This window comes from Mobula birostris, chromosome 2, assembly GCF_030028105.1.
Source record: "Mobula birostris isolate sMobBir1 chromosome 2, sMobBir1.hap1, whole genome shotgun sequence".
Lineage (NCBI taxonomy): Eukaryota > Metazoa > Chordata > Chondrichthyes > Myliobatiformes > Myliobatidae > Mobula > Mobula birostris.
In genome coordinates this window covers 233,654,696-233,798,874 of record NC_092371.1, presented here as the reverse complement: position 1 = coordinate 233,798,874, position 144,179 = coordinate 233,654,696, and the positions used below count along the sequence as shown (strand labels likewise).

The 144,179-nt window shown below is 41.8% G+C and overlaps 1 protein-coding gene across 1 annotated transcript; it reads left to right on the top strand.

Annotated features, from left to right (window-relative positions):
* The first annotated feature begins 30,677 nt into the window (after positions 1–30,677).
* Positions 30,678–106,245, top strand: rfx6 (regulatory factor X, 6). Its single transcript, XM_072280787.1, has 19 exons — positions 30,678–30,900; positions 31,512–31,668; positions 32,215–32,338; positions 32,618–32,679; positions 33,008–33,085; positions 37,188–37,215; positions 42,149–42,256; positions 52,615–52,692; positions 52,811–52,924; positions 58,861–58,910; positions 63,472–63,631; positions 63,729–63,873; positions 69,856–69,965; positions 70,065–70,182; positions 74,957–75,079; positions 80,158–80,364; positions 83,703–84,206; positions 92,899–93,111; positions 106,064–106,245. The coding sequence occupies exons 1-19, from the start codon at positions 30,678–30,680 to the stop codon at positions 106,243–106,245; spliced, it is 2,784 nt and encodes a 927-aa protein (XP_072136888.1).
* Positions 106,246–144,179: the final 37,934 nt, after the last annotated feature.

The following is a 144,179-nucleotide window of genomic DNA, read 5'->3' as shown; positions in this document are numbered from 1 at the left end:
AAATTTCAAGATATGATAGTGTAAACACACTCAGCTAATAAGTATATTTTTGTACTCTGAGAAGTACCTCACACAGAGGGTTGTGGTTATTTGAAATTAGCTGCCAAAGGAAATGGTAGAGACAGATACAACTGCAATGTTTAAAAGGAATTTGGACAGGCATTTAGGGAGGAAAGGCTTAAAGGAATACAGGTCTAACACAGACAAATGGGAATGACATTCAAAGGCAAACCAGTCAGTATGGACAAGATTTGGTAGAAATGGCTGTACTTTTCCCTGATTCTATCAAATCAATAATGATCATTGAACCAATTTCAAGAATGAGGGGAGAGAAGTGTCTTTAGCACCTTCTTTTCAATATACTCCAAAGTTCAAAATTTCCTGGCTCAGTGATTTACAATTGAAAGGAAAACACACTCCCATTCTTTTCACTGCCTCCTCAGTTCTACAAAATACTTGTATGTTTGAGCTGTTTAGGCCATAAAAATCATCTAACACATGACTTGGAGTATCACCAAACAAATATCTTAAGCGGAATTTTTTTTTATTTTATTGAGACACAGCACGAAATAGGCGCTTTTGGACCTTCAAACCTATTACGGCATATTCTGGAATTGGGGTGTCTGGCAAATACTAATTACACCGGCAACCAATCTTCAGGTTTGAATGAGGATTGTAGATTGAATTTAAAATGCAGTTTAGAACAATTAGACTTCAGATACTTGCATATGTATGCATCCCTGATGACTTGTTCACTTTGCAACATCGCCCCGCAATCCCCTGATTTAATCCTAGCCTAATCATGGGATAATTTACAATGACCAATTAACCTACAAACCAGTAGGTCTTTGGACTGTGGGAGGAAAGCAGAACACCCGCAGAAACCCATGTAGTCACGGGAAGAATGTAGAAATTCCTTACAGGCAAGGGAAGGAATTGAACCCAGGTTACTTGTACTGTAAAGCATTGTGCTGGTCACCACCCTACCATGAATGACTCCATGTAAAGAAAGTCTTCTACAGTTCATATAATGAATAACTAATTGCTTATCAGAAATATTTTCTGAAACACAATGCATATAAACGCCTCAATGTATTACAGGTGTCACACCTTTGAATATAGATGATACAAGTGTATACCATTCTTTATTCCTAAATGCTTAACTCTGTCTAATAAAGGTGATAAAAGTAATATTAACATAACCATCAAATTAAAAATGTAATGATAGATTGCATTAAAGAATATTAAGACATTATTCACAGTCGACTTGAAGAGATAATATTGTTATAATATAACTTACAAGCACATACTCCAAATTCGTACTTGGGTCTATCAGCAGAGTAGTCACAGTACAAATCCTTGTGTGGGTCACAGGTGTCAGCTTCAGTGCACAGCTCCCCATACTGCTTTGCACAGCTTTTGCAGCATCCGCAGCCATCAGTTACCAAACTTACTCCAGGAGTACAAAAAGGTTTGCGTGGGCATTTGCAAGGCCATTTGCAAAACTGCCTACGTTCAGGAGCTTCTTCAAATTCTGCTGCCTTCTTTCCATGTCCTGCAGCTGCTTGTTGTGCTTGACTCTGTTGCACCCTGCATAAGAACTTAGATACAGTTTAATTCCTTGAGGAATACAATCTAGTCTTCACCGTTGTTGAGAACAGAGATGAGGAGAAGTTCCTTTAGCCAGATTATGGTGAGTTTGTGGAATTTATTGCCACAGGTGGCTGTGGAGGCCAAGTCATTGGGCATACTTAAAGTGGAGGTTGATAGGTTCCTGATTAGTATGGGAGTCAGAAGTTATGGGGAGAAGGCAGCAGGATGGGGTTGTGGAGATTAATAAATCAGCCATGATGGAATGGTGAAGCAGACTCCATGAACAAAATGCTGTAATTCTGCTCCGATATCTTATGGTCTTAAAAAAAATGAAATGGTAATTGGCAATTCCAATTAACAATGACTAGAGGAGTAGACTTTCCACTTGTGTAGACCTGTAATTTCAGTGCAGTTCACGCTAGAATTGACTAAAGCAGTTGAAGGAAGTTTAGACATGAGCTATCCTAATGTCATTTACAGTTGTGGTTTCTTCAGTCTGTTTTATGATGGTTTAAGGTACAATTTGTCCAGAGCAACGTATGAGATGGATGGTAATTGGGGGTAGGGAGGGGTTGGTTTTTAACTTATCAAGATAAATTAAACAGGCTTGGTCTATAAATTAACTTAAGTTTAGTAGAAAGAAAGGTAGTTACGTTGACACATTTAAGATTCCATGGTACTTGACACAGTTGATGCAGATGGGAGTAGAGCCAGGAATCGAAGTCTCAAAATTAGCTGTCAGCCATTCAGGACAGAGATTGGAACATAGAACATAGAACAGTAAGGGACAATGTCCATGTCAACCATAATGCCATATTAAACTCGTCCATCTGCCTGTACAGTACATAGTCTATATCCCTCCATTCCCTGTCTGTTCACGTATGAGTCCAAATGCTTTTTGACACTGCCATCATAACTGCTTCCATCACCAGGCGCCAGGTGCCCAGCATTCTGTGAGAAATGTATCTCATGTATTTCCAATAAAAGGTCCACATCTCAGGTTAGTATTTTACATTTACTCTGGAGGAGAAACTCTATCTATGCCTCTTATATTTTGTATACTTCTTTCAGATTCTGATGGTCCAGAGAGATCAACTTCTCCTCATAGCTAATGATCCAGGCAACATTGGGGGGTGGGGAGTGGAATACAGTGGTATTTTTGGGACACGCTGATATTAAGAGAGAAGAGATATTAAGGATATCCACTGCCCTACCTTCATTAGTCATCTTCATCTCCTCCTCAAAAATTTTCAGTCGGGGTTGCAAGACATGACAAGACCTCCATCACACAGAGCCACACTGACCATTCCAATAAGACTGCTTTTTTCAATTGTGAGTAAATCCCATCCCTAAGGATCTTCACCAACAATTTTCTGACCGATGATGTTCTATAATATTCTAGATTTATGCCCTTTCTAAACTAGAATACATCATTGGACATTGTCCAGCCTATTGGAACCTTGTCTTTGGCTAAAAGATCTCCAACAAGGCCCAGAGATCTCTGCCCTTGCTTCCACCAATAACCTGGGATAGAACACATCAAACACTGGGGTTCTGGATCTGTCCACCTGGATGTTCCTTTCTATCTTGATATCAACAATAACACAGTACCGATGCTGAGGATGTTCTACGAGTCTGTGGTGGCCAGTGCTATCATGTTTGCTGTTGTGTGCTGGGGCAGCAGGCTGCGGGTAGTAGGCACCAACAGAATCAACAAACTCATTCGTAAGGCCAGTGATGTTGTGGGGATGGAACTGGACTCTCTGACGGTGGTGTCTGAAAAGAGGATGCTGTCCAAGTTGCATGCCATCTTGGACAATGTCTCCCATCCACTACATAATGTACTGGTTGGGCACAGGAGTACATTCAGCCAGAGAATCATTCCACCGAGATGCAACACAGAGTGTCATAGGAAGTCATTCCTGCCTGTGGCCATCAAACTTTACAACTCCTCCCTTGGAGGGTCAGACACCCTGAGCCAATAGGCTGGTCCTGGACTTATTTCATAATTTACTGGCATAATTTACATATTACTATTTAACTATTTATGGTTTTATTACTATTTATTATTTATGATGCAACTGTAATGAAAACCAATTTCCCCCGGGATCAATAAAGTATGACTATGACTATGACTACCCCTCCCTGATCAGCCTATCCTTCATGTCATCGTTGGGAATACCACTATGAAGTACTCAACCACTTCCTCTTTCTCGAGACATAAATTCACATTGAGTGGACCTCCCCTTTCCCTAGCTAAGAATTTGTTTTTAATGTATGCGTAATACCTTGGGATTCTCCTTAATCCTTCTCACCGAGGACAGTTCATGGACCCTTTTAGCTCTCCTGATTCCCAGTTTAAGTTCTTTCCTACTTCCTTTGTATTCCTCAAGGATCATACAAAAGGTGTAAAGATCAGATGAATGGTAGGGAAACAATAACCTGGCTGGTCATGTAAGGATTAGTTAGAACTAAATAACAATTTACCACTATATAGAACATACAACAGCACAAAAACAGACCCTTCAGCACACAATGTCTCAAAGTTCAAATATAAAAAAATTTATAATCGACCTATGCATATGTCATTATATACCACCTAGAGAATAATTTTCTTGCGGGCATTTACATTATAAAAAGAGATGCAATTGAAGTAATGAAAAACTATACATAAATAGACTAACAAACAACCAATGTGCATAAGGCAAATTTTGCAGATAATATAAATAAATAATACTGGAAAAACAAGTTGTGGAGCCCTTGAAAAGGAATCTATAGGTTGTGAAATCAGTTCATTGTTGAGGTGAATGAAGTTATTCACACAGGTTCAGGAGCCTGATGGTTGTAGGATAATAACTGCTCCTGAACCAGGTGAAGTGGGACCTAAGGCATCTATACCTCTTGCCCAATGGTAGTTTTGAGAAGAGAGCATGCCCTGAATGGTGGGGATCCATGATGAGGTGTCAAAGTTCGAGGTATGTTCACTATCAATGTATGTATGCTATATTCAACCTTGAGAGTTGTCTTCTTACAGGCTTCTTTGTTTCTTATAAAACAAAGAAACCCAGTAGAACTCATTACAGAAGACCATCAAACACACAAATGTTCAAAAAAATTGAAATGGTGCAAAACCTTACAAAGTAAACAAATAACACTCAGAAGTAAAGTTCACCAAGTGAGTATCAGTCTCAAAGTCAGTTCATTGCTGTGGCCAGTCCAGGAACCTGTTAGTTGCAGGCCACAGCCTCAGTTCAGCACAGAGATGAGTATACCTCGTGGAGCAGTGAGTTGAATACTAGCCCGTCCCTTGCCTCTGGCCCCAACTACCCCACCAACCTTTTCAGTCTGGCCTGGCGATTAAATCAACCAAAGATTGGCTTGTTCCTCGTTGTTGGACCAAAGTCCACTCCAGCAATGGCCAAATTTCAGCTCATTCCTTGCTCTCAGGCCCAATGCTGCTCTCTTGCAGTTGTGCTCAACAATAGGGAGGACTTGGCCTGTATCTACTACTTTTTGCAGACTCTTTCATTCTTGGGCTTTGGTGTTTCATCAGTCTGTGATGTAACTAGTCAAGATACTTTGGTTTGGTCTACCCACCTAACATGCTGCCAAATTAAACTAAGTATTTCAGTACATGACATCTCTCTATCTCTCTGCACATTCATGTGTCTATCTATCAGTCTCTTATCTGCTTCCATCACTACCTCGGCAGCCATTCCAGGCATCGACCACGCTATCAAAAACATACCTCACATACCTCCTCTAAACTTTTCCCCATCTCACCTTAAATGCATGTCTACCAGTACTTGATTTTTCTACGCTGGGAAAAAATATTCTAACTGTCTACCCCACCTATTCTTTCGTATGACGTGGGCAATTGTGGTCTTTCCATAACCATGACTGTTCTTGGCAATTTTTTCTACAGAAGTGGTTTGCCATTGCCTTCTTCTGGGCAGTGTCTTTACAAGATGGGTGACCCTAGCCATTATTAATCGTTTTCAGGGATTGTCTGCCTGGCATCAGTGGTTCCATACTAGGACTTGTGATATGCACCAGCTGCTCATATGACCATCCACCATCTGCTCCCATGGCTTCACATGATCCTGATCAGTGGGGAGAGGGTGCTAAGCAGGTGCTACATCTTGCCAAGGGTGACCTGCAGGCTAGCGGAGGAAAGGAACGTATTACACTTCCTTTGGTAGAGACACATCTCCACCCCATCACCAAACTCTATCTCTGCCTCCCATAAGTTTATAAACTTCTATCAATTCTCCCATTAGCCTCTAATGCTCCAGAGAAAACAATCTAAGATTCTGCTTATAGCTTGATACAAGTTCTCTTGCAGCTTATTTATCAAACCACTTACAGGATGTTTGAATTATTGAGTAACTCACACAAAGTGCTGGAGAAACTCAATGGGTCAGGCAGAATCTTTGGAAATGAATAAACAGTCGATATTTCAGGCTCAAACACAAGGAAATCTGCAGATGCTGGAAATTCAAGCAACACACACAAAATGCTGACGAAGGGTCTCGGCCAGAAACGTCAACTGTACCGCTTCCTATGGATGTTGCCTGGCCTGCTGTGTTCCACCAGCATTTTGTGTGTGTTGCTTGATATTTCAGGCTGGTGTTTTAATTGTTAATTTGTCTTTTCTGATCTGCACATATATATTTGCAAGCATTTTGATAAAAATTGGGAACTTATAAGTAATTGTTCATATTATTTACTTGGTGTGTTATTTGCCTAATGTTTTTTGAGTCTGATTTATCCTATTCTTGTCAAGGGAGAGTCATAATTTAACTGTTTATTGCTCCATTTTTAGAAGTTTGAAGTAAAATATAATGAAACCATTGAAATGCTTTCCATTGGTCAGCGCTTTAATAAATGTGAATGTTTTTTCAAGAGGACACGAGGGAATTCATTCCACAAATATCCATAAGTAAAATGAGGTTGATTTTATATAATATATCCCTTTATTTTGGAAGGCAGGATGTCATGTAGCCTTCGTCAAACCAACCAGTTTGTTTGACAATAACCTGATTTTTAATGAGTGCAAGCATAAACAAATACAAATTCTGGAATTAACAAAAATGTGCACATTGACCATGTAGCTGTTGGGTTACTATAACAACCCATCTTGTTCACCAATGTCCCTCTTTACTCTGTGTAATTCTAGCCTCAGATCAACATGTCTGTTTCTTATATACTTACTGCCTGTTATGTCACTGGTGCTTAGGGCAACAGTGGTTCCTCTATCTCTGCCTGTCCTTGGCCATCTTCTCTATTGTGCCCAGGTGTGGTTCAGAGTCCTCAGTCACACACAGATATAGGATTCTTCATTGCTGTTTCAGTAGCAATTTTATTTTTGACTATAGACAATAGACAATAGATGCAGGAGTAGGCCATCTGGCCCTTCGAGCCAGCACCGCCATTCACTGTGATCATGGCTGATCATCCACAATCAGTATCCAGTTCCTGCCTTATCCCCATAACCTTTGATTCCGCTATCTTTAAGAGCTCTATCCATCTCTTTCTTGAAAGCATCCAGAGACTTGACCTCCACAGCCTTCTGGGGCAGAGCATTCCATACATCCACCACTCTCTGGGTGAAAAAGATTTTCCTCAACTCCGTTCTAAATGGCCTACCCCTTATTCTTAAACTGTGGCCTCTGGTTCTGGACTCACCCATCAGCGGGAACATGCTTCTTGCCTCCAGCGTGTCCAATCCTTTAATAATCTTATATGTTTCAATAAGATCCCCTCTCAGCCTTCTAAATTCCAGAGTATACAAGCCCAGTCGCTCCAATCTTTCAACATACGACAGTCCCGCCATCCCAGGAATTAACCTTGTGAACCTACACTGCACTCCCTCAATAGCAAGAATGTCCTTCCTCAAATTTGGAGACCAAAACTGCACACAGTACTCCAGGTGTGGTCTCACCAGGGCCCTGTGCAGCTGCAGAAGGACCTCTTTGCTCTTATACTCAATTCCCCTTGTTATGAAGGCTAGCATGCCATTAGCTTTCTTCACAGCCTGCTGTACTTACATGCTTGCTTTCAGTGACTGATGTACAAAAACACCTAGATCTCATTGACTATTCAGACTTGAGAGCCCTGAGCTGAACCCACAAACTTGGGGGACTGGTGGATCAGTCAGTCAGTCCTTTACCCTTTGACCTATCTGGCATGGGTGACCCTACCATGAGCTAAAGCGCAAGGCCCAGACTCCAGCCAACATAGTTCTCTGGGTCATTGAGGCATGCAAGCCTCCAAATCCCATGACAAGGTTGTGGTCCTCTTGGAGGTGTTTCTTATATGAAAAGACCAAATACTGGAAACGCCCAGTAGGACAGGCAGCATACTTGGACAGGGAAATGGAATTAATGAGACCATTTGTTAGAGCTGCCTTGTTTCAGGGCAGTTAAAGGCAATTAGGATGCACAATAAACATGAGCCTTGCCAGCATCTGTCAATAAATAAATAAAAACATTTGTACCTACAAGTTAGTATTACATCTGTCAGTTTGCTGTCTTTGGATTCTTGCTCCGCTGCATCTGAAATCCAACAGATGCCATTTACACTCAGTGGCCACTTTTTAGGTGCACCTGCTCGTTAATGCAAATGTCTAATTAGCCAATCATGTGGCAGCAACTCAGTGCATAAAAGCATGCAGACATGGTCATGAGTTTCGGTTGTTGTTCAGACAAAACATCAGAATGGGGGAAGAAATATGATCCAAGTGAAATTAGCTGTGGAATTATTGTTGGTGCCAGATAGGGTGGTTTGAGTATCTCAGAAACTGCTGATTCTCTGGGATTTTCATGCACAAGTCTCTGCAGCAGTGGTTCCTGCCCTTTTTTATGCCATAGACCAATACCATTTAGCAAGGGGTCCATGGACCATAGGTTGGGAACCCGTGCTCTAGAGTTTACAGGAAGTAGTGTGAAAAACAAATACACCACCCAGTAAATGGCAGTTCTGTGGTTGAAATGCCTTGTTAATGAGAGAGGTCAGAGGAGAATGGCAAGACTGCTCCAAGATGACAGGAAGGCGACAGTAACTAATAAAACCACCAGTTACAATAATGTGCAGAGGAGCATCTCTGGGTGCACAACATCTGAACCTTGATGTGGATGGGCTCCAGCTGCAGAAGATCACAGTGGGTTCTGCTTCTATACCGAGTAAAGTGGTTATTGAGTGTAATTTGAAGGCTGGATAGTTACATACAGGAGTGATTTCAATCAAGTGTTGATATTTGCCAAATCAATAGTTCCAAAAACAATCGCTGCCCCTGACAAAAGCACTTAAAAGCAATTATTGATCAAAATTCATCTGAGTTAATAGGCAAAATGAGGTGTGTTATTTGCAGTCAGACAATAAAGCTGGAGGGAAAATATGATTATAGAAAGCTCATCTTTGTGCAACTTTATGCTGTTAGTGCAAAAGTTGAGGATCCGTATGCCAAGATTTACTTCACATCCTGGTAGACAAACAAATTGAGAAGACCAAAATACAAGCAATTTTACAAACAATAAAAGAAAATGGCTGAATTCCAAGAGAGAAATTCCTGGAACAAGAATATTTACTTTTACTAATTTTAAGATGTATTACTATACATTCCATCTCCAAACTGCAGCGGGTTGGAAAAGTTTGCACAGTGAAAATACAAAGAGTTGTTAGAAGCTTCCTTTACTGCTGGCTCGGTTCGTTTTAATATACAGAACATTTAGTTACTGTATACGAAATATGTGACATGTTGCTCCTTTAAATATTGTGAATATTCTCGATCGTGTCTGTCAGTTTTATGTTTGGATGCAATTTAATAGAATCCGAATTTGATTTATGCGTTAATAGAGCAATCAGACGAATGATTTATTTAAATCAGTTAATTAAGCGCGTTTAGATCTCAACCACATTTTGAATGGATTCCAATATAGGGCATAATTTTAACGAATGTGCATTTCTAAACGACTTCTTACTAACAGTCCAGCATCATAATTTCAAGCTTCAAACCCCAATGCTTTATTTTAGCAGTTGCCGTAATGTTAGCAAATTAAACCCTACTAACGCCACATCATCACGTTTGGGTGACAGTTGTAGCCACGGCAGAAGCAAACCACGTGAAGGCTGAATAAAATGTTTAAATTCTCAAACTTACCTGATAAGTACCAGTGAAAAGCAGGATGCAAAGGAAAAGAGCCCGCATGGTGGGGATTTGGCGCGTAAGTTGGCCAGAGGTGAGGACAAGCTGTTCATAAGGCGTGCGTCTGTCTTAAACCCACACGCATCTGTTAACCTTCATACCTCTTTTCACTCTCAGTACTTCTGCTTGACCTTCCTGCAGTATTTCCCATTCATAACAACTGTCCTGCCAAGAAGTTCGCTTTGGTCACATACTTTCTCTAATGTGTAACTTTGTAGAACCAGTGTATGCTTAACTTCACAAAAAATTATGTTTTATATAAATATTTTGTAATGATAACTATAGTAATTATTTGTACTTCTACCTACTGGCCACTTTATTAGGTACCTAGTGGACCTAATAAAATGGTCACTGAGCTCGCGGTCTTCTGCTGCCGTAGCCCTTCCACTTCAAAGTTCGAAGTGTTGTGTATTCAGGGATGCTCTTTTGCACACCACTGTAGTAATATGTGGTTATTTGAGTAACTTCCTGTCAGCTTTAACTAGTCTGGCCATTCTCCTCTGACCTCACTCATTAACAAGGCGTTTTCACCCACAGAACTGCCACTCACTGGATGTTGTTTTTTTTTCGGCTCCTTTCTCTCTGTAAACTCTGAGAGACTGTTGTACATAAAACTCCCGGAAGACCAGCAGTTTCAGACATACTCAAACCACCATGTCTATCACTAATAATCATTCCATGGTCAAAATCACTTGGATCACATTTCTTCCCCATTCTGCTATTTGGTCTTCACAACAACTGAACCTCTTTTTTTACGTGTAAAGTTTAATGGCTGTTGACAGACCAACATAAGGTGCGTTACCGCCACCTATTGAGTTGGAGTGTGGAGCAAAGAGACAGGAATTATATCCACTAAATTCCACCCGCCCCCCCCCATCTCATAATATCAAAAAGTCTAATGCTCTTCAGAAAATAATGGACACTTATTTACATTACAATAGCAATGGTATCCAAACATCTTAAACTGTGTCTGTCCCAAAGATCTCAATTGTTTAATTTGATTTTTCCTTTTCACCTTATAGGAACTGCATTCAAACAATATTTTATGCACCATTTCTTGACAAGTGCACGCCCTACAGATGCCCGTCTCATCCATATTAATTCTGAGCAAGAAATTATCCAACCTGGTAATGTCCAATGCATAAACATGTAAGTATAACTTCTTCACTTCTTTTATACCCATCTCCCAGTTGAATTCCCACCATCCTCTGAAATTTATATAAATGCCATTCTTTCTTTTTCTTACCTTATCCCTACTCTGTTCCCACAGTGATTAAAGAGACTTCCAAATTATAGCTTTCACTTCCCTTTTATGCAAGGGCACCACTACATTTACATCATTAATTTTAAGTTATTACTTGGCTAGAATGTCTGCCAACTCATTTCCTTCAACCACAACGTGGGCAGGGCCCATAGGAGATGGATACACAAGCATAGAGCTTAATATCACTGACATGTGTTGTGAAATTTGTTGTCTTTGGGACAGTAGTACCATGCAATACAATATAATTGAGAGAAAAAAAATTGAATTACATTAAGTATATGTGTATATATTAAATAAGTATTGGAAATAAAGGAAATTAAAAGTATTAAGATGGTGTTCATGATTTCAAAGTCCATTCAGAGTCAGATGGCAGAGGGAAATAAACTGTTCCTGAATTGTAGAATCTGTGCCTTCTGGTTCTGTACCGTGAAGGACACCGCTCTTCTGAGGCATCACTCCTTGAAGATGTCCTAGATACTACAGAGGTGAGTACCCATGTTGGAGCTGACTAAAGGCTGATTTATATTTGTGCGTACGGGCTATGCCGTAGGCCTGATTTATACATTTGTGTAGCCCTACACCATAGTGAGCATGCGTAGTTGTGTCTGCGTTGCTCTGCAATTCACTGCCAAAACACTAGTTGGCAGTGGGGTTTCTATGCCACTGTGTTGAGTTTCTTTGTTAGAGACATGGATGAGGAAATTTTTTTTAAATATTTTCAGATGTCGGCAGGTAGATTTGATGATTTGGTTCATCGTCTCCAACCATTTATTTCGCATCAGTGTACAGATATGGTGGGAAAAGCAACCGGAAATGCGTATGAGGAAATGCGATCCTACCAAGTGGACCACTCACAGTTGCTGCGGTCTGCATCACTGCAACACGTGAGTTACATTTTTGGGGAGGCGCACGTCACTCTACAGCATACATTTGACACACAAGTATAAATCAGCCTTAAGTTTACAACTTTCTACTTCGATCCAGTACCACAGCCCTACCCCCATACTAGACAGTGTTGCAGCCAGTTAGAATGCTCCCCATGGTACACTTGTGGAAATTTGCCAGTGTTTTTGATATCATACTGAATCTCCTCAAACTCCAAATGAAATACAGCAGCTATCTTGCCTTCTTTATAGCTGCATCAATATGTTGAGTCCCGGTTAGGTCCTCCAAGTTATTGACACCCAGGAACTTGAAGCTGCTCGCTCTCTCCACTTCTGATCCCTCTATGAGGACTGGTGTGCATTCCCTCATCTTATGCTTTCTGAAGCCCACAATCAGTTCTTTTGTCTTACTGACATTGAGTGCAAGGATGTTTTTGCAACACCACTCAACTAGCTGGTATATCTTGCTCTTGTATGCCCACTCATCTCCATCTGAGGTTCTACCAACAATGGTTGTATCATCAGCAAACTTATAGATGGTATTTGAGCTATGCCTAGCTACACAGTCATGGGTATAGAGAGAGTAGCGCATTAGGCTAAGTACACATCCCTGAGCTGCGCCAGTGTTGATTGTCAGCGAGGTGGAGATATTAATTCCAATTGCACAGATTGTGGTCTTTCAGTTAGGAGCTGAGGATCCAGGTGCAGAGGGAGCTACAGAGGCCCAGGTGCTGGAGTTTTCATTCAGGATCAGGAATGATGGTATTAAACACTGAGCTGTAGTCAATAAACTGCTTCCTGACATAAGCATTTGTATTGTCCAGGTGATCTAAAGCCACATGGTGAGCCAATGAAATCACGTCCGCTGTAGGCCTATTGTGGTGATAGGCAATTTGCAGTGAGTCCAGGTCCTTGCCGAGGCAGGAGTTGATTCTAGCTATAGCCAACCTTTCAAAGAATTTCATCACTGTAGATGTGAGTGCTTCTGGACGATAGCCATTAAGTCAGCTCACCATGCTCTTCTTAGGCACTGGTATAATTGCTGTCCATTTGAAGCAGGTAGGAACTTCCAATTGTAGTAATGAGAGATTGAAGATGTCTTTGAACATCCCCACCAGTTGTCCAATCTCAAGAAAAATGTCTGGCCTGCAATTTGAAATACCTATTTTAAATGATGTCAAAATCGAGAATCAATCAGAGCAGAGAAGTATGCAATTAGTGAGACCTTCTTCTACTGATACTTTGCTTGATATGCTTTTCTTAATAATCACCTAAAACTTTGGAACATATACAGAACCATCTGAATGACCAGTCACTGGATCTTTTGAACCAGCTGTATGGATATGTAAGAACCCATAATATCTGCTCTGCATATACTACTGAGCTTCCTGTGCCATTCATATACAATCATTCTTCATCTTGATCTTTTCTTGAAGGGTGAAGTGAACCATAGGCAAAGGGGAAAACAATGGAGGAGTGATAGAAAGGGGTACACTGGAACCATATTCCACATTGCATAACCCAAGATTTTGTACCTGTTCATTTCCCACCCACCCTAAACTGAAGACCTTACAAATGTGTGCTCCCAGCACTACTGAGGTAAATCCATGATAAACACTTTCACACCTGCAACTCCATTCTTTGATTACGTTTGGTTTTATTTTGATTACAGGCTCCACCAAAGTCCTTTAAATCTACTCATTTAGCTGCATTTTGATGTGGACACAGACTGTATGAAAAGTCTTAAAACAAGCATTTAACCCATATAAGATCATTAGACATCAGAACAGAATTAGGCCATTCAGCCCATCAAGTCTGCTCCACCATTCAGTCTGGCTGATATATTTTCCCTCTCAACGTCATTCTTCTGCCTTCTCCTCCTACCCTTTGACACTCTGACTAATCAAGAAACTATCAACTTTTGATTTAAATATACCCAGTGACTTGCCTATTACAGCCATCTATGGCAATGTTTTCCACAGATTCACCAACCTTTGGCTAAAGAAATTCCTTTTTGTCACTCTCTAAAGGAATGTCACTATATTCCTAGGCTGTGCCCTCTGGTCCTAGATTCTCTCGCTAAAGGAAACATCCTTCCACCTGAACTCTATCTGGGTCAGAGGTTCCCAGCCTGAAGTCCACAGGCCTCTCAGCTAATGGTAAGGATCCACAGCAGAAAAAAATTTGGAACCCCTGATCTGAGCCTTTCAATATTTGGTAAGTTTCAATTAGATCCCCATTCATTCTACTAAACTCCAGCAAGTACAGGCCCAGAGTCATCAAAAGCTCCTCATACATTAACCCTTTTGATGGATATTCACTTTCTGGGGCCCGAGAGTTTTATTGCTAACCTCAGCTTTCTAGCTCAGCAGCATAACCTTTCCAAAGGGTCAGAGTTGTTGGCAATAAAATTATACATTCAACAAATGTACTTTGCTGAGATTTTGTTGTTGTAAACAAGAATCAGTCCCCTGTCCGTAACATAAATTGCAGTCAGTAATCAGTTTGAAGGCACAAGTGGCTACTTTGGAAAATGAACTGATCATTAGGCTTCCTGTCTGCACTAACCAAATGCAAGACAATGGAGTTATTGTCTGATGAGGTCCTGATGAAGGGTCTTGGCCCAAAATGTTTACTCTTTTCCATAGACACTGCTTGGACTGCTGAGTTCCTCCAGCATTTTGTGTGTGTTGCTTTGGATTTCCAGCATATGGAGATTTTCTTATGTTTACAATAGGGTTATGTTACTTAGCACATCAAACATAGTTCCAAGTTGGGCTGTTTGTGTATGCAGAGGGTCAGCCCTCACAGCATTAATTTTGGATGTTTGGGATCTCTGTCACCAGAATGATCTTTCTTCCATCGTAAGGTCAGAAGTGGGGATGTACGCAGATGACTGCACCATTTGTGACTCCACAGCTAGTGAAGTAGTTCATACCCAAATGCAGGAGGACCTGGACAATATCCAGGCTTGGGCTGACAAGTGGCAAGTAATATTTGATCCACACAAGTGCCAGGCAATGATCATCTCCAACATTCAGTGGCACCACCATCTCTGAATCCCCTACTATCAACATCCTGGGTGTTACCGTTAACAGGAAATTGAACTAGTCTAGCCGTATAAACACCATGGCTACCAGAGCAGGTCAAAGGCTAGGAATCCTGTGGTCTGTAACTCACCTCCTGACTCACCAAAGCCTGTCCACCATCTACAAGGCTCAGGTCAGGAGTGTAATGGAATACTTGCCACTCACCTGGATGAGTGCAGCTCCATCAACACTCAAGAAGCTTGACACCATCCAGTACAAGGCAGCCCACTTGATTGGTACCCCTTCCACAAGCATCCAATCCCTCCACCATCAACGAACAGTTGCAGCAGTGTGTACTATCTACAAGATGCACTGCAACAACACACCAAAGTTCCTAAGGCACCTTCCAGACCCACGACCACTCCCATCTAGAGGGATGTGAACAGCAGATTTCCACCACTTGGAAATCCAGGTCACTTACTATCCTGACCTGGAAACATATTGCCGTTCCTTCATTGTTGCTGGGTCAAAATCATGGAATTCCCTCCCTATCAGCACTGTGGGAGTACCTACACCTCAGGGACTGCAGTGGTTCAAGAAAGCAGCTCAGCACTACCTTCTCAAGGGTAACCACGGATGGGCAATAAATGCTGGCTTAGCTGGTGACACCCAGATCCTGTAAATGAATCAAATTTTAAAAAGAAGCTTTTAAGACTATCTGTGTGAGTTACTTTGTCCCAGCAAAGGTATCCAGAAAAATATCAATGCAGATGATGTCATTTAGTAGAAAATAGTTTTAAGTGTCAGAAGCACTGGGAATTGTTAGGGATGACATGGAGAATAACAGGAACTCGGTGTGACAATAAGAACTAGAATTCTTACCTCAACCTTTGGTTTCTGTGACAGATGACTCGTCCATTTGCAACTTCTTGGTATGTTCTACTTCATAAAAATCATGCCTGTGCCTCTCTGCCTTTGTAGTTTGTAAATCTTTTGTAATTCAGACATCTCTTATCAATCAGAAATCCTCTGTGAGTGTTAATTTATTTTAAGAATTATTTGTTAAGTGTCTATCATTAAAAACAAAATAAACTGTGTTTAATCTACTGTGATAACTGTAAGTATCTCCTCCTTGGTAGTGAGGGGGAACCAGACACTCAAATAGTAGGTATTGGCAGCTGGACTTCACCAGAGAGATTAAGCAGGGAAGTAAACGAGTAAACTAGTTCTTGAGGTATAACCTCCCCATAGTGAGGTAGCCCATAGTTATCTCTATCGGATAGGGCTCAAAGTCTTCTTTAGAGTTTAGGGCTTTGTAGACAGGGAACCCAATAGCATCACACCCTTCCATATTATTAGCATACGTAGTGCCCTAATCTCTGTTTCAGGGAGCTGTCAGAGACACTGCTTCAGGATCTGCTTCTGGCAGCACAGTAGCGTAAAGCACTACTACAACACCAGCAACGTGGACTCAATTCTGTCACTGTCCCTAAGGAGTTCATACATTCTTGACGGTTTCCTCCCACATTCCAAAGATGTTGGGGTTCGCAGGTTAATTGGTCATTGCAAATAGTTCTGTAATATAAGGTAGGATTATATTGTGGGATTGCTGAGGGCTGGAAGGGCCTCTATAAAACAAAAGGTCAGCCAAGATCGTGGGTTGAAGGGCCTGTATTGTTCTATGTTCTACTGTGGTTTTATGCTGAAAACCGCAAGGAAATTTCCAGTTAAGACACCTATCAAGTATATGGTGTAAGGTTTTTTTTTTAAATTCTAAATTTGTGTTCCTAGCTGGGAAATACAAATGCTGGAAAATTCATGGCCATACTTCAGATGAAGATCACGCGTAGAGCTTGCTAAATTTTGTAATCTGTGCTCTTTGTATATAGGATATCCTGCCAGAACCCAAAGGTAGTCAAAAAAATTACTGTGCAGTCTGCACAGGAATTTCAAATATGTCCTATTGGAAGGCATGTTTCCTTCCCGGATGTTGAGAGTGAAATAACCCCCTTTTAATGTAAACTACTGTCGTCAAAATTACTGTATGTGGGAAAAGAAACACTAGAGGCCAATATATTCGGTCATTTAAGACAAGAATAACACGTTTTGTACAGTACAAAAATAATTTTCCTCATTTTGTTAATATTTTTTATATTTGCATCCTTAAAATATTTAGTCTAAAGTGTTTTACAGATTCGTGATTTAAATAAAGGCAATAGGGAAATTGTTTTCTCTCCTGTGTAATTTATACATTGTGGATGTTGGAGGAAAAGTCGGTAAATTTGCAGATGGCAACAATATTGGTGGAATTGTTGATGGTGTGAAAGGTAGTTTTACACTGCAGAAAGATATTACTATGTTTGTGAAATTGCCTAAAAAGGGGCAGATAGCATTTAAACCAGGCAAACTGAATTTGTGCAGCCACTCTCTTTGAAAGCTAATGGAAGGATGTTTTCAATATTTTGAGATTTATTTGGGAGGGAGGAGAAGATGGCGGCGTGACGCAGCGCGCGTGGCCGTTCCAAATAAATATCGTATGTGTTAACCAGGGGGCCGTGCACAATCCGGATTTGATGAAGTCAGCCATGAGAAGCATGGAGGAACACCTGGAGTAACTTCTGAAATGCCCGCTTCGCTGTCACTGCTACTGTGCAATCGAGTATCTCCAGAGGGGAAGGCCTCAAATCCTCGGCTTTGCCTATTGCCTGTTGCCGGGGCCGGGGTCGAAGTGCTTGGCAGAAATGGTGCTCGGTGTTGGAGAGCTGGTCGGAGGCTCAGAGTTTTCGGACGGACTCGGAGTCGGACTGTGGTCGGATGCTTCCAAGATGCTGCATCGGCAAATCAGCGGTGCTGGAGGTTCACCGTCTGTGTGAGATAATGGGACTTTCGAGAGACTTTGAGACTTTTACCGTGCCATGGTCTGTTCTTATCAAATTACGGCATTGATTTGCACTGTTGTAACTATATGTTATAATTACGTGGTTTTTGTTAGTTTTTAAGTCGGTTTCTCATGTGTTTCTCTGATATCATTCTGGAAAAACATTGTATCATTTCTTAATGCATGCATTACTAAATGACAATAAAAGAGGACTGCGTGGCCTCATAATCTAATCTAATCACTGGACTGTACTTTCTGTTGGTCTCCATCAGTTTTTGGTGCTTTCTTTCTTCTTGCCAGTTGGCGGTGGGTGATAAATTACTTTCATGTGAGGGAGAAGTTGGGGATTTGGGGTCTGATGTTGGTCTTTTTCTTTGCGGGCAAACCTGTTAGTTTTTGTGTGTGAAGGACAGGTTGGGGGTTTAGATGCTATTGTTGCTGTTCTTTTCTGCGCAGAGGGGTTTTGGGATTTGATGATATTGCAGCTGTTTTTTTCTGTGAGGGAAGGGGCTGGGGGTTTGATGCCATTGTCATGTTTTTTTGCGAGGGAGAGGGTTGGGGGTTTGGGTTTTTGGAAGTGTAGGTGATCTGTTAGTTTTTTTGTGCAGGAGCTGGAGTTGTGCAGGCTTTGTTTCCTTTTTTCATATCGGGGGGAGGGGAGTGATGGCTTTACTTTTTGATAACTCGCATGGTTTTTCTGTATTTTATGGCTATCTTGAGAAGATGGATATCAGTTGCATTTACGTGCATTCATCGACAATAAAATTAACCTTTGAAACTTTAGGTGATGCAGTTTGGGAACAGCACTGAGACTAAGACACACACCATGATGTTCGCTTGGCTCTGCACCGAACTGAGGATGTGGCCTGCTCTGGCTTTGTGTCTGTAGACTCATTTTCATTCTGGGAGCTGTTTGCTTGCTTTTATTGTTTGCACTATTTGTTTTTGTTTTCACTCTACACGTTCGGTATTTGGTGGTCTTTTTTAATGGGTTCTTTTAGTTTTTCTTTGTTTTGCCTGTAGGGAAATGAATCTCAAGGTGTATAATGTATACATATTTTAATAATAAATGCACTTTGAACTTTGAATAGTAGGTTCTTAAGAGTGTTGAGAATTGAGGAACAGAGGGACCTTGAAGGACCAAGTCTGTTGATCTTTGAAGATGATTTATCCTTATTCTTTTAAATAAAAAAAAGATGGAAAGTGAAAGTGACAACATAACGTAACACAAATCAATTAACATGGGTATATGAGATACTGGATTCATTATTCTGGGAATTGAATACAGAAATAGGGAGGTTATTTTGCAACTTCATAAATCCTTTGTCAAGATTCATTGGAGTAATGCATGCGGATCTAATCACCGTGCTACAGAATGGATGTGATAGCATTGGAGAGGGTGCAGAGAAGATTCACCCTGCAAACTGCCTTTTCCTAAAGCTCCCTAAGACATTGCTCAGATGCAGCATGTCACCTAGCACTTTGACAAACTTCTATAGATGCAGAGTGAAGTGTATCCCGACTGGTTGCTTCATGGCCTGGTATGGAAACACCAATGCCCAAGAATGGAAAAGGTTACAAAAAGTAGTGGATACAGCCACTCCATCTCAGAAAAAGCCCTCCCACCAGTGAGAACATCTACAACGAGTGCTGCCACAAGAAAGCATCATTCATCATCGAGGATCCCCACCATCCAGAACATGTTCTCTTCTCGCTGCTACCACCTTCAGTCCCCCATCACCAAGTTCAGAAATAGTTATTACTCTTCAACCATCCATCAGGCTCCTGAACCAGCATGGGTAACTTCAGTCAACTCAGCAATGAACTGATTCCACAACCTATGAACTCATTATCAAGGACTCTACAACTTGTGATGGCATATGATGTAAAAAGAATCGGTCCCAAGGCAGACCCTGTGGAACACCACTAGTCACCAGCAGCCATTCAGAAAAGGGTCCCTTTATTCCCACTCCTTGGCTGCTGCCTATCAGCCACTGTTTCACCCATGCTAGAATCTTTCCTGTAATACCATGGGCTTGTAGCTTGTTAAGTCAAAGGCCTTCTGAAAATCCAAGTACACAACATCAAGCAATTCCCCTTTGTCGATCCTGCTTGTTATTTCTTCAGAGAACTCCAACAGATTTGTCAGGCAAGATTTGAAGAAACTATGCTGACTATGGCCTATTTTATCATGTGCCTCCAAGTACCCCGGGACCTCATCTTTATTAATCAACTCCAACATCTTCCCAAAAACTGAGGTCAGACTAACTGGCTTATTGCTTCCTTTCTTCTGCCTTTCTTCCCTTGAAGAGTGGAGTGACATTTGCAATTTTCCAGTCATTCGGAACCATTCCAGTATCTAGTGTTTCTTGAAAGATCATTACTAATGCTTCTACAGTCTCTTCAGCCACCCTTAGATGTACACCATCTGGTTCAGGTGACTTCTCTACCTTTAGACCTTTCAGTTTCTCAAGGAGCTTCTCCCTGCTATAGGTAACTTCACATAATTCATGACTCCTGATGCTTGGAACTTTCACCATACTGGTAGTGTTTTCCTCTGTGAGACAGATACAAAATACTTACACCGTTCTTCCAACATTTTGCTGTCCCCATTATGACCTCTTCAGCATTGTTTTCCAGTCTGATACCCACTCTCGCCTCTCTTTTACACATTATGTACCTGAAGCAACTTCTGGAAAGATATGAATTTCTAAGGAGAAAGATGTCAAGGGTATATTTCTAAGATGACTGGAAGAAAGTATAGGGTGTATAACAGAGGTAAGTATTTTTACATAGAGTGTAAAGAACTTATTCTCAAGCAGTGCATGGAAAGTGCTACCAGGAGTGATGGTAGAGGTCGATATATGAGGGCCATTTAAGAAACTCTTAAATAGGCACATAGAGGATAGAAAAATAAAGGGCTATGGCATAAAAAAAGATTAGGAACCCTGGTTTAGACCAAGGGAGCTGTCAAGAATGAATCACTCTTCACGTTCAAGTTTGGGATAGATTTTTTTTTTCTGAAGGGATGTTATGGGGTACATGCAGGAAAGCGGACTTAGACAAGATCAGATCAGCTACGTGGCCTTCTCCTGCCCTGACAGATCTTGTTGTCGTAACAACAACAGAGTAGTTCAGTAAGTCCTTGGTAAGGGAAAACTGAGCGACATCAAACTCATATCTTTTGATGAAGTTATCGCAAATTATGGAGTGATAGATTCATGGTTTTGTTATTATTATCATCAGAAGTACAAAGCTACAGTGAAAAACTTGCCTTGCATACTATTCATACAAATCAATTAATTACAATGGTGCATTGAGATTATACGAAGTAAAACAATATTGGACTATTGCATACAGTTCTGTTCGCCCCACTATAGGAAGGATGTTGAGGCTTTGGAGAGGGTGCAGAACAGGTTCACCAGGATGTTGCCTGGTTTAGAAGGCATATGCTATCAGTAGAAGCTGGATAAACTTGGGCTGTTTTCTCTAGAGCGGAGGGGACTGAGGGAAGATCCGATAGAGGTTTATAAGATTAGGTAGGGTAGACAGGGTGTATCGGTTTTCCAGGGTTGAAGCGTCTAATTCCAGAGGGTATGCACTGAGGGTGAGAAGAGTTAGGTTCAAGGGGATGTGAGGGGTAAGAGAGTTGTGGATGCCTGGAATACGCCACCTTGTATGCTGGGAGAAGCAAATACATTAGAGATTTTTAAGAGACATCTAGATAGGTACTTGGATGTAAGGAAGATGGAGAGATTTGGACATTGTGTAGGTTTGGGTGTTTTTGATTTGCTTTTTAACTGGTTTGGCACAACACTGTGGGCCAAAGGGTCTGTTCTATGTTGTAATAATAGAGTGCAGAATACAGTGTTACCGTGATAGAGAAAGTTCATTGCAGGCAGGTGCAAGGTAATAATGAGGTAGAATGTGGGGTCAAGAGTTAATCTCATCATACAAGAGAACCATTCAGTAGTTTTACAAAAGTTGGATAGAAGCTGTACTCGAGCCTGGTGATATGGCTTTTGTATCTGCGTGGCCAAGTGGTTAAGGCATTCGTCTAGTGATCTGAAGGTTGCTAGTTCGAGCCTTGGCAGAGGGAACGTGTTGTGTCCTTGAGCAAGGCACTTAACCACACATTGCTCTGCGATGACAGTGGTGCCAAGCTGTATGGGTCCTAGTGCCCTTCCCTTGGACAACATCAGTGGCATGGAGAGGGAAGACTTGCAGCATGGGCGACTGCCGGTCTTCCATACAGCCTTGCACAGGCCTGCGCCCTGGAAACCTTCCAAGGCGCAAATCCATGGTCTCACAAGACTAACAGGAGCTTGTCTTCTGGCTGATGGGAGGGGGCAGAAGAATGAATGCCCAGAGTGAATGGGCATTCACTGTGACAGTGAGCATAGATAGAGTCCATGGAAAGGAGGCTAGTTTCTGTGATGTTCTAAGCTGTGTCTGCCACTCTCTGCTGCTTATTACAGTCCAGGACAGAGCGACTTGCCATACCAAGCTGTGATGCACCCAGATGAGATACTTTCTATGGTGCATTGATTGAAAAGTGGTAAGGGTCAATGGGGACATGTCAAATTTCTTTACCCTCCTGAGGAAGTAAAGGTACTGGTAAGCATTCTTGGTTGTGGAATCAAAATGGTTGGACCAGGGCAGGCCATTCCTGATGTCCACTCCAAGCTCTCAAACCATCTCAACCTCAACCTCACCATCATTGATGTAAACAGAAGCATGTGCATCACCTGTCACGTTGCCCTGCTTTTCCTGAGGTCAGTAATCAGCTGTTTTGATTTGCTGACATTGAGAGAAATGTTATTGTCAGGACACAATACCACTAGGCTTTCTATCTTCATCCTTTACTCTGACACATCACTATTTGATATAAGGCCCACTAAGGTGGCATCATCTGTAAACTTATAGATGGAGTTGGAGCAGAATCTGACTATGCAATCGTGAATGTCAAGGGAGTAGAGCAGGGGGCCGAGGACGCAACCTTGTGGAGCACCAGTGTTGAGAAACGTTGCTGTCTATCCTTACTGACTGTTCGGTTGGTCAGAGTCTAAAGGATCCAGTTGCACGGGGGGAAGGGGGGTTGAGGTCCCTCATCTAGGAGTTTGGAGATGAGTTTACTTGGAATTATCATATTGAAAGTGGAGCTGTAGTCAATAAGCAATAGTTAAATGTAGGAAACACACATCAAAGTTGCTGGTGAACGTAGCAGGCCAGGCAGCATCTCTAGGAAGAGGTGCAGTCGACGTTTCAGGCCGAGACTCTTCGTCAGGACTAACTGAAGGAAGAGTGAGTAAGGGATTTGAAAGTTGGAGAGGGAGATCCAAAATGATAGGAGAAGACAGGAGGGGGAGGGATAGAGCCAAGAGCTGGACAGGTGATAGGCAAAAGGGGATACGAGAGGATCATGGGACAGGAGGTCCGGGAAGAAAGACAAGGGGCGGGGGGGGACCCAGAGGATGGGCAAGGGGTATATTCAGAGGGACAGAGCGAGAAAAAGGAGAGTGAGAGAAAGAATATGTGCATAAAAATAAGTAACAGATGGGGCCCCACCTCCCCCTCGTACCCCATCTAGCCCTCAGTTCTTCTTTAATCTTCCTCCCTCTCATCTTAAAAGCCATGACTTCTGGTTTTAGAGATGCATACAAAAGGAAACAAACATTGGCTATCTACTGAAACTCGCAGAAAATGCTGGAGGAACTCAGCAGGTCAGGCAGCATCAATGAAACGAACAGATAGTCAACATTCTGGGCCGAGATCCTTCAGGAATGAGAAAGAAGGGGGAAGATTCCAGAATGAAAAGGTGGGGGGAGGGGAAGGAGGCTAGCTGGAAGGTAATAGGTGAAGCTAGCTGGGTGGAAAAGGTCAAGGGCTGGAGAGGAAGGGATCTGATAGGAAGAGGAGAGTGGACCAGAGGAGAAAGTGAAGGAGGAGGGGCGCCAGGGGATGGTGATAAGCAGGTGAGAAGTAAAAGATCAGAGTGGGGAATTGAGGAGAGGGGGGATTTTTTTTTATCAGAAGGAGAAATCGATATTCGTATCATCGGGTTGGAGGGTACACAGATGGATGATAAGGTATTGCTCCTCCACCTTTGTACTCAGTGCCTTGACTGATGAAGGCAAGTATGCCAAATGCCTTCCTCAGCCCTTTGTTGCCACCCCATAAGACCATAAGACACAGGAGCAGAATTAGGCCATTCAGCCGATAGAGTCTGCTCTACCATTCCATCACGGTCTTGTTCTATGTTCTTGGAGCAGGTCAGGCTGTCATTTCCAATCTTGGTCATGCATAAACCAATAGCAACATTGAAGAGAGTACTCTGCAGACCTAAAGAACAAACCAAGCTGTTGGACAACAGCTGTGGTCTACAAAATCCAATGCAGGGACTGCAGCAAATATGACATCAGTCATTCTGGGAGAAAGCTATCCACAAGGATCCATGATCATCAACTGGCTGTAAACCAGCATGACCAACTCTAGAAAGTCTCCACCCATGAAGATCGAGAGGGTCACAAATTCAATGGGGCATCAGCAAAAGTCGTGGTGCAAGCTAAAACACAGCATGCAACAGAATTCTTAGAAGCATGGTTTTCTATTTTTAAAAAAAAATCTATAAACAGACATGTAGACCTCAATCTCACTTATAAGCCAATGCAGACAATATTCCAGACAATACACCGAATTCACCACACAACCAATCAATGTTGAGACACCTTCCTATGTCACAATTGAATTTCCACAATGACAACTAGTCAACTGATTGATAAGTGCATAAAGTCCAAACCTCCAGAGGACAGACCACAAGTGAACAGCACACTGATGATGTCTCCTTTTATGGTGACAAAATGTTTACAAATGGATTGCTGATTTTGGAGGACAACTCAACCCAACTACTATTCACCAAGCTCCAAATGCAGTCTGACCAATGCTTTATAAAGCCCCAGCATTACATTCTTACTGTTTTATTCTAGTCCTCTTGAAGTAAATGCTAATGTTACATTTGCCTTCCTTACCACCTGTAAGTTAACCTTTATGGAATCTTCTACGAGGACCTCCAAGTCCCTTTTGAATTTTTCTCACTGTTTAGAAAAAAATTTATGCCTTTATTACTACAGCAAAAGTGCATAACCATATACTTCCTTACACTGCCTCTTCTTTGCCTCTTCTCCCAAACTGTCTAGGTCCTTCTGCAGGCTCCCTGCTTCCTCAGCTCTAACTGTAATCTTGGTATTGTCCACAAAACTGCCACAATGTGATCAGTTCCATCATTGCTATGTAATGTAAAAAAGAAGCGGTTCCAACACAAACCTCTGTGGAACACTACAATTCACTAGCAACCAACCAGAAAAGGCAGACTTTATTCCCAGTCTCTGCTTCCTGCCAGTCAGCCAATCATCTATCCATGCAGCGTCTTCCCTGTAATACCATGGGTTCTTATCTTGCTTAGCAGCCTTATGTGTGGCACAATATGAAAGCCCTTCTGAAAATCCAAGTACACAACATCTACTGATTCTACTTTGTCTATCCTGTTTGTTATTTCCTCCAAGAATTCCAACCAATTTGTGAGGCAAGATTTCCCCTTAAGGAAAACCTGCTGACTTTGGCAGATTTTATCATTTGCCTCCAAGTACTCCTTAATAATGGTTCCCAACATGTTCTCAACCACTGAAGTTAGGCTAATTGGCCTATAATTTCATTTCTTTTGACTTCTTCCCTTCTTAAAGAATGGAGTGACATTTGCAATTTTCCAATCCTCTAGAATCATTCCAGAATCTACTGATTCTTGAAGATCACTACTAATGCCTCCACAATCTCTTCCTCTATCTCTTTCACCTGGGATGTAGTCTATTTGGTTCAGGTGACTTATCTACCTTTAGACTTTTCAGCTTTCCAAGCACCTTCTCCTTTATAATAGTAACCACACTCTTTTCTGCCACCTGACACTCTCAAATTTCTGGCATACTGCTGGTGTCTTCCACAGTGAAAAGTGATGCAAAATACTTATTAGGTTTGTTTGCCATTTCTTTGTCCCTCATGACTATCTCTCTCTGTCATTTTTCAGATGTCTAATATCCACTCTTGCCTTTCCTTTACTCTTTATGTATTTGAAAAAACTTCTGGGATCATGTTTGGCTAGCTTACCTTCATATTTCATCTGTCCTCTCCTTATGACTTTTTAAATTGCTTTCTGCTTGTTTTTAAAAAGTTTACCAATCTTCTCACTTCCTGCTAATTTTGATATATTTATATGTCCTCTCTTTTGCTTTTATACTATCTTTGACTTCCCTCTTCAGCCACGATTGCATCGTCTTCCCTTCAGAATATGTCTTCATCTTTGGGATGTATCTTAGGGAGCTATTGCTTGCTTGATGGGTGGTGGGTGTTGATGTTTCCTGATGAAATAAGTGGACAAGGTGGAGGGGGAGGATTGATGCTTTGCTGCTACTTTGTGTGTGTGTGTGTGTGGGGGGGGGTGCTTGTTTTGGGTTTCTAACATTTTACTGTCATTCAATCTGTGGGGTTCTCTTCTGTTCTATGGATGTCTGTGAAGAGCAAGAATTTCAGGTTGTACACTGTATACATTCTCTGATATTATATAAATAGAGCCATTGAACAGTCTGTCCTGCACTCTCTGAATTGCTCCCAGGTAACACTATTGCTGTTCTGCCATCATCTCTGCTAGTGTCCCCTTCCAACCAACTTGGGCCAGCTCCTCTTTCATGCATCTGTAATTCACTTCACTCCACTGTAATATGGATACATCTGACTTAGCTTCTCCCTCTCAAACCACAGGAGATATTCTATCATATTATGGTCACTGCCTGCTAAGGATTCATTTGCCTTAAGCTCCCTTCCTCAGGAAACCATGTACTGGTACTCCAAAGCATTACTGATCAGCAACAGTCCCCAGGGTCCTATCATTCACTGTATGTGTGTTCTGTACTGGTTTAACTTCCCAAAATACATCACTTTGCACTTCACTGAGAAAATTTATTCCATTGGCCTACCTTGCCAGTTAATTAATATATACATATATTTTGATTTAGAGATACAGCATGTACAAACCATTTTGGCCTAACAAGCCTGCACCACCCAATTAGACCCATGTATAATCTACAGACTCACAACCTACAGAATCACTTTCAAGGACTCTATTCTCATATTCTCAGTATTATATCTATCTACCTAGAACATAGACCATAGAGCACATGATCAGGCCTTTCAGCTCAAAATGTGGAAGAAAAAGAAATACAGTAAATTAGCAATCAAATGGCCAACTTACTCATCCCCTCCGCTTACACAACATTCATATCCTTCCATTTATTCTCACATTCATGTGCCTATCTAAATGTCCCTTAATAGTCTCTAATGCAACGGTTTCCAAACTTTTTTATGCGTTGGATCTTCACCGTTATTGAGGGGAACCATAGACTCCAGGTTGAGAACCTCTGCTCTAATGTATCTGCCTCTACCACCATCCCAAGAAGCGCATTCCAGGCACACACCACTCTCCATGAAAGAAAAAAAAATTGCCCTCATCTCCTTTCAAATTACCCCCTTTCACTTTAAATGCATTTCAACCTTGGGGAAAATGCACTGTCTGTCTACTCTATGCCTCTTGTAATCTTATAAGCCTCTACAGATCTCCCCTCAGCCTCCACGACTTCGGAGAAAACATCCCAAGTTTGTCTAGCTTCTCATGATAGCACATGCCATCTGATCCAGGTATCATCCTGGTAAACCTCTTCTGCACTCTTTCCAAAGCTTCAACATCCTTCCTCTAATGGGGTAACCAGAACTATATGCAATACTCCAGATGTGGTGTCTTGACTTTTGAACCTGATGTCCCAATGAACAAAGGCAAGCATGCCATATGCCTTCTTAACCACCCCACCAAATGGCCCCAACTATTTATCTGTCTTTCTATATATGATATTATTTGCACAGTTAATCTTCTTTTTCAAATTGGTTATTTGTCAGTCTTTATTTATGCACAGTTTTCCACAAATTGTTTTGTATTTCCTTATTTTCCAGTAAATGCGCACAAGAAAAGTTTATGGTGAGATAAGAACATAAATAGGAGCAGGAGTAGGACATCTGGCCCATCGAGCCTGCCCCACCATCCAATAAGATCATGGCTGATCTGTCCGTAAACTCAGCTCCATCTATCTGCCTTTTCCCCATAACCCTTAATTCCCTTACTATGTAAAAACTTATCTAACTGTATCTTAAATATATTTAGTGAAGAAGCCTCAACTGCTTTCCTGGGCAGAGAATTCCACAGATACACCACTCTCTGGGAAAAACAGTTTCACCTCGTAAGTATGTATATCAAGATACACATACTTTGATAATAAATTTACTTTGACTTTAACTTTTGTGGGAGGAAACCAAAGAACCAGAAAGGAACCCTCACGATCAACTGATCCGAGGTCACTGACATTGTAGATGCATTAGGCTAGCTGCTTCTTGTATCCTTAAACCGCCTTCTTCACTATCCACTATGCCACTAAATTTGGTGCCAACAATATACAGATAAAGAAGAATGGAGTCACAAAACATGAATTCTTGAGAAATACTAGAACTAATATACTAGAGTGGGAGAAGAGTGTATTACAGGAAATATGCCTGCCACAGAATGGATGGGTCAATGACAAGTAAGACACATTCAACTGGAGAGCAGAGTGATGGAATGGGATGTTGCGAGCTCAAAGGCTGATGTGGTTAATGAGGCCACATAGGCCAACACAAAGGCTGGAGGGCATGTCTGAATCAATTTTAGGATTTGGGTAAATTAGAAAGTTCAGGTAAGTTAAAAGTTTTTTTTTCAATCTTTATATCATACTTATTTTTTTAATTTACCCTATGTTCAGTTTATATGTTCTACAATTCACATTAGCAGCATTAACTCAGTCAGCTCCTTCATGTACACTGGTCTCAGTAATATCCAGGACTTATTCAAGGAGCGATGCTTCAAAAAGGCAGCTTCCATCATTAAGGACCCCCATCACCCAGGACATGCCCTCTTCTCATTGCTACCATCAGGAAGACGGTACCAAAACCTGAAGGCACGCACTCAACCACTCACGAACAGCTGATTTCTGAACAGACAATGAAGCCATAAACATTACCTCACTGCTATTTTTGCACTATCTATTTAAATAATATATATACTGTAATTCACAGTTTTATTATTTTGTATTGTATTGTATCACGAAATATGCTGTATTTCAAATGCTGAGTTAAACCTGATTCCGATCATTTATTAATTATTTTTTTACGTTTTTTTATTTAAGCAGTTTGTCTTCTTTTGCCAGTCTTTGAGCTTAGTATTTATTTGTTCTATGAACGCCTGCAATAAAATGATTGTCAAGGTAGTATATGGTGACATAAAGTAAATATACCTTGATAATAAATTTGCTTCATGGAAGGAAGAGTTTGGCGCACAAGCAGGGTACATAGTCCGTGCATTAAGCCTATTCACATTCAGGGGAGAAAGTTGTCGTTGAAGATCGCTAGCTATTCATCGGGGCCGTTCGGAACAGGTGTTCTTTGTTCCTCTCTCTCCAAAGATGCAACCTGTACCGTTGAATAGTTCCTGCTACGATCTCAAAATCTTCAGATGCGGCTGACTGAAACACTCACACGCACAGGTGGCGCCCTGTGCAGTTTCTGAGACGGCGCCCTTACCAAGCGGGACCCAATCCCATCTCTGAACAGGAAGAAGCTGCCAACTGTTGCTGATAATGTCGGCTCCTCCGAACTAGGAACGGCACCAGAGTTGATTGATTTATTGGGCCTCGGTCGAGATCATATCTCAATCATATCTCCGGAGCATAAGTAGAATGAAAGAGGTATTAGGAAACAATGAATAACAAAAAGGAGAAAAATAAAGATGGGAGAAAAGTTCAGAAATCAAATTAACTTTACTGAGGAAAAAGTAACGACTCGGCCTCAGGTGGAGGACTAGACAGGACAAGGGACGTGCTGCATGGACAAAGGATGGGAAAGGACACAAAATCGATTAGCAAGATAGGAAATGAATTCTAAGTATGTTGCTTGCTCTTTAATTTACCATCTGTGATAATGTGTGGGAATATTGTTCTCGCGAAATACAATGGTTCATCTTTTCACAGCTTCCGCACAAAGTTTCAAGTCAGTAATGTGTTGATTCTTTCTGCTCCCTGCCACGGATTTAGCTATCTACCTCCATACATAGAAAACCGTATGATAAACACACATCTGAAAGGTACATTCAAAAATTATTGTTCCCCGCGGTTAATCATTAATATTTTCTGAGTTCGGCTCTCCGCGTTTCCTTTAAATGATAAATGCGCGTGATTCATCACTCGGTCGTAACCGCGGGTTTAATTAACAATGTCGCTGTGCCTACCTTCACAGTAAGAGCTCTTCAGATTAAATTCACCCATCTGCTATTTATTGCAGACTTTATTTTTGATATCTGCCTAGTGCAAACAAATAGGCGTGCTCTGAAGAGTTTAAATAGCTATTGAAGGTGTCACCCTGAAACTGGTAGATTGTTAATCTCGCATCCAAAGATCGGGATGGGGAGCTGTATTACCATCTCGCCATGACCTGGAATAATTTCCAATCCGTCTTTGATAGTGATTTTTCAACAGGGATACGAGGGCTCAGATTGATAAGTTTGTTACCGTGTAATGTGAGGGGACTGAGATTATACAATGCCCTACTTTCTCAGGAGGACCATTAATTTGACTCCCAGCGAATCCCAATTACGGGAAAAGAGAAAGGACTGAGCGAATAAACCCTGGTTCCGCTGTTCGCCATGAAGATGCCTTTGAAGAGGATGCCCGAATCCGAAGAGTCGTCCATGCATCACCTTCAGCCTCCACACAAAGTGGCAACCAGGATTCACGAGCAAGCCTACGTGACTCTGATGGGCAAACATTTGGCTTCGCTTTCGGAAGAATGTGGCGGCGGCGAGGAATCGGATTCACTGCCTGGATGTGGCGAGGAGGAGATGGGAACCGACTTGGGCATTAAATCAGGTGAGCTTCTGCCGGTCAGTCCAGGAGGCAGTTTGCAGTTACAGCACTTTAGAAACTACACAGAATATTTCGATAAGTTACAATTCCAAGAATCCGAGTTTCGATCAACTAACGCCCGAACGAGGGAAATATCGATTGTCCGCTCTCAAAATTGCATCTGTGCTATTATATTAGTTTTGCTTTACAAAGCCGCTGTAATCTCGAATCAAATCCTCAATAAAATCCTTTAAGCACATCGATTTCTTTGCGAATAACCTATCATAAAATGAATGTTGCATTAATAAATTACCAACAGCCGATAATTTTAATTTAGGACTTATGATAGTGATTAGTATCCCGCCAAATGGCCGTCGACTCTTAAAGAGAATTATATTTGTTGGGTCTGAAAAGAACAGCCCGCAATTTAGTCACAATTCTTTCTCTGCACGAGTTGACGGGAATTAGCTTTAAAAGCATCAGGAGATGTGAGTGCGAAGTGCTCATTCTGGAGTTTAAAATCATTCACAGCATTGCAGTGTAAAATGCAGGTGGACACAATAAGTCGATTTGAATTGGTAAAAGTGCAAATGGGTCTCAGACAGATTTGAATCTTATTGTTCTGTGCCCAACAGAATCGGAAAACTGCAACGGATTCGCATCGTCGGACGAAGAGGATGGGAACGTTTCTGAAGGAAAAACTTTCTTGAACTACAAGCAACAGAGTCCGAAAAAGACCATCACCCAGATTATCAAGGACAAGAAAAAACAGACGCAGCTCACTTTGCAATGGTAAGTGACGGATCGGACCAGTGGACCCCAGCACGCCAATACGTTCAATTCTTTACACAAGGGGTTCTGCGGATGCTGGAAATCCAGAGTAACACGCACTAACAATACTGCAGGAACTCCGGAGGTCTATTAAAAGAATGGTCTGTGGAAGTCGACGTTTCGGGCCGAGACCCTGCGACAGAAATCTGGCTTCTTTACCCCCCCCCCCCATCCTTTCCAGTCCCGATGAAGGGTCTCAGCTCGAAACGTCGTCTGTTTACTTCTCTCCATAGATGCTGCCTGGACCGCTGAGTTTCTCCAGCATTTCGTGTGTTACTCTGCCTTAAAGTTTTTTTTTCATTTGTGTGAATATATGTTTTTAAAACGTCGAATGTGCATGATATTGCAATATAGTTTTCGAACATGTGTCTATAATTTGTTATACAGTACTGCCAATCAATTAAATTTCAGAGCAATCCCAGCTTTGGGCATAGCGGAATATTTGTGCCCCAGTGTTTAATGCTCGGAACTAATTGAGTTGAATGCTGTTAACCTTCCCTTCTCCAGGCTGGAAGAAAACTACATCGTTTGCGAAGGGGTTTGTTTACCCAGATGTATCCTCTATACCCACTATCTAGATTTCTGCAGGAAAGAGAAATTGGAGCCTGCTTGCGCAGCTACGTTCGGAAAGGTAGCCTCTGCGGCCTCGCGGGTATTTCCATAAATCAGAATAAAATATCTTTTGTTTTGATTGAAAAATAAATACCCACTTTTGAGTACGCGTAACCTTAAAATGTACTACAGCACCAGCGGCATCTCCTCGCTTCCAGCTGAAGGCATGACAAAGCAGAGAAGAGATTTTTAATACTAACCGATTGTATGGTATAAAGGGAATATCTTCTGTCTTCAAATAGATTTTAGGCAAAAACATTTTTTTTTTAAAATTCAATCTTTCGTGTTTCGTTGATAGACAATACGACAAAAGTTTCCTCTCCTGACCACCAGAAGACTTGGAACGAGAGGTCACTCAAAGTGAGTTATTTAATATCCTGTTTGGTAAGATAATCCTTCGTTTATCGTTTGGACCTTAGGCCTGTCAAAACTCTTAACTCTTAGATTTATTGGCAGTAATTTTCTGTATTTATTTGATCTGCGTCGATTTGTTTGATGTGAATATTCGTTGCCGTCTAAACAAATCTGCTTCCTTAGAATCCTGGTAACAATGGCCTAAACCCGTTAGCCGTCTCATGCCAGGTAAATGTATTGACACTGACAGTTCATTGGACGGATATTATATTTTTTTTTACTTTATGTAGATTTAACAGAAGTGTAATTTAGAAATCTTGGCTCTGTCTTGCAGGTATCACTATTACGGTATTGGCATCAAAGAGAGTAGTGCATATTATCATTCGGTGTATTCTGGTAAAGGCTTGACCAGGTACTTTAATCCTTTACATTATATGCATCATAGCAACATGTCTTCGCTTGGGTTGAAAGTAGCCATTAGAGTAATGGAGGGCTCTTTCATTAGTCAGCTGTGTGATGGCTAGAATTATATTTGTTCAGGTGAAAGTTTGACAGGATTAGTGCACTATCTGTGGCATCAAACAGAAGTCCGGAAGAATGAGGATTGTTAGGGAACCAGCAGGAAAGAGGAGTTGTGGCCAGGATAGATCAACCATGATCATATTGGATTGTGGGGCAGGTTTGAGGGACCTGGTGGATTTTTCTTTTACTTTTTCTTAAGCTCATCACTCCTACTGGGGCATAGGCCACTGATAGTACCTTGCTAGAGTCCTCTGTCCAGGGCTGTAGGCTGACTGGCCCTATGGCTTCCGCTTTTAGCACATGACTTCATACATCTTCCACGTGAAGATCCTTCCAAGTGAAGATCCTTCCAGGGATGAGGTCATTGGAGCCTCTGTTGTCATTTCTTTAACTCTTGGGTTTTTTTGATATTTGTTTTGTATTTAAAATTTCAGCAATAATAGAGTAATATTGTAAATATATTGTTTGATTCAGCATTCCTTTTTTGTTTACATAATTGTTATGTAAAAGTATGTTAATGACATACGTCATTATATAAACAACAAAGAATGTTTTTGTCATATATTCTTTTTATTTTTTTAAAAAACAAGAAAACAGCACATCTACAAAAACCTCGACCTTAACAAAATCTAATTAAATCTCCAGAAGCAAAAAGGAGAAAAATATTAAGGCAAAGGTAAACATACACCACAGAGGTGCACCGCACCAAAAAACCTCAGTCCTCACCTCGTGAGAAAGTCCAATACAGGGCCCCATATCCTTTCAAAGATGTCCCCTCTGTCCTCATGAAATAGTCTCAGTCTCTCCAAATATAAAGTATTTGCCAGCTCTCTCAGCCACAGATCATATGTAGGCACGGAGTCCATTTTCCACATTTGCAGGATTAACTTCTTAGCAATCACCATTCCAAACAATACAGCCTTTTTTTCATACTTATTGGCTGAAGATAGGGAGCTTGTTGCTCCAAGGATGGCTATGAGCGGGTCTGGTTCCCACTGCTTCCCAGAAGCCTCAGAGGAACAGTGAAAAATATTTTTCCAGTATGCATAAAGCTTACAACCTGACTAGAATGAATGTGACAAGTTACTGTTCACAGATTTACATCTATTACAAACTGGTGAAACATCAGGGTAGAAACTGCAACTTTTCTCTGGAATGATGAAGTCTATGTGTTGTTTTAAACTGTATAAGTCTGTGTCTGACGTTGAACGAACAATCATGTATACTCTTTAAATACTCATATCAGACCTCCTCTGTCAGTTCTATACCCAATTCATCCACCCGTGCCTGTTTACGACCTGCAGTATTCACAACTCTAGGTTTTTACCGAATGGGGCTGCACAACCTTCTGTCTTTCACAACTAGGCTTGAGACCATCTTTGGTGGAATTCTGGTGGCCTTTCTCTGCCCCTAGTTTTTTGATGTTCTCGTACAATCTGCTGGAGGAATGGAAAAGTTAATAGTATGACTTGGCCTGTGGACTTGCAAGGTACCAGGCAAGTGTATTGAAACAAGGGAACCAATTATACTTGGTGTGAACATTTGCACCCTGGTCAGGCATACTTCTAGTGGTAAATAAAGTGGAAAATATGTTAGAGAGAACAGAGTTTACGTTTCAGGTGTTGGTTGTGATATCGAGTCTTAGAGCATTACAGCACTACTCGTTCTCAAAATTACTTATTATTATTATTTTTTGTGTTTGCAATATTTGCCTTTTTTACATTGGTTGTTTGTTGGTCTTTATATTGTGTAGTTTTTAATTGATTCTATTGTGCTTATTTGTATCCACTGTAAATGCCCACAAGAAAATCTCAGGGTAGTATATGGTGATGTATATGTACTTTGATAATAAGTTTAGTTTGAACACAATCCTGCACTGGAGGATCAGCTTTGTTATGTTTGAGTTTAAGCTTCTGTTAGGAATTGAATCTAAAACTCTCTAACCAAGAAACAAAGTGCTACTGACTGAGATCTGCTGACATCATAGGGACACATTTTTAATGTTTCTCTTTTCCTCATCCATAATCCAAAAATTACAGGTATTATTGCTAGTAACTGGTTTCAGTAGTTGAGGGGCGGCAGTGCAACATTTTATACACTGCAAGTGGTCATGATTCAGGGTACAACTCCCGTGGCGGTCTGCCAGGAATTTGTACGTTCTCACTGTGATTACATCGGTTTGCTCTGGTGCTCCAGTTCCCTCCCACACACCAGAAGATGCGCAGTAGGGTTAGTGAGTTGTAGCCATGCTATATTCACAATGGAACAGTGGCGAAGCTTACGGGCTGCCCCCAGCACAATCCTCGGGACTGTGTTTGTCATTGACGCAGACGATGCATTTCACTGTATGGCTCGATGTTTCAATGTTCATGTGACAAATAAAGCTAATCTTTCTTTTTTTTCTTTCAAAGGGTAATTTCTATAATAGAGTCCTAGAGTAATACAGCATGCAAAAGGGCCTTTGGCCCAACTCTTTCCCATGCCAACCAACATGAACATCTAAGCTAGTTTCAGTTGTCCACATTGAACCCATATCTTTTTAAGCATTCCCTATCCATGTACCTAATCATGCGATCATATTTAAATGTTGTTGTACATGCCTTACACCACTTATGCAGCTCGTTCCACCTATATACCACCTTCAGCCTGAAGAAGTTTGCCCCTCTGGATCCTTTTAAAGCTTTCCCCTCTCATCCTAAACCAATTCCTTCTAGATATTGATTCCTTCCATGAAAAACAGACTACGTGCATTTACCTGTCTATGATTTTATTCTCTCTATAAGGTTACACCTCAAACTCCTACACTCCGAGGAATAAAATCCTAACCTGTCCATCCCCTCAGATCCTATGTCCTGGCAACATTCTTGTAAATCTTCTTTGTACTCTTTCTAGTAGCATGCTCATGCTTTGTACAATGGGGTAACCAAAAACTGTGCACAATACTTTAGGTGCACCTTTATCAGTGTCTTGTATAAATACCATTCTAACTCTGAAACTCATTGCCCTGACAGATGAAGACTAGAATTCCAAATGCCTTCTTTATCATCCTGTCTACCTGTGGCACTAGTTTCAGGGAGCTATGTACAGATTCCTAGCTCCCTCTTTTCTACACCAGTCTCCAGGAATTCTCTTCACATGCACTGTGAAGGTCTTACCTTGATTTGACTTTACAATATGCAACACGTGGCATTGTAGTGAGCTGTCCCATTCTGGAAATAGAGAGCTGGTGTGGAAAATCTTACAGTTAGGCAATATAACAGGAGTGGAAATTTAGTGACATTTACATGAATGAGATTTAAAACGCATTTAGTGAGATTTTGATAAAGTTGTCCTTTCCAAGCTCCACTGAGAATTGTTCCATAAAACACTATGCTTATTTTTTCTCTGCAACAATTCTCATTGAACACTCATATTTAAACTATTTGAAGATGCCATAAGACCATAAGATATGGAAGCAGAAGTAGGCCATTCAGTCCATTGAGTCTGCTCCACCATTCTATCATGTGCTGATCCAATTCTTCCAGTCATCCCCACTCCCCTGCCTTCACCCCACACCTTTTGATGCCCTGGCTAATCAAGAACCTATCTATCTCTGCCTTAAATACACTCAATGACTTGGCTTCTACAGCTGTTCACGGCAACAAATTCCACAGATTTACCACCCTCTGACTAAAGTAATTTCTCCACATCTCAGTTCTAACTGGACGTCCTTCAGTCCTGAAGTCGTGCCCTCTTGTCCTAGAATCCCCTACCATGGGAAATAACTTTGCCATATCTAATCTGTTCGGGTCTTTTAACATTCAGAATGTTTCTATGAGATCCCCCCTCATTCTCCTGAACGCCAAGGAATACAGCCCAAGAGCTGCCAGATGTTCCTCATATGGTAACCCTTTCATTCCTGGAAGATTCATGTTTAGAAGAGTTATTTAATGGATCATAGAGAGATAAAATGTATATAGTTATGTTAACAATTAGTTTTTTTTCCTTCACAGATTTTCAGGAAGCAAACTGAAAAACGAGGTATGCTAAATTAAAGCCACATGTCCTGGCAACATTCTTGTAAATCTTCTTTGTACTCTTTCTAGCGTGCTCATGTCGTCTGTTCAATGGGGTAACCAAAAACTCTACGTAATACTTTAGGTGTACCTTTATCAATGCTGGAAAAATCCAGAGTAACACAAAATTCTGGAGGAACTCAACAGGTCAGGCAGCTTCTATGGAAAGGACCAAAGAGTTCGACAGTTTGGGCCAAAACTCTTCATCAGGACTCATGAAGGGTCAACTGAAACATCAACTGTTTATTTCTTTCCACAGATGCTGCCTGACCTGCTGAGTTCCTCCAGTATTTTGTGTGTGTTAACCATCATTAGACCTCTTTACACACATAAGTGAAAGCTATATGATTACAAATAAATAAATCTAATGTTGTTAGAATACAACATTGCATTCTTTCCAGAGAGCAATCTACAGCAGGATATTTAAAGCAATTGATTGCACTGTCCAAAATGATTGAACGTGACAAATGGCCACAATGCAATGAACGTAAATAATGATTTTAAAGTGGTATGTGTGGCTGTGCATAAATAAATAGTTCACAGTGATAATGTGCAATGAAGACTTAAAAATAAGCAATTTTCATCTAAGCTAAATGATTATTGCCTTCGTCTTTTACAAGACTTATATTTAGAGCAGTAGATGGTTTGAGATTGAATATGAGGGTGAAGAATTATGCTATAGAGGTACATATTGTAATCAATATGCATGTTAAAATGTTATGGCCATGAATACATAAACTGGACCAAAGAAATTGTCAATATATTTTTGTATATTTTTATGCTTCCATCATTCATTCATTCTATGGGGTTTCTTGTTTTGGGGATGTCTGAAGAGTATGAATTTTAGTTTGTATGCTCTATTCTCTGATATTAAATGAACCTTTGAACTTTTGTATATTTCAGGATCAGTTATTTAGTGTAATTTATTTAAATTTTCTATGGTGCATATAAGAGGCATCTACTTTATTTTCACACTCGGGCAATATTGTAGTTATGCAAAGTAACTCTTGGTACTAATGCTCATTTGGTGTGACATTTGCATAAGCATTTTGGAATAATGGGGTCTTGTCAGCCATGGTTGACAGTTCATCTAGAAGAGGAAGATTCTACACCCGCTCATGCCTTCGGGTGTAAACCCTGATAGAGAAATCCGGAGCTGGAGTCCCTAAGGCAGTCTTACATTGAGTTCAATGTTGACTGGCAACTCCTGCGACGCTGCTGGTTCCAATCCGTATTGGTCTCTGCTGTTCCTTTGGACTCGTCGTTGGGTGGAGAGGGTGAGCCTGCAGCACGGGCAACAGCTTGCTCTCCATATCGCACCGCCCTGCCTTGCATATCTAGACAGTTGGGATGCAACATTCATAGTCAACCCTGACCGATGAAAGGCTTCTTGTGCTAACACAACAGATGCCTGATATCCAAAACAAAAAAAAAATCAAGACTGAAGTTCAAATGGTGATAATTAATCATCTGAAAATGTATAGCTAAAGATAGATTTTGTCACTGTGCAATATATAGGCTTTTTGTGTTTCACCTTTCTATAGTTGTGAATGACCTACTTTAACAATCTTGCAAGCAACCTTGTTTACTTGGCAAATTAGTTAATTATTAAAGATTTCATGGCTAATTAAGCAGAAAATGTTGCAATCATTAAATAAATGCTAAATGGTAATTAGAAGCAGGTGTCCCTGGAAAATTTATTTAGATATACTTGAACTTTGGATAAGTGATAGAGAATTTTTAGATCATTATTTACATTCATTAACTTAATCTAAACACTTGCTTTTCACTAACAGAATTACTTTATGTAATAATCTTTACCCAAGCTACAAATCCATTTACACATAATCATAATGCACTGTCCATCCTAATCAGTTTAGTAACATTTTAAAGAGTTGGTGAAGCTGAGATGAATGTGCCATTTATCTCAGTAAACTGCACCACTATTGATGTACTAAATGAGGATGAGGCCCTCCACTGGTTGTGGTCGACCATGGATGTTGTGTCCCAGCTGTCCCAGGACAGGACGATACGGACAGCGAGCTGTTGCCCATGTAGCAAGCCCCCCCCCCCCCTCCACACATCCGATGAACCCAAAGGAACGGCTGCGTCACAGGAGTTGCCAGTCTGAGTTGAACTCAATGTAGGACTCTCTTAGGGACTTCAGCTCTGGTCTTTTCCTCAGTGCTTATTCCCAAAACCTTCCCCATGAGTGGGTATCGCCACAAGACAGTGAGGTTTGAGATAAGAGTTTTCCTTTTCCTAGATGAGCTGCCAACCATGGCTAATGAGCTCAATCTGCCGAAAGCAACTGGTTTCAAAGAGCCAGTAACCTGCTTTTGCCCCTTCTCCTGTCAGTGGAAATGGTTCCACTAGGCTTAGTAGCTAAGCCACACATGAAAGCTAGGAGCTGGACTTGGTAGTCAGAGGCTATTTGAGGTGCACGCCATTGGGAGCATTTAATAGGTAGTGGGAGCTTATTCCCCCCGACCACCCCCAGCTATCATAACTTCAAAGAACCTTAAGGAATAATATAGGATTAATGGGCTAAAAATCATAGATGAAAACTTGAAGTTAGGGGACTGGTCCAGTTCTGTGGCTAAGTACAAAGGTAACCAAAATTCATTGGCTGAGTCAGAGGCAGGATACAGATAATGGTTCAGGTACTGCCTGCTCTTCTGAATTAGTCAGTAGTTCCTGTTTACATTTCAGATTTCCAGCATCTGCATATATTTGTTTTTAGGCTTTTGACTTCCATATGTCAAATCCCCAAGAATGGCAGCCTGTGATTGATCACGGCTACATTTACTGGGGCCAGATTTGTTCGGCCTATTTTACAGCCCCTCACATCTGGAGTCAAAAGATGGTTTGGACTGTGTCTGGAACTTGGGTAGTGTCATGCCTAAGACCTGCTTTGGAAGTGCCCCTTACAGCCATTCTGAATCAGAATCAGATTTATTATCACAGACAGGATGTTGCCAAGTCCAGAAGAATTGAGATACAAAGAAAAGTTGAATAGGTTAGAACTTTCATCATAGTCATAGACATAATCATACTTTATTGATCCCTGGGGAAATTGATTTTTGTTACAGTTGCACCATAAATAATTAAATAGTCGTAAAACCATAAATAGTTAAATAGTAATATGTAAATTATGCCAGGAAATAAGTCCAGGACCAGCCTATTGGCTCAGGGTGTCTGACCCTCCAAGGGAGGAGTTGTAAAGTTTGATGGCCACAGGCAGGAATGACTTCCTATGATGCTCTGTGTTGCATCTCAGTGGAATGAGTCTCTGGCTGAATGTACTCCTGTGCCCACCCAGTACATTGTGTAGTGGATGGGAGACATTGTCCAAGATGGCATGCAACTTAGACAGCATCCTCTTTTCAGACACCACCATGAGAGAGTCCAGTTCCATCCCCACAACATCACTGGCCTTACGAATGAGTTTGTTGATTCTGTTGGTGTCTGCTACCCTCAGCCTGCTGCCCCAGCACACAACAGCAAACATGATAGCACTGGCCACCACAGACTCGCAGAACATCCTCAGCATCGTCCAACAGCTGTTAAAGGACCTCAGTCTCCTCAGGAAATAGAGATGGCTCTGACCCTTCTTGTAGACAGCCTCAGTGTTCTTTGGAATGTAGAATATTGAGGGAAGATTTGATAGAGAAATACAAAATTATGAGGTGTATAGATAAGATAAATCCATCAGGCTTTTTCCACTGAAGTTGGGTGGGACTGCGACCAGAGGTCATTGCTTAAGGGTGAAAGGAGAGAAGTTTAAGGGAACATGAGGGGAAACTTCTTCACTTGGAAGGTCATGAGAGTGTGGAACAAGCTGCCAACACAAGTGGCTGCATCTGAGCTTGACTTCAACACCTAAGAGAAGTTTGGATAGCTATATAGATGGTAGGGGTGTAGAGGGCTATGGTCCCAGAGCAGGTCCATGGGAACAGGCAGGTTAAATGGTTTGGCATGGACTGGAATGGCCGAAGGACCTGTTTCGGTGCTGTAGTTTCTTTTATGACTCTATGACATATTGTGAATTGTGTTGTTCTGTGGCAGCAGTAGAATACAAAGACTTAGCAATCTATAAATTACAAACATAAATGAATAATGCAAGAAAAAAAAAGAATAATACCATCAATGTAGACGGGTGTGAGTTCTCCAAGCTTCTCCTTCCTGAAGTCCACAATCAGTTCCTTGGTCTTACAGATGTTGAGTGTAAAGTTCTTGTTGCAACGCGTTCAAGCAGCTGATTTATCTCATTCCAGTAATCCTCATCGTCATCTGCGATGCTACCAACAATAGTGGTGTCATCAGCGATTTTATACAAAGCATTTGAGATGTGCTCAGCCACACAGTCATGAGGGCGTAGAGAGTAGAGCAGTGGGCTATGCATGCATCCTTGAGCTGCACCAGTGTTGAAGGTCAGCGAGGAAATATTATTACCGATCTAAACTGTCTGCGGTCTCCCAGTAAGGAAATTGAGGATCTAGTTAGATGTACCCAGTTTTTGAAGCTTGTTGCTTCGTGCAGAGGGAATGATGGTGTTGAATGGAAAGCTGCAGTCCATAAGCAGTTGTCTAACCTATGTCCTGCGGTTGTCTAATGCTGCAAAGCAGAGCGGAAAGCCAGTGAGCTTGCATCCACTGTAGACCTGTGAGGTAGGCGAATTGCAGCAGATCCATATCTCTGCTAATTCTAGCTGTAACTAACCTCTTGATACAGTTCATTACAGACATTTCAAACTATCATAAATGAAAAAATTAACATCATTGTTTTTCAGAGTTTTAAAATAATTGTTTATAAATTTTCAATTTACTCTGTTTTTAAATGATTCAGAATGAAAGCATATATTTAGACACTAATTGCACAATTTTATTCCATTACAGGGAGGTTTTACTCGGAAGTATTCACTCAGTTCAAAAACTGGAACCTTGCTTCCAGATTTTCCCAACGCACAGCATCTTCTTCTCCAGGGGCCTATTTCAAAGGAGAAGGTACAGATTCTTATCATCCATTATCAACAGTTATCAGTGTAATTCACTTCCTCATTCTAATACAATCAAAACAATTTTCATGAACAATTACAACCATAAACATTTTTTAAAATAATTCCCGTGAGACTGGTAGATTTGGATGCCTTTAAAACCAGTTCCTGAAAAAAAAAATTGAGAATTATTAGTAGAATAATGCTCATCCCATATAAATACATAATTTATTTTAAAGCTTAATGCCTTAAGCCTGTGCACTTAAGGTTAACCTCCACGTTGAGTCAGTGGTGCAATGTTGGCATTCATATTTAGAGGAATAGAGTATAGGAGCAGGGATGTGATGTTGAGGCTCTATAAGGCGCTGGTGAGACCTCACTTGGAGTACTGTGGGCAGTTTTGGGCTCCTTATTTAAGAAAGGATGTGCTGACGTTGGAGAGGGTACAGAGAAGATTTACTAAAATGATTCTGGGAATAAGGAGGTTAACATATGAGGAACATTTGTCCGCTCTTGGACTGTATTCCTTGGAGTTTAGAACAATGAGGGGGGACATAGAAACATTTTGAATGTTGAAAGGCATGGACAGAGTGGATGTGGCAAAGTTGTTTCCCATGATGGGGGAGTCTAGTACGAGACGGCATGACTTAAGGATTGAAGGGCGCCCATTCAGAACAGAGATGTGAAGAAATTTTTTTAGCCAGAGAGCGGTGAATCTATGGAATTTGTTGCCATGGGTGGCAGTGGAGGCCAAGTCATTGGGTGTATTTAAGGCAGAGATTGGTAGGTATCTGAGTAGCCAGGGCATCAAAGGTTATGGTGAGAAAGCAGGGGAGTGGGACTAAATGGGAGAATGGATCAGCTCATGATAAAATGGCGGAGCAGACTCGATGGGCTGAATGACCAACTTCTGCTCCTTTGTCTTATGGTCTTATGGTCACTACTTTTTTCATGATAAAGCTATCTATAATTCTTGTGGAAAAGATATTTTTTGTTTGAAATGTAAAAATACACTGGGGTTCAAATATTTGAAAATCCACAGTAGAAAATCTTATTTACCATATTGTTTTCCCAAGAAAATAAATATGTGATATTACCAGGTCAGCATGGTAGCGTAGTGGTGAGCACAATAATTTACAGTACCAGCAACCTGGGTTCAATTCCCACCGTTGACTGTAAGGACCTTGTACGTTCCTGTAACAGTGTGGGTTTCCTCCGGATGCTCTGGTTTCCTCCCACAGGCCAAAGGCGTACCGGTTAGTAGGTTAATTGGTCATTGTAAATTGTCCTGCGATTAGGCTGGGATTGAACTGTGGGATTACTGGGCGGTGGGGCTTGAAGGGTGGAAAGCCCTTTTCCACACTGTATCTCAATTAATACATAAATAATGTTCCATTTTTAACATTGTTCAAGATTCAAAGTAGGTTTATTATCAAAGTACATATATGTCAGCATATACAAAACTGAGATTAGTTTACACGAGAAGGTCTGCAGATGCCGGAAATCCAAAGCAACACACACAAAATGCTGGAGGAGCTCAGCAGGTCAGGCAGCATCTATGGAAACTAATAGATAGGCGGTGGTTTGGGCCGAGACCTTTCTTCAGGACTGAGAAGGAAGACGGAAAATACCAGATAAAAAGGTGGGGGGAGGAGAAGGAGGCTAGCTGGAAGGTGATAATCAAGGAAGGTAGTGCACCCGTGGCTGACAAGAGAAATTAGGGATAGTATCAATTCCAAAGAAGCAGCATACAAATTAGCCAGAGGAAGTGGATCACCTGAGGACTGGGAGAAATTCAGAGTTCAGCAGAGGAGGACAAAGGGCTTAATTAGGAAGGGGAAAAAAGATTATGAGAGAAAACTGGCAGGAAACATAAAAATGGACTGTAAAAGCTTTTATAGATATGTGAAAAGGAAAAGACTGGTAAAGACAAATGTAGGTCCCCTGCAGACAGAAACAAGTGAATTGATTATGGGGAGCAAGGACATGGCAGACCAATTGAATAATTACTTTGGTTCTGTCTTCACTAAGGAGGACATAAATAATCTTCCAGAAATAGTAGGGGACAGAGGGTCCAGTGAGATGGAGGAACTGAGCGAAATACATGTTAGTAGGGAAGTGGTGTTAGGTAAATTGAAGGGATTGAAGGCAGATAAATCCCCAGGGTCAGATGGTCTGCATCCCAGGGTGCTTAAGGAAGTAGCCCAAGAAATAGTGGATGCATTAGTGATAATTTTTCAAAACTCGTTAGATTCTGGACTAGTTCCTGAGGATTGGAGGGTGGCTAATGTAACTCCTCTTTTTAAAAAAGGAGGGAGAGAGAAACCGGGGAATTATAGACCGGTTAGCCTAACGTCGGTGGTGGGGAAACTGCTGGAGTCAGTTATCAAGGATGTGATAACAGCACATTTGGAAAGCGGTGAAATGATCGGACAAAGTCAGCATGGATTTGTGAAAGGAAAATCATGTCTGACGAATCTCATAGAATTTTTTGAGGATGTAACTAGTAGAGTGGATAGGGGAGAACCAGTGGATGTGGTATATTTGGATTTTCAGAAGGCTTTTGACAAGGTCCCACACAGGAGATTAGCGTGCAAACTTAAAGCACATGGTATTGCGGGTAAGGTATTGGTGTGGGTGGAGAGTTGGTTAGCAGACAGGAAACAAAGAGTGGGAATAAACGGGACCTTTTCAGAATGGCAGGCGGTGACTAGTGTGGTACGGCAAGGCTCAGTGCTGGGACCCCAGTTGTTTACAATATATATTAATGACTTGGGTGAGGGAATTAAATGCAGCATCTCCAAGTTTGCGGATGACACGAAGCTGGGTGGCAGTGTTAGCTGTGAGGAGGATGCTAAGAGGATGCAGGGTGACTTGGATAGGTTGGGTGAGTGGGCAAATTCATGGCAGATGCAACTTAATGTGGATAAATGTGAAGTTATCCACTTTGGTGGCAAAAATAGGAAAACAGATTATTATCTGAATGGTGGCCGATTAGGAAAAGGGGAGGTGCAACGAGACCTGAGTGTCATTATACACCAGTCATTGAAAGTGGGCATGCAGGTACAGCAGGCGGTGAAAAAGGCGAATGGTATGCTGATATTTATAGCGAGAGGATTCGAGTACAGGAGCAGGGAGGTACTACTGCAGTTGTACAAGGCCTTGGTGAGACCACACCTGGAGTATTGTGTGCAGTTTTGGTCCCCTAATCTGAGGAAAGACATCCTTGCCATAGAGGGAGTACAAAGAAGGTTCACCAGATTGATTCCTGGGATGGCAGGACTTTCATATGAAGAAAGACTGGATGAACTGGGCTTGTACTATGTATGTTTCTATGTATGTTTCTATGTAAGCCAAGTGGGTGGGAAAGGTCAAGGGCTAAAGAAGTAGGAATCTGGTAGGAGAGGAGAGTGGACCATTAAGAGAAACAGAAGAAGGAAGAGACCCAGGAGAAAGTAATAAGAAGGTGAGAAGAGCTAAAAGTTAGATGGGGACTAGAGAAGGAGAAAAGAGGGTGGGGGAGGAATTTGTTTACTGGAAGGAGAAATTCATATTCATGCCATCAGGTCGGAGGCTACCCAGGTGGAATCTAAGGTGTGGCTTCTCCACCCTTAGGGTGCCAAGATGAGGCCATGGACCAACATGTCAGACAGGAATGGGAATTGGAATTAAAATGTTTGGCCACTGGGAAATTCCACTTGTGGCAGATGGTGTGGGCATATTCTGTAAACCCAAGAATCATAATCAAATTAATGAAAGACAGTAAAAGTGAAACAAAAAAACAGTGAAATGCAGAAAAGTAGAATGTTAAGTGATCAAATGATGGGCACACCTATGGCTTATGTGCTTCATTGCAATTATATACATCTTGCATGGCATATAACTTATATTTAGAATTATGTTCATTGTTTTCTGTGACTATGTCAAATTTTGTTGCCTTTCTAACTTTAGAGCGTGTGTAACAATATGTTGAAGTGTAATTATCTATGTATGTTACATTGATGGTTACATTGTAAGATATTGTTTAAATATAATTTAAAATCACAAAAATCATTTATCCAGTAATTAAAATCGCTTTGCTTTATTGTTCTGTCTTTCCTATGACTCTATCCACCGAAGCAGCTCTGAGAACGGTGCATTGGTCGTGAGATCTCACCTCATACTTTTTTTTCTCTAGTGTTTTGTTTCTTTGCCATGATTTAATTTGTACCAATTCAAAATTTTGTATCTTGTTCCTTAATTATTCTATAATGTGCTCGTCATCTGAAAAACATGCCAAAAATAACTACAGTTTCTTGAGTATCTTTAGCTTGTTAAGTCTCAAGTGAGGTTATTTAATGCTTTAATTCTGAAGTTTTGAAACAAAAGCTGCATTGCTTTAAGTTATACTGAATAGGAAATACGTCCATTTAATGGCACACCCTTCCATCCAAACACAGGAGATTGATTTATTGAGGGAATCTACCAGAAACAATGCCAGCCATTTCACTCTTGATAGCAGTCTGTGGACGTGTCATTTATCCATTAACAATTGGGCAGACAGCAATCTGATTACAGGGTGTGCTGGTGACCTGGTGTCCAAGGAGAGAAGAAATAGGCAGCAGGTTGGGCTGGAGACTGGTTATCAAACACTGTACTAGTGAGTGAGCTGAAGTTGGTGTCCTTAGTTACATACCAGTTCTTATTTTGTTAATTAGTAAGGGAACAGGGTTTCCAATCATTATATTCCACATTTGTTTCTAAATCTGTTTATTTTGTCACCTTTCCCCATTTTGCCATTGTTTCTTTTAAATGTAAATGTATCTAATGTTTTCCTCTATTGCCTTTTTGTGAAATCAAAACATTAGCTGCTTTTTTATAAATGGCTGCATGTTGGTTGGCAGGGTGGAGATACGTCTCTACCAAAGGAGGTGTAAGGCACTCCTTCCCTCTACTAGCCTGCAGGTCACCCTTGGGCAAGGTGTAGCACCTGCTTAGTGCCCCAATTAGGGCCACATGAAACCATGGGAGAAGGTGGTGAATGGTCGTATGAGCAGCTGTTGCATATCACAAGTCCTGGTTTTGCGACCTCTAATGCCGGGCTGACAATCTCTGAAGAGTATTGATAATGACTGGGGTCACCTGTCTCATAAGGACACTGCCCAGAAGAAGGCGGACCCTTTCTGTGGGAAAAAATTGCCAAGTACAATCATGGTCATAGAAAGATTGCCAAGTACAATCATGGTCAAGCAATTGCACGTTTCTAAAGAGGAAAGAAAGAAAGATTGGTGTTATTTGTCACACAAAGAGTAATGCACGTCAACAACCAGTGCAGTCAGAATATGTGTTGAGGCCAACCTGCAAGTGTTGCCATACTTCTGGCCACCATTAACTTGCTCACAACTTACCGAACCTGACCTGTACTTGCAGAATTTTGAAGGAATAATAAGGTAGATTTACAACGCACCGCCCAAGCACTGAAGTAATTCTATGGAATATAGAAAGGGTATTGTTTTATTTCCATGTGAAATAACAAGTCATTGGGTATACTTAAAGCAGAGGCTGGTGGATTCTTGATTAGTCAATGCGTGAAGGGATCTGGGGAGAAGGCAGGAGATTGGGGCCGAGAGGGAAAATGGATCAAGCTTGATGAAAAGGGGGAGCAGATTCGATGGGTCAAATGGCCTAATTCTGCTCCTATACCTTATGGTTTATGAAAAACAAAGTACCAGGTGGAAACCCACATGACAGCATACAAGCTCCTCATAGACAATGGAGGGAATTGAACACTGATCACTGATTGCTGGTGCAATAATAAAGTATAAAGTATAATAGTGTTATAGTACACACTTCTGTAATAGCACTACATAAACCACAAACAAGCCACACTATTTCTGTGCTCGAAGCATCTGCTTCCTCAATTTTAGGGTAATTCTATACATAAAAGTTGCTGGTGAACGCAGCAGGCCAGGCAGCATCTCTAGGAAGAGGTGCAGTCGACGTTTCAGGTCAAGACCCTTCGTCAGGACTATCTGAAGCATCTGCAGAATTCCTGTTGTTTAGGGAAATTCTAGGCAGTTTCTTGAGTAGGTTACATGGTCAGCACAATATTGTGGGCCAAAGGGCCTGTAATGTGCTGTAAATGTCAATGTTCTATGTTCAATGTTTATCTACTGCTTCTTTTTTTCACTCATTTATTCCTGGTGTTTTTAGAGTTTTCTTCAACACTTCAAGTTTTCAGCCTTTGTGGGATTTGCTTCCTTTTTTTGGTGCATATTATTAAAGTAGACCTAGAACCAAGTCTAAATGATTAAAATCATATGCATCTTACAAATCAAAGTTCTTATTGGATTTACCTTACTCAGAGAGATAAAACTGAATTGACGTGGAAGTGGGAGGTCACAGACCAATCAATTGAATGAAATATTGATTGAGATTTCTGTTTGTTTTTCTAGCATTTATGGCCCATTTATTAGGGACCTTGGTTGCAAATTGAGCTGAGGTATTCACAGCAGTTTTTGAGCCTAATAATAATCAATCCCTTGGAATAGCATCTGAATTCATCTGAACACACTTTGAAGAATAGTATTTCTATATGTGTTTGGTTGCCTGTTTTAAGCACATGATGGGAAACCTCAGAGTATGTATGTACCCCTTTTTCGCATTCCATTTAATAATTTATGAGCAAAAGAAATATTGTAAAGTATCTGGAGTACTGGGCCACATACATAGTCTCTAACCCACTAGTCATCGTATCAAGTGGGGATCCACTACCCTATCAAGCTAGCTTCTGAGATGCTTCATCTCAGTTGGTGTATCCCACAATACAGTGTGCAGGAGCCACGTATCTGTTCTCTACCTGCATTCTACTCTGCGTTGCTCATTTATTTATATGTAATAAGGTAACTAGTCACGTTGTTGGGAGCGTGGTAGAAGTGAAGGTTTTTAATTATTTTTTTTCATGTTTTTTAGAGTCATTCTAGCTAGTTTAGAACTAGGGAGTAAGTCGGGGTGATACCTTTTTGTTGACCGTTTAATTTTTTTTAACCTTTTGTGTTTAACTTCACTTAACTTTGCTTAATGCAACTTCAGTACATTTAAGCTCATTAGCAGCACACATAAAATGCTGGAAGAACTAAGCAGGCCAGGCAGCATAGAAACCATAGAAAAACTACAGCACAGAAATAGGCCTTTTGGCCCCTCTTGGCTGTGCCGAACCATTTTCTACCTAGTCCCACTGACCTGCACACGGACCATATCCCTCCATACACCTCCCATCCATGTATCTGTCCTATTTATTCTTAAATGTTAAAAAAAACCCGCAATTACCACCTCATCTGGCAGCTCATTCCACACTCCCACCACTCTCTGTGTGCAGAAGCCCCCCCTAATGTTCCCTTTAAATTTTTCCCCCTTCACCCTTAACCCATGTCCTCTGGTCTTTTTCTCCTCTTGCCTCAGTGGAAAAAGCCTTTCTTGCATTCACTCTATCTACACCCATCATAATTTTACATATCATCTATGGAAAAAATATATAGCATCTATGGAAAAAAAAGTACAGTAGACGTTTCGGGCCGTGACCCTTCGGTAGGACATAAAATCTTGTTAGTTTTAGTTTCACTAGTTTTATCACTTTGAGGTTGTTTGTTTTGCTAGTTTCTTGATAAAGGATCGAATACATTTCTTCAACTTTGAACATTATTATTATTGGATTCTATGGAAGATGCATCAACTAGGATTGACCAAACCCCTTCACCAAGTCTCTGAGCAGTATTGGTTGTTCAAGTAGCCACTATGCAGTGTTATAGAAAATTTGAGTTCTTAGTGTAGTGAGTCTCTGCTCTGACACCTTCCCCACTGATAACATTTGTTTTCAAAGGGGAAAATTAATGTGTATTTTGTATATAATTCAGTTCTTACTCATTCAGCTGGATTTTGCCTAGCCATATTTTTGAAGCCGCTGTGTTTAAATGCTCAGCAGTAAAAATGAGTTGATGTTGATTTTTTAGAACCAGTTTGCAACACACAACTATTTCAAATTTTTGCATTTAGGTGAAGCAACTGAAAATGAAATTTAACTTTTAGATAATCTTGAAAACTTGGATACAAAGGATTAATACCTATAGCTGTCGCAGCTATAGAGTGTTCTATTGCTCACACTCTGAGTACTGTGGACAACTCTAGGCATGATTCCCAAGGAAGGAAGGATTGGCCATTGAATTAGCACAAAATCAGAATCAGGTTTAATATCACCGGCATATGTCGTGAAATTTGCTGACTTTGTGGCAGCAGTACAATGCAAAAGAATCAGAATTAGAATCAGGTTTATTATCACCGTCATGCATCATGAAATTTGTTGACTTAGCAGCAGCAGTTCAATGCAATACATAATATAGAAGAAAAAACTAATAAATAAATCAATTACAGGGTATGTATATTGAATAGATTAAAAATCATGCAAAAAATAGAAATAATATATATTAATAAAGTGACATTGTGTTCAAGGGTTCAATGTCCATTTAGGAACAGCCTCCTTCCATATTGGAAAAAAAACTGAATATTATATAGTGTTCAGTTTTATTATAATAGTTAAATTAAACAAATAATGCATTAAAAGTAGTGAGGTATTGTTCATGGGTTCAAAATCCATTCAGAAATCTGATGGTGGAGAAGAAGAAGCTGTTCGTGATTCATTGAGGTAGTGCCTTCAGGTTTTTGTACCTCCTTCCTGATGGTAATAATGAGCAGAGGGCACATCCTGGGTGATGGGGTCCTTAATGATGGATGCTGCATTATTGAGACAACGCTCCTTGAAGATGTTTTGGATACCACGGAGGCTAGTGCTCATGATATGGCTGACTAACTTTACAACTCTCTGCATCTTACTTATATCCTGTGCAGAAGCCACGCCGCCCCCCCCCCCCATACCAGATAGTGATGCACCCAGTCACAATGCTGTCCATGGTTTATCTGTAGAAATTAACGTGTGTTTTAGGTGACACACCAAATCCTCTCTAAAATGGTTTCTAGTCACCAAGGATTAAATGAAGAATTGTTTAAGCAAATTAAACTGCATTTCCCAGACTGTAGAAGTGATCAATTTTTTGATGATTCTGAGGAATGATTTCCATTGATAAATGAGTCTTGAACAATACTGGAAATTCAAAGTATATTTCTTCTCAAAGTATGTGTACTTTATACAACCTTGAGATTCGTCTGCCATGAAGCAAATGAAGCCAATAGAATCCATTAAAAAGCAGACGAAGACCATCAGACTCAGAATCAGGTTTATTATCGACGGCATGTGTCATGAAATTTGTTAACCTAGCAGCAGTAGTTCAATGCAATACGTGATATAGAAGAAGGAAAAAAAGTAATAAGTAAATCAATTGCTGTATACATGTATTGTTACCCAAGATGGAGCCGAGTAAATTTACACCCCCTGCAGCTTCTTACGGTCCTGTGCAGTAGCCCCCCCTCCCCTCCATACCAGACAGTGATGCACTGTGTCAGAATGCTCTCCACGGTACAACTATAGAAGTTTTTGAGTATATTTGTTGACATATCGATGCTCTTCAAGCTCCAAATCAAGTATAATCACTTTCTTGCCTTCCTTATAACTGCATCGATATGTTGGGACCAGGTTAGGTCCTCAGAGATCTTGACACCCAGGAACTTGAAGCTGCTCACCCTCTCCACTTCTGATCCCTCTGTGAGGATTGGTATGTGTTCCTTCATCATACCCTTCCTGAAGTCCACAATCAGCTCTTTCATCTTATGTTGAGTGCAAAGTTGAGCAACAGTTTGATGATCAAACACTGAATGTGCAGAGAGGGTAAATGAAACAAATCCCGCAAACAATAAATCAAGCAAACAGCATTCAGAACTGAAGTTCATAAAGCCAGGAGTCCACAGAAGCTGATTCAGAAGGCCTCAGTCCAGTACAGAGCTGAGCAAACCCCGCAGAGCAGCCAGCTGAACTGGCCCGTCTCTGACCCTGACCATTTCAATCGGGCCCGGTGCTTAAAATGGTCGTGTAAACAAGGAAACTAAAGGCATGTAAACAAACACTTCTGCACCGAACATTTGTTCACAGGACAGTTTGTAACTCATTTCTGCAATTGGCAGTTTTTGTCGGGTTAGATGATAATCTCAATTCTGAGATGAATAGATTTTGTTAGATTTTGTTAATGTTTGGTATTAGGTCATATAGCAAATTTGTCATATTAGGCCACAGATTAGCCATAATTTCTAGGAAAGTGGGAAGATATGAAGGACAAACTGGTGCAAATCTATTCCCATCTCATCCCTTGCATGATTGTAAAATGTTACCCGTGAGTTACACAAGCCAGCATTCTAATATATTTCATGGTATTTGTATCAACACAGGTAGATACATTAATTATGATGTACAAAACACATTGCCAGTGTATCCTGGATAATGCAATCAATGGGAACTTTGAAGAGGTAAGATTATATAAAAATATTGCAGTGTGATTTCATTGGTGCATGCCGAGTAAAAAGATTTAAGTGACCTTGAATCCAAAAGGAAAAGTTATTCTACTATTTTTACTTTAATCTTCAGATTCAGAAATTCCTATTGCACTTTTGGCAAGGGATGCCAGACCATCTTCTTCCATTGTTGGAAAATCCTGTCATCATTGACATATTTTGTGTCTGTGACTCCATACTTTATAAGGTAAGTATTGGCTGAAGTGATTATAAAGAAGACAGCCAGTGTCACCTGTTTTTTAAAACCAGCATTAAACATCGTGCAACTCTATTTTACGCTTAGTTTTGAATTTTGATGCTGTTTTTTTCATTCTCAGGTAAAAATAAATGTAGAAAGCAGATACCCTAGTGATCTTTTCAAAATTAGTTATCTAATTATTGTGTGAGTGGTAAATCCCATGGAAATAAGAGAAAATCTATCTGAGAAGAGAAAGTGGAACAAGTAGATTCTGGAGACAAAATAAAAAATTGCTTTCATGTATCACTTTTTAAATTGCAAGGTAGAGATAAAAATAGAAGCCAGCTTACAATCAACAAGTCTAAAAACACCAAAATGTTAATCAACATGTAATTTATTTGAATAATATTGGTTTGTAGGATAGGTACAGGATATGGTACTGCTAATGACTGCCCTACTGTTGGACAGAGTAGTGTCAGGGGTCTTTTCCTTAGACTCGACAGAGGACATAACCATTGTTTAGTACTTCATTTGGAAGGTAGCACTTCTTACAGATCTGGCCTCTCTTTGAACTACTATAGCCCGCTTGCTTAGAGTTTTAATAGACAATAGGTGCAGGAGTAGGCCATTCGGCCCTTCGAGCCAGCACAGCCATTCACTGTGATCATGGCTGATCATCCACAATCAGTATCTTGTTCCTGCCTTCTCCCCATATCCCTTGACTCCGCTATCTTTAAGAGCTCTATCTAACTCTTTCTTGCAAGAATCCAGAGAATTGTCCTCCACTACCTTCTTAGGCAGAGCATTCCACAGAACCACAACCCACTGTGTGAAAAAGTTTTTCCTCAACTCCGTTCTAAATGGTCTTATTCTTAAACTGTGGCCTCTGGTTCTGGACTCCCCCAACATCGGGAACATGTTTCCTGCCTCTAGCGTGTCCAATCCCTTAATAATCTGATTTGTTTCAATCAGATCTCCTCTCATCCTTCAAAATTCCACTGTATACAAGCCCAGTTGCTCCAATAAACAAATGACATTCCTGCCATCCCTGGAATTAACCCAGTGAACCTACGCTGCACTCCGTCCAAGCAAGAATGTCCTTCCTCAAATTTGGAGACCAAAACTACACACAATACTCCAGGTGGGGTCTCACCAGGGCCTTCTACAACCTCAGAAGGACCTCTTTGCTTCTATACTCAACTCCCCTTGTCATGAAGGCCAACATGCCATTAGCTTTCTTCACTGCCTGCTGTACCTGTATGCTTACTTTCTGTGACTGATGAACAAGGAAACCCAGATCTCGTAGTACTTCCCCTTTTCCGAACTTGACACCATTCAGATAGTAATCTGCCTTCCTGTTCTTGCCACCAAAGTGGATAACCTCACAGTTATCCACATTAAGCTGCATCTGCCCACTCACCCAACCTGTCCAAGTCACCCTGTATTCTCATAACATCCTCCTCACATTTCACACTGTCACCCAGCTTTGTGTCATCTGCAAATTTGCTAATATTACGTTTAATCCCTTCATCTAAATCATTAATGCTTATTGTAAATAGCTGCGGTCCCAGAACCGAGCCTTGTGGTACCCCACTGGTCACTGCCTGCCATTCTGAAAAGGACCCGTTAATCCCTACTCTTTGTTTCCTGTCTGCCAACCAATTTTCTATCCATGTCAGTACCCTACCCCCCAATACCATGTGCTCTAATTTTACCCACTAACCTCCTATGTAGGACCTTATCAAAGGCCTTTTGAAAGTCCAGGTACACTACATCCACTGGCCATGTCCATTTTCATACATCCTCAAAAAATTCCAGAAGATTAGTCAAGCATGATTTCCCCTTCGTAAATCCATGCTGCCTCAGACCTATCCTGCTACTGCTATCCAAATATGGTGCTATTTCATCTTTTATAATTGACTCCAGCATCTTCCCCACCACTGATGGGTTTTGTGTTTTAGTTTTGTGTTCAAATCTCTGAATTTGAAAGTCAAAGTAATGTAAAATTTATTATCCAAGTCTGTATATGTAAGATCAAGTAGAGTGCAGAAGACAGCAAACTGTGTAAATGCAAATATAAATAAAATAAATAAATAATGAGAATATGCGATAATAAGGTAAAGAATCCTTAAAGTGAGATCAGTGGTTCTAGGAACATTTCAATGCTGGGCAAAGTGAGTGTAGTTATCCCCTTTTATTTAAGAACCTGATGGTTGAGAATCAGATTTACTATCACCAGCATATGTCGTGAAATTTGTTAACTTTGCAGCGGCTGTTCAATGCAATACATGATATAGAAGTTTGTCGAAGTTATAGATGTCATGCTGAATCTCAATAGACTAAGGAAGTAGAGGTGCTGCCATGCTGTACAAACACCCAAGACACAGAAACTTCTGTCTGTCCATCCATGTACTCACTCTGTTTGTACCCAGTGGTAGAATAATTGCATCTAGCCATGTTGCTGTCAAACACTCCTTGTAAGAAAAGTACATGATAGACTTGGTGTTTCTTGAGGAGATGCCAAAAACCATTTGGCAAGATGCCAAATTTCAACAAGTACCAAGATCTGGCCTGTGGTGAGCAGAATTCTCCTTGTAAGATTTTAAATATAGCTGGAGTATTATATACAAGGAGCTACTAGACCATCAATCATCCTTTTCTGGATTTCATGTCTCCCAAGAAGGTCTTGGAAGAGATGTACTGAAGATAAATTCAGAAAAGCTATATAAAAAAAGCTATAGAAGACAAGAGAAATTAGGGATAGTATCAATTCCAAAGAAGAAGCATACAAATTAGCCAGAGAAAGTGGCTCACCTGAGGACTGGGAGAAATTCAGAGTTCAGCAGAGGAGGACAAAGGGCTTAGTTAGGAAGGGGAAAAAAGATTCCAAAGAAGAAGCATACAAATTAGCCAGAGAAAGTGGATCACCTGAGGACTGGGAGAAATTCAGAGTTCAGCAGAGGAGGACAAAGGGCTTAATTAGGAAGGGGAAAAAAGATTATGAGAGAAAACTGGCAGGAAACATAAAAACGGACTGTAAAAGCTTTTATAGATATGTGAAAAGGAAAAGACTGGTAAAGACAAATGTAGGTCCCCTGCAGACAGAAACAAGTGAATTGATTATGGGGAGCAAGGACATGGCAGACCAATTGAATAATTACTTTGGTTCTGTCTTCACTAAGGAGGACATAAATAATCTTCCAGAAATAGTAGGGGACAGAGGGTCCAGTGAGATGGAGGAACTGAGCGAAATACATGTTAGTAGGGAAGTGGTGTTAGGTAAATTGAAGGGATTGAAGGCAGATAAATCCCCAGGGTCAGATGGTCTGCATCCCAGGGTGCTTAAGGAAGTAGCCCAAGAAATAGTGGATGCATTAGTGATAATTTTTCAAAACTCGTTAGATTCTGGACTAGTTCCTGAGGATTGGAGGGTGGCTAATGTAACTCCACTTTTTAAAAAAGGAGGGAGAGAGAAACCGGGGAATTATAGACCGGTTAGCCTAATGTCGGTGGTGGGGAAACTGCTGGAGTCAGTTATCAAGGATGTGATAACAGCACATTTGGAAAGCGGTGAAATGATCGGATAAAGTCAGCATGGATTTGTGAAAGGAAAATCATGTCTGACGAATCTCATAGAATTTTTTGAGGATGTAACTAGTAGAGTGGATAGGTTAGAACCAGTGGATGTGGTATATTTGGATTTTCAGAAGGCTTTTGACAAGGTCCCACACAGGAGATTAGTGTGCAAACTTAAAGCACACGGTATTGCGGGTAAGGTATTGGTGTGGGTGGAGAGTTGGTTAGCAGACAGGAAGCAAAGAGTGGGAATAAACGGGACCTTTTCAGAATGGCAGGCGGTGACTAGTGGGGTACCGCAAGGCTCAGTGCTGGGACCTCAGTTGTTTACAATATATATTAATGACTTGGATGAGGGAATTAAATGCAGCATCTCCAAGTTTGCGGATGACACGAAGCTGGGTGGCAGTGTTAGCTGTGAGGAGGATGCTAAGAGGATGCAGGGTGACTTGGATAGGTTGGGTGAGTGGGCAAATTCATGGCAGATGCAATTTAATGTGGATAAATGTGAAGTTATCCACTTTGGTGGCAAAAACAGGAAAACAGATTATTATCTGAATGGTGGCCGATTAGTAAAAGGGGAGGTGCAACGAGACCTGAGTGTCATTATACACCAGTCATTGAAAGTGGCCATGCAGGTACAGCAGGCGGTGAAAAAGGCGAATGGTATGCTGACATTTATAGCGAGAGGATTCGAGTACAGGAGCAGGGAGGTACTACTGCAGTTGTACAAGGCCTTGGTGAGACCACACCTGGAGTATTGTGTGCAGTTTTGGTCCCCTAATCTGAGGAAAGACATCCTTTGCCATAGAGGGAGTACAAAGAAGGTTCACCAGATTGATTCCTGGGATGGCAGGACTTTCATATGAAGAAAGACTGGATGAACTGGGCTTGTACTCATTGGAATTTAGAAGATTGAGGGGGGATCTGATTGAAACGTATAAGATCCTAAAGGGATTGGACAGGCTAGATGCAGGAAGATTGTTCCCGATGTTGGGGAAGTCCAGAACGAGGGGCCACAGTTTGAGGATAGAGGGGAAGCCTTTTAGGACCGAGATTAGGAAAAACTTCTTCACACAGAGAGTGGTGAATCTGTGGAATTCTCTGCCACAGGAAACAGTTGAGGCCAGTTCATTGGCTATATTTAAGAGGGAGTTAGATATGGCCCTTGTGGCTACGGGGGTCAGGGGGTATGGAGGGAAGGCTGGGGCAGGGTTCTGAGTTGGATGATCAGCCATGATCATAATAAATGGCGGTGCAGGCTCAAAGGGCCGAATGGCCTACTCCTGCACCTATTTTCTATGTATGTTTTCTAAAACAAGACTCTGGTATTTATGAACAAGAGAAAATCTGCAGATGCTGAAAATCCAAGCAACACACAAAATGCTGGCAGAACTCAGCAGACTAGACAACATCTAAGGAAAAAGGTACACAATGAAGGGTTCTGATGAAGCATGTCATCCCGAAATGTCGACTGTACTCTTTTCCATAGGTGCTGCCTGACCTGCTGAGTTCCTCCAGCATCTTGTGTGTGTTGCTCTGGGCTTTATATGTTGTTTCCCAATAAGAAACATTAGCTACTGCTGGAAGGCCATCAGCTTGGTGAAAGATACCTCTGGTCTGTCTGAAGCTTGGTGATCTTCCAATAGAAAGTGTTGCCCCAGTTAAATGCTGCTGATGGGTATGCTTCAGACGCAGATCTGTTATATTTGGTAATTCAGTGAAGCCTCGACAAGCAGTCTGGACAGGAAAGTGACAGTTTCAAGTTTTCTTGCAGTTGCACCCTGCGGGGCTGAAACCAAAGGGGTGGTGGGGAAGGGGAAGGAAAGAAATTTCAGGTAGTTTGTACATAAAGAAAATAACAATGTCGTGCTAATGTGCCTATTATATTATATTGCAATAAATCAGATTCAAATGATAATACAAAAACAACACATACAAAATGCTGGAGGAACTCAGCAAGTTTGGAAGCATCTGTTGAAATGAGTAAACTGTCAACGTTTCGGGCCGAGTCCTTTCTTCAGGACTGGAAAGGAAGTGGGAAGATGCCAGAATAAAAAGGTGGGGGAAGGTGAAGGAGGATAACTGGAAGGTGATAGGTGAAGCAAGGTGGAAAGGAAGGGTGAAGAGGAGTGTAGACCTTAGGAGAAAGGGAAGGAAGAGCAGATAATAATATAGGACTTGGTCCTCACTGAAAATATTGACTTAGTGTTCTGTGTTGTAGTATGTAGTTGCAAATTTTATGAATTAACTAGCATATTAACTAGCACAAATCATAAGAATGAGTGATATCTTTTCCACAATGATTGATAATTTCTTAAATTTGTCTGCATGAAATAAAGTGAAAAGGTTATGTTTTTATCACCCAGGTCCTGACAGATGTACTTATTCCTGCAACAATGCAAGAAATGCCAGAGAGGTAAGAATTTGTTCGCAGAAAGTGGAAGTAATTATGAAGTTATTCTGTTACATTATGGAAAAAATATTGATATCAGCGATGTACTGTAGATGCTAAAAAGCATTCATTGGAAAGTTTTGTGGCATTAACAACAATTAATTGTGAATGTAAGGGGTTCATTGTCAATAGATAGTTAACAGAGATACACCTCTACCAAAGGAGATCGTGCCTTCCCTCCGCTAGCCAGTAGGTCACCCTTGGGCAAGGAGCAGCACCTGCTTAGCCTCCGAATCAGGGTCATGTGAAGCCACGGGAGCAGGTGGTGGATGGTCGTATAAGCAGCTGGTGCATATCACAAATCCTGGTTATGTGGCCACTGATGCCAGGCAGACAGTCTCTGAAGATCATGGCTGGGGTCACTCATCTTGTAAAGACACTGCCTGAAAGGAGGCAATAGCAAAACAATTCTGCAGAAAAAATTGCCAAAGACAGTCATGGTCATAGAAAGGCCACGATGGGCTATGTCATACAACACGACGCATAATGAATTAATGTAGCAATGTTCATTGATGTGACATGCAATTTTATAGACCAATTTTTGCTAAATTTATAAAATAGAGAAGGACCTTTTAAATAAATTCAATTTTGAAGAAATCCCATTGTTGGTCATAGCCAGACCACTGTTAGCTAGAAGGATTACTAAGTTTTACCTCCGGCCAAAAACAATGGTTCTGCATCTGCCCTTTCAGTGGAAGGGCATCGACAGAAATATGGACAAGAGAGATTTTCAAAAATACAGCATATGAACATCAGTACTGACCAACTACAAGCATTATTAAACCATGCAACCCTCAATCCTGCTCTGTCATATAATTAAAGATATAAAATCATCCATTAGTCTTGCAAGACCATGGATCTGCACCTGGAAAGTCTTCACTCTCCAGGGCGCAGGCCTGGGCAAGGTTGTATGGAAGACCAGTAGTTGCCCATGCTGCAAGTCTCCCCTCTCCACGACACTGATGTTGTCTAAGGGAAGGGCATTAGGACCCATACAGCTTGGCACCAGTGTTGTCGCACAGCAATGTGTGATTAAGTGCCTTGCTCAAGGACACAACACATTGCCTCGGCTGGGGCTCGAACTCACAACCTTCAGGTCGCTAGTCGAATGCCTTAACCACTTGGCCACGTGCCCATACATATAACATGAATATAATCTGTCTGCCTGTGGTAAACATTTTATCCTGTTATTTATCAAACTTCATCTTTAAAACACTTAAACACTACTTCCACTGCCCTGTAAATGGGCAGCACGGTAGCATAGCGGTTAATGAGACATCATTACAGCTCTAGGTGTCAGAGTTCAGAGTTCAATTTTTGGCTCTGTCTGTAAGGAGTTAGTACATTCTCCCCGTGAGTGCGTTCGTTTTCCCTGGGTGCTCTGCTTTCCTCCCACAGTTCGAAGATATAAAGGTTAGTAGGTTAATTGGTCATTCTAATTTGTCCTGTGTTTAGGCAAGGGTTAAATAGGGAGGTTGCTGAGTGATGTGACTCATTGGGCCAGAGGGCCTGTTCTGCAGTGTATCTCTAAATCAATCAACAAAAAAATAACTTGACTTTAAATAGGAGCAGAATTAGGCCATTTGGCCCATTGAGTCTGCTCTGCCATTTCATTATGGCTGATTCATTTCCTTCTCATCAGTAATCTCCGATCTTCTCCCCATATCCCTTTATGTCCTGACTAATCAAGAATCCTTCAACTGCTGCCTCAGACATCCCCAATGACTTGCACTCCACAGCCGCCTGTGGCAACAAATTCCACAGATTCACCTGTCTCTGACTAAAGAAATTTCTCCTCATCTCCATTCTAAAAGGATGCCCCTCTTTTCGGGGGCTGCGTCCTCTGGTCTTTAGCTCCCCCACAATGGGAAGCATCCTCTTCCACATCCACCCTATCAAGTCCTTTCAACATTCGACAGGTTTCCATGAGGTCACTCTTTTCCGCCGTAGTCGCAAACATTTCTTTTCAAAAGTGCTTATAAAAATGGGGGACCATGCTATTACAACTTTGACATCAGAGTTCAGAGTTCAGTTCCTCTGCTGTCTGTAAGAAGTTCGTATGTCCTTCCCGTGACCACCTGGGTTTCCTCCCACATTCCAAAGATGTACCAGTTAGTAGGTTAATTGGTTATTGTAAATTGTCCTGCGATTAGGCTACGGTTAAATAGGTGGGTCGCTGGGCATCACTGTTCTTTGGCAGGAAAGGCCTTTTCCACAGTGTATCTCTAAATAAATTAATCAATAATACAGTTCCAAAAACACTGAAGCTTCTGAAAGAAATAAATTTCCCTCAACCCTGTCTTAAGCGGGTGATACCTTATTTGACCTCCTAGTTGTTTATTTTATCCCAAAGAGAAACCATTGTCTCCACAAGAATTCTGTCAAAACCTCTCTGATCTTTATGTTTTCACCAAGTCCTCCCAATTGCCGGTGTATATAAGCCTGACTTATCTAATATTATCTCAAGTGGCAACCTACTTATTCTTAGCTTCAGAGTCATAGAAATTATTAGACCTGCTTCCAATGTATTAACGTTGTTTTGTAAATATGAAGACCAAATTTCAAAGTACATTTATTATCAAAGTGTGTATACTGTATACAACCTTGAGATTTGTCTCCTTGCAGGCAGCCACAAAACAAGAAACCCAAAGGAACCCATCAGAAACACAACTAACACCCAGTGTGCAGAGAGAGAAACAGAACAAATTGTGCAAACAATAAAAATAAACAAATAGCATTGCGGATGAAAGTGAGTCCATAGACTCAAAGCCCAGAGCAGGCCCATAGGCTCAGCCATAGTACAGAGACCAGATTTAGATGTAGCTTCACAAGCGCCCTGTATAATTGAAACATTTTGCTTCAATTCCCCTCCCAGTAACTTTCTGTTAACTTTCCTTGTACTTATACCACCTTTCACAAGCCATGTACAAAAACATCCATTTCCAGCTCAGCCCTGCGATCTCTCATGACTTACATAATGTGCAGACATCCCACCTCTCCTGGAAGATCCAGGAGTCTCCCACAAATTAATGGTGGCTCCCTGATGCCGGCAAATTATATACAATGTCCCGGAAATTGATTTTTTTGAGAGCGAGCGTGAGAGAACGTGCGAGAGAGAGAGAGCGAGCACAAGAGCAAGAAAGCAAGCGCGAGAGAGCGAGCGTCAGTGAGAGCGACCACGAGAGAGAGAGCGCGAAAGCAAGCGCGAGAGAGAGCGACCACGAGCACAAGAGCAAGAGCGAGAGAGTTCCAAAAAATGTCAGAGTGGCAGAGTGTTCCAAAAAAAGAAAATATAAAACGTACGTCACCCCAGACTACACTAAAGTGTACCCCTGCCTAATAGGGGTCAAAAATAATGACAGTGCTGCTCCCTGCACTGTTTGCAACAGTGACTTTTCTATTGCCCATGGTGGGTTAAGACTGTAAGAGACATGTTGAGGTGAGTTTAACAGCTGTCATTCGTTCATTAGCATAGCTAACGTTATTTAAACTAGCTGACTAGCTGCTAAGGAGCTACTCTATTGCAGACATCCCACCCCTCCTGGAAGTCTCCTGCAAATTGATGGTGCTACCTCCCTGAAATGAGTTTTTGCAGGGTGGGATGTCTGTAATAAGTATATTTAATTTTTCCTGACAATTTCACATTATTGCACTCTATTTACTATCAGACCTTTGTACATTTATTCCTTTCTACAGCTTACGTTTAGTACAAGTCTGATAGCAATAGATCCAATTTTCAGGAAGCATCCTTTGCTCTTACAATCATTTCATTTCTCAGACCATTCGGGAGATGGCACATCTATACTGCAGTGTCGACAATCTTCCTGCATATGAATTGGACCCAAACAGCCTCTGTGGTTTACTTGAAGAAGACGGGCAAAGCAATATGGCAAATGTAACTCCAGGTGTATGGTAGTGAGCAAAAGCTGATTTGTGACTGAGATACTTGGAACCATAAAGAAATGAAGCAGTGCATTTACTCAGCTTGTATAATAATAGATATAAAAAAACAAATTATGTTTTTTGTCATCGTAATAATCTTTTAGGGTGACGGGGTGAAGATATATCTCTACCAAAGGAGGTGTAAGGTGCTCCTTCCCTCCACTAGCTTACAGGTCACCCTTGGGCAAGGTGTAGCACCTGCTTAGCTCCCCAATCATGGTCACGTGAAGCCGTGGGAGCAGGTGGTGGATGGTCGTATGAGCAGCTGGTGCATATCACAAGTCCTGGTAATACAACTGCTGATGCCAGGCAAACAATCTCTGAAGAATATTGATAATAGCGCCCTGTATAATTGCCCAGAAGAAGGCGATGGCGAAGCACTTGTGTAGAAGCATTTGCCAAGAGCAATCATGGTCATGAGACCATGATCGCATATGTTATATTACATAGGCACATAACGTTGATGATCTTTTGGACAGTTTGATTCAGAGGTTTCTGACTGTGAGAAAAGGTCTATAGGTTAAAAAATATTATAGATAAAAGGGTAGGATTAACAACTAATTCATGTTTTCTTTTTATCCAGTTTGCTGGCAGACATCAGAAATTTTGCCAAACATTGGGAGCACTGGATATCTTTATCACTGGAAAACCTCCCAGACAATCTGGCTGAAAAGAAGTTGCCCATTGCACAAAGATTTGTGTCTTCTCTAAAGCGGCAAACGTCATTTTTGCATCTTGCACAGGCAGGGTTTGAACTAGTTCTTTGTTACCAAACATTTAATTTCTTTTGTGTTCCTGTAAACAGTTCCATTAATTAGGTTTATGTGTTCTTCCGCGCAGATTGCTAGACCAGCTTTATTTGACCAGACTGTTGTGAACTCCATGGTGGCGGACATAGAAAAGGTGGACCTAAATAGCATTAGCTCACAAGCCCTCCTTGCTGTATCAGGTGGAGCTGACCAGGAATTTGAGCTGTATTCTGATTGTAAGTACAATACTAGATATGCTGTGGTAGTGTTCAATTTTTCTTAGCAGTCTGGAAGTAGTAGCTTAAGGGCCGAAGCCTGAAGGAATGTCTGCTTGTGTGGGTAGGTTGGAGAGAGGATGAGAGAGAAGAAAGGGGTTTGTTTCGTTGCTTGTTGTGTTCTATGTCCTACCAAGCATTGTAGGCATTGTACGTTGGCACCAGAGTGCGTGGTGACACTTGCGGGTGGCCTCCAGCACATTCTTAGGTTGTGTTGGTTGTGAGCACACATTGATACATTTCACAGTATGTTTCCATAAGACCATAAGATATAGGAGCATAAGTAGGCCATTCGGCCCATCGAGTCTGCTCCACCATTCTGTCATGAGCTGATCCAATTCTTCCAGTCATCCCCGCTCCCCTGCCTTCTCCCCATACCCTTTGATGCCCTGGCTAATCAAGAACCTATCTATCTCTGCCTTAAATACGCCCAATGACTGGGCCTCCGCAGCCACTCGTGGCAACAAATTCCACAGATTTACCACCCTCTGACTAAAGTAATTTCTCTGCATCTCTGTTCTAAATGGACGTCATTCAATCCTGAAGTCGTGCCCTGCTGTCCTAGACTCCCATACCATGGGAAGTAACTTTGCCATATCTAATCTGTTCAGGCTTTTTACCATTTGGAATGTTTCTATGAGATCCCACCCCTCATTCTTCTGAACTTCAGGGAATACAGCCCAAGAGCTGCAAGACGTTCCTCATACGGTAACCCTTTCATTCCTGGAGTCATTCTTGTGAATCTTCTCTGAACCCTCTCCAATGTCAATATATTTTTTCTAAAATAAGGAGCCCAAAACTGCACACAATACTCTTAAGTGCAGTCTCACTAGTGCCTTATAGAGCCACAACATCACATCCCTGCTCCTATATTCTATACCTCTAGAAATGAATGCTAACATTGCATTCGCCTTCTTCACCACTGACTCAAGCTGGGGGTTAACCTTCAGGGTATCTTGCACATGGACTCCCAAGTCCCTTTGCACCTCTGCATTTTGAATTCTCTCCCCATCTAGATAATAGTCTGCCCGTTTATTTCTTTCACCAAAGTGCATGGCCATACACTTTCCAAAATTGTATTTCATTTATCATGTCTTTGCCCTTTCTGCTCAACTATCTAAGTCTCTCTGCAGGCTCTCTATTTCCTCAACATTACCCGCTCCTCAACCTATCTTGACATATTGGCATATTTAGGCACAAATCTATTAATGCCATAATCCAAATCATTGACATACATTGTCAAAAGCAACGGTCCCAACACTGACCCCTGTGGAACTCCACAGGTAACTGGCAGCCAGCCAGAATAGGATCCCTTTATTCCCACCCTCTGTGTTCTGCCGACCAGCCAATGCTCCACCCTTGCTAGTAACTTCCCTGTAATTCCATGGGCTCTTATCTTGCTAAGCAGCTCATGTGTGGCACCTTGTCAAAAGCTTTCTGAAAATCTAAGTACACCATGACTACTGCATCTCCTTTGTCTACCCTACTTGTAATTTCCTCAAAGAATTACAATAGGTTTGTCAGGCAGGATTTTCCTTTCAGGAAACCATGTTGACTTTGGCCTATCTTGTCATGTGCCTCCAAGTACGCTGTAATCTCATCCCTAACAATCGATTCCAACAACCTCCCAACCACTGATGTCAGGCTAACAGGTCAATAGTTTCCTTTCTGCTGCCTCCCACCCTTCTTAAATAGCGGAGTAACATTTGCAATTTTCCAGACGTCTGGTACAATGCCAGAATCTATCGATTCTTGAAAAATCATCGTTATTGACTGCACAATCTCTCCAGCTACTTCCTTCAGAACCTGAGGATGCATTCCATCAGGTCCAGGAGATTTATCCGCCCTCAGACCATTAAGCTTCCTGAGCACCTTCTCAGTCGTAATTTTCACTGCACATACTTCACTTCCCTGACACTCTTGAATGTCTGGTATACTGCAGACGTCTTCCACTGTGAAGCCTGATGCAAAATACGCATTCAGTTCCTCTGCCACCTCTGCATCTCTCATTACAATATCTTCGGCATCAGTTTGCTTTGGTCCTATATCTACTCTCAACATTCTTTTACGCTTTATATACTTAAAGCTCTTAGTATCTTCTTTGATAGTAGTCACCAGCTTCCTTTCATAATTCATCTTTTCCTTCCATCATAGGTCAATGTTTCGATGTGCATGTGATAAATAAATCTGAATTTGACAAGATGTGTAGTGGCGAAACGGATCCAAAATCAAACAAAACAATTGCAACTTGCCTGCGACCATACAGGGTTGTTATACTTGTGTGACATGCTCACAGCTCCAATGAAATGATTGTTCCAAAGAGACGAATTCCTTATTTTGACGTTTTATTAGCAACTAACAAACATACAATCTTGAAGCAATATTAAGTCATCAGCAAAAATATGTCCCGAGCCACAAATCACCACAAAATAAGCAGGAATACACAACTTATTCCATTTGTTTTTGCCACCCCCCACTCGTGACGAATTACCATAATAAATGCACAACACAGAATACAAAGCAAACAGAGAACAGATACATGATTCCTACAAGATTGGCAAGTACAGAGAAAACAAGATTTACAACAAACTTGTGTGAGAGTTATTGCAAGTACCAGCTAGTACTATACATAGATTTGATGTAGTGTGATCACTTGAATCGAGTATGACATTCTCCTAAGGGGTTGTCTATTGGCGGTTTCTCAGGTGGCTGTAGAGGCCAGTGCAGGATCCACGTGTTCTCGGGCAGTGTGAGCAAGAGTAAGTGGTGTGTGTGATTAGTGATCGGAACCTTTGGTTGTTCAGTCTCTCCTTTTGCAGACACCGCTTATTCTCTGCGGCATAGTAGGGGTCGTTCTCGTGTAGCACAGCTCCCTCTTGAACAGATTCCCTCCTGGGGTATCTATTGAGCACAATGTCTTCCCAGTCTTTAGATGCAATATTGAATTTCTTCGGGCTTATTTTGTTGTTATCTTTCCTTTGCCATGCAATGTGGGCCAGCAGCTTGTGCTGTATAGACAGTGCTTGACCTTTTAACTTCAGACTGATTACTGTTTGCAATTTACGTTAAGAACTGAAGACTGGTTCTCATTTGCATTAATATCTTCTATATTCACATAATTCTATAACTCCACAAAAATCCCTAGCACATGTGAATGTAGAATTCCCAAAGCTGGGATCACCTGTTCAGTTTTTTTTTACAAATCTTTTGCTTCATGGAGATCAAACAGAAACGTAAGGCAGTTCCACAACCTTACACATGGGATTCCACTCAAACTACTTGCATCAGGTTAGTAACTATGCAAGGGCAGCTTTCCTACTTATTTGAATGGAGAGGAGCAGGTAAAATAAAGAAAGAAATAATAATAAACAAATGATAAATAAATATTGAGAACATGAGATGAAGAGTCTTTAAAAGTGAGTCCATCGGTTGTGGGAACATTTCAATGATGGGCAAGTGAAGTTATCCCCTTTGGATCAAGAGCCTGATGGCTGAGGGGTAATAACTGTTCATGAACCTGGTGATATTTATGGGTCCTGAGGCTCCTGGAAATTTTACAGGATAATCTATTATTACGTCATATTTCTCAGGCAAAGTTTGAAGGACTCGGAAATGTGCTTTGAGTTATACCTGCATCTGAATTGTGCAAATCTGATATCTATATTTATATAACACCTCTACTTCCGAGGAGGCTGAAGGAAGCTTGACTATGCACATATATGCCTACGACATTCTACCACTGTGCAGTAGAGAGCATCCTAATATCCTGCATCACTGCATGGTATGGAAACCGTACTGTGGCAGACAGGAAGCCTCCACAATGGGTAGTCAGAACTGCTCAACCATCATAAATCTAACTGCCATCAAGGACATTCAGTATATACAGAAAGGTGGCACAAAAGGGTCAGTAAATTCATGAAGGATCCAACTCACCCTGCTCATGGATGGTTTGCCCCACTCCCATCAGGGAGGAGGCTTTGTAGCATCCACTTCAGGACTGCCCGACTCAAAAATAGTTAATTTCTCCAAACACTAAGGCTAATAAACCCGCCACCCAGTAACTCACCCTTACACACCACTAACCACCACTACTTTATCATTTCCTATTAGTGACCTTATGTACAGACATTCATAGAACATAGAACATAGAAGCCTAGCGTCACTTTATAGACATACAAACAATCTATGTATACAAGCTGTCTAAAATATTTATATTTATTGTGTTTTTATTATTCTATGTTCTTTATCTTAATGTGGCTTATTTTTTGTGCTGCATCAGATTTGGAGTAATAATTATTTTTTTTCTCTCCTTTACACTTGCTTACTGGAAATGATATTAAACAATCTTGAATATTGCCAGAAAAATGCTCAGAATAATTGTTAGGCTACCTGCTGGTTTACTTATAGATTTTATAAAAATTTCCAATTTATTACTATTGTGACCCAGCTGGTGGCGTAGTGGCATCAGTGCCGGACTTCGGGACGAAAGGTCCCAAGTTCGAATCCAGCCGACTCCCCTGCACACTTTCCATCCGTGCTGGGTTACGAGCTGGTGATCTCTTTGAAAACTCACCCCGTAGAAGGCAATGGCAAACCACTGCTGTAAATTGCCTCGTACATGGTTCCCTACGACGTCAGAGAGGCGTGGAGGGAATTCGTCCGCTAACTGGAGAAACTCCAGGTGCAACATACCTTTCTTTTTTTTTACTATTGTAATATTTTTAACCCTGATATTTCTGATTAGTTTATGCCATTCCTTCTTTTGTTTGATGTTAAATGTATCTTGCCCATTAGCCACAACTGCCCATTCGGTTTACCACAACATTTGAGGCTGAAGCAAAACAATGTTACCACCTCTTTACTGAGGTGATTACTGATGAAGCAGTAGCACTCAATTTCTTGCAATCCGAAAGGAACATTTTATATTTCATGCTTTATGGGGTGTGTGCTGTTAAGAGTTTTTAACAAGGGGAGGGGAGGGAACGTCGACTCAGACCATGAGAGACCTGCGTCGAGCATTTTCATGCCTTACAAGGCACAGATTGGAAGTCTGTGTGGGGCGCCACTCCTCGCACAGACACTAGAGCAATGTGTGGTGAAGTGCCTTGCTCAAGGACACAAACACGCTGCCACAGCTGAGGCTCGAACTAGCGACCTTCAAATCACTTGATGAACGCCTTAACCACTTGGCCACGTGCTCAACGCTTGTTTTTAACAAGTTAGATTTTAAGTGTTTGATTTTGAATGATCATTTTAAAAATTTTTGGTTTCTGTCATTTTCTGACCTCCAAATCATTATTCATTCCTTCATTAATTGATTTATTTCCCTATCTGATCTTTTTTTCATTTCTTAAATCTCCAAGATGGCTTCTATTAAAAGATTGTCTCTCAGCAAGACACAGAATGCTGTGGGAACTCAGCAGGTCAGGCAGCATCTATGGAGATGAACAAATAGTTGACATTTTGACCCGGGAGCCTTCTTCGGGACTGAGAGGGAAGGGTAGAGATGCCTGAGGGGGAAGGGGAAAGAGGCTAGCTAAAGGTGACAGGTGAAGCCAGGAGGGTGGGAAAGGTCAAGGGCTCGAGAAGAAAGAATCTGATAGGAAAGGAGAGTGGACAATAGGAGAAAGAGTGGGAGGAGGGGACCCAGGGAGAAGTGGAAGTAAGAAGTCGGAGAGGAGAATATTCCCTCATATTGTCTCTCAGCGAATAATGCTGTATAAATATGCTGTATAAAACGATGTTAAAGGAGGAGCAGAGCTTATTTCATACACGTCTGGGCCAAATAATATGTGAACATATACAAGAGCCTCATTTCAAGCGGGATCCTGCTAATACATAATCAGCAGCTTTCTTAAGTTTTGTTCTCTTGCCATTTGAAATTGACTTCTGATTTTTTCAACTAGTTAGAGCAATCTCATATTTTCCTTTTTTACATGCTAGATGACTCTATTACAGTGTTTCAAGAGCTGAAAGATCTGTTGAAGAAAAATGCTACTGTTGAATCATTTATTGAATGGTTGGATACAGTGGTAGAGCAAAGAGTCATCAAGGTATGTATTAGCAATACGATTAATTAAAATAATTCCAATAAAAAGCTTCCTTGCATTAGTTTATTTAAGTGGTGACTTTCGACAAACTTTAATTTTAAGCCCAGCAAACAAAATGGAAGGTCCCTTAAGAAGCGAGCACAGGATTTTCTTTTACGGTGGAGTTTTTTTGGAGCTCGGGTCATGCATAACCTCACTCTCAACAATGCTTCAAGCTTTGGTAAGCTTTCAGATTTTTTTAAAATTATGGCTCCTTGCCAGTAGATACTACTGAATAAGACTTCCAACAGAGGATAATAAGTTTCGGACAAATTTCAACAACTATCGGACATGAACACTGATCACCATGAGTAATTTTTTGGAACTGAGGGAAGGAGAATAATCATGTAGAAATTTTATCAGTGTCAAAAGGGGTTGGTGAAAAAGAATCCCAAACAAATTTTCCTTCTCTTACTTAGACTGCTGTTTGTAGAGCTCACTTCAATGTAGTTGGAATCATTCAATTCAGTATCTGAGGAACAGCATAACAAGGATTTTGTTAGCCTGCGCACAACGGTTTGAGATAGTTTCTGAATAGTGCTCCAGAACATCCATGAATATCAAGCAAAACCATCAATTCAATTTGATCTGCATTTTCTTTAGGCAATTCATTATAGCCATTATGCATTAGACCAGGGGCTCCAATGGTCTATGGACACTTTACTTAACGGTATTTGTCCATGGTATAAAAAAGGTTGGGAATCCTTGCATTAGACATTTGTGTCACCGTCAGGTCTGGAGGTGCCATTGCACAGCATCAGAAAAAGCTGCAAAGGGTTGTAAACTCAGCCAGCTCCATTACAGGTACTGGCCTCTCCTGGACTGTAGACACCTTCAACGGTGATGCCTTAAAAAGGCAACATCGGATCTCCACCAACCAGGATGCGGTCTACAATTTACAACGGCAGACAAAAAATGCATACGAGAAGGGCAATGTTCCAATAGTCATGATGTAATTCAATATGCAGGTAGATCAGGAAAATTAGTTTTGTGCTGGATTCCAAGAGGGAGAACATCTCGAATGCCTATGAAATTGTTTTTTTAGAGCTGCCTGTGGTTGAGGCAACTAAGGGATCAGATATTCTGGATTTGGTGTTGTGCAATGAATCAGAATTGATTAGAGATCTTAAGGTAAAAGAACCCTTAGAAGCAATTGATCATAATGAGATCGAATTCACCCAGAAATTTGAGAAGGAGAAGCTAAAGTCAAATGTATCAGTATTACCATGGAGTAAAGGGGATTACAGAAGTATGAGAGAGGAGTTGGCCAGAATTGATTGTAAAGAATACTGGTAGGGATGACAGCAGAGCAGCAATGGCTGGAGTATCTGGAAACAATTTGAAAGGCACAGGATATATACATCCCAAATAGGAAGAAGTATTCTAAAGGCAAGATGACACAACTGTGGCTAACAAGAGCAGTCAACGCCAACATAGAACCCAAAGAGAGGGCATATAATAGAGAAAAAATTAGTGGGAAGCTTTTAAAACCTAACAGAAGGTGACTAAAAAGTCATTAAGAAGGTTAAGATAGAATACAAAAGTAAGCAAGCCAATAATATTAAAGAGGATACCTAAAGTTTCTTCAGATACATGGTATAAAAGAGAGGTGAGAGTGAATATTGGAAAACGATGCTGGTGAGGTAGTAATAGGGATAAAGAAAAGGTGAATGAACTGAATAAGTATTTAGCGTCAGTCTTAACTGTGGAAGACATTAGTAGTATAGTGGAAGTTTCAGCTGTCAGGTCATGAAGTGTGTGAGGTTACCATTACTAGAGAGAAGGTTCTTGGGAAACTGAAAGTTCTGAAGGTAGGTAAGTCACCTGGATCAGATGATATACACCCCAGAGTTCTGAAGGAGGTGGCTAAATAGATTATGAGGGCATTAATAATGATCTTTCAAGAATCACTAGATTCTAGAATGGTTCTGGAAGACTGGAAAATTGCAAATGTCACTCCACTCTTCAAGAAGGGAGAGGGGCAGAAGAAAGGAAACTATAGTCTGACCTCAGTGGTTGGGAAGATATTGAAGTTGACTATTAAGGACGAGGTCTCAGGGCATTTGGAAGCACATAATAAAATAGGCCATCATCAGCATTGTTTCTTCAAGGGTAAGTCTTGCCTGACAAATCTTTTGGAAATCTTTGAAGAAATAACAAGCAAGATAGACAAAGGAGGATTGATTGATACTGCGTACTTGGATTTTCAGAAGGCCTTTGACAAGATGCCACACATGAGGCTGCTTAACGAGCTACAAGCCCATGATATTACTGGAAAGATACTAGCATGGGAAAGCAGTGGCTGATTGGCAGGAGACAAAGAGTTGGAATAAAGGCAGCCTTTTTTAGTTGGGTCCCAGTAACTAGTGGTATTCCATAGGGTCTGTGTTGGGACCGATTCTTTTTATGTTATATGTCAATGATTTGTATAATGGAATTGATGGCTTTGTTGCAAAGTTTGCAGATGATATGAAGATTAGTGGAGGGGCAGGTTGTTTTGAGGAATTACAGAGGCTACAGAAGAATTTAGACAGATTAGCAGAATGGGCAAAGAAGTGACAGATGGAATACAGTGTAGGGAAGTGTATGGGTTGACAAAATTAAAGGGTTGACTATTTTCTAAATGGAAAAAAAAATACAAAAAACTGAGGTGGAAAGGGACTTGAAAGTCCTGTGCAGGATTCCCTAAAGGTTGATTTGCAGGCTGAGACTGTGGTGAAGAAGGCAAATGTGACATTAGCATTCCTTTCAAGAGGGCTAAAATATAAAGGCAAGGATTTAATGTTGAGCCTTTATAAAGCACTGGTTAGGCCTCACTTGGAGTATTGAGAGCAGTTTTGGGCTCCTTAAGAGTGGATGTGCTGAAACTAGAGAGGGTTCAAAGGAGGTTCACAAATATAATTCCAGGATTGAATGGCTTGTCATATGAAGAATGTTTGATGGCTCTCTACTCACGAGAATTCAGAAGAATGAAGGGTAACCTCATTGAAACCTATCAAATGGTGAAAGACCTTGATTGATTGGATGTGGGGAAGATGTGGAAAAGATGTTTCCTGATGGTGGGAGAGTCTAAGACCCAAGGACACTGCCTCAGAATAGAAGGATTTCCTTTTAGAACAGAGATGAGGAGTTAGGAGCTCAGTCCAAGCAGTCTGAAGGAAACAAGAATCTGCTAATGTAACACATATGGATTTCAGCAAGGCATTTGATAGGATACCCCATGCAAGACTTATTGAGAAAGTAAGGAGGCATGGGATCCATGGGGACCTTGCTTTGTGAATTCAGAATTGGTTTGCCCACAGAAGGCAAAGAGTGGTTGTAGACGGGTCATATTCTGCATGGAAGTCGGTGACCAGTGGTGTGCCTCAGGGATCTGTTCTGGGACCCCTCTCTTTGTGATTTTTATAAATGACCTGGATGAGGAAGTGGAGGGATGGGTTAGTAAATTTGCTGATGACACAAAGTTGGGAATGTTGTGGATAGTGTGGAGGGCTGTCAGACGTTACAGCGGAACATCGATAGGACGTAAAACTGGGCTGAGAAGTGGCAGATGGAGTTCAACCCAGATAAGTGTGAGGTGGTTCATTTTGGTAGGTCAAATATGATGGCAGAATATAGTATTAATGGTAAGACTCTTGGCAGTGTGGAGGATCAGGGGGATCTTGGAGTCCAAGTCCATAGGACACTCAAAGCTACTGCGCAGATTGACCCTGTGGTTAAGCAGGCATGTGGTGCATTGGCCTTCATCAACCGTGGGATTGAGTTTAAGAGACTAGAGGTAATGTTACAGCTATATAGGACCCTGGTCAAACCCAATTGGAATACTGTGCTCAGTTCTGGTCACCTCAATATAGAAAGGGTGCAGAGGAGGTTTACAAGGATGTTGCCTGGATTGGGGAGCATGCCTTATGAGAATAGGTTGAGTGAACTTGGCCTTTTCTCCTTGGAGCGGTGGAGGATGAGAGGTGACCTGATAGAGTTGTATAAGATGATGGCGGGCATTGATCGTGTGGATAGTCAGAGGCTTTTTCCCAGGGCTGAAATGGCTAAGATGAGAGGGCACAGTTTTAAGGTGCTTGGAAGCAGGTACAGAGGAGATGTCGGGGGTAAGTTTTTAAGCAGAGAGTGGTGAGTGCATGGAATAGGCTGCCAGCAACGGTGGTGGAGGCAGATACAATAGGGTCTTTTAAGAGATAGGTATATGGAGTTTAGAAAGATAGAGGGCTATGGGTAACCCTAAGTAATTTCTAAGGTAAGGACATGTTTGGCACAGCATTGTTGTATGTTTCTATGAGGTGGAATTTCTTGAGCCAGAGAGGGTGAATCTGTGGAATTATGTGCCACAGGTGCCTGTGGAGGCCAAGTCTTTAAGTATATTTAAGGCAGAGGTTAGTAGATTCTTGATTGGTCAGGGCATGAAGGAGTAGGATTAGGCCATTTGACCTATCAAGTCTGCTTTGCCAGTTCATCATGACTGATTCATTTCTCTCTCAGCCCCAATCTCCTGCCTTCTCCCGGAATCCCTTCATGCCCTGAATAGTCTATGAACCTCCTCCTTCAATATACCCAATGACTTGGCCTCCCCGGTCACCTGTGGCAACAAATTCCACAGCCTCACCACTCTCTGGCTGAAGAGATTCCTCCTCATCTCCATTCTAAATGGAGGTCTGAAAGAACAGAGTGTGCCACATAAGTAAATAGTCGTATAATCTGTAGCTGCTTTGTTCCTAGAGTTTGGCTAACTTTCATCACTGGTTTCTTTTCATGTAATTAGTTGTCAAACAGTAAACAAATGAAGAGTGCCGAGAACCTTGCAACAGATTAGGATCAGAATAAAAACAGTGCCTTGTTTGAGATAGAAGGAGGTACTTTGCCATTAGACAATGATGTTTAATGGCTCCCTAAAGTGAACTGATGGTCACTGAGATAAGTTTCCTTTACTCCTCTCCTTCTAGCTTCCTTTCATCTGATTCGAATGCTGCTGGATGAATACATTCTATTGGCCATGGAGACTCAGTTTAACAATGATAAGGAGCAGGAGCTACAGAATCTTCTCGATAAATACATGAAAAATGCAGGTACTTGAATTAATTAATTCCCTTACCATAACATTCTGAATTTCTCCAGCTACTTGTTCAGTTTTACAAAAGATCACTGGAGGTTGGGTTACCAATAGCCACACACCCCCGTGCCATTGTTCAGGAAGATCATGGCTGCTCTGAAGTGAAGCAGTCAGGATCACTTTACCTCATAGCCAATGCAATAAGCAGAATAGACATTGAGCAGAGATAAATTATTGTTTAAGTGCTGGTTTAGTTATCACATTTATTTCTAAATACCTAATGCCTGCATGTCGCAAGACTCAATGTCTGTCAGAACACTGGAGGCTGGAAGCCTGAATGTGGCCTGCCCTGGGATTGGAGGCCTGTCTGTGTGTGTGAGTGAATGGATGGGTGGGATATCGGAAAGAAGCTTGCTTAGCTGTTGCTGCTATATTTTATTTCAATGTAAATTTGAATTTTACATCCATCCCACAATGTGAAAGAGTAAAAATCTTTGCGTCATGACTCCATTGCCATGTACAGACATGTGAATTTATAAGTATAATGGCTTGTAGAAAGAAGCTGTCCTGTAGCCTGTTGGTCCTGGCTTTAATGCTGTGCTACCATTTGCCAGACAGAAGCAGCTAAAACAGTTTATGGTTGGGTTGGTTGGGGTGCCTGGTGTCCCCAATGATCCTCCAGGCCTTCTTTCTGCACCTGCTGCTGTAAATATCCTCAACGGAGGGAAATTCACATTTACGTTGCTTGTGATGTTCTGCTGAACATTAGAATTAGAAGTAGTATTTTATTTCTTACATCTATCCACAACATGAGGGACTAAGTATATTTATGTTGCGTCTCCATCGCTATGTACAAACATTAAGGAAGGGAACTGTGGGAGGATATTGCCCTAATACTAAGATTGTATACATGTATATACAGTCAGATATGCGATCAGATCAATGTGTATTGATAAATCTGATGGCCTGGTGAAAGAAGCTGTCCCGGAGCCTGTTGGTTTTGTCCTTAATGCTGCGGTGCTATTGCCAGATGGAAGCAGCTGAAACAGTTTATCACTGGGGTGGCTGGAGTCCCTGATGATCCTCCAGGCCCTTTTTATGCACCTGCTGCTGTAAATGTCCTGAATAGAGGAAAGCTCACAACCACAGATGTGCTGGGCTGTCCGCGCCACTCTCTGCAGTGCCCTGCGAATGAGGGTAGTACAGTTCCCATACCAGGCAATGATACAGCCAGTCAGGATGCTCTCCATGGTACCCCCGTAGAAAGTCCTTAGGATTTGGGGACTCATACCAAACTTTTTCAGCCATCTGAGGTGAAAGAGGCCCTGCTGTGCTTTATTTTCACCACACAGCTGCTATGCACAGTGCAGATGCGATCCTCGATGAAGTGTACATCGAGGAACTTGAAAGTACTCACCCTCTCAACTACAGTCTCAGTAATGTCAATAAGGGCTAGCTTGTCTGTCTTCCTCCTGTCATCCATGATCAACTCTTTCGTTTTGCTGACATTGAGAGAGAGGTTGCTTTTTTGGCATCACTGCGTCAGGGCATTGACTTCTCTGCAGGTTGTCTCATCATTGTTGGAAGTAAAGCCTATCAGTGTCGTGTCATCTGCGAATTTGATCAGCAGATTGGAGCTGTGTGTGGCAACACTGTCATGGGTGTAAAGGCAATAGAGAAGGGGGCTCAGGACACAGCCCTGGGGGGCTCCTGTGCTGCGGGTCAGAGGGGCAGAGGTGAGAGAACTCATTCTTACCACCTGCCGGCGATATGGCAGAGAGTCTAGGATCCAGCTGCACAAGGTTGTCGCTATGCTATGTTGGCACTGGAATGTGTGACGACATTTGCCATAGTCATAGTCATACTTTATTGATCCCGGGGGAAATTGGTTTGTGGGCTGCCCACAGCACATCCTAAGGTTGTGTTGGTTGTTAACACAAATGACGTATTTCACTGTACGTTTTGCTGTACACGTGATAAATTAATCTGAATTTAAGTGTGGGGAAGATTGTTCTTTAAAATTTCAGATCTCTTCATGTCCCAGTACCTTACAACTGACACACACAAATGCTGAACGACATTTCGGCCTGAATCGTTGACTTTTCATTCCTTTCCATAGATGCTCTCTAACCTGCAGAGTTCTTCCAGCCTTTTTTGTGTGTTACTCTGGACTTCCAGCGTGGACAGAATCTTTTTGTTCATATTTTATGTATCTGCCTCTGGTGGGAGGGGGACGGGGGGCACAGCCTTGTTCTTGCCCACATATGAGTGCCAAGTCCGATCATTTTGTGGCTGACATAACTGATTTTTCGAGGCGTCAGTGACGTTTGCAGGTTGTTGATAGGTAAATATACACCCAGTGACCATGTAGACAAGATAACATTGGATCTTCACCCTCTTCAGTTCAAGTTCATGTTTATTGTCATTCAATAAGCACATGTAGACAGCTAAATGAAACAACGTTCCTCAGGGAGCAAGGTAAAAAACACTAGATATCTCACATACAGCACATAAAATAAAATTAACACAATAATATTAACAAATAATAAAACACCTGTGTAGGTACAAGTTGCCATACAATGCATATACAGCAAAGAGTTAAATACACAACAGTGTAATGGTACTAGCGCTGCCATCAATAATGTGTACTGGGTGTTAGCAGGGTGTCCAGAGGTCTCCCAGCCCGGGGGAAGAAGTTGTTATCCAGTTTAACAGTTCTTGTTCTTATATTGTGGTACCTTCTGCCTGATTGTGGGAGATTAAGGAGATCAGAATCAGAATTAAAATCAGGTTTAATATCAGCGGCATATGCCATGAAGGTGGTTGTTACGTGGCAGCAGTACGTTCTGAGGCCTCTGTCGGTCAGAGTTGACCATGAATACTGCGTCCTAAAGGTAGTGAGGGAATGCCCATGGGTTCATGTCCATTCAGAAATCAGATCGCAGAGGGGAAGAAGCTGCTCCTAAGTCGTCGAGTGTTTGCCTTCTGGATCCTGTACATTGTCCCTGATGGTAACAGTGTGAAGAGGGTTTGTCCTGGGTGAAGGGAGTCCTCAATAATGGATGCCGCCTTTTTGAGGCATTGACCCTTGAAGTTATCCTGGCTGCTGGGGAGGCTAGTGCCTGTGATGGAGCTGACTGAGTGCACAAATTTCTGCAGCTTCTTTCGATTCTGTGCAGTGAGCAGTGGGGTGGAAGGGAGGGGCACTTGACAAAGAGAGCTCTGTGTAGGCAACATTTCTATATATGATAGACTAGCACAGCATCTGGTCACAAACAACAGAAAATCTGCAGATGCTGGAAATCCAAGCAATACACACAAAATGCTGGAGGAACTCGGCAGGCCAGGCAGCATCTATGAAAAAGTGTACAGTCAACGTTTCGGGCTGAAACCTTTCGGCAGGACTGGAGAAAACAAGCTGAGGAGTAGATTTAAAAGATGGGGGAAAGGGAGAGAGAAAAAAACACAAACCTGGAGGGGGAGGGATGAAGTAAAGAACTGAGAATACACATAAAATGCTGGTGGAACGCAGCAGGCCAGGCAGCATCTATAGGAAGAGGTATAGTCGAGGTTTGTGCTGAGACCCTTCGTCAGGACGTGGTATCGGAAAAGTAGGTAAAATAACATTCAAAAAGTTCCTAATCTGTAAATATCTGAAAAAATGTGATCTAGGCAAATTATATTTATTAGACAACTGTTCAAGTCATGAGACAATTATCCATGAATAAATCACAAAAACATGTTATTCCCTTTCTTTTCCATAAAAGAAAAGCTTGATCAATTCTGGATGGTTGGAAAAAATATTGGATAAAACAGGACTTGATAGGATAAATTTATTCAATCCAAAAAATTTACGAAATTGAAACCATGTTCGTATTGTATGTTTAATTATTGGATTAATCATTTGTTTATTCAGTTTAGTAAGTGCAAAGGGAAGCAAAGCCCCTAAAATAGAAGCCAATGAGAACCCTTGTACAGACTCGCACTCGAGGTTCACCCATCGTGGACATTGAATTTCATCCAAATCTTGTGTCCAGAATGTTAGATGTCGAATATTAATTACCCAATAATAGAATCTAAAGTTCGGCAATGCCAAACTGCTATCCTTTTTTGATTTCTGTAAATATTTCTTACTTAACCTAGGATTTTTATTCTGCCATATATATGAAGAAATTTTATCATCAATACTATCAAAAAAGGATTTAGAAATGAAGATTGAAATAGATACAGAAATTTAGGTAAAATAATCATCTTAATGGCATTAATTCAGCCTATCAATGATAAGGACAATGGGGACCATTTAGTAAGCAGTTGTTTAACATGATCAATTAAGGGTAAAAAGTTAACTTTAAATAGATCCTTATGCTTCTTAGTAATTTTAACACCCAAATAAGTAAAATAATCAGTAACAATGTCTATAGATTGGAACTTGCATATTTAATAGGGAAAGCTCACTCTTATTAAGATTCAATTTATAACCAGAAAAACTACTAAACTGAGCAAGTATTGATATTACTGCAGGGATGGATTTCTCTGGGTTAGAGATGTATAGTAACAGGTCATCTGCATATAGTGATACCTTATGTGTCCCATTCCTACAAATAATGCTAAATATATCGGGTGAATCATGGATGGACATGTCGGAACGGGAATAATGGGTGACCACTGGGAGATGCTGCCCTTTCTGGCAGATGGAGCTCGGTGAAGCAGTCTTCCACTCTGCGTCGGCTTTCACTGATAAACAGGAGTCTACACTCTTATTGCAAAAAACTACCTGGTAGTAATCCTCAAAACCTGTGATGCAAGGCATAACATGAGTCAGAAAATGAGTGATAAGAGCCAACGTTAGCAAACACGGTGGAAAGGACGAGCAGATTCAAGTTCCTGGATGTCTGTTTCTCAGAGGACCTACCTGGGCCCAACATATTGATGCAATCATGACAAAGGCATGCTGGAGACCATACCTCAATAGGACTTTGAGGAGATTTGGTATGTTCACAATGGACCTGAGAGCAGGTTCACAATCTAACTGAGACATACTTTGCGGCAGTACTTTAAGTTAACTCTTATGTTGTCTTCTGCTTACCTTTACAGAATCTAGCAAAACAACCTTTACAGCACCTCCAAGCTCCTGTTTTCTTGCGAGCCGAAGTAAACATGCACTGCTTTCTAATGATGCCATGGTCAAAAATGAATCTTTGGTGGAGCGACCATATGGGTCTCTCTCAGTAAACCAGCACGACTTGACTACCAGTGGAGCTCCATTCTCAAATGCTGAAAACAGTGCTCTTCAAATGGCAGGTAAGAAAGTGGTTATAAGCAATCCCAAACTACATTCTAATGATATCACTGATTAATTCTGATTATGTATCTGATTGTATTTATCAAAACTGCATCCTGATGAAGGGTACCTGACCTGCTGAGTTCCTCCAACAATTTGTGTGTGTTTCTCTGGATTTCCAGCAGGTGAAGAATTTCTTGTCTGTCTTATTATATTGATCTTATTGCGTGGAATACTACAGCCTGCATTGAACTAGTTCTGGTGGTTGCTTCTCATTCACCCATGTAAAACAATCTCTTCCAAACTAGTATAAATAATTGAAACATACTTCCAAAAATAATCAATAAGCTTCAAGACTTGGCCTCAATACCTCCTTGTGCAAGTGGATCCTTCATTTCCTCACTTGCAGACCCCAGTTAGTGTGTGGATTGGTAACAACATCTCCACAATCTCCATCACCACAGATGCACCACCAGACTGTGTGCTTAGACCCCTGCTCTATGACTGTGAGGCTAAGCACAGGCCAATGCCATATTTAAGTTTGCAGATGATACCCCTGTTGTTGGCTGAATCAAAGGAGGTGCCAAATCAGCATAGAGGAGGGAGATTAGAAATCTGGCTAAGTGGCACCACAAGAACAACCTCTTAAGACCAAGGAGCTCATTATTATCCTGACTTCAGGAGGAGGAAGCCAGTTCTATGAGCCAGTCCTCGTCGGGGATCAGATGTCAGGATCTTTAAATTCCTCAGTGTTGTCATTTCAGATGATCTGTGCTTGGGCCCAATTACAAAGAAAGCCTCTACTTCCTTAGGAGTTTGCAAAGATCCAGCATGACATCCAAAACTTTGACAAACTGTTATAGATGTGTGGTGGAGAGTGTATTGACTGGTTGTGTCACAGATTGGTATGGAAACACTAATGCCCTTGAATGGAAATTCCTCACAGTCCATCACAGGTAAAGCCCTCCCCACCATTGAATGCTGCTGTCATCAGGAAGAAGGTACAGGAGCTTCAGGATGCACACCACCCAGTTTCAGGGACAGTTATTACCCTACAACCATCAGGTGCTTAATCCAGAGGGGATAAAATCACTCAACTTCACTCACCCCATCATTGAACTGTTCCCACGGCCTATGGCTCACTTTCATTGATATTTCTTGCTTATTTAGATACTATTATTTTTTTCTCTTTGTATTTGTACCAGTTCATTGTCTGTTGCACATTGGTTGTTTGTCTTCAACGCGGGCTTTCATTGATCCTATTACATGTCCTGGATTTATTGAGTATGCCCACAAGAAAACAAATCTCAAGTTGTATATGGTGAAATATATGTACTTTGATAATAAATTTACTTTGAACTGTGAACAAAAGCAAAAGGTCCCATTAAATAGAAAGCAGGACCACACCAATGTATGAAGAATATACATTTATGATTATTCTATATGATACTGAGATTTATTTTGCAGGCTTTGCTTCATGTCTTGGTAATAGGATTTCAAGAGTCAGGAAAGGAAGAGAGGGGAATTAATAGACAAGGATTTGTAAGGGCAATTCTAACTCCAGTGGCCAGTTCATTTTGGACTGTGAAGGTTCAGTGAAGCTGAAGGTTTCCAGTAAGAATGCGGACATGGCAGATCAGTAGTTTGTGGGGAAGGAAGAAAGCAGCTGGCTGTTTGGAGAGGGTGGATGGTTGGATGTTATTGAGCTTCAGTGAATCTTGAGAAGGAATAAGGGGTTATGCAGAACCTGAAGGAGATCCGGATAAGCATAGTAATTAAAGGGTGCTTGCTATTGTGGTTTCCTTGCACTTGACTCATTGGGTTAGGACAAGTTCAGACAGTATCCTGTAAGTGACAAAAACCTAGTAAATTCAATGAAGCCTAGCTTGAGAGAATTGCAGTTTAGAGGCCAATAGGGTCAATACTACATATTTGCACACTAAACATTGGCACAAATTCAAAGTTGGAGATACCAACTTACATTACCAGGACAACAACATGAGGGTTATGTATTAAAGTAAATTTGATTTGAGACAATTGAAGAACATAATGGCAACTTCTTTTTTTATTTTCTCCCAATTTCTATTTATGAATAGATTCTTATTTGATGAAAATCTTCCACCAATACTCAACTTGGAATGGAGATTATGAGCGCCATGCTCTCTATTATAAACTTCTTTCTGAATTTAACCTACGAATTACTTTTTAAAGTATTATTTACTGAGGCAGAAACATTTTTTATTAGCTTATGATTCTTAAAATCCACGGTGAATTGCAAGCTCATAAAATAATTACTGACTAGAGAAGCCAATTGACCATTTTAGTTCATCTAGTCAGGCATTCTTTGAAATACTTGCTTCACAGCTTATGAATAGCATTGAAACAATTTCAAGGATTTCTCATCCTATCAGGAGGACTGTGTCCACAGAATTGATGAAGTGTTTGAATATCAGACAAAAAAAAGCATGGAAAAATATAAGCTGCAAGTTCAAAACAGTAGTGAGTGTGTGCAGGATAAAGAAAGATTAAAGAGTAGCATTTTTGATTACAGCCCATCCTGTTACAGGAAAAGCCCTCCCCACCATTGAGCACAACTGCAATGAGCGCTGCCACAAGAAAGCAGTATTCTTCATCAAAAACACCCACCATCCGAGCGAGCCATGCTCTTTCCTCATTGACCCCATCAGGAACGGGGTACAGGAGCCTTGGGTCCCAGGCCAACAGGTTCAGGAGCATTATTACCCTTCAATCATCAGGCTCCTGAACCAGCATGTATAACTTCACTCACCTCAACACTGAACTGATCACTGACTAAGCCTCACTTTCAAGGACTCTACAATTTATGTTCTCAGTATTATTTATTTACTCATCTATTTCTTTTTATTGCTATTTCTTTTTTTTTTGCATTTGCATAGTTTGTCTTCTTTTGCATTTTGGTTGCTTGTCAGCCTTTGTATGTACTTTCAAGGTTCAAAGAAAATGAATTCTCAATGTACATATATGTCACCACATGCCACCCTGAGGTTCATTTTCTTGTGGTCATTCACATTAAATACAAAGAAACATGACAGAATTAATGAAAAAACAGACACAAAAAGACAGACAAACACCAATTTATGAAAGACAACAAACTGTGTAAATACAAAAAGAAAAAGAAGCAATAAATACGGAGAACATGAGGTGAAGAGTTATTGATTCTATTGTATTTCTTTGTTCTACTGTGAATGTCTGCAAGAAAATAAATTTCAGGCTAGTGTATGGTGACATATACGTACTTTGATAATGAATTTACTTTGAACATTGTCTATTTTCTTCATGCTACATTTCCTTAAATACTGTTTATATCTTTTCTTTACAGATCCTATGGAACTTGCTCACAATAATGATCATATCATCACTCCACCTTTGTCTCCTCCATTGGGCAACAGAGGAAGTGTCATCAATCAAGGGCCAATGGCTGTGAGGTCACAGAATGGCAGCTCAGCATTATCTGTCCACATGCATTGCCACTCGTACCCTGACTCACTCTATCAGACTTTGCCCCAGACCAGTCAGAACTTCTACGGCACGAACTCCAACTATCAAACCATGTTCAGGAATCAGACTCATGCCACTGCCACAGTCTACCAGCACAGAGTAGAGCCCAGCCGGTTCACTTCATACAACGAACAACCTGTTTCAAGAGACTACTTCAGAAGTAGCTGTGCCGTGTCACCCTACACCAGATCTCCATCTAACTTTGGATCATCCTCAAATCCACAGGAAGCACACAATTTGCAGTTGCTGAATGCAGGCACCTTTAACTTTTTGGGGAATTCAGTTGCTTGCCAAGGAACGCCATTATCTTCCACTGGCTCAAATGGTAAGTATTAACAGATCAAATCAAACTCATCTAGTCAAATGCAAGCAAAGTCATAAGACCAGAAGCCATTGGAGCAGAATTAGGCCATTCATCTCGTTGAGTCTGCTCCACCATTCCATCATGGCTGATCTATTACCCTTCTCAAATCTATTCCTCTGTGTTCTCCCGGTAATCTTTGACACCCTTACTAATGAAGAACCTATCAGCCTCTGCTTTAACTGTAGCCAGTGACTTGGTTTCCACAGCCATCTGTGGCAAAGAATTCCACAGTTTCACCACCTGTGGCTAACGAAATTCCTCTTCATTTCTGTTCTAAAGGGATGTCCTATTCTGAGGCTGTACCCTCTCATCCTAGACTCCTTTACTATGGGAAACATCCTTTCCATGTCCACATTATGTAAGACGTTCACTGTTTGGTTATCTACCACTTTCAGTGAAGAATGGCTTTGAACTCAAACATTTGGGCTGAAAGTGGTCGCCTTACTACAGGAAGGATATGGAAAACATAGAAAGGGTACAGAGGAGGTTTACAAGGATGTTGCCTGGATTGGGGAGCATGCCTTATGAAAACAGGTTGAATGAACTCGGCCTTTTCTCCTTAGAGCGATGGAGGATGAGAAGTGACCTGATAGAGGTGTATAAGATGATGAGAGACATTGATCATGTGGATAGTCAGAGGCTTTTTCCCAGGGCTGAAATGGCTGCCACAAGAGGGCACAGGTGTAAGGTGCTTAGAAGTGGGTACAGAGGAGATGTCAGGGGTAATTTTTTTACGCAGAGAGTGGTGAGTGTGTGGAATGGGCTGCCAGCGACGGTGGTGGAGGCAGATACGATAGGGTCTTTTAAGAGACTTCTGGATAGGTACATGGAGCTTAGAAAAATAGAGGGCTATAGGTAACCCTAGTAATTTCTAAGATAGGGATATGTTCGGCACAACTTTGTGGGCTGAAGGGCCTGCATTGTGCTGTAGGTTTTCTATGTTTTTTCTAAAATTATGCCCTAAACGATGAAGCTATTTGATTGTCCATTATTTTTAGTCCTTTTCTTTAAAGTTCAAAGTAAGTTTATTATCAAAGTACATCTATGTCACCATATACAACCCTGGGATTCATTTTCTTGCGGGCAATCAGAGCAATGGAATCAACGAAAGATAACAACTGACAGGGGGACAAACAGCCAATGTGCAAAAAACAAACAAACTCTGCAAATACAAAAAGAAAGAGAAAAAATATTAATAAATAAGCAATAAATACCTAGAGCATGAGATGAAGAGCTCTTGTAGTCCATAGGTTGTGGGAACAGTTCAGTGATCTCTTCAACACAAATTTTGCTCTGTAGTGGTAATTCAAGAAATACTATTATGGTAGTAGTTAAGACTATCTTTCCTGCCTGTTCCGAAACTTTTGCCACTATTAGTCCAAATACTGGTAAATTTTAGATGGGCCGAAGAGTCTGTTTCTGTTCTAAGGTGAAGTGAAATGATCTCCTATGATTCAAGAGCCGTATAGTTAAGAGGTAATAAGTGTTCCCCAGCCTGGTGATGCAGGTCCAGAGGCTGCTCTTCCTTCCTCCTGATGGCAGCAGTGAGAAGAAAGCATGGCCTGGATGGTGGGGGTCCTTGATGATGGATGCTGCTTTCCTGTGACATCACTCCATGTGGATGTGCTCAGTCATGGGAAGGGCTTTACCCATGATGGACTAGGCCGTATATCCACCACTTTTTGTAGGCTTTTCCATTCAAGAGCACTGGTACTTCCATGCAACTAGTCAATATATTTTCCACCACAAATAAGACCATAAGACACAGGAACAGAATTAGGCCACCTCCGCCATTCAATCATGGCTGATCGTTTTTTTTTTCTCCTTTTCAACCCCAGTTCTTGGCCTTCTCCCTGTAACCTTTGATGCCATGTCCAGTCAAGAACCTATTAATCTCTGCCTTAAATACACCCAGCGACCTGGCCTCCACAGCTGCATATGGCAACAACTTCCACAAATTCACCACCCTTTGGCTAAAGAAATTTTTTCTCACCTCTATTTTGAAAGGGCGCCCCTCTATCCTGAGGCTGTGCCCTCTTGTCCTAGACTCTCCCATCATGGGAAACATCTCTTCCACATCCAATTTGTTTAGGCCTTTCAATATTCAAAAGGTTTCAATGAGATCCCCCCTCATCCTTCTAAATTCCAGCAAGTACAGACGCAGAGCCATCAAACGTTCCTCGTATAATAACCCTTTTGTTCCTGGAATCATCCTTGTGAATCTCCTCTGGACCCTTTCCAATCCCAACACATCTTTTCTAAGTTGAGGGGCCTAAAACTATTCACAATACTCAAGGTGAGGCCTCACCAGTGCCTTATAAAACCTCAGCATTACATCCTTGCTCTTGTTTTCTAGATCTCTTGAAATGAATGCTAACATGGTATTTGCCTTATCACCACCAACTCAACCTGCAAGGTAACCTTTAGGGTGTTCTGCATAAGGACTCCCAAGTCCCTCTGCATCTCAGATTCCTGGAATTTCTCCCCATTTAGAAAATTGTACGCACGTTTATTTCTACTACTGAATTTCATGACCATGCATTTTCCAGCTAGGGAAATATCTATGGATATCTATGGAAGTTTATCATAGTTTTAGATGACAAGCCAAATCTTTGTAATCTTCTAAGAAAGTAAAGGCACTGCAAAACTTTCTCCATAATGGCACATGCATGCTGGACCCAGGATAGATCCTCTGAATTTATAACACAAGAAATTGAAAGTTGCTGACCCTCTCCACCTCTGATCCCCCAAAGCGGATTGTCTCATGGATTTCTGGTTTTCTGGTTTTCTCATTCTGAAGTCAATAATCATCTCCTTGGTCTTGCTGACATTGGATGAGAAGTTGTTGTTATGGCAACACTCAGCCAGATTTTCAGTCTCTTTCAATCTTCAATATGCTGATTCATCACCACCTCTGCTTCAGCTAACGACAGTGGTGTCGTCAGCAAGCTTAAAAATTGCATTGAATTTGTGCTTACCCTCACAGTCATAAGTATAAAGTGAGTAGAGCAGAGCTGTAGTCAATGAAGAGCATCCGGATGTATGCATCTTCGCTGTCCAAGTGTCCAGGGTTAAGTGAAGAGCCAATGAAATGACATCTGCTGTTGACCTGTTGTGATGGCAGGAAAACTGGAACTGCTCCAAGTCACTTCTCAGGCAGGAGTTGACATGTTTCATCACTAATCTCTCAAAGCACTTCATCACAGTGGATGTAAGTGCTGCAGGACGATAGTCATTGAGGCAGATTACCACGTTCTTCTTAGACACCAGTGTAACTGAAGCCTAATAGTTTTCTTTAGGTAAAAGAGAACCTGTAATTTGCTTGTCCGTTCAACATACAGTAGTTTTCTCTTTTTTTTATATGAAAGTAGCTTTTAAAGTTTCTCCCTGCTTTAAATGTGTTACTTTAATGCAAAAACGAGAGGGGATGATGATTTAAAATTATCTGTCCAACACTACTTTTGCTCTGTAGTGGTCATGACTTTTACAATTCGAGAGGATGAGAGGAAACATGATAGAGGTGTACAAGGTTTTAAGAGGAATAGATAGAGTGGTTAGCCAGTGCTTCTTCCCCAGGGCACCACTGCTCAATACAAGAGGACATGGCTTTAAGGTAAGGGGTGGGAAGTTCAAGTGGGATATTAGAGGAAGGTTTTTTACTCAGAGAGTGGTTGGTGCGTGGAATGCACTGCCTGAGTCAGTGGTGGAGGCAGATACGCTAATGAAGTTCAAGAGACTACTGGACAGGTATATGGAGGACTTTAAGGTGGGGGGTTATATGGGAGGCAGGGTTTAAGAGTCGGCACAACATTGTGGGCCGAAGGGCCTGTACTGTGCTGTACTGTTCTATGTTCTATGAGAGATATCGATTTGGTGGTAGTTAAGGCAAGCTCTCCTACCTGTTGTGGAACCTTTGCCACTACAAGTCCAACTACTGGTACACTCTGGATGGGCCAAAGGGTCTGTTTTTGCTCTGCAGTGCTCTCTGACTCTCTATAACTTGACTCGTAACTCGTAAATTGTCCTGTGACTAGGTTGGTGTTGTCGGAGGTTGCTGGGGCGTTGTGGCTCAAAGGGCTGGAAGAGCCCTTTCCACATTGTGTCACTAATAAATACATAACAGGAAGCAAAGAGTGGGAATAAACGGGACCTTTTCAGAATGGCAGGCGGTGACTAGTGGGGTACCGCAAGGCTCAGTGCTGGGATCTCAGTTGTTTACAATATATATTAATGACTTGGATGAGGGAATTAAATGCAGCATCTCCAAGTTTGCAGATGACACGAAGCTGGGTGGCAGTGTTAGCTGTGAGGAGGATGCTAAGAGGATGCAGGGTGACTTGGATAGGTTGGGTGAGTGGGCAAATTCATGGCAGATGCAACTTAATGTGGATAAATATGAAGTTATCCACTTTGGTGGCAAAAATAGGAAAACAGATTATTATCTGAATGGTGGCCGATTAGGAAAAGGGGAGGTGCAACGAGACCTGGGTGTCATTATACACCAGTCATTGAAAGTGGGCATGCAGGTACAGCAGGCGGCGAAAAAGGCGAATGGTATGCTGGCATTTATAGCGAGAGGATTTGAGTACAGGAGCAGGGAGGTACTACTGCAGTTATACAAGGCCTTGGTGAGACCACACCTGGAGTATTGTGTGCAGTTTTGGTCCCCTAATCTGAGGAAAGACATCCTTGCCATAGAGGGAGTACAAAGAAGGTTCACCAGATTGATTCCTGGGATGGCAGGACTTTCATATGAAGAAAGACTGGATGAACTGGGCTTGTACTTGTTGGAATTTAGAAGATTGAGGGGGGATCTGATTGAAACGTATAAGATCCTAAAGGGATTGGACAGGCTAGATGCAGGAAGATTGTTCCCGATGTTGGGGAAGTCCAGAACGAGGGGCCACAGTTTGAGGATAGAGGGGATGCCTTTTAGGACCGAGATTAGGAAAAACTTCTTCACACAGAGAGTGGTGAATCTGTGGAATTCTCTGCCACAGGAAGCAGTTGAGGCCAGTTCATTGGCTATATTTAAGAGGGAGTTAGATATGGCCCCTGTGGCTACGGGGGTCAGGGGGTATGGAGGGAAGGCTGGGGCGGGGTTCTGAGTTGGATGATCAGTCATGATCATAATAAATGGCGGTGCAGGCTCGAAGGGCCGAATGGCCTACTCCTGCACCTATTTTCTATGTATGTTTCTATGTATAAATAAAAGGGGCTACACAGTTGCACAGTGTTACGCATGATGCTATTACAATGCCAGTAACCTGGACTCGATTCTACCGCTGTCCGTAAGGAATTTTTACGTTCTACTCATGGGTTTCCTCTGGGCACTCTGGTTACCACCCACATTTCAAAAACATACTGGTTAGTTGGTTAATTGGTTACATGAGTGTATTTTGGCACTGCAACCTCGTTGGGCTGGAAGGGCCATTTACTATGCTGTATCTCCAAATAAAATGAAAACAAAATTATAAATAAAATATTTTTTAAAAGAAACAATAAGCGATAGTAATATAGTGCGTGGCTGTCGAGAGAAGACTCTTTGATAAAACTTTCTTCGTTAACTGCTGTTTTGGGAAGAATTCTGTGCAAAACACAGTGTGCATCCTTTTCTGCATCAGCAGCAGTTTGTTATTAATGTGGGAAGATGCAATCGTTAAATTATTTAAAACCCACCTGAGAACATCAGAAATATAAATCACATAAATACATTAACTTCAAATGTGAAAACTACTGATCAGACCAATATCTATGTTCTATGAGAGGGTCAGATTTAATTTTGGTGACAGGTGTGGGAATCTAGTGGCAGAACGTAGCAAACACAATATATTTGAATGAATTTTTCTGTTTCCCTGTTCAAAATCATAATTTCTGAGAATTGGCTCACTTACCCAATCAAACAGAGGTTTAAAAAAACTTTTTCTTACTTTGCATTAATCTTTCTTCTTGGTTTATGAAGTCATAAAATTGATCATCAAGTTCCAGGTCTTTAACCAGTTTTGAGTACAGAATGCAAAACACCCACATGTATCCGTGCCTATCAGTTACGTTTAATGTTCGTTGGAGGGTGCACGCCCTGGCTGCACCTTATCTCATTCATGGGAGCATATTGGAAGGTAACCATGCGTTTCAGTCTTGTTTCTGAGGGCAGACCTGTAAGAAGGCCTGAATATTTTCGACGATGTCCTTTTTTTTAATCAGGTTTATTATCACTGACTTATGTTGTGAAATTTCTTGCTGTGCAACACCAGTACATTGCAATACATGAGACAATATTATAAAATGCAATAAGAGATATATAAATATAAATAAAGAGATCAAAACAGTGAGGTAGTCTTCATGGGCTCATGGACTGCTCAGAAAGATGGAGGGGAAGAAGCTGTTCCTAAACAGTTAAGTGTGCGTCTTCAGGTTCCTGAGCATCCTCCCTGATGGTAATAATGTGAAGAGGGCATGTCCTGGACTATACTCGCTTACTTGCTGCCCACTACACCGCTGACATTGAGGGCAGCAATGAAGGTCCTCCACTTCTGTCTGTCCATACCATCATACACAGATGTAGATGGATTTGTCATTGCTGTTTCCATAACAACTTTATTTTGACCAGTCAAGGGTGTTAGCCCTGAGCTTAACCCCTGAACCTGAAGGACTGGTGGACCACTCTTAGTCTGGGCACTACCCTTTGACCTACCAACAGCCAAAGCACAAGGCCCTGATCCTAGGCAACATAGCCCTCTGGGTCATTGAGACACACAAGCCTCCAAGCCCACTGACAAGGTTGTGGTCCTTTTGGAGGATCCCAGATGGTGAGCGTCCTTAATATTGGATGCCACCTTCTTGAGGCACCGCCTTTTGAAGATGCCCATGATAGTGGGGAAGATAGTGCCCGTGATGGAGCTGTCAGAATCTACAACCATCTGCAGCTTTTCCCCATACTGTGTCTTGGAGCCTCTCTCTGATGGTGATGCACCCAGACAGAATGCTGCCCAAAGTATTTCCGTAGAAATTTGCTTCAGTTCTTTTAGGTATATATCCTGTCGTCACTCAATTTATTGAAGAACTGCTTCTCGAAGGCCAGAGTCAATATTATTTGTGACGTAGTTTGGAGTACCCGTTGATCAGGGAGGAAGACACTGGCTGGGAAGCTGTTTCTTGGCATGAAGGGATGTGCCATGCCATCTAAGACTAAAACATGGCACATGGCAGAAAGTTAACATCCAGTATCTCCAAAATTTTGCTCTCAAATTATTCTTTATCTCAAAAATTCCCCTTCAGGAATTCTCTCTCCAACAGCTGTTGTTGACCTGCTGATTCATTGAGTCATTGAGTCTTAGAACACCACAGCACAGAAACAGGTCCTTTTGCCCAACTAGTCTATGCTAAACTATTAATGTGTCAAGTCCCATCAACCTTAACCTAGACCATCCCCCTCCGTACCCCTCCCATCCATGTACCTGTCCAAACTTCTCTTAAATGGTGAGATTGAACCCACATCCACCACTGTCTGCAGAGTGATGTCTTAGAATATACAGTACTGTGCAAATGTCTTAGGCACATGTACGTAGCTAGGGTGCCTAAGACTTTTGCACAGTACTATATTTGTCAAAAAGGAGCAGAGAGTGAGTCTGTAAATCTGGCGGGAGCAAAGGGTGTTGGGAATGGTGAGGATGGAGCACTGTGGGAGGAGTGTGGGACAGGTGGCAGAGAGGGAGTGCCGGGGTGGGGCGGGCAGTGTGCAGGCACAGACACATCCAGCCCTGAGACACCAGGCAAGGTCACTTGATTACAAACAGTTGGTTTATTGATCTTTACAGGATATGGTGCTTCCCACTACCTCCAGTCTTTCTTCCCCTTTTCCCAAACATGATTCCCCTTTCCCTCTCCTCTTCCCACTCTCAGTCCACAATAGAGACCCATATCAGAATCAGGTTTATCATCACTCACATATGTCATGAAATTTTTTTTTTTGTGTGGTGACAGTACAATGCAGTACATAAAATTACTACAATACTATGCTAAAGTCTTAGGCACCCCAGATATATATATATATGTACTTAAGACTTTTGCACAGTACTGGAGTATTTTTTATGTATTGAACTGAACTGCTGCAAAAAAAAACAAATTTTGTGACATATGTGAATGATGATAAACCCGATTCTGATATGAGTCTGTCAAACAGTCTACAGTACTGTATAAAAATCTTAGGACCCCTAACTATATATACAGTATATGCCTAAAACTTTCACACAATACTGTAGAGTGTTTTAAAATGTGTTGTTCTTGCTTGAAACTATTCATTAGCTGGTGCTGCAATTGGCTGCTGTCAAAATTAATTACCCTTTAAATAATTGTTGGCCCACTTCTATTAGAAAATAACCTCTTCTGCAGCTAGTTTCGTATCAGAGCTGCTGGGTAGACTGGATGGTGACAGTTTGGTTGAGAGATGTAATTTGTCGGTATTAAAACTCTGCCACTGTTAAGAGGCAGCTCCAGACCCACCGCTCTTGCAACTAAAATTCTCTGAACTGGAAAAGGTGCAGATTTTGACAAAGTTCACCATTGCTTTGAGTTCTGCCCTAACCTCTCTGTGTCTAGATGCACCTTAAATATTATGGAGCCATTGTTCATTTATTTTTATTTAAAATTTCAGGATACTACAGCAACAATAACTACACAGAATCTCACAGACTGGGGTCCATGATTGACCAGCACGTCTCTGTAATTAGCAGTGTTAGCAGCGTTCGCTCAGTCACCGGTTACAATGACATCCACGACCCACTCAACATTCTGGATGACTGTGGACGGAAGCACCCAGGGTCATTCTATGCAGATTCATCACCTTTAGTCTGCCGGACTCCTGCAAGTGAGTGTAAGGAATGGGGATGGTATGCAAAAACATTTCTATTTTTTTTCTGCATAGTAAACAAAAACTTGTGTATTTATTGGCAAATAAAAGAGGTAAGCACAATGACAGACTTTTGGTGATGATTGAGCATCACATTTTGTCCTAGGAAGGTTTGCTTGAAAGTGTTCTACCAATGAGATACAGAATGGTCTCCCTGAAATGGGTCAGGTCTTTTTCCATGTGGGTTCATCCTTCTGTTCCCTCTCAGTCATTGCTTAACTGAGAGATGGTGGATGTTGAGCGATTTCCTCACTCTGTGTTGGGTTGTTGGAGTGGGAAGGGAACATGGTGCGATGACAGGTCAGAATGAAACAGCTGTACTCTTTGTCTGAATTCCTTTTGGTACTTCATGTGACGTCATGACATTGCTGACATTGCTGGACTTACACCTGAGATGAGTGTAGCCACTTTGTGTCTACTTCTGATAATGGTCCTAGTTGATTTCCTAGATCCCTAGTAATAGCACTTTCCTCCTCGTTTCTACCACATATTTGTCAGGAGTTGGATTCCTATTTGGTTGAACTGTGATGTTCTCTCTGCCTCTCTCTATCTCTCTGTCTTTCTGTCTCTTTGCCTCTGTCTCTCTGTTTACTGTGGCAGTCAGTATGTGTTGCGAGTGCCCACCTGCCATGGGCAAATGTAGCATATTGATAAGGATTACAGCAGATAATGATAAGAAAATGATAATAAAAGCAATCATTATCATCATCATTTTGTGCCATGTCATATGATGTGGACAACCATGGTTATGACCATGATAGTTCTTGACAAATTTTTCTGCGGAAGTGGTTTGCCATTGCCTTCTTTTGAGCAGTATCTTTATAAGATGGGTGACCTCAGCCATTGTCAATACTCTTCAGAAATTGTCAGGTCAAGTCACTTTTTATTGTCACTTCAACCATAACTGCTGGTACAGAACATAGTAAAAATGAGACAAAGTTTTCCGGGACCATGAAACAATACAAAACTACACTGAACTACGTAAGAAAAAAACACAAAAACTACACTAGACTACAGACCTATCCAGGACTGCATAAAGTGCACAAAACAGTGCAGGCATTACAGTAAAGTGGTCACATAACCAGGCCTTGTGATAGGCACCGGCTGCTCATACGACCATCCACCACCAGCTCCCATGGCTTCATGTGACCCTGACTAGGGGGCTAAGCAGTTGCTACACCTTGCCTAAGGGTGACCTACGGGCTAGTGGAGGGAAGGAGTGCCTTACATCTCCTTTGGTAGAGACGTATCTGCAAACACATCAACCCTTAAAAAAACACTAAACAATTAAATGCTCTCCATAGATTGAAAGATGACAGTTTTTCTCTAAGATCTCTTCTAAACTCAAGATACCATGTCTCTTGGACCAAACTTCTTTTATCTCCTACCTTGAATGCCATCTTTGTAGCACTGAGATCTCCTTTCAGGATGACAGAGCAATTCACCCTTTGCGGGTATAGTTAGTGTTATACCCACTGGGAGCCATGGATGTGTTTGACAATGAAGACCATAGATCATAGAATGATGCTGCATAGCACAAACCCTTCAGCCCACAATTTTGTGCCAACCTTTGAACCTACTCCAAGATCAATCCAACCTTTCCCTTCCACATAGCCTTCCATTTTTCTATCATCCATGTGCCCATTTAAGAGTTAAGAAACTGTTAGATAATTCGACGCTTAGATAACCCTAAAGTCCCTAAAATATCTACTTCTCTGGGAGTGTGCTCTACTCACCCTGTGTAAAAAAACACTTGCCTCTAACATCTGCCTATTGTGACTGTGAATGAAGTCACCAGAAAGACACTGAAGTTGGTGGATACAGAAGTCTTTACTTAGCCAACCAGTCATCATACTCAAAGCACTCTAGGAAGAAGAGGACTGCCTGACCCAATATCACATGACATTTTTATATGCTAAAGATCAAAGGTAACAGCAGGACAATCCTATTGTTATAATGTATCCATGATGCTTCCTTTTAATTATGTATAATTTTCAAACACTTCCATCTTCACAACCATCAATCCTGACACCCAAAATGAATGTTAGTTCCCTCTAACTCAGGGCCGCATTCATGGATATGCAGGCATCTGAGGTCAAATAGAGTATTTCTTTGTTTGAACTTAACCCCAGTCTGCAGCTCCACGAACACCATTGTTCTGTGCTGCATTTTAAATTCAATCTACAATCCCCATTCAGGTCTGAAGACTGGTTGCTGTTGACATTATTATTGGCCAAGTACCATAACTACTACAACCTTGTCATAGAGTTTGGAGATTTGCTTGCCTTAATGACCCAGAGAGCTATATTGATTGGAGTTAGGGCTTTGTGCTTTGGGTCTTGGAGGGTCACTCATGCCAAACAGGTCAAAGGGTACAGTACAGATAAAGAGTGATCCACCAGTCCCCCAGGTTCAGGGGTTCTGCTCAGGGCTAACAACCCTGTCTGGTAAAACAAAATTGTTACAGAAACAGCAGTGAAAAATCTTTCTACCTCTGAGTGTGACAGTATTCCTGAGTCTCCACACAGGATTTGTATGACTGATGAAGGAAGCCCTGAACACTGCCAGAGATGGAAGACCTTCATTGTTGCCCAAAATGGCAACAGCATAATGGGCAACTGGGGATGTACCATAATTCCAGAGTATGCCATCAAATCCCCTATACTTTCCTACAATCACCTTCAAATAATGCCCTTTTGTATTAGCTACTTCCATCCTGGGAAAAAGTCCACTCTATCAATGCCTCTTATCATCTTGTACACCTCCATCAAGTCACCAAAAGAGCTCAAAAAGCTCAAAACAGGTTTTTTTTCATCTGCTGGGTTGACTAATATTGTGCGTCTCTCTTCAGTGGAACATGCTTTGCGTGTTTAACTGCCAGCTCTTTGTTGAAAGTGGGATATGGTGGGTAAAACACAGCTGTTGTACATGCGAAGGGGTGGAAATTCCACCCATGGCTTCTCCCAAAGGTACTTCAGAGTGAAGAGTATTGTTTTCTTAATGTGCATTATTAGGTTCTAATACGCTCCAGAACTCTATCCCATGCATTCTCCAAATCCCATTCAATAAAAAGGTAAAATTTCCACTTTCCATATAGGCAGCACTAAAAATAAAAACTGTTGAATTGTATGAGTTAACTTTCTAAATATATTGAGTGCTGCTTTCAAAACAAATGGTAGTACAAATTTATGATTAACTTGTCAGGATTTCAAATGTGGCTAATCATTAATCAATAAATCTGCCTCCAGAAATTAATTTAACATTCCCTTTATAACTCGGAAGTAATCAATCAAAAGATAAAGAAATTTATCAATGTTTAACATCAAACAAAAGAGGGCTGTCATTTTTTGTGGAGGCAATAAAGGAGAAGGTACTTTTTATTGCTGTGTCTTTCTAATGAGACTGCATTGGTAAATCACACTAATAATAAATCGGGCCCTTGGGGAGTGTTGCAGCAGAGAATGATGGAAATAAGGCTTCAGTGGATTGAGCAGAAAATTAGGTTGAGGTTAGATAAATGGTGCGGGGTGCAGATGGCTGGGAAGATTCATTGAACTGTTCCCACAGCCTATGGAGGACCCTTCACCTCACGTTCTCAGTATTGGTTATCCACCCTGATGGTGCAGTCAATCATTGATTCTATTACGGTTGTCGGATTTATTCAGTATCCCCACAAGAAAATCTCACGGATGTATTTGGTGAGATATACAATTTTATATATATCACCCGATGCATATGGTGTACATGTCTTTTTTATATACTTTGTTAAGAAGTTTACTTTGAAGTTTGAACTTTGAAGATTATTTACCAGATTATTTCAATGAACACTCATTCTAAATGGATAGCATGTGACCAACGTACAGCCCTGCTCTTCAGTTGCGTCATAAATTGGTGACCAACCTTTCAGAAACAGGATTATTAGTCCAGGCAGACCTCAAACAAATCACAGCCAAAGTCATGGGACTTGCGTGCTGTAAGATTTTGCATTGATAAGTCCTCATTAAAGTCTTTCTCTCCAATAACATGCCCTTCCCTCTGTCAAACAATTTCTAGCCTAATATTACTTTTCTGGTCATCACTTCATATCTGTCCTCTAGTTAACTACCTAGTGATTACCTAAGTATCAAAAATGAAAAAGCTGGATTTTTAATGCTGGATTCTGTTTTGATCTAATGACCACACCATGGCAGTTTCCATCAGGGTTACAAGCTAGAAAGAAACAGAAGGTTTTGATCGATTTTCCATTGGCCAAGTGCACTGAGTTATACTGCAGTGAATCTTGTTCCTTTTCAAGAAGGCTCTCTTATTTCTTTTTTAATAGAAGTGATTTTACCCATTTTGTCTAGTTGGTCTACATGTATCTACATAATCTGCTAACAATTGAATGTATGATGTGGCATGGGAATAGGCCATTCAGCCCGACTGGTCAATGCAGACCACAGTATCCTCCATGCTAGTCCCACTTCCCTGCGTTCCACCCATAACCTTCCAAGTCCCCCACTATTCAAAGTACCTATTCAAATGCCTCTGCACCCATCTCAACCATATCCTCTGGCAGCTCATATTAATACTCACTACCCACTGTATACGAAGTTAGTTCTCAGGTCTCATTTAAATCTTATCTTGTATCTGTCCCCCCCCCCCAGTTTTGGACTCTCCATGCCTGGGGAAAGGTCTGTGACCATCCACCTTAACGTTACCCCTTATGATTTTATAAACTTATATGAGGTAACCCTTGTCTTTTCGCCATTAAAAGTGATTTTACCCATTTTTTTCTAGTTGGTCTACATGTATCTACATAAATGGTCAATGAATTCATAGAGTAATACAGCTTGGAAGTCAGCCTTTTGGACCAACTGATCAATGCCGACCACAGCATTCTGTTATGTTTCAAAGGATAAAGATCCAACATGGCTAACCTCTTCCTGTAACTCAAGATCTCTAGTCCAGGCAGCATCCTCCTGAATTTCTTCTGCACCCTCTCCAGATTGACAATGTTTTTCCTATAATTAAAGGCATCCGTTAGTCTTGCGAGGCCATGGATCTGCGCCTGGAAAGTCTGCACTCTCCATGGCGCAGGCCTGGGTAGGGGTGTATGGAAGACCAGCAGTTGTCCACGCTGCAAGTCTCCCCTCTCCACGACACCGATGTTGTCCAAGGGAAGGGCATTAGGACCCATACAGCTTGGCACCAGTGTCATCGCAGAGCACTGTGTGATTAAGTGCCTTGCTCACGGATACAACACGCTGCCTTGGCTGGGGCTCGAATTCACAACCTTCAGATCGCTATTCGAATGCCTTAACCACTTGGCCACATGCCCACAACAGTGACCAAAACTGTACACAGTGCTCACTGTGTCCAGCACTGTACCTGATAATTTTTTTAAGAGGACTATATTATATAGTTGATGATGGAGACAGCAGCCAGAGAACTGGAAATGAATACAATGAATTGATCCACTTGACCCGAAACAGGAGTGTGTGGGCCATGGCAGTCAAAGCTCAAAATGGACATGGCACCTGATGATGATGATGATGATATATAGAATGTTTTGGTAGAGATATTTATTTTTATTTTGGTAGTTTATTGTATTTCCTTACTGTTATCAGACAATATTCTGCAGAATATTTGGAAGTACATTATTATATTGTTTTGTTAATTATATTATCATCAAATCCTATAAACCTAAAAGGATAGGTCAAAGAAGAACAGAGGCCAGGATAAGAGTGGTCCCTTGATCCTCCATGTTTGGAGGTTCAGCTCAGAGTTAACAACCCTGAATGGTCAAAAAAAGTCTTCTTACAGAAACAGCAATAAAGATTCTTTTTAGGTGGCCAAGGACAGACAGATATGGAGGACCTTCATTGCTTCCCGAAACGGCAGTGACATAATGGGCAATTAATAATTAATTAAAATGCATTAGCAATCAGCACTATCAAAGATGATGATTTGTCATGCACTTCTTGTGTTTTATGTATCACCTTATTTTTATCGGTTGCTGTTATGAAGGATTCCTATCCCCAAATTTGCAAACTTAACTTGTTTTATGTTTAACACCAAAAAGGTAAAAGGATGTACAGAAATTATTTCATAGGCTCCGTGCATTTCGAAGATTGGATCCTTAAGTGCCATCCTCCTTGTTCATAACAGACTGTGAGAGCATCAGGATAAATGAGCAGTAATTTATTTTTCAACTAAACATGAGATTTATTACCTAATGAAGCCCATCCATTACACTTCAGTGAATGTCCTTCTGGATATCTTGTTTGATTTAATTCGTGTTCTTACGTATAAATGTACCTTGAAAAATATAATGACCCATTACCTTCATTTGAAACCATACGGTCATAGAGCAATGCTGTTTGTATACAGCCTTTCATGCCAATGAGTCCATGCAGGCCGTGGTGATCACCCAACTAGTCCCAATTTCCTCCATTCAGCTCACACCCCTGTAAGCCCCACACTCCATGGACCTATCCAACTGCTTCTTAAATGACACTGTTCTACCTGCCTCAACCAGAGCTCGTTCCTCAATATGAAAAAGTTGTCCCTCAGTTCCCCCTTTAATAGAATCATAGAGTCAAAAAAATTTCCCTTTTTTATCCTTAATCTATGCTTTGGTCTCCTACCCCCCTCCCCCACCCAGGACTGGGGAAAAGACTCTTATGGTCCACCTCATCTATGCCTTTCATCATTTTAAACATTTCTATAAGGTTGACCTTCATTCTCCTAATTTCCAGTGAGTAATGACCCAGCCTGACCAACCCCTATAATTCAGGCCTTCTAAACCCTGCAAAATCCTCATAAATATTTCTGCACTCCTTCCAGTTTAAACACCTCTTTCCTATAACAGGATGACCAAAACTGTATACAGTACACACTCCATGCGTAATCTCAATAATGACTTGTTCCTATCCCTACTCCTATACTCAGTGCCCTTACTGATGAAGCCCAGTGTGCTAAATGCCTTTTTCACCACTCTGTCCACCTGTGATACTGATTACAGCAAACTATGTCCTTAGTCCTTCTGTTCTATTTCACTCCCTATTTGACAATATTTAATTGAATGTGATGCTTGTTAACTTCAGCAAAATTTTGAATTAATCAATGTATTGGCTAGGCCAAATTAAAGTACAATCATTCAGTTAGACTCACAGAGCCGTAGAGTCATAGCAAAGTACAGCACAGCACAGAAACAGGTCCTTCAGCCCATCTAGTCTGTGCCAAATGATTTAAGCTGCCTACTGAAATCAACCTACACTGGAACTATAACCCCCCCAAACTTATCCAAACTTTTCTTAAAAATTGAAATTGAGCTTGCATGCACCACTTGCACTGGCAGCTTGTTTCACACTCTCACGACCTTCTGAGTGAAGAAGTATCCCCTCATGTTCCCCTTAAACTTTTCACCTTTCACCCTTAACCTATGACCTCTGATTCTAGTTCCACCCAACCCCAGTGGAACAAACCATTTATCCTATCAATACCCCTCATAATTTTGTATCAAATCTCCTCTCAATTTTCCATGTGCCAAAGAATAAAGTCCTAATCTATTCAATCTTTCCATATGACTCTGGTCCTCGAGAACTGGCAACATCCTTGTATATTTTCCCTATCTTCCTTCATGTAGGTAGATGTCCAAAACAGCACACAATTATTCAAATTAGGCCTCACTAATGTCTTATACAACTTCAACATAACATCCCATCTCCTTTACTCAATAATTTCATTTATGAAGGCCAATGTGCCAAAAGCTTTTTTCACAAACCTATCAAACAAATTATGAACCTGTATACCCAGATCCCTCTGTTCTACTACACTCCTTAGTGCCCTACCGTTCACTGTGTAAGGTTTACCCTGGCTGGTCCTGCTGAAGTGCAACACCTCACACTTGTCTGCATTAAATTCCATGTGCCATTTTTCAGCCCATTTTTCCAGCTGGTCTCCAGGTCCCACCACAAGCTTTGATAGTCGTCCCCACTGTCCACTACACCCCCAATCTTGGTTGATTGTCACTATTCATAGAAATTCAATTCTTCTTCTTTTAGTGCATTAACCTACCATTGCATCCAGTATTTCAGACATCCCACTCTGCAAAAACTCATTTCAGGGAGGTAGCATCATCAATTTGTGGGAGACTCCCGGAACTTCCGGGAGAGGTGGGATGTCTGCAATAGAGTAGCTTCTTAGCAGCTAGCCAGCTAGTTTAAATAATGTTAGCTGTGCTAATGAACGAATAACACCTGTTAAACTCACCTCAACATGTCTTTTACAGTCTTAACCCACCATGGGCAATAGAAAAGTCACTGTTGCAAACAGTGCAGGGAGCAGCACTGTCATTATTTTTGACCCCTATTAGGCAGGGGTACACTTTAGTGTAGTCTGGGGTGACGTACGTTTTATATTTTCTTTTTTTGGAACACACTGCCATGGCGCATGTGCTCGCTCTCTCCTCATGGTCACTGTCACGCTGTCTCTCACGCTCACTCTCTCTCGTGCGCTCTCTCGCTCGCAAAAAATTGATTTCCGGGACATTGTATATAATTTGCGGGCATCAGGGAGCCACTATTAATACGCGAGAGACTCTCGGAACTTCCGGGAGAGGTGGGATGTCTGGTATTTATGTCAAATGGCCTTCCCGAAATTATTTCAAATGTACTTGCAAATAAGTCTGTAACAGCATTAGTGCGGTTTCCACCTCAGATTCGATTCATTGAACCATGACAATGTAGATTCTATGGGAGCAACATCATTACTACACAGCAGAATGGCATGGTAACATAGTGGTTAGCACGATGTATTTACAACACCACTGATCACTCATCAGGGTTTGATTCCAGTGACTGTCTGGAAGGAGTTTGTATGTTCTCCCTATGGCCATGTGTGTTTCCGCCAGGTTCTCTAATTTCCTCCCACAGTCCAAAGATACATGATCAAGGTTAGTAGTTGGGGCATGCTGCATTAATTTGATTTGATGTGATGCACATAATGCACTTCATTTTATGTTTTGATGTACATGCGCCAAGTAAAGCTAATCTTATAGAAACATAGAAAATAGGTGCAGGAGTAGGCCATTTGGCCCTTTGAGCCTGCACCGCCATTCAGTATGATCATGGCTGATCATCCAACTCAGAACCCTGTACCAGCCTTCCCTCCATACCCCCTGATCCCTTTAGCCACAAGGGCCATATCTAACTCCCTCTTAAATATAGCCAATGAACTGGCCTCAACTGTTTCCTGTGGCAGAGAATTCCACAGATTCACCACTCTCTGTGTGAAGAAGTTTTTCCTAATCTCAGTCCTAAAAAGCTTCCCTTTTTTCCTCAAAACTGTGACCCCCTCGTACTGGACCTCCCCAACATCGAGAACAATCTTCCTGCATCTAGCCTGTCCAATCCCTTTAGGATTTTATACGTTTCAATAAGATCCCCCCTCAATCTTCTAAATTCCAGAGGGTATAAGCCTAGTCAATCCAGTCTTTCATCATATGGAAGCCCTGCCATCCCAGGAATCAATCTGGTGAACCTTCTTTGTACTCCCTCTATGGCAAGAATGTCTTTCCTCAGATTAGGGGACCAAAACTGCACACAAAACTCCAGGTGTGGTCTCACCAAGGCCTTGTACAACTGCAGTAGTACCTCCCTGCTCCTTAGCTTCTGGTACTTTGCTGCTCCAATAATTCAGAAGAGAATTTCAGCACTTAAAGATGCAACTTTCACAAGGAGCAGACACCAGCAGCAGAGGGATGCTCTGGGGAAATGGAAAGCTGTGAGGAGAGAAGGTCTTCTTCATTTTAATCCTTCATTTCTGTCATTCTGTCCCAGGGTCAGACACCCTCCCAGTTATGACTGGCACATTTTGTCAGATCATTTTTCAGTTGAACCTAACATGTCTTTTTTTTTCATTAGTTACCTTCTCCAGAAAGCACTTCCTAGTCTGAGTACACAAATAAGTTTGGCTGCTGATGTGTCTGAATGTCAGCAGAGTATCACTTTGCATCTCTAACAAAGCAAAAAGTTAATCTGGAGAAATTGTGGTTCTCCAAAAACAGTCCCTAGCTGTCGTTGTTTGTTTGTTTATTTATTTATTGAGATACGGTACGAAATAGGCCCCTCCAGCCCTTCAAGCCGAACCACCCAGCAATCTCCTGATTTAACACTAGCCTGACCAAGGAGCAATTTACAATGACCAATAAAACCTACCAACTAGTATATCTTCAAAGTTCAAAGTCAAACAAAATTTTATTATCAAAGTGCATATATGTCACTGTATACAGCCCTGAGATTTATTTCTCTGAGGGTATATTCATTAAAACTATAGAATAATAACTATTACTATAAATAGTAATAAATAACGAGAACATGAGATCATTGGTTGTGGAAATATCTCAATGGATGGGCAAATGAGTGTGGTTATCCCCTTTTCTCAAGAGCCCGATGGTTGAGGGGTAGTAACTGTTCTTGAACTTGGCAGAGCATGACCTGAGGCTCTTGTACCTTGTATCTAATGGCAGCAGAAAGGAAAGAAGAGCGCATAGCCTGTGTGGTGGGATCTCTGATGATGGATGCTGCTTTCCTACGACAGTGTTTCATGTAGATGTGCTCAATAGTTACAAGAGCTTTACCTGTGATGTATTGGACCAAATCCACTACCCTTTGTAGGATTTTCCATTCAAAGGCATTGGCGTTTCCATACCACACCATGATGCATCCAGTCAGTATACTCTCCACTACGCACCTATAGAAGATGGTTAAAGATTTAGATGTCATGCCGAATCTCCACAAACTCTCTAGGAAGTAGAGGCACTGCCGTGCTTTCTTGAAGCTACAGAAGGTTGTAAAATTAACTCCATCATGGGTACTAGCCTCCATAGTATCCAAGACATATTCAAGCAGTGGTGCCTCAGAAAGGTGACGTCCATTATTAAGGATCCCCATCACCCAGGGCAGGTCCTCTTCTCATTGTCACCATTGGATAGGAGCTACAGAAGCCTGAAGACACACAGTCAGCGATTCAGAAACAGCTTCTTCCCCGCTGCCATCCAATTCCTAAATGGACATTGAACCCATAAACACTACTTCACTTTTTAATATATTTTTTTCTGTTTTTGCACTATTTTTAATGTACTCAATATACAGTTAAAGTATATATTTACTATATTTGAGTTATCTTTTATTTATTTCTATATTATCATGTACTGCTGCTAAGATAGCAAATTTCCTGACGTAGGCTGGTGATAATAAACCCGAATCTGAATTTGAACTGTGAAAGGAAACCGGAGCACCCAAAGAAACCTGGGCAGTCACGGGCAGAACATACAAACTGCTTCCAGACAACGGCGATTGTAGGATTCAATTTATGCCAATATACAATCCAAATGATGAGTGTCATTTGGTGCACAAATGTGACACCAGGAAACGGTGCAGCATGTCAAAATAACTTGTCACATGATGTGACCTGACTAATTTCATTTGAAAATGGCAATTGCAGGTCCCAATATTACTGGCAAGGAGTATACTGTGATAAGTGCATTCCCCACTGTGGATGTGTACATGGTACCTGCATCAAACCATAACAGTGTCTCTGTGAACTCAACATCAATGGACCTGGGGTTGAGGGAGTAAACAGCCTCATGTTCCTCGGTATCCACATCACCGAGGACCTCACATGGTCTCTACACACCAGCTGTGTGGTGAAAAAAGGCACAACAGTGCTTCTTTCACCTCAGGTGGTTGAGGAAGTTTGGTATGGGCCCCCAAATCCTAAGAGCTTTCTACAGGGGCACAATTGAGAGCATCCTGACTGGCTGTATCACTGCCTGGTATGGGAACTGTACCTCCCTTAATCACAGGACTCTGCAGACAGTGGTGCAGACAGCCCAGCACATCTGTAGTTGTGAACTTACCATGATTCAGGAAAATTATAAGGACAGGTGTGCAAAAAGGGCCCATAGGATCATTGGGGACCGAAGTCATCCGAACCACAATCTATTCCAACTGCTACCATCCAGGAAACGGTACCGCAGCATAAAAGCCAGGACCAACAGGCTCCGGGACAGCTTCTTCCACCAGGCCATCAAACTGATGCACTCACGCTGATTTGAGTGTACTCAATATTACATTGACAGTTCTATTTATTATAAATTATTATAAATTACTATGATTGCATGTGGCACATTTAAATGGAGATGTAACATAAAGATTTTTACTCATATACGTGAAGGGTGTAAGAAATAAAGTCAATTCAAGTCAATTCAACTGGGGCGGTCAGCTCTTAACAAAGATTTGAGCTACTGTGGGACTCACCAGCCTTGTTTGAAAGGTAGAACCTGTAGCAACACTGAGCCAGACAACTACCAGTGCACCAGCTCCGATTGATATTCTGGGGAAAACTGTGAAATAGCTGAACATACCTGCACCTCTGACCCCTGACATCATGCAGGAACTTGGTCAGAAACCACACTGCGTTTTGGATGCCTGCGTCCCTCTGGGTGGAGTGGCCCCACTTGTAATATTGATGACAGTGCCCATGGTGATACCTGCCAAGATATGATCGATAGCCTCAAATGTGTTTGCCCACAACAAAGGACTGGCAATGCATGTTAGGTAGATACCAATGCATGCAAGGGAAAGCAATATGCAGGTTCTGACTCTTGCCAAAATCCAATCAGTGTCTACGACTGAAACTGCTTGCTGAAAATTGTGAGTCAGATATCAATGACTGTCATGAGCAGATCCAAAACAGGGGGATTTGCAAGAATTTAGTTAATTGTGGTCTACACAGAGCTAAAAAGAACACAGTGAAATCAAGTTCCTAAGCTGATATTGCAACAGTTTTGTTAATATTGAGAAGAAACTATAGGCTTTCCATTAAACATGCTGTTAAGCTATTTTTCTCCCTCCATTTACAGGTTCACATATGCAAAGTGTGATGTCTTCATCTTCGTCCCAGTGCATGTACAGCGACTCAGTGCAATACAATTCTCAGGACACTATGGAGGCGCGCAGACAATCTGGGGAAATGACAAACATGGTATCATCTCTGCCCCCTATCAACACAGTGTTCATGGGTGCCATAGCTGGAGGAACATAAAGGGCTTGATTAAGTAATCAAAGCTTAAAACTTCCTATCAGGAATGCAGTGTATGTCAAGCATTTGCTTCAGTTGTGGTGTTATCAGAACAATACTTCAGTAAATCCAGAACTATGGCAGAATCTTTATTGTACATTTTTATTGACTTCTGCATACAGAAATTGATGTCATAACTGTAGATGAAAGCCTCCTGTTTAGAGTCAATGTTCTTTCTAAAAGTTAACAATAACAAATTATGCAGAATATAATTTAATAGTGAAATTGTAATATTTGTTTATAATTATTTATAATTGTATCTTATCTGATGGAATCATTTCTATGTATAATTAATTGTTAATAATACATTACCTTTTATGACCAATAATTCTTTGTTATGGCGTATTTTTCCTATCTGGAATATTGCATTTTACTTCCTCCATGGTTCATTTATAAGAAAATAAGACATAACAGCAGAATTAGGCCTTTCAGCCCATCAAGTCTGATCTACTATCTCATCATGGCTGATTTATTCTCCTTCTCAACCCCATTCTTCTGCCTTCTCCCCATAACCTTTGAAGCCCTATTTAATCAAGAACCTATCAGCCTCCGCCTTAAATATATTCAATGGCCTGACGTCCACAGCCGTCTGTGGCAATGAATTCCACAGTGTTTAAACATTGTCGTGTTGGTTTTAAGTACATACTCCATCTTAGTTCAGCTATATATTCATAGACATATTCATAGTCTAACCCCCTCATCTCTGGAATCAGCCTGGTGAACCTCCTCTGCACTGCCTCTAAAGCCAATATATCCTTCTTCAAAGAAGAAGAACTGCATGCCATATTCCTGGTGCGGCCTCGCCAGTACCCTGTACAGTTGCAGCATAACCTCCCTGCTCTTAAATTCAATCCCTCTGGCAATGAAGGCCAACATCCCATTTGCCTTCTTGATAGCCTGCTGCACCTGTAAACCGACCTTTTGTGATTCATGCACAAGCACTCCCAAGTCCGTCTGCACAGCAGCATGCTGCAATTTTTTACTATTTGAATTATATCCCGCTCTTTCATTTTTCCTTTCAAAGTGGATGACCTCGCATTTACCAACATTGTATTCCATCAGACAGACCCTTGCCCACTCACTTAACCTATCTATATCTTTCTGCAGACTCTCTGTATCTTCTGCACAATTTGCTTTTCAACTCAATTTAGTATCAACAGCAAACTTAGATACATTACACTTGGTCCCCTCTTCCAGATCGTTACATTGTCAGGAACAGTTGAGGGCTTGTAACAATTGAGGATGTAACTATGAAAATGGACAATGGAGAGCCGGTGGATGTGGTGTACCTGGACTTTCAGAAAGCCTTTGATAAAATCCCACATAGGAGATTGGTGGGCAAAATTAGGGCACATGGTATTGGGGCAGAGTACTGACATGGATTGAAAATTGGCTGGCTGACAGGAAGCAAAGAGTAGCGATTAACGGGTCCCTTTTGGAATGGCGGGCGGTGACCAGTGGGGTACCGCAGGGTTCAGTGCAGGGACTGCAGCTGTTTACAATATACATTAATGATTTAGATGAAGGGATTAAAAGTAACATTAGCAAATTTGCAGATGACACAAAGCTGTGTGGCAGTGTGAAATGTGAGGAGGATGTTATGAGAATGCAGGGTGACTTGGACAGGCTGGGTGAGTGGGCGGATGCATAGCAGATGCAGTTTAATGTGGATAAATGTGAGGCTATCCACTTTAGTGGTAAGAACAGGAAGGCAGATTATTATTTAAATGGAGTCAAGTTAGGAAAAGGGGAAGTACAACGAGATCTAGGTGTTCTTGTACATCAGTCACTGAAAGCAAGCATGCAGATACAGCAGGCAGTGAAGAAAGCTAATGGCTTGCTGGCCTTCATAACAAGGGGAATTGAGTATAGGAGCAAAGAGGTCCTTCTGCAGCTGTACAGGGCCCTGGTGAGACCACACCTGGAGTCTTGTGTGCAGTTTTGGTCTCCAAATTTGAGGAAGGACATTCTTGCTATTGAGGGAGTGCAGCGTAGGTTCACAAGGTTAATTCCTGGGATGGCGGGATTGTCATATGTTGAAAGATTGGAGCAACTGGGCTTGTATACACTGGAATTTAGAAGGATGAGAGGGGATCTTATTGAAACATATAAGATTATTAAGGAATTGGACATGCTGGAAGCAGGAAGCATGTTCCCGCTGATGGGTGAGTCCAGAACCAGAGGCCACAATTTAAGAATAAGGGGTAGGTCATTTAGAACGGAGTTGAGGAAAAACTTTTTCACCTAGAGAGTGGTGGATATGTGGAATGCTCTGCCCCAGAAGGCAGTGGAGGCCAAGTCTCTGGATGCTTTCAAGAAAGAGATGGATAGAGCTCTTAAAGATAGAGGAATCAAAGGTTATGGGGATAAGGCAGGAATGGAGTACTGATTGTGGATGATCAGCCATGATCACAGTGAATGGCGGTGCTGGCTCGAAGGGCCAAATGGCCTACTCCTGCACCTATTGTCTATTGTCTATTGCCTGGCACCGAGCCCTGCGGCACATCACTCACCACTGATTGCCAACCAAAGTAACACCCATGTATCCCAACTCCCTGCTTTCTATTAGTTAACCAATCCTCGATCCATGCTAATACATCACCCCCAGCTCTATGCATTCTTATCTTATGGATGAGTCTTTTATGTGGCAGCTTATCAAATGCCTTCTGGAAATCCAAGTAAATAAGTCCATCTGTTCCCCTCTATCCACTGTGCTTGTTATATCTTCAAAGAACTCCAGTAAATTTGTGAAATAGGACCTGCCTTTGCTGAATCTATGCTGTGTCTGCCTGATGGATCCATTTCTTTCCAGATGTCATCTTCCAATCCACCAGGACCTGCCCAGGGTCAGGAGAATTTTGGTAAATTGTCACCAAAGCCTCTACTATAACTTCTGCCATTTCCTTCAGTACCCTGGGATGCATTCCAACAGGACCAGGCCCACAAGTTTGCTCAGCACTACCTCTTCAGTGACAACTATTGTATCGAGGTCCTCACCTCCCATCACATTCATAACATCCTTCTTTGGTATGTTACATGTGTCGTCCACTGTAAAGACCAGCACAAAATAGTAATTCAAAGCCTCGGCCATTTTCTGATTACCCAGTATCAATTTCCCCTTCTCATCCTCCAAGAGACTTACATTCACTTTAACCCCCATTTCCACTTGATATAATTAGAACTTTTACTATCAATTTTTATATTTTGTGCTAGTTTATTTTCATAATCTAGCTTCCCTTTCTTTATTGCTCGCTTAGTGGTACTTTGTTGCTTTTTAAAGTTTTCCAGTCTTCCAGTTTCCCACTATTTTTCATGACTTTGTATGCACGAGCTTTTAGTTTGATGCTTTCTTTTATTTCCTTAGTTATCCAAGGCTGGCTGTCCCCACCTTTACTGTCCTTGCTTTTAACTGGAATATACTTTTGTTGAGCACTGTGAAAAATCTCTGAAAATCTTCCACCATTTCTCAACTGTCCCACCATATAGCCTGTGTTCCCAGTCCACACTAGCCAAATCCTCCCTCATCCCATTGTAGTCTCCATTGTTTAGGCATAATATGCTGATTTTAGATTGAACTATTGCACCCTCCATTTGTATGAGAAAATCAATCACATTTGTGATCACTCTTTCCAAGAGTATCCCTAACTACAAGATCACTAATTTTACCTGTCTCATTGCACAGGACCAGATCTAAGATAACACGTTCCTTGTAGATTCAGTAACGTACTGTCACAAAAGCCATCATGGATACATTCTATGAAGACCTCCTCAAGACTGCCTCGACCAACTTGACTCACCTTGAGTGGAAGAATGTTAGAGAGAATTGTGTGAAGGTGGGGAGAATGAAGTGGGTGATGGAGGAATTAGTGTAAAAATGAATGTTTGATGAACAGAGCAAATTCAGTAAGCCAAAAGGCTTATTTCTGAGCAATAACTCTAGAAATGGCAGCTAATCAGAAGAAACCATAATTACAATGTTTATCAGGCTACCAGCTCAGACTTTTACTTACTACCAGCTCAGACTTTGCAACTGCGGGAAAACAACAGAAAATACTTCTGAGCCAGAAAACGATTCCCCATAGACTAGATAACACCTTTTTTATGGAATTTTCCCTTTTTCTAACACTTGTCCCGATCAACTGAACAGTATCACTATGTCAGTAATCAGCCAATATTCAGTGAAGAATGTTCAGCACAACAACATAAGAAAGATAAAATGCTTCATTATTTTTTATTTTAATTATTATTTTAATTTTTTTTCTCTCTCTCTCTTTTTTCTCCCTCTGTCCCTCTCACTATACTCCTTGCCCATCCTCTGGGCTTCCCTCTCCCTTTCTTTCTCCCTAGGCCTCCCGTCCCATGATCCTCTCCCTTCTCCAGCCTCGTATCCCTTTTGCCAATCAACTTTCCAGCTCTTAGCTTCATTCCTCCCCCTCCTGTCTTCTCCTATCATTTCAGATCTCCCCCTCCTCCTCCCACTTTCAAATCTCTTACTATCAGTTAGTTAGTTACTATCTCTTTCAGTTAGACCTGACGAAGGGTCTCGGCCCAAAACATCGACTGTACCTCTTCCTATAGATGCTGCCTGGCCTGCTGCGTTCACCAGCATTTTGTGTGTGTGTAGCTTAAGTGTTCAGGGGATATTTACGTGGTGTTCTGCATAGGTGCATTCCAATGAGAAAAGGAAAGAATGGTAGGGTACAATAACTGTGGTGTAAAAAGGCTGTTGAAAATCTAGTCAAGAAGAAAAGAAAACTTATGACAGGTTCAAAAAACTAGGTTATCATAAGATCTGGGAGAATATAAGGCTCGCAGGAAGGATCTTAAGGAAAGCCAGGAGGTGCAATGAGAAGGCCTCGGCGGACAGGCTTAAGGAAAACCCCAAGGCATTCTACAAGTTTGTGAAGAGCAAGAGGATAAGACATGAGAGAATAGGACCAATCAAGTGTGACGGTAGAAAAGTGTGTATGGAACCAGAGGAGATAGCAGAGGTACTTAATGAATACTTTGCTTCAGTATTCACTATGGAAAACGATCGTGGCAATTGTAGACTTACAGTAGATTGAAAAGCTTGAGCATGTAGACATTAGGAAAGAGGATGTGCAGGAGCTTTTGGAAAGCATCAAGCTGGATAAGTCACGGGGACCTGACAAGATGTACTCCAGGCTACTGTGGGAGGTGAGGGAGGAGATTGCTGAGCCTCTGGCCATGATCTTTGGGAACGGGAGAGGTTTGATGGGGTTGGACAGTTGCAGATGTTGTTCCCTTATTCAAGAAAGGGAGCAGAGATAGCCCAGGAAATTATAGACCAGTGAGTCTTACTTCAGTGGCTGGTAAGTTGATGGAGAAGATCTTCAGAGGCAGGATTTATGAACAGTTGGAGAGGCATAGTATGACTAGGAATAATCAGCATAGCTTTGTCAAAGGCAGATCATGCCTTACGAGCCTGATTGAATTTTTTGAGGATGTGACTAAATACGTCGCTGAAGGTAGAGCAGTAGAGGTAGTGTATATGGATTTCAGCAAGGCATTTGATAAAGTACCCCATGCAAGGCTTATTGAGAAAGCAAGACGGCATGGGATCTAAGGGGATATAGCTTTATGGATCCAGAATTGTCTTGCCCACAGAATGCAAAGAGTGGTTGTAGATTAGTCATATTCTGCATGGAAGTTGGTGACCAGTGAAGTCAGCCTCAGGGATCTGCTCTGGGACCCCTTCTCTTCATGATTTTTATAAATGTCTTGGATGAGGAAGTGGAGGGATGGGTTAGTAAGTTTGCTGATGACACAAAGGTTGGGGGTGTTGTGACAGAGAATCCAGGATGGTTTGTTGCCTCCCGGGTGCCAGGGTCAAGGATGTCTCTGATCGATTGCATGACATTCTGAAGTGGGAGGGTGACCAGCCAGATATCGTGGTGCACATCGGTACCAATGATATAGCAAGGAAGAGTGAAGAGGTCCTGGACAGTGAGTATAGAGAGCTTGGTAGGAAGTTGAAAAGCAGGACCTTGAGGGTGGTAATCTCAGGATTGCTACCTGTGCTAGGTGCCAGTGAGGGTAGCAATAGGATGCTCTGGAGGAGGAACAAGTGGCTGAGGAACTGGTGTAGGGGGCAGGATTTCAGATTTCAGGATCATTGGGACCTCTTCTGGGGCAGGTGGGACCTGTACAAGAGAGACGGGTTACACTTGAACCACAGGGGGACCAATATCCTTTCAGGGAGGTTTGTTAGTGCTATTGGGGAGGCTTTAAACTAGATTTGCAGGGGGATGGGAACCAGAGTGCCAGAGCTGACAGTGTGGCTGGGGGTGAAAATAAATGATGTTGAAAGTTTAAGCAAATCCGCTGATAGAAATGTTGTGAGTGGTGGTAAAAATCTTCTGCGGTGTATATATTTCAATGCTAGGAGCATTGCGGGGAAGGCGGATGAGTTGAGGGCATGGATTGACACGTGGAATTATGATGTTGTAGCAATTAGTGAAACTTGGCTACAGGAGGGGCAGGACTGGCAGCTTAATATTCCAGGGTTCCAATGTTTCAGATGTGATCGAGGCAGAGGAATGAAAGGTGGGGGAGTAGCATTGCTTGTTAGGGAAAATATTACAGCAGTGCTCAGGCAGGACAGATTAGAGGGCTTGTCTACTGAGTCTTTATGGGTGGAGCTGAGAAACAGGAAAGGTATGGCCACATTAGTGGGATTGTATTACAGACCACCCAATAGTCAACGAGACTTGGAAGAGCAAATCTGCAGAGAGATAGCAGGCAACTGCAGGAAACATAAAGTTGTGGTGGTAGGGGATTTTAATTTTCCATACATTGATTGGGACTCCCATACTGTTAGGGGTCTAAATGGTTTAGAGTTTGTAAAATGTGTTCAGGAAAGTTTTCTAAATCAATATATAGAGGGACCAACTAGAGGGGATGCAATATTGGATCTCCTTTTAGGTAACGAATTAGGGCAAGTGACAGAAGTCTGTGTAGGGGAGCACTTTGGTTCCAGTGATCATAACACCATTAGTTTCAATTTGATCATGGACAAGGATAGATCTGGTCCTAGGGTTGAGGTTCTGAACTGGAAGAAGGCCAAATTTGAAGAAATGAGAAAGGATCTAAAAAGCGTGGATTGGGACAGGTTGTTCTCTGGCAAAGATGTGATTGGTAGGTGGGAAACCTTCAAAGGGGAAATTTTGAGAGTGCAGAGTTTGTATGTTCCTGTCAGGATTAAAGGCAAATTGAATAAGAATAAGGAACCTTGGTTCTCAAGGGATATTGCAACTCTGATAAAGAAGAAGAGGGAGTTGTATGAAATGTATAGGAAACAGAGGGTAAATCAGGTGCTTGAGGAGAATAAGAAGTGCAAGAAAATACTTAAGAAAGAAATCAGGAGGGCTAAAAGAAGACATGAGGTTGCCTTGGCAGTCAAAGTGAAGGATAATCCAAAGAGCTTTTACAAGTATATTAAGAGCAAAAGGATTGTAAGGGATAAAATTGGTCCTCTTGAAGATCAGAGTGGTCGGCTTTGTGCGGAACCAAAGGAAATGGGGAAGATCTTAAATAGGTTTTTTGCGTCTGTATTTACTAAGGAAGCTGGCATGAAATCTATGGAATTGAGGGAATCTAGTAGTGAGACCATGGAAACTGTACAGATTGAAAAGGAGGAGGTGCTTGCTGTCTTGAGGAAAAATAAAGTGGATAAATCCCTGGGACCTGACAGAGTGTTCCCTCGGACCTTGAAGGACACTAGTGTTGAAATTGCGGGGGCCCTAGCAGAAATATTTAAAGTGTTGCTGTCTACGGGTGAAGTGCCGGAGGATTGGAGAGTGGCTCATGTTGTTCTGTTGTTTAAAAAAGGATCGAAAAGTAATCTGGGAAATTATAGGCCGGTGAGTTTAACGTCAGTAGTAGGTAAGTTATTGGAGGGAGTACTAAGAGACAGAATCTACAAGCATTTGGATAGACAGGGGCTTATTAGGGAGAGTCAACATGGTTTGTGCGTGGTAGGTCATGTTTGACCAATCTTTTGGAGTTTTTTGAGGAGGTTACCAGGAAAGTGGATGAAGGGAAGGCAGTGGATATTGTCTACATGGACTTCAGTAAGGCCTTTGACAAGGTCCCGCATGGGAGGTTAGTTAGGAAAATTCAGTCGCTAGGTATACATGGAGAGGTGGTAAATTGGATTACACATTGGCTCGATGGAAGAAGCCAGAGAGTGGTGGTGGAGAATTGCTTCTCTGAGTGGAGGCCTGTGACTAGTGGTGTGCCACAGGGATCAGTGCTGGGTCCATTGTTATTTGTCATCTATATCAATGACCTGGATAATAATATGGTAAATTGGATCAGAAAGTTTGCTGATGATACAAAGATTGGAGGTGTAGTAGACAGTGAGGAAGGTTTTCAGAGCCTGCAGTGGGACTTGGACCAGCTGGAAAAATGGGCTGAAAAATGGCAGATGGAGTTTAATACAGACAAGTGTGAGGTATTGCACGTTGGAAGGACAAACCAACGTAGAAAATACAGGGTTAATGGTAAGGCACTGAGGAGTGCAGTGGAACAGAGGGATCTAGGAATACAGATACAAAATTCCCTAAAAGTGTCGACACAGGTAGATAGGGTCGTAAAGAGAGCTTTTGGTACATTGGCCTTTATTAATCGAAGTATTGAGTATAAGAGCTGGAATGTTATGATGAGGTTGTATAAGGCATTGTTGAGGCCGAATCTGGAGTACTGTGTTCAAGTTTGGTCACCAAATTACAGGAAGGATATAAATAAGGTTGAAAGAGTGCAGAGAAGGTTTACAAGGATGTTGCCAGGACTTGAGAAACTCAGTTACAGAGAAAGGTTGAATAGGTTAGGACTTTATTCCCTGGAGCGTAGAAGAATGAGGGGAGATTTGATAGAGGTATATAAAATTATGTTGGGTATAGATAGAGTGAATGCAAGCAGGCTTTTTCCACTGAGGCAAGGGGAGAAAAAAACCAGAGGACATGGGTTAAGGGTGAGGGGGGAAAAGTTTAAAGAGAACATTAGGGGGGGCTTCTTCACACAGAGAGTGGTGGGAGTATGGAATGAGCTGCCAGACGAGGTGGTAAATACGGGTTCTTTTTTAACATTTAAGAATAAATTGGACAGATACATGGATGGGAGGTGTATGGAGGGATATGGTCCGTGTGCAGGTCAGTGGGACTAGGCAGAAAATAGTTTGGCACAGCCAAGAAGGGCCAAAGGGCCTGTTTCTGTGCTGTAGTTTCTATGGTTCTATGGTTCTATGGATAGTGTGGAGGGCTGTCAGAGGTTACCGCAGGACATTGATAGGATGCAAAAAAGGGCTGAGAAATGACAGATGGAGTTCAACCCTGATAAATGGTTCATTTTGTTAGGTCAAATATAATGGCAGAATGTAGTATTAATGCTAAGACTCTTGGCAATGTGGAGGATCAGAGGGATTGTGAGGAATGAGTGCATAGGACACTCAGAGCTGCTGCGCAGGTTGACTTGGTGGTTAAGAAAGCATATGGTGTACTGGCCTTCATCAATCATGGGATTGAGTTTAAGAGCTGAGAGCTAATGTTAGCTGGTCAGACCCCACTTGGAGTACTGTGCTCAGTTCTGGTCGCCTCACTACAGGAATGATGTGGAAACTATAGAAAGGGTACAGAGGAGATTTACAAGGATGTTGCCTGGATTGGGGAGCATGCCTTATAAGAATAGGTTGAGTGAACTCAGCCTTTTCTCCTTGGAGTGACGGAGGATGAGAGGTGACCTGATAGAGGTGTATAAGATGATGAGAGGCATTAATCGTGTGGATAGTCAGAGGCTTTTCCCAGGGCTGAAATGGCTAACAGTGCACAGTTTTAAGGTGCTTGGAAATAGGTACAGAGGAGATGTCAGGGGTAAGTTTTTTACTCAGAATGTGGTGAGTGTGTGGAATGGGCTGCCGGCGACAGTGGTGGAGGTGGATACAATAGGGTCTTTTAGGAGACTCCTGGATAGGTATATGGAGCTCAGAAAAATAGAGGGCTATGGGTAACCCTAAATTAAGGACATGTTTGACACAGCATTGTGGGATGAAGGGCCTGTATTGTGCTATAGGTTTTCTATGTTACTGTACAATACCTCCCACTCAATGTTACTTCACCTCCAATTCCCACATTGACCTGTCTGTCCTTAATCTCCTTGGTGGCATAAATCATAAACTTGGGAGGTACTATCAGGATTAGGCAATGGTGGAAAGGCAGAAATTTGTGTACGGGTTGCAATGAAGTTTTTTCCTGAATAATGTTTCCCGAGTGCATCAAGTGGTAAGTATTCCACTGTGTTATTGACATGTGTCCTGGAGGGAAATCTCTAGGATGTGAGGAGAACACGAGAAAGTCTGTAGATGCTAGAAATCCAGAGCAACACATTGACATTGCTGGAGGAGCGCAGCAAGTCAGGCAGCATCTTTGGAAATGAATAAACAGTTGATGTTTCAGGCCAACACCCTTCTTCAGTCATTAGTTGCTGGATAGCCAACCTCTGTTCTTTCTCTGCCCTGTATTTGTATCCGTTAGTTTGATATATTTGATCCATTTATATTCCTGAGGATTGGAGGGTGGCTAATGTAACTCCACTTTTTAAAAAAGGAGGGAGAGAGAAACCGGGGAATTATAGACCAGTTAACCTAACGTCGGTGGTGGGGAAACTGCTGGAGTCAGTTATCAAGGATGTGATAACAGCACATTTGGAAAGCGGTGAAATGATCGGACAAAGTCAGCATGGATTTGTGAAAGGAAAATCATGTCTGACGAATCTCATAGAATTTTTTGAGGATGTAACTAGTAGAATGGATAGGGGAGAACCAGTGGATGTGGTATATTTGGATTTTCAGAAGGCTTTTGACAAGGTCCCACACAGGAGATTAGTGTGCAAACTTAAAGAACACGGTATTGGGGGTAAGGTATTAGTGTGGGTGGAGAGTTGGTTAGCAGACAGGAAGCAAAGAGTCGGAATAAGCGGGACCTTTTCAGAATGGCAGGCGGTGACTAGTGGGGTACCGCAAGGCTCAGTGCTGGGACCCCAGTTGTTTACAATATATATTAATGACTTGGAGGAGGGAATAATATGCAGCATCTCCAAGTTTGCGGATGACACGAAGCTGGGTGGCAGTGTTAGCTGTGAGGAGGATGCTAAGAAGATGCAGGGTGACTTGGATAGGTTGGGTGAGTGGGCAAATTCATGGCAGATGCAATTTAATGTGAATAAATGTGAAGTTATCCACTTTGGTGGCAAAAATAGGAAAACAGATTATTATCTGAATGGTGGCCGATTAGGAAAAGGGGAGGTGCAACGTGACCTGGGTGTCATTATACACCAGTCATTGAAAGTGGGCATGCAGGTACAGCAGGCGGTGAAAAAGGCGAATGGTATGCTGGCATTTATAGCGAGAGGATTTGAGTACAGGAGCAGGGAGGTACTACTGCAGTTGTACAAGGCCTTGGTGAGACCGCACCTGGAGTATTGTGTGCAGTTTTGGTCCCCTAATCTGAGGAAAGACATTCTTGCTATAGAGGGAGTACAGAGAAGGTTCACCAGATTGATTCCTGGGATGGCAGGACTTTCATATGAAGAAAGAATGGATGAACTGGGCTTGTACTCGTTGGAATTTAGAAGATTGAGGGGGGATCTGATTGAAACGTATAAGATCCTAAAGGGATTGGACAGGCTAGATGCAGGAAGATTGTTCCCGATGTTGGGGAAGTCCAGAACGAGGGGTCACAGTTTGAGGATAGAGGGGAAGCCTTTTAGGACTGAGATTAGGAAAAACTTCTTCACACAGAGAGTGGTGAATCTGTGGAATTCTCTTCCACAGGAAACAGTTGAGGCCAGTTCATTGGCTATATTTAAGAGGGAGTTAGATATGGCCCTTGTGGCTACGGGGGTCAGGGGGTATGGAGGGAAGGCTGGGGCGGTGTTCTGAGTTGGATGATCAGCCATGATCATAATAAATGGTGGTGCAGGCTCGAAGGGCCGAATGGCCTACTCCTGCACCTATTTTCTATGTTTCTATGTTTCTATTCCTGTTAACCGGTAGCTCTCAAAATCTTGATAGTAGAGGAATTAGATCTGGTAATGCCAATGAATGTCCAGGTTAGACATTTGTTGTATGTGGCATTTTCTAGAAATTTGTGACACCAGTATTACTTGCCATATTTCAGCCCATGCTTGAATGTTGCTACACCTTACTGAATAATGGCATACTCGTTGCATTGGTCATGATCTTTCAAGAATCACTTGATCCTGGTACGGCCCTGGAGGAGTTGAAAATTGCAAATGTCATTCCACACTTTACGAAGGGAGGAAGCCAAGAGAGAGGAAATTACAGGCCTGACAAATCTGTCGGAGTTCTTTGAGGAAGTAACAAGCAGGTGGACAAAGGAGAGGTAGTGGATGTCATTTACTTGGATTTTCAGAAGGCATTTGATAAGGTGCTTCACAAGATAAAATCCTTTGGCATTACAGGAAAGATACAGACATGAAGAGAGGAATGGCTGACAGGCAACAGACAGTCAGTGAGAATAAACGAATAAACGTGGCCTTTTCTGGTTGGCTGCCAGTGACTAGTGGTGTTCCTCAGTGGTCAGTATTGGGACCATTACCTTTCACATTGTGCATCAATAATTTGGATAGCAAAATTGATGCCTTTGTGGCAAAGCTTACGGATGCTACAAAGATAGATGGAGGGGTAGGTAGTGCTGAGGAAGCAATGTGATTGCATTAGGACTTACACAAAATGGAAGAAAGGACAAAAATGTAACAGATGGAATACAGTGTTGGGAAATGCATGATAAAGTATTTTGGTAAAAGAACAATCGTCGTTAGGTCACATCAGGAATTTCCTGTTGGCGGATGATTTCCCTCCACGCCGCTCTGTCCCCACACTTGTCCACAACATCCCTAGTCTTGTCCAGCTTGGTCCAATCCTTGATGCTATCCAGCCACATTGTTCTTTTCCTTCCTCTTCCTTCCTTTCCCTCCACCTTTCCATATAGCAAGTCCGACAAGATATTATCTCTCCACGTAATGTGCCCACAATAAGCAACTTTTAACTTCACGACCTTCTCCAGCAGTATCTGTGGTCTATCAACTTCGGACAAAAAGAACAATAGTACAGACTATTATCTAGATGGGGAGAAAATTCAAACATCAGAGTGCGAAGGGACTTGAGAGTCCTCATGCAAAACTCCCAGAAGGTTAACCGCTACAACCTGCAACCTGCTCATCTCTGAGGCAGGTGTTTCCAACCAGTGGACAGTCGCAAGGCTGCGGGACCAGAAGGTATCCCAGGGCAAGTACTCAGGATGTGCACAGCACAACTGGCAGGTGTGTTTACTGATATTTTTCATCTTGCCCTCTCCCAGTGTAGAGTGCCCTCCTGCTTCAAATTATCCACCATTGTCCCTGTACCAAAAATGACCAAGGTAACATGCCTGAACGACTGGCATCCTGTTGCACTCACCTCAGTACTAAGCAAATGCTTTGAGAGGCTGGTCAAGGATTACATCTGCAGCATGCTACCATCCAAACCGGACTCCCTACAATTCGCATACCGACACAATCAATCAACAGATGACGCAATAGCCACTGCTCTACATACTGACTTTACACATCTGGAGAAGAAGGATGCTTATGTGCGAATGCTGTTCTTGAACTACAGTTCAGCATTCAACACCATAGTTCCATCCAGGCTCGACAAGAAACTCAAGAGACCTCAGCCTTCACCCTGCCTTGTGCAGCTGGATCCTGGACTTCTTGTCAGATCGCCAGCAGGTTGTAAGAGTGGACTCCCTCACCTCTGACCATCTGACTCCAATACAGGAGCCCCTCAGGGCTGCGTACTGAGTCCCCTCCTTTACTCCCTGTATACCCATGACTGTATCGCCACCCACAGCTCCAATCTGCTAATTAAATTTGCCAATGACACTGCATTGATTGGCCTTATCTCAGACAATAGCGAGGTGGTTTACAGGGAAGAAGTCACCTCTCTGACACAGTGGTGTCAAGAGAACAACCTCTCCTCAAGGAGCTGGTTGTGGATTACAGGAAGAATGGAGATGGGCTAACCCCTATTGACATCAATGGATCTGGGGTTGAGAGGGTAAACAGCTTCAAGTTCCTTGGCATCTACATCACCAAGAATCTCACGTGGTCTGTACACACCAGCTGTGTGGTGAAAAAGGCACAATAGCACCTCTTTCACCTCAGATGGTTGAGGAAGTTTGGTATGGGCCCCCAGATCTTAAGAACATTATACAGGGGCACAACTGAGAGCATCCAGACTGGCTGCATCACTGCCTGGTATGGGAACTGTACCTCCTTTAATCACAGGACTCTGTAGAGAGTGGTGTGGACAGCCCAGCGCATCTGTAGTTGTGAATTTCCCATGATTCAGGATATTTAGAAGGATAGCTGTATAAAAAGGGCCCGTAGGATCACTGGGGACCCAAGTCATCCGAACCACAATCTATTCCAGCTGCTACCATCCGGGAAGCGGTACCGCAGCATAAAAGCCAGGACCAACAGGCTCTGGGACAGCTTCTTCCACCATCAGACTGATGAACTCACACTGATTTGAGTGTACTCTATATTACATTGACTGTCCTATTTATTATAAATTATTATAAATTACTACGATTGCACATGGCACATTTAGTTGGAGATATAACAAAGACTTTTACTCCTCATGTGTGAGAAGGTTGTAAGAAATAAAGTCAATTCAATTCAATTCAATTTACAGGTTGAGTCTGTGACAAAGAAGGCAAACACAATGTTGGCATTTATTTCAAGGGAAATAGAATAGAAAAATAAGGAGATAATGCTGAAGCTTTATAAGACACCAGCCTGCACTTGGAGCATTGTCAACAGTTTTGGGCCCCAGATCTCAGAAAGGATGTATGGTCACTGGAGGGAGTCCAAAGGAGATTCACGAGAATGATTTTTGGAATGAAGGGTTTAACATATGAGGAGCATATTTGGACCTGTACTCAATGGAATTTAGAAGAATGTGGGGGGATTTCACTGAAACCTACCAAATGTTGAAAGGACTAGAAGGGTGGATGTGGAGAGGGTGATTCCTCTGGTGGGGGTATCCAGAACTAGAAGGCACAGCCTAAAAATTGAGGGGCAACCTTTTAGAACAAAAATAAGGAGGAATTTTTTAGCCAAAGAGTGTTGAATCTGTGGAATGCTCTGCCACAGACTGTGATGGAGGCCAAGCCCGTGGGTATATTCAAAGTGGAAGTTGATAGATTCCGGATTGTTCAGGGGATCAATAGATATGGTGAGAGGGCTGGAGTATAGGGTTGAATGGGATCTGAGATCAGCCATGATGAAATGGCCAATTGGACTCAATGCATTGAACGGCCTAATTCTACTCCTAAGCCTTATGGTCTTATGATCTGTTTATGTTGTTGAATAGTTGCCAATGGAATTAAATACTGTTCCTCACTGAACATTCTCACTCCTGGTCTATTGGTGGAAGAACTGCTGTTGATGAACTTATTGAAGATCGGGTGTGGTTCTCTGACACTAGATTGCGAATACTTCTACATTGAAGACCTAGGACTGTCATGTTTGACCTCCAACAGTCTTCCTTTGTGAAAATGATTCTGGGATTGAAAGGTATGTCAAATAAGGAGCGCTTGATAGCTCTGGGCCTGTATTCACTGGAATTGAGAAGAATGAGGGGTGACCTCATTGAAACCTATAGAATGTTGAAAGGCCTCAATAGAGTGGGTGTGGAGAGGATGTTTCCTATGGAGGTGTAGTCCAAGACCAGAGGACACAACCTCAGAGGGGCATCCTTAGAATGGAGGTGAGAAGGAATTTCTTTAGCCTGAGTGTGGTGAATCTGTAAAATTCGTTGCTGCAGGCAGCTGTGGAGATTAAGTCATAGGAGATATTTAAAGCAGAGATTGATAGATTCTTCAGTAATCAGGGCATGATGGGATCCAGGGAGAAGGCAGGAGACTGGTACTGAGAGGGAAAATGGATCAGCCGTGATGAAATGTCAAAGCAGATTCAATGGGCTAAATGGCCTAATTCTGCTCCTGTATCTTATGGTCTTACGGAAGCATTTAATTTCATTTGTATATTTTCTCTAATGCCCATCAACTGTAGTGTTACCAAGGCACCCCAATCATATGGTCCCTTAAAATTACCTTGGGAATCTATAGTCAGACTTTATTGATCCCGGGGGAAATTGGTTTTCATTACAGTTGCACCATAAGTAAGAAATAGTAATAAAACCATAAATAGTTAAATAAAAAACTAGCATTTGGACCGAGGTTGTGAAGAGATTTGGAGCTGAGCACCCTGACAAAACCCAAACAAGCCGCATTGCATCAGCCTAGCTAATTGACAGCCAGTTATTTATACGACCTTTCTGATGATTGGGAATAGACCTACGGGGCAGTGAAGTTTCAATTTGTCCCGCTGGTCGCAGACAGATTGTCCTGGTCAGCTTTTCACATGGTTGATGAATTGTAGGTAGACCCACCTTCTTATTCTGGCTTCTGCCCCCTTCCTTTCCAGCCCTGATGAAGTGCTTCGACCTGAAATGTCAACAGTTTATTCCTCTCCATAGATATTGTCTGACCTGCTGAGTTCCTCCAGCATTTTGTGTATTTGCAGCACCTGCAGAATCTCTTATGTTAGCATTTTTCATGTTCAAGGTGCATTTGAGTGGGATATCACAAAAGCTCCTCTGGCTCAGTTCCCATTAGGCCAGATTGCCTTCTAATGTCTAATGGCGTTAAGTCTCATTCCCTAATCTGAACCTCCCGAGACCTAACTAGATAGGCTGTGTTTGGGTCAGGTTTGGCTTGCCTTGTCAATATCAGCTTGAAGACAGGTCAGTTTATTTTTGGATCAATTGGGTTTCAAATTACTACCTAATCAGGGAGTGACTAACAGCAAACAGAGATTTGGGATAAATGGATTATTTTCAAATTGGCAATCAGTAACTAATGGGGTGCCAGAGAGATCAGTGCTTGGGCCTCGACTATTTATAATCTATATTATTGACTTCCATGAAGGGACCAAGTGTATTGTAGACATATTTGCTTATGATACAAAGATAAATGGGTGAGCTGTGAAGAGAGCACAAAGAGCTTGCAAAGAGATAAAGATAGATTAATTGAGTGGGCAAGATGTTGGTAGATGGAACATAAGGTGAGTTCTTTTTTGTTATCCATTTTGGAAAGAAGAATGAGAAAACAAATCAATACTTAAACAGAGCAAGACTGCAAAACCCTGCAAAACAGTGATCTCAGAATCCTAGCACACAGCAAGAGATGCAACATAGAGCCAGCCCCCCAGCCCACTGAGGCAGATATATTAGCATGCAGGTACAGTACATAATCCAGAAGCCCATCAATTTTCTTTTGAATTTTAATTTTGGTCTAACAATCCCACACCACCCAATAACACCCATGTGACCAATTAACTTACTAACCCACACGCCTTTGGAATGTGAGAGCACCCGCAGCAGGCACACGCAAACATGGGAAGAATGTTCTTACAGGCAGCAGCAGAATCGAACCTAAGTCTCCAGTGCTGTAATAGTATTACCCCAACCACTATGCTACCATATTGCCCCTGTTAAATGTTGTTCTTTACTTGAAGGCAAAAGAGTATAAAAGTAGTAAAAGTTTTGATGTAGTTTTGCAGTGCATTGCTGAGACTAGTCCAGGAGTACCTCGCCAAGTTTTGGGAAGGATATATTTGCACTGCAGGCAATGCAAGATGATTCATGTGGTTGATTTCTTAGGTGAAGAATTTGGTAGTGTGAAACGAGTTGGTTGAGATGTGCCCTATACTTATTTGACTATTGAAAATTTGAAAGTATTCCTACCGAAACACATACAATTCTAAGAGGAAAAGGCAGAGTGGGAGGAAGTATCATCGTGTAGTTACCTAGAGTTGGAAGATATAACATCAAAATAGAGTGTCATCTGCAATATTATGCAAAAGTCTTAGACACACACATATATATATATATAGCTGGGGTGCCTAAGATTTTTGCTCGGTATTGTATTTGTCAATGTGGAGCGGAGAGCAATTCTGTAAATCCAGCTGGAGCAAAGGATGTTGGGAATGGAGAGGGTGGGGCACTGTGGGAGGAGTGAGGGACAGAGGGCAGAGGAGTGCTGGGGCTGGGGGTGGCGGGGGCGGGGTGTGGAATGGGAGCAGCCCCGAGATACCAGGCAAGGTCATTTGGTTCCAAACCTTTGTTTTATTGATCATAACAGAATGTCTTTCTGGTGTTTCCCACTCCCACACCTCTCCCTTCACCATTTCCCAACCACGACTCCCCTCTCCCTGCCCCGTTCCCAGTCTCAGTCCACAATAGAGACCCATATCAGAATCAGGTTTATCATCACTCACAACTGTATATCCTATTCGGCACACATATATACCAAATACCTTTGCACAATACTACTTTTCAGAGAAAGATGAGAAGGAATATTTTCTGATAGGGCTTGTAAAACTCTGAATTTCTCTTTCCAAAGACCGATGAAGGCAAAGTCATGGAATATATTGACATCAGAGACTGATAGAAAATTAAACTATTGAGATGTCAAAGGGAATAGGAGGAGAATGGGAAAGTCATTTTGAGGTCAAGATTGGATTGTATGTGATTTTATTGAATGGAATAGCTAGCTGGGAAGATTGATTGGCCTTCTCTTCTTCCTACTTCTTATTTGTTCCGGTCTCTGGGTGCCAATATTGCAAATGTACTGGAACACATTGGCTAGAGATGTGGCCATTTGTAAAGCTCAGATGTTCTGTGCTATACAGTATCCGGATGTTGCCTGCTTCCAATGCCTTTGCTATATCGAGTGCTCTCAACCATCTCCCGGTCAGAATCTGGTTTAATATCACCAGCATATTTAAGAAATTTGTTGTCTTTGCTGCAGCTGTACATTGTAATACATAATAAGATAGAAAAAAAACAGTGAATTACAGTAAGTATATATATATAAATTAGTTAAACTAAATAAATAGTGCAAAAATAGAAATAAAAAGTAGTGAAGTAGTGTTCATGGGTTCAATGTCCACTCAGGAATCTGATGGTAGAGGGGAAGAAGCTGTTCCTGAATTGTTGAGTGTGTGCCTGTAGGCTTCTGTACCTCCTTCCTGATGGTAACAATGAGAACAAGGCATAATAGACAATAGACAATAGGTGCAGGAGTAGGCCATTCGGCCCTTCGAGCCAGAACCGCCATTCACTGTGATCATGGCTGATCATCCACTATCAGTATCCAGTTCCTACCTTATCCCCATAACCTTTGATTCCACTGTCTTTAAGAGCTCTATCCATCTCCTTTTTGAAAGTATCCAGAGACTTGGCCTCCACAGCCTTCTGGGGCAGAGCATTCCATATATCCACCACTCTCTGGGTGAAAAAGTTTTTCCTCAACTCCGTTCTAAATGGCCTACCCCTTATTCTTAAACTGTGGCCTCTGGTTCACCCATCAGTGGGAACATGCTTCCTGCCTCCAGCATGTCCAATCCCTTAATAATCTTATATGTTTCAATAAGATCCCCTCTCAGCCTTCTAAATTCCAGAGTATACAAGCCCAGTCGCTCCAATCTTTCGACATATGACAGTCCTGCCATCCCAGGAATTAACCTTGTGAACCTACGCTGCACTCCCTCAATAGCAAGAATGTCCTTCCTCAAATTTGGAGACCAAAAGTACACAGTACTCCAGGTGTGGTCTCACCAGGGCCCTGTACAGCTGCAGAAGGACCTCTTTGCTCCTATACTCAATTCCCCTTGTTATGAAGGCCAGCATGCCATTAGCTTTCTTCACGGCCTGCTGTATCTGCATGCTTGCTTTCCGTGACTGATGTACAAGAACACCTAGATCTCGTTGTGCTTCCCCTTTTCCTAACTTGACTCCATTTAGATAATAATCTGCCATCCTGTTCTTACCACCAAAGTGGATAACCTCACATTTATCCACATTAAACTGCATCTGCCCAATCACCCAGCCTGTCCAAGTCACCCTGCATTCTCATAACATCCTCCTCACATTTCACACTGCCACACAGCTTTGTGTCATCTGCAAATTTGCTAATGTTACTTTTAATTCCCTCATCTAAATCATTAATATATATTGTAAACAGCTGCGGTCCCAGCACTGAGCCCTGCGGTACTCCACTGGTCACCGCCTGCCATTCCGAAAGGGACCTGTTAATCGCTACTCTTTGTTTTCTGTCAGCCAGCCAATTTTCAATCCATGTCAGTACTCTGCTCCCAATACCATGTGCCCTAATTTTGCCCACTAATTTCCTATGTGGGACTTTATCAAAGGCTTTCTGAAAGTCCAGGTACACCACATCCACCGGCTCTCCTTTGTCCATTTTCATAGTTACATCCTCAAAAAAATTCCAGAAGATTAGTCAAGCACTATTTCCCCTTTGTAAATCCATGCTGACTTGGACCAATCCTATTACTACTATCCAGATGTGTCTTAACTTCATCAGGTAATTCTGCAGTGTTCACTTCTGCCAATAGCATCATGGAAAGGTGCATCTGCCACAGGTAGATTGGTCTCTAATTACTGGAGCTCCGCTGGGATCTGCGCTGGGACCTCTGCTGTCTGGAATGTATCTAAATGATCCTGATGCAAATGTAGATGGGCGGGTTAGTAAATTTGTGGAAGATACCAAGATTGGTGGAGTTGAGGATGGCGTAGAAGACTGGCAAGGAATACAGCGCAATATAGATCAGATGCAGATATGGGCTGGAAAATGGCCGATGGGGTTTAACCCAGATAAAAGCAAGGTGTTGCAGCTTGGTAGGGCAAATATAAGGAGGCAGTACATGGTTAAGGACAAAATCCTTAACAATAATGTTGAGCAGAAAGACCTTGGGATCCACGCTCATAACTCCTTGAAAGTAGCTACACAGATCAATAAGGCGGTTAAGAAGGTTTATGGAATGCTTGCGTTTATTAGTCAAGGCATTGAATTCAAAAATCAGGAGGTTATATTGCAACTTTATAAAACTCTGGTTTGGCCACATCTGGAGTTTTGCATGCAGCTCTGGTCGCCCCACTGTAGGAAGGATGTAGAGGCTTTGGAGAGGGTGCAAAAAGATGCTTCCTGGTTTAGTCAAGAGGCTGGATAAATTGGGTCGTTTTCTCTGGAGTGCCGGAGGCTGAGGGGAGATTTGATAGGAGGTTATAAACTTATGAGAGGCATAGATAGAGTGGATATGGAATATCTGTTTCCCAGGGTTGAAATGTCTAATACCAGAGGGCATGTATTGAAGGTGAGAGGGGGTAGGTTCAAAGGATATGTGAGGAGTAAGTTTTTTGCTCAGAGAGTGGTGGATGCCTGGAATGCACTGTCTGGTATGGTAAATACATTAGAAGATTTTAAGAGATGTTTGGATAGGCACATGGATGTAAGGAAGATGGGGGGATATGGACATGGGGTAGGTAGGACAGATTAGTGCTTGGGTGCTTTTGATTTGCTTTTTAGCTGGTTCTAACATAAGGGGCATTAACAAATCTCCAGAATATTTTTTCGTTTCGTGGCTATTACTTTGGTTTGTTTCATTAACGGAATTTAAATTCCCAGCTGCCACTGTGAGGTCCAAACCCATGTCTCCAGAGTTGATCAGAATCAGTGATAGGTTTAATATCACCGACATATGTAGTGAAATTTGTTGTTTCTGCTGAGCAGTACAATGCAATACATAATAATGGACAAAATGTGAATTACAGTAAGTGTATATAAAATAGTTAAATTAAGTAGTGCAAAACAGAAGTAAAATAGTAGTGAGGTAGTGCTCATAGGTTCAACGTCCATTCAGAAATGGGATGGCAGTGGAGAAGCTCTGACATAGAAACATAGAAAATAGGTGCAGGAGTAGGCCATTCGGCCCTTCGAGCCTGCAACACCATTTATTATGATCATGGCTGATCATCCAACTCAGAAACCCGCCCCAGCCTTCCCTCCATACCCCCTGACCCCCGTAGCCACAAGGGCCATATCTAACTCCCTCTTAAATATAGCCAATGAACTGGCCTCAACTGTTTCCTGTGGCAGAGAATTCCACAGATTCACCACTCTCTGTGTGAAGAAGTTTTCCCTAATCTCGATCCTAAAAGGCTTCCCCTCTATCCTCAAACTGTGGCCCCTCGTTCTGGACTTCCCCAACATCGGGAACAATCTTCCTGCATCTAGCCTGTCCAATCCCTTTAGGATCTTATACGTTTCAATCAGATTCCCCCTCAATCTTCTAAATTCCAACGAGTACAAGCCCAGTTCATCCAGTCTTTCTTCATATGAAAGTGCTGCCATCCCAGGAATCAATCTGGTGAACCTTCTCTGTACTCCCTCTATGGCAAGGATGTCTTTCCTCAGATTACGGGACCAAAATTGCACACAATACTCCAGGTGTGGTCTCACCAAGGCCTTGTACAACTGCAGTAGTACCTCCCTGCTCCTGTACTCGAATCCTCTCACTATAAATGCCAGCATACCATTCGCTTTTTTCACCGCCTGCTGTACCTGCATGCCCACTTTCAATGACTGGTGTATAATGACACCCAGGTCTCATTGCACCTCCCCTTTTCCTAATCGGCCACCATTCAGATAATAATCTGTTTTCCTATTTTTGCCACCAAAGTGGATAACTTCATATTTATCCACATTAAATTGCATCTGCCATGAATTTGCCCACTCACCCAACCTATCCAAGTCACCCTGCATCCTCTTAGCATCCTCCTCACAGCTAACACTGCCACCCAGCTTCGTGTCATCCGCAAACTTGGAGATGCTGCATTTAATTCCCACATTGAGTGTGTGCCTTCGTGCTTCTGACCTCTTTCTTGATGGTACCAATGAGAACAAGGCATATCCTGGGTGATGAGGTTCCTTAATGATGAATTAACAAAACTTAATCAAGGGGCCATCAAAGGGAAGCCAGCCCCAGGATACCAGCCTGCAGTTTCAGGGAATACACTGGGTATGTCAGATTATGGAATTGTTCCTTCTTCATTTTGGAGTAAATCACTTTGGCCCTGTATTATTCATAGAGCATATTAAGAGAAGAAATAAGAAGTATCTGATTGAGCACTTGAATCACCAAAACATAGAATGCAATGGAGCAAGTACTGGAAATGAGTATTAGTATTGGCTGTACAATGGTTAGTCAAAACTGCCCAATGCATTACTGGCGCCAGTCTTCCTGCCATCAAGGATATTTGTATAGAAAGGTGCCAGAAAAGAGCCAGTAACATCATGAAAGATCCAACCCATCCTGCTCATGGACTGTTTGTCCCACTCCCATCAGGGAGGAGGCTATGTAGTATCAACATCAGGACCACCAGACACAAAAAGAGTTACCTTCCCCAAGCAGCTGGGCTCAGCAGTGAGAAAACCAACTTTCTCAAGTTCCAAATGTCCAGGGTCGGTATGACTTGGTTCCCACCAAAACTGGGAAGTTGAGATATCTCAACCACCCAACCCCTGATCTGTGTAAATATTGCCCACATGCAATTAGCCATTGGCAAGAAATAACAGCTTGTACACTGCATACAATTATTAAGGAAGTACATTTACAAATGTCAGCTTCATCTAACAGTTAGTAGGAAAAAGAAAAGAATTAAAAAGGCCCAATAGTTACCCACAGTCCAAATGTGCACATAAGTTGGAGCTCATCTTAAAGTTGTCTTTACCTGACGTGCTGGGCCCATGGTCTGCGTGAAAGCACATGCCACCTTTCGAATATCGCTCGACATCCACCCCCAACAAACAGTCTCCCCCACGGGAGTATTGGTTCTTCCTCCTTGAAGCCATTCATCTGCACGAAGCACCTTGTTTAACATGGATGGCATCCTCAGCCATCTTCCCTCCTCTCTTCTCCCAACTCCCGCCAAAAGACCTCGACCCGCACCAGTGTCCGTCACAAAAATCTTTCTGCCCAGAGTTCTCTAGAACCTTCTCCCAATTCCACCATTCTGATTGGCTGATACAGCATTCCTGAGTTGGACAACATAAACCCCTTATCTTTAGCATCTTTTCCAAACATGCTAAATGCAGAACAAACTGCTCTTACAGAATAGCTAAAATGAAACACTTACAGCATAGCAGTAAAAATCTTAATAAGGGTGTTATATAGGTTTATAATCAATATTGAAGGTTACCAAATTAAAAGGAGGCATGAAAAGGAGATTAGTTTGCACATTGGAGTACTTCAGCATTTGACTTTACATAATGTAAGCTCAGTGGCCACTTTAGTAGGTACATCTGCTTGTTAATGCAGATATCTAATTAGTCAATCACATGACAGCAACTCAATGCATAAAACCACGATCAAGCAGTTCATTTATTGTTCAGACCAAACAGCAGAATGAGGAAGAAATGTGATCTCAGTGACTGTGGAACAATTGTTGGTGCTAGACATGGTGGTTTGAGTATCTCAGAATCTGCTGATCTCTTGAGTTTCATGTATAACAGTCTCCAGAGTTTAGAGAGAATGGTGCAAAAAATAAAGAGAAACACCAGTGAGCAGCAGTTCTGTGGATGAAATTGTCTTATTACTGAGCGAGGTCAGAGAAGAATGGCCGGACTGGTTCAAGATGAAAGGAAGGCGAAAATAACTCAAGTAACTATGTGTTACAATAGGTTGATACAGAAGAGCATATCTGAATGCAAAACACGTTGAACCTTGAAGTGAATGGGCTACAGCAGCAGCAGCAGAAGGCCATGAACATACACTCAGTGATTACTTTATTTGGTACAGGAGACATAATAAAGTTAGACCATAAGATCATAAGACATAGAAGCAGAATTAGGCCATCTGACCCATTGAGTCTGCTCTGTCATTCAATTATGGATGATCCTTTTCTCTATCTCCTCCTCAACCCCAGGTCCCGGACTTCTCATCGTAACATTCGATGCCCCATGTCCAATCAAGAACCTCTCAAACTCTCCCTTAAATATACCCAATGACCTGCCCTCCATAACTGCATGTGGCAACAAGTTCCACAAATTCACCACCCTTTGTCTAAAGAAATTTCTCTGCATCTCTGTTTTGAAAGGGTTCCCCTCGATCCCAAGGCTATGCCCTCTTGTCCTAGACTCTCTCCCCATTGGAAACATCCTTGCCACATCTACTCTGTCTAGGACTTTCAGCATTTAAAAGGTTTCAATGAGATCCCCCTTCATTCTTCTGAATTCCAATGAGTACAGACTCAGAGCCATCAAATATTCCTCGTATGATAACCTTTTCATTCCTGGAATCATCCTTGTGAACCTCCCCTGGACCCTCTCCAATTCCAGCACATCTTTTCTAAGATGAGGGGCCCAAAACTGTTCACAACGCTCAAGGCGAGGCCTCACCAGTGCCTGATAAAACCTCAGCAACACATTCTTGCTCTTGTATTCTAGACCTCTTGAAATGAATGCTAACATGGCATTTGTCTTCCTCACCACTGACTCAACCTATACATTAACCTTTAGGGTGTTCTGCACAAGGACTCCCAAGTGCCTTTGCATCTCAGATTTTTGGATTTTCTCCCTGTTTAGAAAATAGTCTGCACAATTATTTCTATTACCAAAGTGCATGACCATGCATTTTCCAACATAGTATTTCATTTGCCACTTTCCTGACCATTCTCCTAATCTGTCTAAGTCCTTCTGCTTCCTACCTGTTTCCTCAACACTATTTACCCCTCCACCAATCTTTGTATCATCTGCAAACTTGGCAACAAAGCCATCTATTCTATCATCTAAATCATTTATATGCAGCATAAAAAGATGTGGTCTCATTACCAACCCCTGCGGAACACCACTAGTCACTGGCAATCAACCAGAAAAGGATCCTTTATTCCCACTTGCTGCCTCTTATCAATCAGCCAATGCTCTAACCATGTTAGTAACTTTCCTGTAATACCTTGGGCTCTTAACTTGGTAAGTAGTTTCATGTGTGGCACCTTCTCAAAGGCCTTCTGAAAGTCCAAATATACAACATCCACTACATCCCCTTTACCTATCTTACTTGTAATCTCCTCAAAGAATTCCAACAGGTTCGTCAGTCAGGATTTTCCCTGAAGGAAACCATTCTGACTTTGTACTATCTTGTCCTGTGTCACCAAGTACTCCATCACCTCATCCTTAACAATTGACTTAAAGGCAATTGTTAAGGGCTGATACTTAACAGTGTTGCTGAACAGAGAAATCTTGGGATCCACAGTCATAGCTCTTTGAAAGTGGCTACACAGTTTGATAAGGTGGTTAAGAATGATTATGGAATGCTTAATTTTATAAGTTGAGGCACTGCATTCAAAAGTCCGGAGGTTAGGTTGCAACTTTATAAAACAGTGGTTAGGCCACATCTGGAGTACTGCGTACGGTTCTGGTCACCCCGCTGTAGGAAGGATGTGGAGGGTGCAAAAGAGGTTTACCAAGATACTGTCTGGTTTAGAGGGCATTTACTATCAAGAGAGGGTGGATAATCTTGGGTTGTTTTCTCTGGAACTCCGGAGGCTGAGGGGAGATCTGGTAGAGGTTCACAAGTTTATGAGAGGCATAGATAGAGTGGACAGGGTGTATCTGTTTCTCAGGACTGAAATGTCCAATGCTAGAGGGCATGCATTGAAGGTGGGAGAAGGTTGATAAGTAGGTTTCAAGTGGGGTGGGAGGGGTAAATTTGTTACTCAGAGAGTCGTGGTTTCTTGGACTGCGTTGCCTGGTATGGTGGTAGAGGCAAATACATTAGAGGCTTTAAAATGTCTGGATAGGCACACGACTGTAAGGAAGGTGGAGGGATATGGACATGGTGTAGGTAGAGGGGATTAGTGTTTGGGTGCTTTTGATTTGCTTTTTAGCTGAATGGTTGGTTCTTATGCTGTACTATACAATGTTCTATGTTCTTCCTTGATCAAAGGTTCAACTAGTTACTCTCCACTAACAAGCTACGAACAGAATCAGGTTCATTATCACCGGCATGTGACGCAAAATTTGTTAACTTAGCAGCAGCAGTTCAATGCAATACATAATCTAGTAGAGAGAAAAAGAAATAATAATAAATAAAGTAAACCATAATAATAAATAAAAAAGTAAATCAATTACATATATTGAATAGATTTTTTAAAAATGTGCAAAAACAGAAATACTGTATATTAAAAAAGTGAGGTAGAGTCCAAAGCTTCAATGTCCATTTAGGAATTGGTTGGTAGCGGGCAAGAAGCTGTTCCTGAATCGCTGAGTATGTGCCTTCAGACTTCTGTATCTCCTGCCTGATGGTAACAGTGAGAAAAGGGCATGCCCTGGGTGATGGAGGTCCTTAATAATGGACGCTGCCTTTCTGAGACTCCGCTTCCTAAAGATGTCCTGGGTACTTTGTAGACTAGTGCTCAAGATAAAGCTGACTAGATTTACAACCTTCTGCAGCTTCTTTCGGTCCTGTGCAGTAGCCCCTCCATACCGGACAGTGATGCAGCCTGTCAGAATGCTCTCCATGGTACAACTATAGAAGTTTTTGAGTGTATTTGTTGACATGCCAAATCTCTTCAATGTATAGCCGCTGCCTTGCCTCCTTTATGACTACATCGATATGTTGGGACCAGGTTAGGTCCTCAGAGATCTTGACACCCAGGAACTTGAAGCTGCTCACTCTCTCCACTTCTGATCCCTCTATGAAGATCGGTATGTTTTCCTTTGTCTTACCCTTCCTGAAGTCCACAAGCAGCTCTGTCGTCTTACTTACGTTGAGAGCCAGGTTGTTGCTGTGGCACCATTCCACTGGTTGGCATATCTCACTCCTGTATGCCCTCTCGTCACCACCTGAGATTCCACCAACAATGGTTGTATCATCAGCAAATTTGTAGATGGTACTTGAGCTATGCCTAGCCACACAGTCATGTGTATATAGAGAGTAGAGCAGTGGGCTAAGCACACACCTGAGGTGTGCCAGCGTTGATCGTCGGCGAAGAGAATATGTTATCACCAATCCCCACAGATTGTGCTCTTCCGGTTGGGAAGTCAAGGATCCAATTACAGAGGGAGGTACAGAGGCCCAGGTTCTGCAACTTCTCAATCAAGATTGTGGGAATGATGGTCCCACAAAGATAGAACAAAGATAGATTCACTTTTGTCCTTACATTCTGTCCCACATTAAACACAAACTCTGTAATGTTGATTGATTTGAATGCAATGGTATCACCCAACACATCTTCATTTTTCCCTTCTTCAGTCATTCCAGAGGAACTGTTCCCTCTGGGACGCTGCTTGGTTCATTCTTCCACCTCCAAGAGCACATTTCCATTCTCCTGCAACATTAATATCTACTCAGTGGCAACTCACATTCCCTACATCCAAGAATATGTTCCCCCCTTTATCCTTCAGGGATCTCACCCTCTCCCTAGTTATCCATTTGCTCTTGATGTATGTACAAAATGCTTTGGGATTCACCTTAATCCCACTTGCCAAGGGCTTTTCATGGCCCGTCCTGGATTTCCTAATTCCCTTCTTTAATTCTTTTCTGGCTTGCGTCATTCTGTCTCTTGAAGCTTTACATACTTCTCCTTTTCCTTCTTGACAAAATTCATCACCTCTCCGGACATACAAGGTTCTCTTATCTTTCCATCCCCATCCTTCATTCTAAGAGGAACATACCTTCCCTGTACTCCGTGCAATTGATCTTTAAGCACCTTCCACATGTCTGACGTGGACTTGCCAGAAAAAAAGGTGTTCCCAATAAATGCTTTATATTTCCTACCTAACACCCTTGTAATTTGTCCTGCTCCAATTTAAAACTCTCCTGCAAGGACCATACCTATCCTTATCTATAGCTATCCTGAAAGATAAGGAGTTGTGGTCACTGTTTCCTAACTGATCACCCACTGAAAGGCCAGGCTCATTACCCAACAGCAGGTCCAGTAAGGACCCTCTTCTCATTGGACCATCCACATATTGATTTAAGAAGCCTTCCTGGATACACTGGCAAAGCCGAGGATTTGGGGGCCTTCAGCTCCGGAGATTCCGGTTACCACACAGTAGCAGTGGCAGCGAAGCAGGCATTTCAGAAGTTTTCCAGATGTTCCTCCGTGCTCTCACGTCTGTCTCCATCAAATCAGAAATGAGCATGATCCCCTACTTGACGAATAACAGATATCATCACTGAACTAGCCGCACTCGCTGCCGTCGTGCCGCCATCTTCTCCCCCCTCCCGTTCATATTAGGGAAGATGAAATCCCTCATGACAATAACCCTATTATTTTTACACATTTCCTTAATCCGATTACATATCTGTTCCTGATGTCCCGGTGACTATTAGGGGGTCTATAGTATAATCCCATCAGTGTAATTGTATCCTTCCTATCCTGACTTCCATCCAAATGCAGTCAGTATCTGATATTGTTCCTGGTTAGTAGAGTAACTCCACCCCCTCTTTTACCTCCTGCCCCTCTCTCAACCAGGTTTCAGTAATCATGGTTCCATATTTGATCCATGCTCTAAGTTCTTCATCCGTAACCATAGTACTAGAATTAAAATATACGCACTTCAAACAGTCTGACCCATCATACTTTTTATTTCAATTTTGCCTTCCAGTACTTTCCCTGCCATCTACCTCCTGGTCTGATCCCTCCCTTACTGACCTGGGGCTACAGTTCTCAGCCCCCTGCAAAAGTAGTTTAAACTCTCCCAAGTAGCATTGGCAGACCTCCCGGCCAGGATATTGGTTCCTCTCCAGCTCAGGTTCAACCTGTCCCCCTTGTACAGGTCACCCTTTCCCCAGAAAAGGTTCCATTGATCCAAGAACTTGAAACCTGTTCCCTGCGCCATCTCCACAGCCACTCATTCATACTTGTTATCACCCCCATTCTTACCTGCACTAGCCCAAGGCACTGAAGCAAAGGGTGGGATGGAGCTGTAGATGTATCGGAACCCATGGTGAAAATAAAATGGTATTGATATTAATATTGGTTTATTATTATCACATGTACCAAGGTGCAGTGAAAAGCTTGTCTTGAATACTGTTTATACAGATCAAATCATTACACAGTGCATTGAGCTAGGACAAGGTAAAACAATAACAAAATGCAGAATAAAGTGTAATATCTGATGAGAAAGTGCAGTGCAGGTAAACAATAAAGTGCAAGATCGTAATAAGGTAGATTGTGATGTCAAGAGTTCATCATATCGTACAAGAGATCCATTCAAGAATCTGATAACAGTGGGATAGAAGACCCTTGATTTAAGCTCTGGGGCGATAGGGAAGGTCGGGTATGGGCCAAATCGAGGCAATGGAACCGGGCTCTGAGAGCATATCGAAGCAGCAGGGCCTGGTCCGAGAGTGAGGAATGACCCAAGATTTGGACATTTTAAGCGCCTGGCCTGATTGAAATGATCAGGGTGTCAGGGCCAGAGGCAAGGGATGGGCTGGTTCAGCTTGATACTCCAAGAGCTCGACTCTGCACTGAACTGAGGTTGTGGCCTGCAGTGATGACTGGCTTAGTGGCTGTGGACTCATTTTTGTGAACTTCACTTGTGAATGTACTTGCTTACTTTTATTGTTTGCATGATTTTTTTTTCTCTGCACATTGGGTGTTTGATGATCTTTGTTAAATGGTTCTGTCAGGTTTCTTTGTTTTGTGGTTATAGAGTATACATACTTGGATAATAAATGTACTTTGAACTTTGTCCTTGAGCTTGGTGGTATGTGATTTCAGGCTTTTTTATCTTCTGCCCCAATGGGAGGGGGGAAAAGAGAGAAGGTGAAAATGGCAGAGGGTATTAGACCATAAGACACAGGAACAGAATTAGACCATTTGGCCAACGAGTCTGCTCCACAATTTCATCATGGTTGATCCAATTTTCCTCTCAGCCCCAATCTCCTATTTCTCTCTGTATTCCTTCATGCCCTGAACAATCAAGAATCTAGCAACCTCTGCCTTAAGTATACATAAAGACTTGGCCTCCACAGCTGCCTGTGGCAATGAATTCCACAGATTCACCTCTCTCCAGCAAAAGCACCACTCCCTGGCTAAAGTATTAGAAGTGCTTTGGATGTAGGAAGGAAGAAATTAGACAAAAGGACAAAGAATAAAGTCAGTGCATGATGTATTCAGTTATGTGAGACAAGAGCAGACTAAAATAATGCTTCTACCAGGACAGTCTGGGATCTATGAGAGCAGAGGCTGTGGAGGCTGATTGCTTTCTGATCAATTTTACAGTCAATAGACAATCAACTAATCAGCTTACTTTCTAGGACTCTGCATCTCATGGTCTTGATATTTAATGCATATTTTTATTTATCATTGTTATTTCTTTTTTTGTACTTGCAGTTTGTTTTCTTCTGCGTTCTGGTTGAATGTTCAAGTTGGACAGTCTTTCATTGGTTCCACTATAGTTATTATTCCATGTATTTATTGAGCATGCCCATAAGAAATCTAATCACAGGGTTGTAAATGGTGACATATTTGTACTTCAATAATAACTTTATTTTGAACTTTGAACTTTCAAAGAATTCTTTGCATAATGAAATTGGGGAGAGGGAATATAATTTTCCAACCAGTGTTTTGATCATCTAATGTATAATGATTACTAGTAATGATTAATAAATTACTAGACCCAATTTACATCAGTGGTGCGCAAGTGGAACAGGTCAAAAGCTTTAAGTTCCTTGGGGTCAATATTGCAAGTGACCTGACTTGGTCCAACCAAGCAGAGTCCACTGTGAAGACCCACCAGCGCCTTCACTTCCTGAGAAATCTAAAGAAATTTTGCCTGTCCCCTAAAACTCTCATTAATGCATTGTAAAAAGCATTCTTCTAGGGTGCATCACAACCTGGTATGGAAGTTGTCCTGTCCAAGACCGGAAGAAGCTGCAGAAGATCGTGAACACAGCGCAGCACATCACACAAGCCAATCTTCCGTCCTTGGACCCACTTTACACCGCACACTGTCGGAGCAGTGCTGCCAGGATAATCAAGGACACAACCCACCCAGCCAACACACTTTTCATCCCTCTTCCCTCTGGGAGAAGGCTCAGGAGCTTGAAGACTCATACGGCCAGATTTGGGAACAGCTTCTTTCCAACTGTGATAAGATTGCTGAACGGATCGTGACACGGATCGTGACCCGGATCTGGGCCATACCCTCCAAATATCCAGACCTGTCTCTCCGGTTTTTTTGCACTGCCTTACTTTCCATTTTTCTATTTTCTATTTATGATTTATAATTTAATTTTTAAAAAATATTTACTATCGATTTGTAATCCAGGGAGCGGGAAGCGTAGAATCAAATATCGCTGTGATGATTGTACGTTCTAGTATCAATTGTTTGGCGACAATAAAGTATAAAGTATAATGCTTCTTGTCATAGACTGTAAACTCACTCATCCGCCAGCACTGCCAGAGCTCATCAGTATCCAGTAGGCAAGGGATTATCCATTTTTTACATTATCCCAAGACTGCCAAGCAGAGTGAAACTATAACTCTTTTTACAAGTGCTGCATCTGACCTGAACAAATTACCTTACAAAAGCAACATCTGTTTGGATGCAGGTTATAAACGCTGCAATAACCATTGTTAGAATTAGTTGGAGATAAAACTGTTACCTCTTACTGTCAGTGTACGATAAGGAAGATTTACAATTCTTCTGGCTCCAGACACATGCAGCACACCTGACCTAAAACCTACGTGGCTGACCAAATCAGTTCAGTAAACACTGCTTCACATACTTGAGACAAGGAGAGATATTTGCAAAGGATTTGATGCAAATAGTCAGACTACAATGCACCTTCTTTACCTGTAAAGAATTAAAGAACTTCACATAGTTGCCCAATGATCTTAAACTGACTGTAGAATAGCTCACTTTCCAAATGGCTGAACAAACTTACTACATAGTATTGATCATTTTAGATTTGAATTCAAATTATTATTTTTCCCATTTAGATTTACTGATAATAAACTGTTACTTAGTATTTATTATTCTCTTGTTTATGTTATTTGGGATGTTTGTGAGTTAAGAAAAAAACTGATATCAACAAAGTCTGTCACCACAGTATTTCAAATATTAATGGCTGATCTTTACTCTTGTGGAGTACTGAGTAATTGCCCCAGTGCATAGCTTCTGATGTGGTTAAAACATGAAGCCTGCATAATTAATTCAATAATCCTACACATTCAGCTGATCATTAAACCAGCTGAAAATATTGAGATTCAGATTCCATTTTATTTATTTATCATACGTACTTCAGAACGGAAAGTCCTGCAAAAGGATAGTGGATACAGCCCGGTGCATCGTGGGTAAATCCCTCCCCACCATTGAGGACATTACATGAAACACTGTCAGAGGAAAGCAGCATCCATCTTCAGGGCACCCACCACCCAGGACATGCTCTCAAGATTCAAGATTCATTTATTTTCAGAGAATGTATAAATTATACAACCTTGAGATTTTCTTGCTCACAGGTAGCCATAAAGCTCATTCTCTGCGATGGTCATTTCCATGGCACTGAGGCTATGAAGACAGCCCCGGCAGCTGTGCTCTGTGCCTGCATATATGACAAACTGATAAGTAAGGCTTTAGGCCTACTCTGGGCTGCTCTGGAGTTTGGATATGAGGACTTCTCACTGTTACCATCGGGAAGAAGATACAAGAGCATCAGAACTCACACCACCAGGCTCAGGAACCATTACTATCCCTCAACCATCAGGGCCTTGAACATCAGGCTCTTCAATCGACTGCATTTGCCCCATCATTGAAATGTTCCTACAACCAATGGACTCACTTCCAAGGATTCTTCATCTCCTGTTCAAAGTACCAAGCACATTTATTTATTAACAAAGAATGTATAAATTATACAACCTTGAGATTTGTAACTTACACATAGCCACAAAGCAAGAAACCCAAAAGAACCAAGTAAAAAAAAATATTAAAATAAAAGACCAACACTCGATGCACAAGACAAAGAAAAAAAATCCAACAAACAATTGAAGTGCACAACAACATTCTGAACCAAAAATGAGTCCTAGAACAGCCCGGAATAGGCCAAAAGCCTATCAGTTCATCATATTAGTGGGCCTGGAGCACAGCAGCCGGGGCAGTCTTCACAGACACAGTGCCATGGAGAGGGAGGAGTAGCCACCGCAGAGAGCAAGCAAATTCAGCTCTGATCTTGGTTCCCAACATTTTTGTCTTTTCAGTTTATCTGGGCCGGCATTTGAATTAACAAGAGAAGAGCGAAACTTTCCAGCACCCTGGAGAGTGTAGTTAACATCGCAGAGAGTGAAGGAAATTGACTTTTGCCTCCACTCTGGGCTGGTATTTAAATTGTCTAAGCAGATCATACCTTGCACGAGAACCCTGCTACTGTGAAAGTAATGGAGACTAGACCATGCCACTCAGTGACTTACTCCAGGCCCCAGTTTCGCTGCCGAGCCCAAAGCTGCTCTCAAGTTCTTCAAATCAGCATGGCGCCCAGAGTGATCCAACCTTGCACCCTGACCAGTTGTATTGCCCCGGCCTCCACCTCTTCTCTCCGAATGGCTCCCTCCATCTCTATACTGTATTTTCATTCATTATATTTATTGTTTATTTATTTATTATTTCATTTGTTGTCATCTGCACTCTGGTTTAATGGTCTTTCCTCATTGGTGTGGTCTTTCATTGATTCTATTATGGTTATTACTCTCTGGATTTATTGAGAATGCCCAATAAAATAAATCTTAGGGGTATATATGGTGATATATATGTACATTGACAATGAACTACTTTGAGCTTTGAACTTTGAAATGCATAGTTTGCAACCAAAGCACCCAAGGATGTATAGGGTGCAGACTGCAAAGTGTTGCCAACATCAGTATCCCCATTTCCTCTGAGTGACACAATGAGCTGAATGCATGATGATCTTATCCACATTTTTGAAACTGGGAAATGTAAAAGGGTTAATTACATCCGCAAACTAAACCCTGTAATAGAGCTCCTAAGAGTATGACAAGGTTAATACCTTTTTTGCAAGTGTTACAGTAATGTTGTACAAATTCCCATCTAAAGATTGTAAACACCATAATAACTATTCAATTTGAATATTCAATATACAAATTGACAATGAACTGGACTGATCAAAGAACACTGAGGCTGTCTACAAGAAGGGTCAGAGCCGTCTCTATTTCCTGAGGAGACGGAGGTCCTTTAACGATGCTGAGGATGTTCTACGAGTCTGTGGTGGCCAGTGCGATCATGTTTGCTGTTGTGTGCTGGGGCAGCAGGCTGAGGGTAGCAGACACCAACAGAATCAACAAACTCATTCGTAAGGCCAGTGATGCTGTGGGGATGGAACTGGGCTCTCTGAAGGTGGTGCCTGAAAAGAGGATGCTGTCCAAGTTGCGTGCCATCTTGGACAATGTCTTCCATCCACTACATAATGTACTGGTTGGGCATAGGAGTACGTTCAGCCAGAGAATCTTTCCACCAAGATGCAACACAGGGCGTCATAGGAAGTCATTCCTGCCTGTGGCCATCAAACTTTACAACTCCTCCCTTGGAGGATCAGACACCCTGAGCCAATAGGCTGGTCCTGGACTTATTTCCTGGCATAATTTACATATTACTATTTAATTATTTATGGTTTTATTACTATTTAATTATTTATGGTGCAACTGTAACGAAAACCAATTTCCCCCGGGATCAATAAAGTATGACTATTTGGGGGAAAAAAACACCCAGATGAATGCATACTTTAGACATAAAGCTCTGATATTTCTATTTATTAACTTAGCTTAATTGATGGTTAAAGCATTTGATGACAATTTCTCTAGCAATATGCAGTATACACTCAGCCATTTGATATTTATAGGAGAAGTTCCATATATGTACCAGATCTATGAGAATTGCTCAGAATAAACATTGCTGCACCGCTTATGGTAGTATTCTATGTACAGAACTTTATGTACTTTGCAGAACTTTGTGGAAAGTCTTGGTTGATAATCTTTTAGAGGTTTTTGAAGTGCTAATCAGAAGCGTAAAAAGGATAGGGCAGTGGATGTTGTTTGCTTGGACTTCAGCAAGGCCTTCGCCAATGTCCCGCATTGTAAGCTACTCTGGAAGTTCAGGTCATGCTACGGTAGCATAGTGGTTAGCACAACACTTTTCAGTACCAGCGACCCAGGTTCAATTACCACCGCTGCCTGGAGGAAGTTTTCACATTCTCCCCATGAGCACGTGGGTTTCCTCTGGGTGCTCCGGTTTCCTCCCACAGTCCAGAGACATACCAGTTAGTAGGTTAGCTTGTCATTGCAAATTGTCCTGTGATTAGGCTGGGAAGTCCCTTAATTAATAATAAATAAATAGGTAAACACGAAATCAAGAGCTAGTTAGGTGGATTCAAAATTGGCTTGGAGGTAGGAAGGTTTCTTTGAAAGCAGCCCAGTGACTAGCATTGTGCCTCAGGGGTTGGTGTTGGGACCTTTGCTATTTGTTACTTATGTTAATGATTTGGATGCAAACACACAGGGCACGGTCCACAGGTTTAAGATGACACAAGGACAGGTGTCGTTGGAAACTCAAACCAGCAATGGACTTATCCTATGAATGGCCAGGCATTAAATAGTGCAATGGGACAGATTGACTAAGGAGTACAAGTGAATGGTTCATTGAAAGCAGCATCACTGGTAGACAGGGTGGTGACAAAGGCATTTACCGGACTAGCCTTCATCAGTCTGGGCACTGAGTACAGAAGTTGGAACACTCTGATGCGGTTGTTGTCGAGGCTGCATTTGGAGTACTGTGAACAGCTTTGGTTGTCCTGTTATAGAAAAGATGCTGATAAATGGGAAAGTGTGCTTAAAATTGAATTCAAGAGCAGGGAGGTCATGCTGTAACTATACAGGGTACCGGTGAGGACACAGTTGGAGTACTGTGTGCAGTTCTGGTCTCCATACTGGCTTTGGAAGCAGTGCAGAGGAGGTTCAGCAGATGAAGGGGTTATCCTATGAGGAGAGATTGAGTCTCCTGGAACTATACTCTCTGGAGTTCAGAAGAATGAGAGGAGATCTTATAGAAACATACAAAATTTTGAAAGGGATAGATAAGATAGAAGTAGGAAAGTTGTTTCCATTGGTAGATGAGACTAGAACTGAGGGACATTGCCTCAAGATTCAGGGGGGAAGATTTAGGACGGAGATGAGGAGAAACTCTTTATCCCAGAGAGTGGTGAATCTGTGGAATTCTCTGCCCAGGGAAGCAGTTGAGGCTTCTTCACTAAATGCACTTGGATATTTACGAAACAATTAGATAGGTTTTTACATAGTAAGAGAATTAAGGGTTATGGGGAAAAGGCAGATAGATGGAGCTGAGTTTACTGACAGATCAGCCATGATCTTATTGAATGGCGGGGCAGGCTCCATGGGCCAGATGGCCTACTCCTGCTCCTATTTCTTATGTAATACTAACGAGGATGTTGCCAAGAGTAGAGGGCCTGAGATTAGTCAAACTAGTTCTTTGTTTCTTGGGACGTAAGAGAACAAGGAACAATTTTAAACATTTTTACCAGTTTTTAAGAGGCATAGGTAATGTGGATGGTAACAGTGCTTTCCCCAAGATAGGGGTCCTCAAAATGAAGAGGTATAGGGTTTAAGGTGAGAAGGGAAAGATTTAAAAGTGAACTGAGGAACTATTTTTTTCATGCTTTTAAGGCAGGTACAATAGCATTATGTAGGATGCACTTGGATCATTTTAGGGAGGAGCAAGACTTAGGGGGACATGAGCTGAACACAGCAAATTAGCACAAGTTGGGGGGACATCATGGTCAGCTTAGACTGGTCATCTGAAGTGCCCGTCACTACGGTCGGCTTGGACTAGTCATCTGAAGTGTCCATGTCCGTGCTG

What these genes read in the sequence shown, in the direction of transcription:
- rfx6 (XM_072280787.1), top strand. Translation starts at nt 30,678, where the DNA reads ATGAAGATGCCTTTGAAGAGGATGCCCGAATCCGAAGAGTCGTCCATG. An exon ending in GAAGCAAACTGAAAAACGAG is followed by an intron (nt 37,216 to 42,148) that starts GTATGCTAAATT and finishes ATTCCATTACAG; the next exon opens with GGAGGTTTTACTCGGAAGTA. An exon ending in GGCCTATTTCAAAGGAGAAG is followed by an intron (nt 42,257 to 52,614) that starts GTACAGATTCTT and finishes GTATCAACACAG; the next exon opens with GTAGATACATTAATTATGAT.